Source organism: Bufo bufo, chromosome 9, assembly GCF_905171765.1.
Source record: "Bufo bufo chromosome 9, aBufBuf1.1, whole genome shotgun sequence".
Classification (NCBI taxonomy): Eukaryota; Metazoa; Chordata; class Amphibia; order Anura; family Bufonidae; genus Bufo; species Bufo bufo.
The window spans coordinates 10,075,081-10,196,976 of record NC_053397.1 but is presented as its reverse complement, the minus strand read 5'-3'; the positions used below and the strand labels follow the sequence as shown (position 1 = coordinate 10,196,976).

General features: G+C 44.5%; 5 protein-coding genes across 6 annotated transcripts in view; 3 read left to right on the top strand and 2 right to left on the bottom strand.

The window, feature by feature from the left end:
• Positions 1-297: 297 nt before the first annotated feature.
• Positions 298-29,120, top strand: LOC120978826 (protein SSUH2 homolog). Its single transcript, XM_040407191.1, has 13 exons — positions 298-389; positions 7,320-7,387; positions 11,762-11,926; positions 14,495-14,567; positions 16,432-16,561; positions 16,666-16,726; positions 19,848-19,972; positions 21,491-21,553; positions 23,874-23,953; positions 26,298-26,390; positions 26,785-26,890; positions 28,443-28,550; positions 28,634-29,120. The coding sequence occupies exons 1-13, from the start codon at positions 367-369 to the stop codon at positions 28,772-28,774; spliced, it is 1,236 nt and encodes a 411-aa protein (XP_040263125.1). The 5' UTR covers positions 298-366; the 3' UTR covers positions 28,775-29,120.
• On the bottom strand, positions 16,733-19,839 carry LOC120978825 (ribosome-binding protein 1-like). The gene is made up of 2 exons (XM_040407190.1): positions 18,515-19,839; positions 16,733-18,453 (listed from the first exon to the last, which is right to left on the bottom strand). Exons 1-2 carry the CDS (start codon positions 19,227-19,229, stop codon positions 17,756-17,758), a joined length of 1,413 nt encoding a protein of 470 aa, XP_040263124.1. The 5' UTR covers positions 19,230-19,839; the 3' UTR covers positions 16,733-17,755.
• Positions 29,121-33,048: 3,928 nt separating the features above from the next.
• LOC120978823 (protein SSUH2 homolog) lies at positions 33,049-41,349 on the top strand. The gene is made up of 13 exons (XM_040407189.1): positions 33,049-33,078; positions 33,703-33,746; positions 34,513-34,905; positions 35,062-35,137; positions 35,653-35,782; positions 36,931-36,991; positions 37,335-37,459; positions 38,674-38,736; positions 39,170-39,252; positions 39,426-39,509; positions 39,940-40,045; positions 40,513-40,620; positions 41,022-41,349. The coding sequence occupies exons 2-13, from the start codon at positions 33,707-33,709 to the stop codon at positions 41,160-41,162; spliced, it is 1,410 nt and encodes a 469-aa protein (XP_040263123.1). The 5' UTR covers positions 33,049-33,078; positions 33,703-33,706; the 3' UTR covers positions 41,163-41,349.
• A 922-nt stretch (positions 41,350-42,271) lies between these two features.
• Positions 42,272-55,235, top strand: LOC120978822 (protein SSUH2 homolog). Of its 2 annotated transcripts, none has more exons than XM_040407188.1 (11): positions 42,272-42,464; positions 42,962-43,028; positions 43,188-43,317; positions 45,305-45,365; positions 45,516-45,640; positions 46,079-46,141; positions 46,221-46,303; positions 50,021-50,113; positions 50,350-50,464; positions 51,850-51,960; positions 54,635-55,235. In XM_040407188.1, the coding sequence occupies exons 1-11, from the start codon at positions 42,455-42,457 to the stop codon at positions 54,779-54,781; spliced, it is 1,005 nt and encodes a 334-aa protein (XP_040263122.1). In that variant the 5' UTR covers positions 42,272-42,454; the 3' UTR covers positions 54,782-55,235. The 2 variants fall into 2 exon arrangements, with proteins under 2 accessions (XP_040263122.1, XP_040263121.1); XM_040407187.1 differs by having other exon boundaries at positions 45,480-45,640.
• A 46,660-nt stretch (positions 55,236-101,895) lies between these two features.
• Positions 101,896-121,896, bottom strand: part of LMCD1 (LIM and cysteine rich domains 1) — a 23,541-nt gene continuing 3,540 nt past the window's right edge. The window contains exons 2-6 of the mRNA XM_040407186.1: positions 116,781-116,869; positions 111,160-111,415; positions 110,299-110,604; positions 109,628-109,843; positions 101,896-104,214 (exon numbers count right to left, since the gene is read on the bottom strand). Coding sequence (XP_040263120.1) covers positions 104,053-104,214; positions 109,628-109,843; positions 110,299-110,604; positions 111,160-111,415; positions 116,781-116,869 — 1,029 coding nt within the window. The 3' untranslated portion in view covers positions 101,896-104,052. The remainder of the gene's footprint in view (positions 104,215-109,627; positions 109,844-110,298; positions 110,605-111,159; positions 111,416-116,780; positions 116,870-121,896) is intronic.

Here is a 121,896-nt window from a genome sequence, read left to right as displayed (position 1 = left end):
CAAAAGTCCATTCATTCTCTGACGGTTTGTTAAATTGTTACAATCGAATCCTCACATAAGCAGCTGGAACCTCTCATCTCTTGATAGTTTGACACATTTATCTACCCTGATACATTGTATCAGTCTGGAGTCAAGCCTGTTAATGGCTCACACAGGATTGTCCAGCTACACTTGTAACAAACCTTCAGTTCTGGAAGTAACAGTTCTTTATAGTTTTTACCATTTGGGAATGCACAGCAGTACGGGGTTGTAACCGGAGAAAAGAAACCGAAAGTGGTGACCCGGCTGGGCGGAGAATTGTGTAATAATCCGCATAAGGAAGAGGAAGTGAGCTCGTTATACTTCTTTCAGTCACATTCTGTGGTCATGGAGGAGCACAGGGGGATCAGGTCAGTGACATGTCAATCCTGTGTCGTTACTTTGTATCAGTTTTGCTACTGTTCATTTCTATTACAGAACAGTCACTGTAGAACTACAAAGTTCAGCGTGCCCTATCACAGGATGGCCAACCATGATTTAAGAGGAAGCATATCCTAAAGTCTGGACAGCAGGCATCTGTGGGACTGTGCCCTGTTATCAGCCATTTCAGGAGAGAGGATGACTGTAGGACAGGAGAATACAGTCTATTGCCCCCTGTTATCAGCCATTTCAGGGGAGAGGATGACTGTAGGACAGCAGAATACAGTCTATTGCCCCCTGTTATCAGCCATTTCAGGGGAGAGGATGACTGTAGGACAGGAGAATACAATCTATTGCTCCCTGTTATCAGCCATTTCAGGGGAGAGGATGACTGTAGGACAGGAGAATACAGTCTATTGCCCCCTGTTATCAACCATTTCAGGGGAGAGGACGACTGTAGGACAGGAGAATACAATCTATTGCTCCCTGTTATCAGCCATTTCAGGGGAGAGGAGGATGACTGTAGGACAGGAGAATACAGTCTATTGCTCCCTGTTATCACCCATTTCAGTTGAGAGGATGACTGTAGGACAGGAGAATACAGTCTATTGCCCCCTGTTATCAGCCATTTCAGAGGAGAGGATGACTGTAGGACAGGAGAATACAGTCTATTGCCCCCTGTTATCAGCCATTTCAGAGGAGAGGATGACTGTAGGACAGGAGAATACAGTCTATTGCCCCCCGTTATCAGCCATTTCAGGGGAGAGGATGACTGTAGGACAGGAGAATACAGTCTATTGCCCCCTGTTATCAGCCATTTCAGGGGAGAGGATGACTGTAGGACAGGAGAATACAGTCTATTGCCCCCTGTTATCAGCCATTTCAGGAGAGAGGATGACTGTAGGACAGGAGAATACAGTCTATTGCCCCCTGTTATCAGCCATTTCAGGGGAGAGGATGACTGTAGGACAGGAGAATACAGTCTATTGCCCCCTGTTATCACCCATTTCAGGGAGAGGATGACTGTAGGACAGGAGAATACAGTCTATTGCCCCCTGTTATCAGCCATTTCAGGGGAGAGGATGACTGTAGGACAGGAGAATACAGTCTATTGCCCCCTGTTATCAGCCATTTCAGGGGAGAGGATGACTGTAGGACAGGAGAATACAGTCTATTGCTCCCTGTTATCAGCCATTTCAGGGGAGAGGATGACTGTAGGACAGGAGAATACAGTCTATTGCCTCCTGTTATCAGCCATTTCAGAGGAGAGGATGACTGTAGGACAGGAGAATACAGTCTATTGCCCCCTGTTATCAGCCATTTCAGGAGAGAGGATGACTGTAGGACAGGAGAATACAGTCTATTGCTCCCTGTTATCAGCCATTTGGGGGGAGAGGATGACTGTAGGACAGGAGAATACAGTCTATTGCCCCCTGTTATCAGCCATTTCAGGGGAGAGGATGACTGTAGGACAGCAGAATACAGTCTATTGCCCCCTGTTATCAGCCATTTCAGGGGAGAGGATGACTGTAGGACAGGAGAATACAGTCTATTGCCCCCTGTTATCAACCATTTCAGGGGAGAGGACGACTGTAGGACAGGAGAATACAATCTATTGCTCCCTGTTATCAGCCATTTCAGGGGAGAGGAGGATGACTGTAGGACAGGAGAATACAGTCTATTGCTCCCTGTTATCACCCATTTCAGGGGAGAGGATGACTGTAGGACAGGAGAATACAGTCTATTGCCCCCTGTTATCAGCCATTTCAGAGGAGAGGATGACTGTAGGACAGGAGAATACAGTCTATTGCCCCCTGTTATCAGCCATTTCAGGGGAGAGGATGACTGTAGGACAGGAGAATACAGTCTATTGCTCCCTGTTATCAGCCATTTCAGGGGAGAGGATGACTGTAGGACAGGAGAATACAATCTATTGCTCCCTGTTATCAGCCATTTCAGGGGAGAGGATGACTGTAGGACAGGAGAATACAATCTATTGCTCCCTGTTATCAGCCATTTCAGGGGAGAGGATGACTCTAGGACAGGAGAATACAGTCTATTGCCTCCTGTTATCAGACATTTCAGGGCAGAGGATGACTGTAGGACAGGAGAATACAGTCTATTGCCCCCTGTTATCAGCCATTTCAGAGGAGAGGATGACTGTAGGACAGGAGAATACAGTCTATTGCCCCCCGTTATCAGCCATTTCAGGGGAGAGGATGACTGTAGGACAGGAGAATACAGTCTATTGCCCCCTGTTATCAGCCATTTCAGGGGAGAGGATGACTGTAGGACAGGAGAATACAGTCTATTGCCCCCTGTTATCAGCCATTTCAGGGGAGAGGATGACTGTAGGACAGGAGAATACAGTCTATTGCCCCCTGTTATCAGCCATTTCAGGGGAGAGGATGACTGTAGGACAGGAGAATACAGTCTATTGCCCCCTGTTATCACCCATTTCAGGGGAGAGGATGACTGTAGGACAGGAGAATACAGTCTATTGCCCCCTGTTATCAGCCATTTCAGGGGAGTGGATGACTGTAGGACAGGAGAATACAGTCTATTGCCCCCTGTTATCAGCCATTTCAGGGGAGAGGATGACTGTAGGACAGGAGAATACAGTCTATTGCTCCCTGTTATCAGCCATTTCAGGGGAGAGGATGACTGTAGGACAGGAGAATACAGTCTATTGCCCCCTGTTATCAGCCATTTCAGGGGAGAGGATGACTGTAGGACAGGAGAATACAGTCTATTGCCTCCTGTTATCAGCCATTTCAGAGGAGAGGATGACTGTAGGACAGGAGAATACAGTCTATTGCCCCCTGTTATCAGCCATTTCAGGGGAGAGGACGACTGTAGGACAGTAGAATACAGTCTATTGCCCCCTGTTATCAGCCATTTCAGGGGAGAGGATGACTGTAGGACAGGAGAATACAATCTATTGCTCCCTGTTATCAGCCATTTCAGGGGAGAGGATGACTGTTGGACAGGAGAATACAATCTATTGCCCCCTGTTATCAGCCATTTCAGGGGAGAGGATGACTGTAGGACAGGAGAATACAGTCTATTACCCGCTGTTATCAGACATTTCAGGGGAGAGGATGACTGTAGGACATGAGAATACAGTCTATTGCCCCCTGTTATCAGCCATTTCAGGGGAGAGGATGACTGTAGGACAGGAGAATACAGTCTATTGCCCCCTGTTATCAGCCATTTCAGGGGAGAGGACGACTGTAGGACAGTAGAATACAGTCTATTGCCCCCTGTTATCAGCCATTTCAGGGGAGAGGATGACTGTAGGACAGGAGAATACAGTCTATTGCTCCCTGTTATCAGCCATTTCAGGGGAGAGGACGACTGTAGGACAGTAGAATACAGTCTATTGCCCCCTGTTATCAGCCATTTCAGGGGAGAGGATGACTGTAGGACAGGAGAATACAGTCTATTGCCCCCTGTTATCAGCCATTTCAGGGGAGAGGATGACTGTAGGACAGGAGAATACAGTCTATTGCCCCCTGTTATCAGCCATTTCAGGGGAGAGGATGACTGTAGGACAGGAGAATACAGTCTATTGCCCCCTGTTATCACCCATTTCAGGGGAGAGGATGACTGTAGGACAGGAGAATACAGTCTATTGCCCCCTGTTATCAGCCATTTCAGGGGAGAGGATGACTGTAGGACAGGAGAATACAGTCTATTGCCCCCTGTTATCAGCCATTTCAGGGGAGAGGATGACTGTAGGACAGGAGAATACAGTCTATTGCTCCCTGTTATCAGCCATTTCAGGGGAGAGGATGACTGTAGGACAGGAGAATACAGTCTATTGCCCCCTGTTATCAGCCATTTCAGGGGAGAGGATGACTGTAGGACAGGAGAATACAGTCTATTGCCTCCTGTTATCAGCCATTTCAGAGGAGAGGATGACTGTAGGACAGGAGAATACAGTCTATTGCCCCCTGTTATCAGCCATTTCAGGGGAGAGGACGACTGTAGGACAGTAGAATACAGTCTATTGCCCCCTGTTATCAGCCATTTCAGGGGAGAGGATGACTGTAGGACAGGAGAATACAATCTATTGCTCCCTGTTATCAGCCATTTCAGGGGAGAGGACGACTGTAGGACAGGAGAATACAGTCTATTGCCCCCTGTTATCAGCCATTTCAGGGGAGAGGATGACTGTAGGACAGGAGAATACAATCTATTGCTCCCTGTTATCAGCCATTTCAGGGGAGAGGATGACTGTAGGACAGGAGAATACAGTCTATTGCCCCCTGTTATCAGCCATTTCAGGGGAGAGGACGACTGTAGGACAGTAGAATACAGTCTATTGCCCCCTGTTATCAGCCATTTCAGGGGAGAGGATGACTGTAGGACAGGAGAATACAGTCTATTGCTCCCTGTTATCAGCCATTTCAGGGGAGAGGACGACTGTAGGACAGTAGAATACAGTCTATTGCCCCCTGTTATCAGCCATTTCAGGGGAGAGGATGACTGTAGGACAGGAGAATACAGTCTATTGTCCCCTGTTATCAGCCATTTCAGGGGAGAGGATGACTGTAGGACAGGAGAATACAGTCTATTGCTCCCTGTTATCAGCCATTTCAGGGGAGAGGATGACTGTAGGACAGGAGAATACAGTCTATTGCCCCCTGTTATCAGCCATTTCAGGGGAGAGGATGACTGTAGGACAGGAGAATACAGTCTATTACCCCCTGTTATCAGCCATTTCAGGGGAGAGGATGACTGTAGGACAGGAGAATACAATCTATTGTCCCCTGTTATCAGCCATTTCAGGGGAGAGGATGACTGTAGGACAGGAGAATACAATCTATTGCCCCCTGTTATCAGCCATTTCAGGGGAGAGGATGACTGTAGGACAGCAGAATACAGTCTATTGTCCCCTGTTATCAGCCATTTCAGGGGAGAGGATGACTGTAGGACAGGAGAATACAGTCTATTGCCCCCTGTTATCAGCCATTTCAGGGGAGAGGACGACTGTAGGACAGGAGAATACTATCTATTGCCCCCTGTTATCAGCCATTTCAGGGGAGAGGATGAATGTAGGACAGGAGAATACAGTCTATTGCCCCCTGTTATCAGCCATTTCAGAGGAGAGGATGACTGTAGGACAGGAGAATACAGTCTATTGCTCCCTGTTATCAGCCATTTCAGGGGAGAGGATGACTGTAGGACAGGAGAATACAGTCTATTGTCCCCTGTTATCAGCCATTTCAGGGGAGAGGACGACTGTAGGACAGGAGAATACAGTCTATTGCTCCCTGTTATCAGCCATTTCAGGGGAGAGGATGACTGTAGGACAGGAGAATACAGTCTATTGCCCCCTGTTATCAGCCATTTCAGGGGAGAGGATGACTGTAGGACAGGAGAATACAGTCTATTGCCCCCTGTTATCAGCCATTTCAGGGGAGAGGATGACTGTAGGACAGGAGAATACAGTCTATTGCTCCCTGTTATCAGCCATTTCAGGGGAGAGGATGACTGTAGGACAGGAGAATACAGTCTATTGCCCCCTGTTATCAGCCATTTCAGGGGAGAGGATGACTGTAGGACAGGAGAATACAGTCTATTGCCCCCTGTTATCAGCCATTTCAGGGGGGAGGATGACTGTAGGACAGGAGAATACAGTCTATTGTCCCCTGTTATCAGCCATTTCAGAGGAGAGGATGACTGTAGGACAGGAGAATACAGTCTATTGCCCCCTGTTATCAGTCATTTCAGGGGAGAGGATGACTGTAGGACAGGAGAATACAGTCTATTGCTCCCTGGTATCAGCCATTTCAGGGGAGAGGATGACTGTAGGACAGGAGAATACAATCTATTTCTCTCTGTATTTGCCATTTATCATTGCAACACATTTATTTAATTATCTAGTTGCAGAGTTGGGTTTTCAGGTGTCCATTTAAATTGTACTAAATATGAGGAGCAGGTGACGACCCTGTGGTGACTTTGCTCTGTATCACCATTTTGCAGGGATTTTTGGGATTATTGCAACATCTCCCTATATATGGTTCATTACTGGGGTTGAAAGACGGGGATGCTGGCGGCCGCCTCGGACTAAGCCTGAGCCTTTTACTGTGTGAACACTGCACATTATCTATTATTACCACGGTGTGATCTCCCAGTCTCATGATAATAACTGCACTGATGCAATTAGAATGGGAAATTCTGTTATTGCTGCTACTCATTATGTCTCATGTCCAGGAAGCCGCGCCTCAGCTTAAAGCTGTAGCTTAAGGCCGGGGTCACATGTGACTGATTAGCTGTGGATTTTTGTGCGGCATATCCGCAGAACCTGCAAAGTGGATGAGAATTTCAGAATTTTCTTCCACACGCCGTGTAAAAAGAATGCAGCAGAAAAGCTGCGCTATTGTGGATTTGAAATCGGAATCATTTTATACAGCGGATTTATTTTGCGGATTTCACCATTTCCAATGCGGAGAGTGAAATCTGCTGGCATTTCTGCCAAAAATACTATGTGGTTTTTTGTGCATTTTTACCTCGGAAAAGGAGCAAAATCCGCAGTGGACGGGTCTGCTAGATTTACCGTCATGTGTGTCCCTGGTCTTAATGTCTGCCAAAGTTTCACCAGAATCCTTCAGCTTCGCAGCCCCTGCTTGTTCTGTTGCTCTGTGTGATAGGGGTTTAATGGTGACTGCAACCATCGAGAGGACTGGTCAACATGAATTCCCACATGGGATGTCTCCCAGCTTTTCTAAGGGACTGAATGGCAGAAGAGAAAGTTGTGGGAATAGTTTCAGGAATTGCTGAATTCCCATTCTGGAGTCTGGGAAAGCTGGACGACATTCCCAATTGAGACTGAAAAAACTTTTTTAGAACTGGATTTCTTTACCTTTATGTCTGAAGGTTATGAGTTATTCTAATTATTTTCTTATTCTCAGAGCACCAAACTCCACCAACTATGGAGCCATGGGGCAGCCGTTCGACCCCAATTACCTCATGCCATCAGGTAGGACCCGTCACAGGACTCATCCTCCTTATTGAAAAGCTCTGCAACTTTCTAGTGTAATTTGTGTTTCAATTCTTCACCGTTCTCAAAATTCTGCTTGAAGGTTATTATAATTTGGGCTAAACATGCCTCATGCACACGGCTGTGTCCATTTTGGTGTCCGTACACTGCGAATCTGCGTGCCATCAACACTTTTTTGCGGTCCCATTGACTTCTATAGTTCCGTGGTCTGCGTCTTATAATCTTTGCAGAATGGCTGTAAAATGTGGACCATGGACCTATTGAAGTCAATGGGTCTGCAAAAAATACGGCTGCAACAAGGGCGGCTGCAATTTGTGGACTGCAAAATGCATATGGTCGTGTGCATGAGGCCTTTTACAAATCTATCTTCTATCCTGACTGTTTGCTACAGTGCAGGGGAGCAGGGGAGCAGGGGAGCAGGGGGGCGCAGCTGAGGCATGTGACCTGGGTGCAGAGGCTTGGGGGGGGGCACCTGCCGGGCAGTTCATTTAGATGGTGAAGTAGGGAGCCGTCTGCTCCCTGCTTCACTGTTCCGCTGGTCCCCCACAGTCCCCAGCAGCCGCACATCGCACTGTGCGAGGAGAGATGAAAGCCCGGGAATCAGCCTCCTGCACAGCCAGCGGCGCAGCGGGTGTGAGAGCGCGTCGTGCTGCTGCTACTGAGGAACGCAGGATGTGCCGATCATCAGGGCAACAGGTGAGTATTTGTGGTTTTTGTTTTTTATAAAGCTAGAGAGGGCACAAGGGGCCGAAAGGGGGTACAAGGAGGACATAACTACAATGAGGGGGCACAACGGTGGGCATATCTACTGTGAAGGGGCACAAAGGTGGCCAAAACTACTGTGAAGGGGCACAAAGGTGGGCATAACTACTGTGAAGGGGCTCAAAGGTGGGCATAACTACTGTGAAGGGGCTCAAAGGTGGGCATAACTACTGTGAAGGGGCTCAAAGGTGAGCATAACTACTGTGAAGGGGCACACAGATGGGCATAAGTACTATGAAGGGGAACAAAGGTAGGCATAACTACTGTTAAGGGGCACAATGGTGGCCAAAACTACTGTGAAGGGGCACAATGGTGGCCAAAACTACTGTGAAGGGGCACAATGGTGGCCAAAACTACTGTGAAGGGGCACAATGGTGGCCAAAACTACTGTGAAGGGGCACAATGGTGGCCAAAACTACTGTGAAGGGGCACAATGGTGGCCAAAACTATTGTGAAGGGGCACAATGGTGGCCAAAACTATTATGAAGGGGCACAATGGTGGCCAAAACTACTGTGTAGGGGCACAAAGATAGGCATAAGTACTTTGAAGGGGCACAAAGGGGGGCATAACTACTGTGAAGGGGCGCAAGGAGGACAAAACTGCAGTGTGAGGGCACAATGTGGGCATGACTACTATGAGGTGGCACAATGTGGGCATGACTACTATGAGGTGGCACTAAGGGGAGATGCCCTTGAGTACCCTGTTATACACTGCTCAAAAAAATAAAGGGAACACTTAAACAACACAATGTAACTCCAAGTCAATCACACTTCTGTGAAATCAAACTGTCCACTTAGGAATCAACACTGAGTGACAATCAATTTCACATGCTGTTGTGCAAATGGGATAGACAACAGGTGGAAATTATAGGCAATTAGCAAGACACCCCCAATAAAGGAGTGGTTCTGCAGGTGGTGACCACAGAACACTTCTCAGTTCCTATGCTTCCTGGCTGATGTTTTGGTCACTTTTGAATGCTGGCGGTGCTTTCACTCTAGTGGTAGCATGAGACGGAGTCTACAACCCACACAAGTGGCTCAGGTAGTGCAGCTTATCCAGGATGGCACATCAATGCGAGCTGTGGCAAGAAGGTTTGCTGTGTCTGTCAGCGTAGTGTCCAGAGCATGGAGGCGCTACCAGGAGACAGGCCAGTACATCAGGAGACGTAGAGGAGACCGTAGGAGGGCAACAACCCAGCAGCAGGACCGCTACCTCCGCCTTTGTGCAAGGAGGAACAGGAGGAGCACTGCCAGAGCCCTGCAAAATGACCTCCAGCAGGCCACAAATGTGCATGTGTCTGCTCAAACAGTCAGAAACAGACTCCATGAGGGTGATATGAGGGCCCGAGGTCCACAGGTGGGGGTTGTGCTTACAGCCCAACACCGTGCAGGACGTTAGGCATTTGCCAGAGAACACCAAGATTGGCAAATTCGCCAATGGCGCCCTGTGCTCTTCACAGATGAAAGCAGGTTCACACTGAGCACATGTGACAGACGTGACAGAGTCTGGAGACGCCGTGGAGAACGTTCTGCTGCCTGCAACATCCTCCAGCATGACCGGTTTGGCATTGGGTCAGTAATGGTGTGGGTGGCATTTCTTTGGAGGGCCGCACAGCCCTCCATGTGCTCGCCAGAGGTAGCCTGACTGCCATTAGGTACCGAGATGAGATCCTCAGACCCCTTGTGAGACCATATGCTGGTGCGGTTGGCCCTGGGTTCCTCCTAATGCAAGACAATGCTAGACTTCATGTGGCTGGAGTGTGTCAGCAGTTCCTGCAAGACGAAGGCATTGATGCTATGGACTGGCCCGCCCATTCCCCAGACCTGAATCCAATTGAGCACATCTGGGACATCATGTCTCGCTCTATCCACCAACGTCACGTTGCACCACAGACTGTCCAGGAGTTGGCAGATGCTTTAGTCCAGGTCTGGGAGGAGATCCCTCAGGAGACCGTCCGCCACCTCATCAGGAGCATGCACAGGCGTTGTAGGGAGGTCATACAGGCACGTGGAGGCCACACACACTACTGAGCCTCATTTTGACTTGTTTTAAGGACATTACATCAAAGTTGGATCAGCCTGTAGTGTGTTTTTCCACTTTAATTTTGAGTGTGACTCCAAATCCAGACCTCCATGGGCTGAAAAATTTGATTTCCATATTTTTATTTTTGTGTGATTTTGTTGTCCGCACATTCAACTATGTAAAGAACAAAGTATTTCAAAAGAATATTTAATTAATTCAGATCTAGGATGTGTTATTTTTGTGTTCCCTTTATTTTTTTGAGCAGTGTACATTAGGATGGCTCGGTCTTACAGGCCAGCACAGCGCCCCCTGCTGGGGATTTCACAGGGGCCGTCACCATCCCTTCCTTATGTGATTATTCTTTTTGCTTTATCACCACAGGGACCTTGTTCCAGATCCAGCAGACATCGTGCCGGCGGTGGCAAGGCACCCTGAATGCGGTAGAACCAGTTGGTTCTTTCGTTTATCGCAGGTGTGTTGGTCCCTGGGGTAGAGTTTATTAGGTAAGTGGGACTCAGTGAGTATAGTTAGTTATGCATTGGGTGGAGTTAGAGGAGCGGCTTAGTATAAAAAAAAGTTTGCCGCACCACGTGACGCACGCCGCTGAACTTATTCGTCTTTATGTAAATTTGTGTGGCGGGGTGCGTTGGGGAGGACTGGGCCAATCTGGATTCCTTGCCCCGGGTGCTGGAAGCCTAGCTACTCCTCTGCTACAGTGTATCAGTGCAGGTGAAATGTATCGGTTTGCAGTCCAGGAGAGCAGAGAGATTTGCGCTGCTGCTGTGTTTAGCTCACAGGGGATTATCTGTGGGGGATACACTGTAACAAACCTTCAGCTTATTGTTAGTACGAGACTCATCAGATCTGTCCCGATACATTTTAGGTAAGTGAGAAATAGATCAAAAAGCTGGAGCAAACAACAGTCGGCCTCATTGCCCCCATGACAGCGCTGCTCATTTACAATACGTCATAACAATCGTATACTTTCCTCCACTGATGACAGCACATAAAGATAGATAAGCCGCACCATGTACAGGCGTGCAGACTTTCGCAAGGATGGTTCCAGGAATGCTGCAATGGACAATGAACCGTAACAACGCTGACACAATCAGTTTCCCAATTCTTAGAGTTTTGCAAATGCATCTTAGGCTACTGTCACACATTGAAATGCCGGATGACACCAGAGACGGATCCGCCATTTCAATGCATTTGTCAGATGGATTAGGATCCTGCTGCGTCTGACAAATGCCATCAGTTTGCATACGTTTTGACGGATCTGGCGACGGAACTGCCTGCCGGAATCCTCTGCCGCAAGTGTGAAAGTACCCTAAAATAAAACAAAGCATTGCAATAAAAAGATCCTGCCGCTTTGTGTCCACAGCTCCTAGGCAGAACCGCGTGTCTCCATGGTTACAGACTACAAACCAACCCTGTGTAGTCTGATCCTGCTCTGTTCTGGGCAGTAGGAGGACGAGCCGACTGATGAGTCTATGATTCGATCCTTACATTGATTGTCACCTAATCTCTCTCTATCTGTGCTCTGCTCCCTGAATTATGAAACTATCCAGAGAAAGCAATGTCGTCAGCGCTAATGAATCCAGCTATGGCTCCAGCCATGACGTCGCAGGGGGCTCCTCTTACTGCACCTGCAGTAGTCACTGATGGTCCAACAGCGCCACCCGCTGACTGGGAGGTTATTCCAGGGTATGAAGGCATGGGCAGCGATGATGGCGGTAAGTGGACTACTTTGCTTACTGATGTTACATTTCGTTAGACATATCATTGTAATATTTAAAGGGACTGTCTATATTTGGATGCCTTCCTTTAATTCCAGAATCTATGCCAGTAGCCAAAGTAAACTGGGTCAGTGGAACAAAAACCACCATCCATCTCTTGAGCTGTATTGTTAAGTCATGGATGTTATACCCTGTTCTTCCTGCAGGGGCGCTGCAGGCAAAGCTTTCTATGTACAGATGTAGCAAACTTTAGTGCAACAAAAGGCTTTGAAAACTTTGCTACATCTGTAATTCAGGAAGATTTCAGCTGCTGGAATATGAGGCTGGCTGTGGGGGCACTTACATATGCGGGCACCCAGCTTTCCTTGATTTCTGAATAATAAAAGGTGAAAGGTGAATAGACAGATTTACCATTCAGGAGGTAACAACCCTGGCTGGAGTCGTCATGGAGGCCATACTGGAGATTACACAGCTTTTCCAGGAGCAGATAGATCTAAGTAACATCTGAACCGCAGATTCTGCAGCTGAAGCTCCAGAGCAGACACTCGATGTGTGGACTGTGACCGAGGACGGTTTGATTCCGGGGGTGATGCACTCATGACCTCTCATGTTTATTACATGGGTCTCCAATTAGTCTGGATGAATGTCGCCTTTTATAATGTTTTCTGCTACTAATTAGGAGGAGGCTGCTTTTCTCTAAATCTCCATCCTTGAGATGCTGGGAAAGAACTTTATATAGTTCTTAGCAGCAAAGAGCGACAGGCGCATAGCAGAGCTGAGTGTGTGGTGAGGTCCGTGTGGAAGCAGATGGAGTCCCTGCGGTGCCGCACTATGCTTTATGTAACAACTAGGGATCAACAGGTTGAAAGATGCCCATCACCCGATGAAGGCTTGTCCCCGATAATAGGCACAAAAATCACATGGGTGCGCTGTGCATTGGGGATCGCAAATTGCATCCATGTGGCCTGCGCTGGCGGATGCAGACCCATTCAACTTGAAAGGATCCACGATCCGTCTGCACCGCAGAAAAATATAGCATGTTCCATATTTTTTTTTGCGGTGCGGAGGCACGGAGAGAAAACCCACGGAAGTACTCCATAGTACCTTCCAGTATCTTCCAGACTGCAGACCCATTCAACTGAATGGGCCCACATCCATGATATGGTGCACACACAGCCGGTGCCCGTATTTTGCAGACCCGCTGTTTGCACGACACGGCCACCACACGTTCGTGTGCATGAGCCCTAAAGTGCCCTGATGCTTTCTAATTGACTTTTGTTACAATTTGTCTCCATTTTCTCTGCTTGCTGTTAGTGAATGAGAAACTTCAGTTTAAATATCCTTCCCGATCTAATAGGAGGAAGGTTTGCTACAATTGTATCCAGTCTAAACAATTCTCTGTGAGCTGACCATCCCGGAGTCCAGACTGACACATACTGATACATTGTAACAAACTATCACCACAGGAGAGAGATTTGTGCTGCTAAGGCTATTTTCACACTAGCGTTGTTTGAATCCGGCGTTTAATTCCGACACCGGAACTGCCCGCCGGATCCGGAAAAACATGTGAAAACGGATTACATTTGAATCCTGATCAGGATTTTGATCACAATGAAAAAATGCATTAGAAAAAATTTATCTGCCATTTATGGACTTGAAGTGAAGTTTTTCGGGTTTAACATGCAAAAGCCCGATCCGGTTTGATGGAGCAGGCGTTAATGCAAGTCCATGGGAAAAAGGCCGGATCCGGCGTTCAGTCAAAGTGTTCCGGATTTTTGGCTGGAGATAAAAATACAACATGTTACGGTTTTCTGAAAAGCCTGATCAGTCAAAAAGACTGAACTGAAGACATCCTGAGGCATCCTGAACGTTAGGATAAAACTGATCAGTTCTTTTCCGGATTTGAGCCTCTAGGACGGAACTCAGCTCCGGAAAAGAAAAACGCTAGTGTGAAAGTAGCCTAATTAGATCTCAGTAGATTGTCTAGACTGGATACGACTGTAACAAACCTTCAGCTGTGGGAGGTATTAGGTCTGTACTTGTAAGGCTAGGTTCACATCTGCGGTGATGGTTCCAGCCAGATTCCAGGAAAGAAATGGAGAAATACCTCTGAATGAAGTAGAATTTTTTTTTGCAAAATGCTGGGATCCTGATGCACCTCATTACAGTCGGACACAGGATCCGGCGATTCCGGCTTTCTTTTCCTAGGCAGGAACAGAAAACCAGAATTTCTCCGCAGATGTGAACCCAGTCAAAGTAAAGAAGAACGTTCCCATTTATCGACCCGGACTGTGTCCGACAAACAGATTATTGAGGACGACATTTCATTTTCTCATAATCTACAAACTCGTTCTCATTTCACTTCTCACTGGCGCCCAAACCGTCAAAAAAAAAAAAAACACATTCGCATTTCCTTTTTTCCTATTTCCTTTTTTTCTTGATTTATTGTTTCCTTTTTTCTTGATCCCTCGGTTGAACTTAAGGGACTCATTTTCAGCCCTGCTATGTGACTATCATTTATTTTTCTGACCATTTGTCTAATGTGGCCTTTCCTGCCGTTCACAGGTAAATTTCTGCCGCCACCACAACCGGGGCTGATCCCGGGCTCCATGCCGACACCTGCAAACACCAGCTGGACGTAAGTGAACTTCTGGTGTCGTATACATAGTAACAGAGAGAGGATCGCTGTATATACGCAGTCTGTAGATTTAAAGGGGTTGTCCCATCTTGGACATTGGGGGCATAGGGTTAGTATGTGGGACCCACACCTATCCTTAGAACGGAGCCCTCAAAATGTGCAGGAGGGCGCACTCCATTCGTTGCTGTGAGACTGCCAAAGGAAATTGAGTGGTAGCTGCGCTTGCACGATGGACACCCCCTATTCACTTCTATGGGACGGCTCTGTAGTATTCAAGTGTATAGGAAGGAGCCATCGCATAGAATGGAATGGGACGGCTTTGTGTAATTACATTGATCATCGCTGCGATGTCCACGGCGAGCGGGTAAACAATGAAGGGAAGGCCGCACGGGCATAGAGCGGCTGATCGGCGATCTGGTATTAATAAACTATCCTGAGGATAGGGCACCAATATTAAAATCCCGGAGAACCCCTTTAAGTAAAGACTAATAATAATTTGATCCATTCTGTGAGGCAGTGGTCTCCAGCCTGAGCCTCGCTCGCTGTTGCAAAACTACAACTCCCAGCATGCCCTGACAGCCTTGCGATACTGACACACCCAGGGGTATAAATATAGGGGGTGCAGAAGTATCAAGGAGGTCCAATGATCCAGAGATCTAGAAGGCAGGGGCACATCGAGTGCCGGCACACGGTATGAAACATTCAATAAGATCAAAGAAAGAGAATACAGAGATAAGAGCCGCACATCTAAAAAGTATCAAATGTATTCAAGACAACAGACACAACAAGGACAACTTAAAATCATTGTATACAATAAATCGTGGCTGTGTGGACAGCACAGAGGCAGGAATGCGCGCCGAGACAAGCGGTGGGCGGAACTGACATCTGCGCATGCGTTCAGTCGAACCAGCGCGCGCCGCGTTCCAAATAACGGAAGCAGCAGATCACGCTGGATCAAAGCGCGCGCTGCGTTTTATAGACCGGAAGCAGCGTCACGCAATGAAGGCTCGACCTGAACGCATGGGGACCCATGTGGGAGAGAGGACAAAAGGGGAAAGGAAACAAACAAACAAAGGATAGGACATGAATGATAACAAAAATAGATGATATCTCATGAAGGGGCAAATGATAGGCACAAACCCATATGTATATACATAGTAAATTGTGCTCATAAAGCAAAAAATAATAAAAAGAAGAAATAAAATATATATTCAAAATACATACAAAATCCACATAGTATGTAACACAGTGACCATGATTAGTGTATATTATTAATGACCATGATTGGTGCATATATATAAAAAAAAAATTATATTAAACCCATCACTTTTAACTCACTATCAATTGTGTCCATTATTTATTTAGTATTATTTGTACTGGTTATTCTATACATTGTTTAATAATCTGCATAATTTATGCTTTTTATGTCTTGTGTTAAATGTATGAATAGACCACTGTTATAGATGGTGCTTCGTAGCTGAGGACTTTATTAGACATTATACATAGAGAACCAGAAGCTTCTTGGGATGGAGTCATAGAGCCTGTTTGGCCCCCACTACTCCCATTACAAGCCTTAAAGGGGTATTCCGGTGTTAAAAGATATTCCCTATCCACAGGATAGGGGATAACTCTTAGATTGGTGGGGGTCCTACTGCTGGGACCCCACTGATCGTCATGAGAATTGATTGCTTCTTTGTCTGCCCTCAGGGGCCCAATTTTGTCCACATGGACAGCCTCACCGGTAGCTAGATAGTCTCCATATAGGCAATTTAGGATACGTGGTTTCCTGCTCTCATATATTTCTGACTGTTGTAGAATTGCATTCAAGATCACAGATTTTGGTTTGTTGCCTTCATTTTCGCAGAATCCCATCGGTCTCAGAAAATGATGCTAGAAATGCCCTGAAAGATTTTGCCAAAAATAAATGCTGCTACCGCACCACCCCTGCAGAGGAAATGGACTTCCATGAACTTCGACCTTTTAATACATACAGGGTATGTATAATGTTTTTTACTCTTTCCCTTAAAAGGGAAGTATCACATTTTATAGACCTTGTCACCTCGGTCACATGGTCACATATGTCACTTTATAATTGTAGTATCGACTGGAGACGTTCACAGAGTCCCGGACATGTAAATGGGTGACCACACCTTACACTGGTCAGTATGTAATAAGGGTCAGCACTGCTGTTCAGAGGTCAGTGCTACAGTCAGGGTGCACTGGGGTTATGGTTTGCAGTCTGACTGCAGCTACATCTGCAAGGAGTTTGCTTGTTCCTGCTGTTTGTGTTTGCATTGACTTTGGGCACTTTTTATTTGCTTATGTGGACTTTGGGTGTTTGCCTTCTGCATGCATAGACTTTTGGTGCTTTATTTCTGCTTGCATGAACTATGGGCACTAATTCTGTTTGCGTGGATATTGGGCACTTTGCTTCTGTTTCAATTAAATTTGGGTATTTTTCTTCTGTTTGCATGGACTTTGGGTGCTTCCCTTCTGTTTGCATGAACTTTGGGTACTTTCCCTCTGTTTGCATGGACTTTGGGCACTTTCCCTCTTTTTTCCATAGACTTTGGGTGCTTTCCTTTTGCATGCATGGACTTTGGGTGCTTTCCCTCTGTTTGCATGGACTTTGGGTGCTTTCCTTCTGGTTGCATAGTCTTTGGGTTGTTCCTTCTGTTTTCATGGACTTTGGGTGCTTTTCTTCTGCATGCATGGACTCCGCCTGCTTTCCCTCTGTTTGCATGGACTTTGGGTACTTTCCTTCTGCTTGCATGGACTTGGGGCACTTTTTCTCTGTTTGCATGGACTTTGGCCACTTTCCCTCTTTTTCCATGGACTTTGGGTGCTTTCCTTCTGTTTGCATGGAATTTAGGTGCTTTCCCTCTGTTTGCATGGACTTTGGGTGCTTTCCCTCTGTTTGCATGGAATTTAGGTGCTTTCCCTCTGTTTGCATTGACTTTGGCTGCTATCCTTCTGGTTGCATGGACTTGGGGCACTTTCCCTCTTTTTCCATAGACTTTGGGTGCTTTCCTTCTGGTTGCATGGACTTGGGGCACTTTCCCTCTTTTTCCATAGACTTTGGGTGCTTTCCTTCTGGTTGCATGGACTTGGGGCACTTTCCCTCTTTTTCCATAGACTTTGGGTGCTTTCCTTCTGGTTGCATGGTCTTTGGGTCGTTCCTTCTGCTTTCATGGACTTTGGGTGCTTTCCTTCTGCATGAATGGACTCTGCGTGCTTCCCTTCTGCTTGCATGGACTTGGGGCACGTTCTCTCTGTTTGCATGGACTTTGGGTGCTTTTCTTTCTGCTTGCATGGACTTTGGCCTCCTTACCCTTTTTTTTCATAGACTTTGGGTGCTTTCCTTCTGCTTGCATGGACTTGGGGCATGTTCCCTCTTTTTCCATGGACTTTGGGTGCTTTCCTTCTGGTTGCATGGACTTTGGGTGCTTTCCTTCTGCATGCATGGACTCTGCGTGCTTTCCCTCTGTTTGCATGGACTTTGGGTGCTTTCCTTCTGCATGCATGGACTTTGGGTGCTTTCCTTCTGGTGGCATGGACTTTGGGTGCTTTCCTTCTGCATGCTTGGACTCTGCGTGCTTTCCCTCTGTTTGCATGGACTTTGGGTGCTTTCCTTCTGCATGCATGGACTTTGGGTGCTTTCCTTCTGGTGGCATGGACTTTGGATGCTTTCCCTCTGTTTGGATTGACTTTGGGTGCTTTCCCTCGGGTTGGATTGACTTTGGGTGCTTTCCTTCTGGTTGCATGGTCTTTGGGTCGTTCCTTCTGCTTTCATGGACTTTAGGTGCTTTCCCTCTGTTTGCATGGACTTTGGGTGCTTTCCCTCTGTTTGCATGGACTTTGGGTGCTTTCCTTCTACTTGCATGGACTTTGGGCGCTTTCCCCCTGTTTACATGGACTTTGGGTGCTTTCTCTCTTTTTCCATGGACTTTGGGTGCTTTCCTTCTGGTTGCATAGACTTTGGGTGCTTTCCCACTGTTTGCATGGACTTTGGGTACTTTCTTTCTGCTTGCATGGACTTGGGGCACTTTTTCTCTGTTTGCATGGACTTTGGCCACTTCCCCCTTTTTCCATGGACTTTGGGTGCTTTCCTTCTGCATTCATGGACTTTGGGTGATTTCCTTCTGGTTGCATGGACTTTGGGTGCTTTCCTTCTGCATGCATGTACTTTGGGTGCTTTCCTTCTGTATGCATGGACTTTGGGTGCTTTCCTTCTGCATGCTTGGACTCTGCGTGCTTTCCCTCTGTTTGCATGGACTTTGGGTACTTTCCTTCTGCTTGAATGGACTTGGGGCACGTTCTCTCTGTTTGCATGGACTTTGGGTGCTTTCCTTCTGCATGCATGGACTCTGCGTGCTTTCCCTCTGTTTGCATGGACTTTGGGTACTTTCCTTCTGCTTGAATGGACTTGGGGCACGTTCTCTCTGTTTGCATGGACTTTGGGTGCTTTCCTTCTGCATGCATGGACTCTGCGTGCTTTCCCTCTGTTTGCATGGACTTTGGGTACTTTCCTTCTGCTTGCATGGACTTGGGGCACTTTTTCTCTGTTTGCATGGACTTTGGCCACTTTTCCTGTTTTTCCATGGACTTTGGGTGCTTTCCTTCTGCATGCATGGACTTTGGGTGCTTTCCTTCCGGTTGCATGGACTTTGGGCACTTTCCTTCACTTTGCTTGGACTTTGAATACTTTCCCTCTGTTTACATGGACTGTGGGCACTTTTCCTGGCTTTGCAGGGACTTTTGACACTTCTTCTGCTGGCATGGACTTCAGGCTTCTGTTTCCATTGACTTTGGGTGTTTGCCTCCTGCATGCATGGACTTTGGGCACTTTTCCTCTGTATGTATGTGCTTCCTCCTAGTCTTTCTAAACATTCTGGCTCTGATTTTTCAAACTGGTGTAAAGTAAAAAAGGCTTACTTCCCCATAGCATCCAAACAGATTTCACCTTCCATTTTCCAATGGAGCTCTGAAAAATTAAATATGGATTCTCATTGGTTACTACGGTAACTAAGCCCGTTTTCCTTTACACCAGTTGTGATAAATCCCCCCTCTCTGTTTTGCTCAGATTACTGACCTTGTAGCCTAGATCCTGTGTCTTCAGGTGGTATTGCATTATTGCAGTGCTTCGCCCTCTAGTGGCTGAACCAAAAAATGTTATATATTTTATATAGAGCTTAGGCAACTTCCACTCCTCCCAAATTTTATGCATAATTACAACTTATGACCAGTGATTAGAATTTTCCATTTTGTCATTACTGACAGGTCAGTCTGTGGATTCACCAGTATTTGGCATTCCCCCTCAGCCATGGGATGTACCCATCCAGATCCCAGCTATGTTCAAAGATGAGATAATGAAGATGCCTGTTCCTCATACATCTTCCTTGAAGGTGCAAATATTAATGATAGAGGTGCTCAGTGGTCAGCACAGGTGTCTTGCAGTGCTGGGTCCTGGGTTTGAATCTGACCAGGGACATCATCTGCATGGAGTTTGTATGTTCTCGCCGTGTTTGCTTAGGTTTCCTCAGGGTTCTCCGGTTTCCTCCCACACTGCAAAAATATACCAATAGCCAAATTGGCTTGACTTCCCAGGGAGTATCCCCAGCCACACAACCATCCCTGGGCTTTGAAGCACGTTACAAATGTTTGTCATTGTCACAGTCTATTTATGCTCCCCCCGGGATAAGAAGACCCAATGATTTTTTGGATCCTTCTCTCTCCTTACCCCTTATATGAGAGAGATGGGCAGTATAACGCACACAACCCATGTGGAGGGGATGAGGCCAGTCTGATCCAGGTCCCCTCCCTCAGAGCAGTTAGGCCGAGTTCACATCACCGTTTATTTTTCCGACGTAGCACATTGGTCTTTCATAAATTGCCCCCTAAGAGCTAAAGCTCCTGGACTGCAGACAGATACATTGTACCTGCACTGATACATTGTATCAGACTAGAACACTACACTTACCACCTGCATCTGTGTAGCTATCTGATCTCCCTTAGGCTGGGTTCACACTTGAGCGTTTTACAGCGCGTTCAAACGCGCTGTAAAACGCTCAACACATGAAAACCAATGCTTCCCTATGGCCCTGGTTCTCACTTGAGCGTTTTACAGCGCTGAAAAACGCGCTGTAAAACGCCCTACGCTCAAACAAGTACTTGAGCTTCTTTGGGGCGTTTTGACGCGCGTTTGTGGCCATAGGACATTGCAGTCAATCACACAAACGCACGTCAAACGCGCGTTTACTATTGCAAAAAACGCTCGTCAAAAACGCGCGTCAAAAACGCGCGTTAAACGCGCATATCAAAGACGCTCAGGTCTGAACCCAGCCTTACAGTTTTCTTCTTTGCCTTTCATGTAACAGATTAAGGCTACTTTCACACTAGCGTTCGGAGCGGATCCGTCTGATGTTTCATCAGACGGATCCGCTCCGATAATGCAGACGTTCGCATCCGTTCAGAACGGATGCGTCTGCATTAAAACTTAGAAAATTTTCTAAGTGTGAAAGTAGCCTGAGCGGATCCGTTCAGACTTTACATTGAAAGTCAATGGGGAACGGATCCGCTTGAAGATTGAGCCATATTGTGTCATCTTCAAGCGGATCCGTCCCCATTGACTTCCATTATAAGTCTGGACGGATCCGCTCGCCTCCGCACGGCCAGGCGGACACCCGAACGCTGCAAGCAGCGTTCAGGTGTCCGCTCACTGAGCGGAGCGGAGGCTGAGCGCTGGCAGGCGGATGCATTCTCAGTGGATCCGCATCCACTCAGAATGCATTGGGGCCAGACGGATGCGTTCGGGACCGCTCGTGAGCCCCTTCAAACGGAGCGCACGAGCGGACACCCGAACGCTAGTGTGAAAGTAGCCTTAGATTTTCTACCCTGTAAAGTGATGACATTTGTTATTTCAGGCCTGTCCTCAGTGTCTGGGAATCTGCAAAACGGTGTGCAAGAAGTGTCATGGCACAGGCCGTGTAAGTGCTAACCGTGGAAACCACACGGGTATTATTATAAAGGATGTATGGATCAGACGAAGTGTTTACTTACATTGATGAACCTGCAAATCCTCTTCTGACCAAGATCAACCAATCGCCTGCTGGATGTCAGGGGCCACAAAGTAAAGTTTTTGATGAAAATGTTGCTGTATTGGTAAAGATGGCCCCCACACCAAGTATATAGGCAAAGGCTCAGAGTGGTGCCATCCTCCCTTCCCCCATAAACACACTACAAACCTTTGGTTTAACCAAATTTATCCCCCCCCCCCCTCCCAGAAAATATAAGGTAACATATACCATTGTACCAAACACATCTTATTGCTGCACTGCACGCATATAGTACTGCTATATGATACACACATACCTAAAAACACAGGTATGTGTAAACACATATATGCACAATACACACATTGCACACATATATTCATACACATTACACACAAATTCATGCCTGCACATATACTTCTGTCCTCTCTATATATATTTTTTTAAATCTACAAAACCTTTTGTGTTAAGAATTTAAAGAATATCATGGAAAAACTAACTGTCACATGGTTGGGTTTAAAAAAATCCATGCAGGATGATGAATGATACAATGGGAAAATTGTTCTGTCTTAGGTGCATCGGTCAATAGTGACCGTGGCATCTAAGTGGTTTAGAGGGAGTGGGCTCCCTCTCTCAGGCATCTGCACCACCTCAATAAACAGTACAGTATATTATAGAAACAATCAGAAGATTGATCGAAAAAAATCCCCTCGTGGGACTAATAAATAGTAAAAATAAGAGTTAAAGTTTTATTAAATGAAACAAATCTGAGTTTAAAAAAAAAGTGCCCTTTTTACGTTGAAAAATGCTTTTCAAATTTTTGGAAAAAATTGCAAAAATAAAATCTCCTCCACATATTTGTTATCACCACATCCATAACGAACCACACAATACAATTATCACATAATATTATCCTGTATGTTGAATACCACAAAAAAAAAATTATAATAATTCCAGAATTGCTGTTTTTTGTGTCAAATAAAATGCTGTTATCTACCCCAAACTGGTAACAATAAAACCTATAATTTGTTCCGCAATAATCAAGCCCTCACCCAGCTCCATACAAACAAAAAATAAAAACATTATGGGTCTTGGGATGTGGAAACATTTATTTATTTATTTTTTTTAAAAGGGGGCTTTATTGTGCAAAAGTAAAAAAAAAATAAATATATATATATTAGCATTGTAATCATACTGACCCTAAGGGTCCATTCACACGTCCGTTTTTTCTTTCCTGATCTGTTCCGTTTTTTGCGGAACAGTTCTGGACCAGATCTGGACCCATTCATTTTCAATGGGTCCTGGAAAAAAAATCGGACAGCACAATGTGTGCTGTCCGTTTCCGTTGTTCCGTTCCGCATGTCCGTTTAAATATAAAACATGTCCTATTTTTTTCCGCAAAATTCGGGTCCTGGTACAATACAAAGTCAATGGATCCGCAAAAAACGGAAGACATTCGGATGTCATTACGTATGTCATCCGTTTTATGCGGATTCCGTTCCTTGAAATGACATTTTAATTTTTTTATTTTTTTTTTCCAAAGAAATCCAAACAACTTTATTTGCTTATTGAAATTTATACATGTTTCCGTTTTTTGCGGATCCGCAAAAAACGGATGACATACGGAAACATTTTCAGGAACAACGGATCCGCAAAAAACGGACCGAAAATCGGGATATAGAAAAATACTGACGTGTGAATGTAGCCTAAGCATAACGTTATAAAGTTATTTTATTGCCAAAGATCGAACACCGCAAAATTTATAAAGTAAAAACTCAGTGGCAGTATTGTTATTCCCCCCTCCCCAGGAACAGTTAATAAAAGTTTAATCAGTTTTTTGTGTGTGCCTCAAAATCCGTTATTTCTTTTTTGCGGACTCTATGCAGAACCGTTCATTTCAATGGGTCCGCAAAAAAAAACGGAAGTTACTCCGTGTGCATTCTGTTTCTGTATGTCCTTTTTACCGTTCCTCAAAAAAATAGAACATGTCCTATTATTGTCCGCATTACAGACAAGGATAGGACTGTTCTATCAGGGGCCAGATGTTCCGTTCTGCAAAATACGGAATGCACACGGATGTCATCCGTATTTTTTGCGATCCGCAAAATACATACGGTCGTGTGCATGAGCCCTAAGGGGTTAATGGCAGTAAGAAACGTTGTTGCTGTATGTTGGATGGAAATATTTCCTGGAGCCAGTGATACAGGAATATCATCAGTAACTCACTCATTTGTCACTCCTTGCTCTCATGCAGGTGAGGTGCTGGGTTTGCAACGGGACTGGACGCCGTTTCGATGACCCCTGTCACCGCTGCAGAGGACAAGGCACAGAAAGGTGGGCGAAACTTCTCAGTCTGTAGGGGCGTCTGTGTTTTCTCTGTTAATGAGAGATGTGGCGAGACACTTGTACCCATGAATTGTCAGTGCATCCCATTGATATGAGTGGGACCCACCAGCAAAATCCAGTGCTTGCTCTGACCATAGACTGGAGGAAGCTCCTGACCAGCTCAGCACTTTGCTTCCTACTCTGGTGGCCACAATGGATGGAAAATTGGGGTTAGAGGGCACCCGTTCTATCCATAGGCGTCTCATAAAGACAACCTCTTTCTATATGTCCTATCACAGACATATAGAATATCTTGAAAAAGTATTCACACCCCTCAGACTTTTTCACATTTTTCCATTTTACACCCACAAGCTTAAATGTGCTTTACTGGGATTTCATGTGATCGGCCAACACAAAGTACAAGTCTGTGTGAAGTGAGAAGAAAATGATACAAGGTTTTCACAATTTGTAATAAATAAATATCTGGAAAGAGTGCGGTGCATTTGTATTCAGCCCCCTGAGTCAGTACTTTGTAGGACCACCTGTCACTGCAATTACAGCGGCAGTCTTTTGGGGTCTGTCTCTACCAGCTTTGCACATCTAGAGGCTGACATTTCTGCCCATTCTTCTTTGCAGAAGAGCTCACGCTCAGTCAGATTGGATGGAGAACGTCTGTGATCAGTAATTTCCAAGTCTTGCCCCAGATTCTCAGTGGGATTTAGGTCTGGACTGTGACTGGGCCGTTCTAACACATGAAGATGCTCTGATCTAAACCATTCCATTGTAGCTCCGGCTGGATGTTGAGGGTGGTTGTCCTGCTGGAAGATGAACCTTCTCCCAGTCTCAAGTCTTTTGTAGCCTCTCCCAGGTTTTCCTCCAGGATTGTCCTGTATTTAGCTCCATCCATCTTCCCATCACCTCTGACCGGCTTCCCTGTCCCTGCGGAAGAAGAGCCTCCCCCCAGCATGATGCTACCACCACCATGTCTCACAGTGGGGATGGTGAGTTCAGGGTGATGTGCAGGGTTAGTTTCTCCCACACATAGTGTTTAGGCCAAAAAGTTCCACTTTGGTCTCCTCTGACCAGAGCATCTTCTTCCATGTTTGCTGTGTCCCCTACATGGCTTGTGGCAAACTGCAGATGGGACTTCTTATGGCGTCTTTTTTCTTGCGACTCTTCCATAAAGGGCAGATTTTCAGAGCACTCGACTAATAGTTGTCCCGTGGACAGATTCTCCCGCCTGAGCTGTGGATCTCTGCAGCTCCTCCAGAGTGACCATGGGCCTCGGCTGCTTCTCCGATAAGTGCTTTCATCTCCTGGGCTGTCAGTTTAGGTTTGCAGTTGTGCCATACTCCTTCCATTTTCGGATGATGGATTGAACAGTGCTTACTCCATGAGATGTTCAGAGCATTGGGGATTATATTTTATAACCTAACCTTGCTTTACACTTCTTCACAACTTTATCCCTGACCTGTCTGATGTGTTCCTTGGTTTTCATGATGCTGTTTGATCACTGATGTTCTCTAACAAACCTCTGAGGCCTTCACAGAACAGCTGTAGTTATACTGAGAATACATTACACACAAGTGAACTCCATTTATTAATTAGGTGTCTTAATTTAATTGGATTCGTTAGGTTTCCATTCAAGAAAAGGTTTTTGTCGCAGAGGCAAAAGTCCTGTTCCCCTGAACAGAAACCTAACAAATCCGATTATAGTCAATGAGGTCCATAGGTTTCGTTCACTTCTGTTAACGGATCAGAAGAATGGAAAACTAAAGAGCTGATGTTTAATCAGCCTAAGTTTGTGGGTGTAACGTGGAAATGTTCAAGGGGGTATGAATACTTTTTCAAGGCACTGTAGATGCCATACAGGGATTTCGTATAGGAGCCAGTATAGAGAGCTGGCCTATAAGAGTGGCCCTTAGTCTTGTGTATAAGGCAACCCCTTTAATTGGCTTTGTATGACACTCTGCATATATAAGGTATGTACACTTTTGCAACCAAGTAGCTAACTGTAACTGTAGCCAAGCGTATATGGGGGCAGGGGGATTCCAAGAAATAGTTGCTGGCCAAGCAAACATTCATCCATGGCCACCTTAACACGACTGCAGGATCAGACCATACAGGAATTGTTTGCAGTCTGCAACCATGAAAGCACAGAAGTCTGCATGGGAGCTGTATACAAAAATAAATGCAAAGTCTAAATCAGGACTAGTTGCAAAGTTGCTCAATTTTATTTATTTTAGATGCACTGGCTGCAATTGTGTAGACTCCCTTTTCAAAATGTTTTTCAATGCTCCTTCAATCCAGTCCTTGGATGCTCAGTAACAAGTCGTTGTGTTGTCATCCACAGCTGCACCACTTGTCACAGCACCAGATATGAGAGGTGTGTGGGATGTTCTGGACGCGGACAGATCCTGAACTACATCGAGCTGACTGTCACATGGTGAGAGGGAGGGTGGTAATAATCTCAAGGGGTCAACCTAGAGAGACAGAATCTTTGGTCTTTGCAGAATTTACAGTTTTTGTGCAATTATTTTAAAACCTTTCAAAAAGTTGACTGCATTAGATTATCGGCAGCTGCTAAGTTGTCATGGAGGCATGTGAATGAGGGGCGGCTGGTGCCAGATAGCTGCTGCAAAAGGCTCCAAATTGTATTTACTGATACAGGTAGGCTCTGTGCCCGCCCCTGCAGAGCTCTGTGCCCGCCCCTGCAGAGCTCTGTGCCCGCCCCTGCAGAGCTTCCTTGGTGAGAGGGCAAATCCAGCAGCAGAAAGAAGGAGAGTAATGTTCACTTCTGTTCTCCCGTCCACTGATTGTGTCGTCTTTTCTGTTTCCAGGAAAAATAACATTTATGAGTTTGTAGCCGAACACAATTCAGAGTTTCCTACAGATCTGTTCAAAAAGGTCAATGGAGAAATGATCTTCATGGATGAGCAAATGCTGGTGAGGATTTGTTGGTTAGATAGACAGATAGACGGATAGATAGACAGATAATAGATATGAGACAGATAATAGATAGACGGATAGACAGATAATAGATATGAGATAGATAGGAGAGAGTGATAAATACATGATAGATGGATACAAAGGCGTTGCTAGGGTCTGAAGACATCCGGGGCACAAGCCCATGTGAAGCCACGCCCCCACCCCATGAAGCCACACCCTCATCGGCATTGGGGGCCTTCACAGTAGTTATTAACCCCTTTCAGCAGTCACCCCTTCAGTGAATGGGGGACTGCTGAAAGGAGTTAATAACTACTGTGAAGGGCCTAGCCGTCTGGGCAACCTCACAGATCATCTTAACCTATGGTCAGCCTAATTTAAAGAGGCCCAGTGCCTCAAATCAGCCCCCCAGTATCCCTCTTCAGCCCCCCAGTGTCCCTCATCAGCCCCCCAGTGCCTCATATCAGCCCCCCAGTGCCTCATATCAGCCCCCCAGTGCCTCATATCAGCCCCCAGTGCCTCACATCAGCCCCCAGTGCCCCTCTTCAACCCCCCACCAGCCATTCTTCAGCCCACCAGTGCCTCACATCAGCCCCCAGTGCCCCTCTTCAGCCCCCCGGTGCCTCACATCAGCCCCCAGTGTCCCTCTTCAGCCCCCCAGTGCATATCAGCCCCCCAGCAGCCTCTTTTCAGCCCCCAGTGCCCCTCTTCAGCCCCCAAAGAAAAAAATAAATAAATACCGTTCCTGCTCCGGATGCTGCCGCTCTTCACCACTCGGTAATCCTCTTGTATAGTCTGCTGTGTGGGCGCGCACAGTGTGAGGTCACAGCTCGGCCTCGCACTGTGCGCAGCCTTCACAGTCGAGCGCCGAGGACCAGGAAGGAAAAGGCCCTGACAGAACCTCAGCCCACCACCAGCTGCCAGCATAAACATTTGGGGCACTGGACAAAACATTCGGGGCTCCAGCTCCGAATGTTTTGACTTAAAGGGGTTGTCCGGGTTCAGAGCTGAACCCGGACATACCCTTATTTTCACCCAGCAGCCCCCCTGAGGCTAGCATCGGAGCATCTCATGCTAAATCGTGCAGGGCACGGGCTCTTTTGTTTTCAATAACACACTGCTGGGCGGTGTGTTCGGTGACGTCACCGTCTCTGAGGGGCGGGCTTTAGCTCTGCCCTACCCCTTTTTACTGGCTAGGGCAGAGCTAAATCCCGCCCATCAGTGCGGGTGACGTCACCGGGGTTCCTGGCAGCCCCATGGAGAGCCCGGTACGTCACCGGATCTCCAAAAAATGCCTTTGCCCTGCGCAATTTAGCAAAGAAGAGCAAAGCATGAACTGCTCCGATGCTCAAGTCAGGGGGGCTGCCGGGGTGAAAATGGAGGGATGTCCGGGTTCAGCTCTGAACCCGGACAACCCCTTTAATGACGCCCCTGGATAGATATGAGATAAATAGGAGAGAGTGATAAATAGATGATGGATATGAGATATATACAATAAAATCTATCTGTTTGTATCTTGATCTTCTTCCCTTTTTTTTTATTCTTGTTACAGTTGTCTCCCTTGGTTAATTTCCCAGCTCAGTCCATAAATCAGTCTTCCCAGAATGCCTTGCAGCAGCATCGCACCCAGTTTTTTTCCACAAGTCGGGTGCTCAGACAGGTGCGTCCCTCTGGTCTATTCCCCTTGCCTATGGGAAGCTAAACCTGGCCAAGTTTTAACGAGTGTTTTTCCCGTTCCTGCAGAGACACAGCATCGAGTGGCTGCCGCTCACCAAGGTGGAGTACATCTGGAGGGGGAATCGCTATGACTACTTTGTGTACGGAAAAGAGAACCGAGTGTACACTGACAACTACCCACAGAAGTGCTGCTGCGTCGTCATGTGACTTGTACCTGTCCCAGGACAGCTCTCGTCATGCCTCTTTCCAGAAGGTTCCTCATGGGCGGAGTCTGTGATGTTGCAGCAGCTCACATGATTGGCCTGTATGAGGTCCTTTCCAGACAATAAAATCACAATCCAGTGCTTTACATTTTAACAGACCCAGTGTAATACCGGACCTCATTACAAGGGTATATTCACACCTCGCTGCGCCATGGCAAAACTACATGCAGATAAAAGTCGCTTTTGTCACAGTTCTAATGTAATTGCAGTGGGGGCTTATTTACATGTTTATATTTTCAGTTTCTACTGTTTAATGATACAATTGTATCAATGGGAGCAATAAAAAAAAATATATTTTCCACTGGGGAAACCAACTTCAATCACTGCCAATATCCTGGTGTGTATGGCCCTTTAAGAACAAGTATTACTATAAAATACCAGCACACATTTTTGATTCCTTTTTCGGCTATAGTGTGTGACCCTCTGCATGACCGCACAATATGTAGCTTTGCGTTTGTGCATTCATCGGATTTTATGTAGTGCATCGTTATTTATGCGTTGTGGCATATTTTAGGATCGTGTCCACTAAATACAATATTTTATTGCTCCAGTGTCTCTAAAATAATAAAATGAAACATCTTTTCAAATAATCTTGTCTATGTTTCTGACCACATAGCTCCTATGCAGACTTAGGTGTCTCCATGGTGACAGACTACACACTCGCCGTCGTCAGATCCCGCCGTCAGGTTCTAGTTCACCCCCTCTGCCTCCTCTTCTTAATCACCTACAGCAATTTTACCCAATCTGTGGCTCTTTAGCGGTTGCAAAACTACAACTCCCATCATGCCCCAACAGTCTGCAGCTAATAGGTTTTTCAACAGACGGAGAGCCACAGGATGGGGACCTACAGACACAGAATAAAGGGTTGGCAGAGATAATGCATTTTCGGGGAGGTATATTGCCGACTGGTTGTCACCCATTTTTTCCCAGAAACGGATAACATTTTGGGATCCACCTCTTAAATAAAGTAGCAGGATGATAAGAAGATGAGGTAATGCCGCAATAACCATTGGTGAAGCTCATCGACCCCAATGCACAGGGTGACGACGGTAGGTAGGCATGGGCTCAGTCAGGTGGCAGCAGGGAGAGGCCTAATGGCAGCAGGGCGCTGTGGTGTGGGGAAAGTAAACATACGAGGGCTCTGTGGAGTGGGGGGCAGAATGTGTGTAGGGCTCTGGTTGGGTGAATGTGATAGAATAGCACTGAAGCTGCTTCCCGTAAACACAATGGGGGTCATTTATTAAAGGGTTTATCGAGGAAAAGAATTTTATACCTTATCCTCAGGATAGGTCATCAGATCTGTGGGGTCCGACTACCGGGACCCCCACGATCAGCTTTTAGAAGGAGCCTTGAGCACTGCAGTCTCTTCCTAGGCCAGTGACATCACTGCACTTCGGTCACACGGAGCCTGCATTGTGTTCACCATAGCTCCGGTGAGCACAGGCGCGGGTGCCGGGACTTGGACCCCCGCTGATGTGATGGCGATGATCTATCCTGAGGATAAGTCATCATTATCTTTTCCAGGATAGCTCCTTTAAGGCCCCTTTCACACGGGCGAGATTTCCGCGCGGGTGCAATGCGTGAGGTGAACGTATTGCACCCCCACTGAATCCGGACCCATTCATTTCTATGGGGCTGTGCACACGAGCGGTGATTTTCACGCATCACTTGTGCGTTGCGTGAAAATCGCAGCATGTTCTATTTTGGCAATTTTTCACGCAACGCAGGCCCCATAGAAGTGAATGGGGTTGCGTGAAAATTGCAAGCAAGTGCGGATGCGGTGCGATTTTCACGCACGGTTGCTAGGTAACGATCGGGATGGAGACCCGAACATTATTATTTTCCCTTAACATGATTATAAGGGAAAATAATAGCATTCTGAATACAGACTGCATAGTACAATAGGGCTGGAGGGGTTAAAAAAATAAATAGATAATAATTTAACTCGCCTTAATCCACTTGTTCGCGCAGCCGGCATCTCTTCTGTCTTGTTCTGTGAGGAATAGGACCTTTGATGACGTCACTACGCTCATCACATGATCCATCACCATGGTGATGGATCGTGTGATGGACCATGTGATGAGCGCAGTGACGTCATCAAAGGTCCTTTTCCTCACAGATGAAGACAGACGAGATGCCGGCTGCGCGAACAAGTGGATTAAGGCGAGTTAAATTATTATCTATTTTTTTTTAACCCCTCCAGCCCTATTGTACTATGCATTCTGTATCCAGAATGCTATTATTTTCCCTTATAACCATGTTATAAGGGGAAATAATACAATCTACACAACCTTGAACCCAAACCTGAATTTCTGTGAAGAAGTTCGGGTCTGGATACCACAGTCAGTTTTTTATCACGCGCGTGCAAAACGCATTGCACACGAGCGATAAAAACTGAACAACGTAACGCAATCGCAGTCGCAGTCAAAACTGACTGCAATTGCGTACCTACTCGCGGGGGTTTGCCGCAATGCACCGGGACGCATCCGGACACGCTCGTCTGCAAGGGGCCTAAGGCTGGTTTTGGCGGTCTTTTCCCTTTCTTTTACGCTGGCGTTGCTGCTGGATGATGCGCCTAATTTATGACGGGACGTGCGGCTTGTCATCAATCAGACACTTCTTTGACAGTGTAATATGTATGAAAAATATAAAACTGATTGGGTAATCCTCTCCTAATCTAGTGTATGCGCTATTTAGAGTAAGGAGCACCCGGAGGACTCATCACCAGGATTCAACAAGAGTTCATTAAAAAAGGAATAATGTGATGTATTTTCGTTCTTCATAGAAGTTGATTACTTACAGAAATAGTTTAGGAAGTCGTCTCAGTGTGAATATGAAAGTCCGTAAGTCATCATTGTTGAAGGGTAGGAACCTCCTCCTCTGGCTCCATGTGTCTTCCATCCCCCAACAGAGTGAGAGTAAGAAGACGACCCCCCGTCTGTCCGTCATTTATAGCATAGATACAGGCGTGTCTTACTAATGTATGGGCTTCTACATTGTCCTATATGGAGACTTCAAATACAGGTTTTGACGTTCCCATCGCCCTTGTGTATCACTATAGATAAATCCTTTATATTAAATACCAATTAATATTATATCACATATTATTTATCAGCTAGTCCTTGCATCTGCCAGAAAATGTATTTCAGCCCTTGTCAGGCATAGTTTTTTTGGCAACTTTTACGCTTTTTTCCGGTTGTAAAATTAGTAAATTAAAATTAACAAAATTCGCGGTGCCCGTCACTGCTATGTGTCGAACGCGGCGTAAAAACTCCAGTGTGACAAATATTGCTACATAGGTGTTTAAAAAGTTGCAAAAATGTGTCCGTGCATCAATTTTATGCCAAAAAGAGTCATCAAATTGTTAGTAAATGAGCCGTACACCTTACCAAGGTGCACTGATGAGTCCTGCAGTCTCTCCCACTGCCTGGGGGATATCTTGCCCCCTCACACGAAGCACCCACGTCCACTGCATAGTCCTCAGACCAGACCCCAAACAAATTCAACCCCCGCGGATCCTTTTGTACATTGCACTGATGCTGGGGGCCCCGTGTCGGCTCTGCTACATCACTTTCCTCTGCAAAGATATTTGCTGTTAAGCATCTCCCATTGATTCCTATTGGAGAGGACGTTTCCAAAAAAAAAAAAAAATGATGCAGGGTCATGGAGTGGGGCCCTCAGCAAGGGCCCTCAGCCTCAGCCTCAGCTACATCCCTGGATATTACCTTTGAACACACACAACACAAATATAATAATGCTGGACGGAGATGGATCTGAAATATAATAGAATACATCGTATAGTGACAGGAGACGGTGTCTGCCGTTATGTGGAGGGTCCAGCTGCAGCTTTTCGACCTCGAATCAGAGTTGGAAAAGGTCAACCCAGCAGCTAAAGGGTTACTGCCCTCTCCAATTCCAATATCAGGTGTCGGCATCCCCCTCCCCAAATCGTGTGATGGTTGTATGAAGTTAGATACAGGCTGTTTAGACTTAGCTTTGCAAACAATACATATTTCCATTTCTCAGCAAGCAGAGATCTTGAAAATGGTGAGGAATTCAAAAAGTGAAAGTAAACTAGAAAGTTAACAAATTAAGGGAGGGAAGATATTTGTCTACGCACACGGAACTTCCTGTCCTGTGACTGCAGTCACTTGATATATGGTTGATAACAGAGAGCAACAGTCCACGTGATCTGCGTCTGTCACTGGCCACAGAGGGAGAAGTGGCGCAGCGTGTGGGATTTATTTGGTTTGTTAAATGATTTTTTTGAGAATTTTTATATTGATGACCTCTACTCAGGTCCACAGCTGAGTGTTTGTTACAGTTGTATCTGGCCTTGAAAATCCTGTCTGACCTATAGACAGTCTGGACTGTAGACTGCTACAATGTATCAGCGGAGCTGAAATGTATCAAAATATCAGGACTGGAGAGAGATCACGGAGGATGCAGTTGGAACAAACCCTCAGCTGTGAGTTAGGCCTCATGCACACGACCGTTGTTTTGGTCTGCATCCGAGACGCAGTTTTGGCGGCTCGGATGCGGACCCATTCACTTCAATGGGGCCGCAAATGATGCGGATAGCACTCCGTGTGTTGTCCCCATCCGTTGCTCCGTTCCGTGGTCTGCAAATTTTTTTTTACCTTTCCTATTCTTGTCCGCGTTTTGTGGACAAGAATAGGCAGTTATATTAATGGCTGTCCGTGCCTTTCCGCAAATTCGCGTAACACACACGGACGCCATCCACAATTTGCAGACCGCAAAACACACAACGGTCGTGTGCATGAGGCCTCAATGGATTTTTCCCATACTGGTGTGACATTGGGTTTCCGTTCAGTAGATAATAGATAATAGTTTTCCTTTATTTATCACCAGATTAATGGATTGGACAGACCTCGGTGTCGTCTCCGATTCCCCAGGTCAGTACATGGCATCGTAACCTACAGGCAGGGTGAGGTAGGTATGTTCCAGACCAGAGAGGAGCATGACCATCCCACCAGTCAGTGCAATGTGATGGGCGCATAGACTTATTTATGATTTAATATTTTTTTTACGTAAAACTTTGATCCCCCGATTACATTGAGTTACTCTGTAGAAAATATGGAGGAATTGCTTAAATAACAGTCACCTAATCTGATGGGAGAGTTCTGAAGCTGCTGTGAACAGTCCTTTATGGCCGTCTGTATTCTGAAACATTGGTCCAGACATGAGCATCATTTCCTCAGGTGACAGGAGATGTTCGGAGATACCGCTGCATGGAATTGCTACTTAAGCATCATGCACACATTTCCTGCAGAGCAGCTTTAGGCTACGTTCACACTGTGTGTTGTTTTTTAGTGCTGAAAAAAAACCTGATGTGAAATCCCCATCAGGATTCTGCGTAGTTTTCTGGATGCAGCTTTGACACGGTTTTTAATGTGGTTTTTTTCCATACTGCATAAGTAGCAATTCCCTAATATCAATTGGATTACTGCAATATAGGGTCATAGGTTCCAATTTATAGCCCTCCAGCTGTTGGGAAACTACAACTCCCAGCATGCCCTAACAGCCTGCAGTTTGCCACCAGCCACAGTTTGATGGCCTTTGTATTATGGGACGGCTATATATGCAGCTCCCTCATATGGATACTATGTATCAGTATTTATAATGCAAAATGAATGATGGGTTAACCCTTTATTTCCCCAGACCCGGTAAGAATGGCTGTGACTCCATCTCGCACCATGTCGGATTTCGTCGAGGTTGATTTGAGCACTCCTAAATCCTCCCCAAAGGTAGTGCTGGTTCCCCCATCCAAGGGCACAGCGGTGGGTTTGGCATCTCTCCGTGCCCCCCAGGGCAGCACTGTACCCGCCTCGCCTCTCGCATCACTAAACGCAGGCGCAGAGCAGCTTCATCCTCCCAACCCAAATGGAAGCTCAGAGGAGGCGCCGCCGTCCAACCCTCCAGCTGGTATGGATGCCAGTCCTGGGGCATCAGGTCCAACCACTGTGAGGTCCCAGTGTCGCCCCCCAGTGGACGCCCAAGTAGGGGTTCCCCAGGACTTTAGCCGCTCTCCTGGGAACACGGGTCCTATTGATGGTGAGTACATATATCGGGGGTCCTGAAATTAACAGATTGGTCCAAGCCACACTTAATAAATATTGGCAGGTCTGCTTTTCAGGACTCTAGGAAAGCTGGGTGACTGACAAGCTCTGTGGGGGATCTAATGGCATCCCCGGATCACTATTTCCACAGGTGGGCAATCTTCACCATCTCGTCCTTCTGGCCAAATTCCTGCATCTGCCGCTGCGTCCTGCCCCCCAGACCGCAGGTAAGTCAACATCCCCTGGCCGCAGGGATTCCAAGGGTTAAATCACAGTAAAGGGACAGCAGGGTGCTGAAATCTCACCCTAAGGGCTCGTTCACACGACCGTTGGTGTCCCGTGCCCATACTGTAAACCACAAATTGCGGTCCGCAATGCACGGGCACCTTCCGTGGGGCAGGCGCATGGGGATCGCAGACCCAATTACTTGAATGGGTCCGCAATCCCTCCGTTCTGCAAAAAGATAGAGCATGTTCTATCTTTTTGCGGTGCGGAAGTACGGAACGGAACCCCAGAAAGCACTCCGTAGTGTTCCGTTCCGTGTTTCCGTTACGCATCTCCAGATTTGCGGACCCACTGAAATGAATGGGTCCGCATCCGTGATGCAGAATAGCCACGGAACTGTGCCCGTGTATTGCGGATCTGCAAATGCGGTCGGCAATATGGGAACGGGACACCAAGGGTCGTGTGAACGAGCCCTAACGCCCTCACAGTTGATCATGATAAGCGGTGTCCTCCGCAGGGCGCTCCTGATCACTGATGCTGCAGCCAAACAAGCGTTTCGGGATTATGGTGACAGCAAATTTTGGTATGGAAGCGCGCCGGCCAAAGAGATGACGATCGAGGGGCTGCAGCCATTAAACACTTATAGGGTGAGAATCTTAGAAGTTTATAGGAGTACTGATCAGTTCTTTGGCCATGCTTTACACTACAGCTCTGCTCCCTTATGGCACTGGTATCATCAATGACGTCTGTTGGAGCCTTAGGTAGTCTTTTGCCCACCTGACATTAGAGGCTCAGACCACCGCTCTGTCCTATTCATGCTTTAGGCCTCTTTCACATGGGCGCGTCTTCCGTCCGGTCGATGCGTGCAGTGAACGGACTAACTCTGGATCCATTCACTTCACTGGGTCTGTGCATCATCCTGACACAATACATATCGCTCTTGTGAAAGACGTGTTACACTGCGCTTCTGTCCATTGGGGCCCTGCTATGATGGCGACTCCAGCTCTGCTGCATTGTCTGTTGTAGTCTAAAGAGGCTCAGACTACCGTTATTGTCCATCCACCATGCTTTACTCTGCAGCTCTACTTCACTATTTTACAGCTACGACCAGTCATTCCGGCTCTGCTGCGTTGCCTGTTGGATTTTGGGTAGTCAGAAATCTATGTTCTATATCATCAGAGCTGCTTCTTTGTCCCATGCTTTACACTACAGCTTTTCTCGTTCAGTGACCCCAGCTTCACTGCATGTCTGATGGAGTCTCAGGTCGCCCCTAATGAAGTGGATATCTGATTCAGACTGCTGGTTTCTCCTTCCCTCATGCTTTACAGTGCTGCTCTCCTCTGAATGGACACAGCTCTGACGCTCCAAGTTAAGGCTCACACACCCGACCGTTGGCTATCCGCAAAACATGGATACCGGCATAGTGCATTCCACATTTTGCGGAACGGCCGGCTCCTATAGAACTGTCCTATCCTTGTCCGTAATGCGTCAAGAATAGGACATGTTCTATCATTTTCAGATGTGAATGGGTCCGCATCCGATCCGCATCTCTTGCGGGACATGAAATAAGTTTGTGTGGCTGAGCCATTAGCCTATTGGAATCTCAGGTAGTCAGAAATCCACCACTCATTGCAAGAGAAGTTCTAACTATTCCTCTGTCCCTTCCCCATGCTTTACACTGCAGCTTTGCTTGCTAAGAGCTGCATAGACCTAGTATTAGTATTTTATCTATTATTACAGGGGGGTCATGTATAGCTAGTGTAAACCATCCAGCGCTAATGATTTCTCTTTGCAGTTTTCTTTGGAGACTTTTACAGAGTCGCGGAGCTGCGAATGGGTGACGGAACTATATACAGGTGGGTGCTCCGTATACAGGGAGATGTATGCAGAACCCCAGAAACGGCTGCATTTACTTCGATTCACAGTCCCTTCCTTCAGGTTTTCTCACAGTGGGTGTGGTCCTGACAACACTGGGAGGAGCTTAGCTGATAACCCACAGAACATAATGTGATACAATGTAACATTCCTCATTGTGGAACCTTATTATACTGAGGAATTTCATTTAAAGGGGCAGCTTTATTTAGGGGATCAGTGTGTGGAGCTTGCAGACCCCAATTCTCAGACTGACATTCAGGGGTTGGATTTCAGAATCTTCTCCTTCCATTGCTCATGTCCGTTATTCTTCTGCGGGTCCCATAGGTCAGCACGTGGATTCTACAGATGTTAGGTTCGTCCTGCAGCCCTGGGAGGTCACGGTCGCTGTACCCGACATGTTCAAGGACAGGACTCAGAAGATGAAGGTTCCTAATACGTCCTCGGTGAAGGTACTGCCCGTGGGGGGAGGGGCGGTGGAATATGAGACACCGGACTATTAGTGTCTGTTCACACCTGGCAGGTTTGTTGCACACGCGTGTTTGATATCATCACATGTATGGAGCTGATTTTCAGCCACAGAACATTCTGCAATGAATCTGCTGCATGTTAAATCACCGGAAACAATATGGAATATTGGAATTTCAGTGTCTAGTCCTGTTCCTGCGCTGGGACTGTGCGCTGGGACTGACTCTGAGACTAAGGCCTCTTGCACTCGAACGTGTCCGCCTCGTGGCAATGCACGCACACCCACCGTGGGGCAGCCGCAGCGGATCGCGGACCCGTTCACTTTAATAGGTCCGCGATCCGGCCGTTCCGCAAAAAGATAGGACATGTTCTATCTTTTTGCGGGACGAAACCCCACAGAAGCACTCCGCAGTGCTTCCGTTGGGTTCCGTTCCGCACCATTTCTGCATCTTCAGATTTGCAGACCCATTCAAGTAAACGGGTCCGCATCCAAGATGCGGAATGCCCACGGAACGCCAAAATGGCCACGGAGCGCGCACGTTCTCGTGGTGAAAGAGGCCTAAGGCCTCCTGCACATGACCGTAGGTGTCCCGTTGCCGTATTGCGTGCCCGCAATACACGGGCACTGTTCCGTGGGCATTCTGCATCACGGATGCGGACCTATTCACTTCAATGGGTCCGCAAATCCGGAGATGCGGAACGGAAGCACGGAAACCTACGGAAGCACTGCGGAGTGCTTCCGTGGGGTTTCGTCCCGTACTTCCGTTCCGCAAAAAGACAGAACATGTCCTATCTTTTTGTGGACTGTCCGGATCGCGGACCCATTCAAGTGAATGGGTCCGCAATCCGCTGCGGCTGCCCCGCGGACAGTGTTTGTGCATGGCGGCTCACATTTTGCGGTCCGCAGCACGGCCACGGGGGCGCACACGTTCGTGTGCAGGGGGCCTAAGTGAAAGCTTCATAATTGCTAAAAAAAAATTGAGCCCTGGAACTTTTGTTCCTTTCTGGATCCAGTTGCAAGAGGAAGAAGGGGTCATGAGAGTAACTGGCTGATACAGGAGGAAAATAGCACCCAGTGACCGTACAGAACGGGGTCCGGGCACTGCTGAGGGGTGCACATAGCGTGCGGTGCGAGTGATGTGTCTGCTATCTGTTTGTGGTGTGTGCAGAACCTCCTGTGTTCCTTGTGTTTCTCCAGGTTTGTGCACAATGCAAAGGGATGGGAAAGAACATGTGCCTGAGGTGTCACGGGACCGGCCGGGTGCGTACGACTGACCAATCACAGGGACCTGCCCGGAGGAGCAACTACTATAGGGGACAAAATGGGGGCATGTCCCCTTTAAACACGATGCAGCATGCAGCCATTGGATCGAAAGGCTAACTTGCGTGCTTGAGTTATCTTTTACTCCAGTCGCTTCCAGAGCTGCAGTAACAATTTTACAGGCTGTCTGTCCCTTTGCCGAGTTTTACAGACGCTGAATCAATAGGGGCAGCAGAAAGATCCCGCAACTCGGGAATCCGGCAGAGCTCGGAGTGCAGCTCTGGATGTGACTGGAGTAAACGGTTAACTGTAGATTATTTTTATTACTTATGTTCACACATTTAGAGGGTAAGACTACAACTGAGAACCTTTATAGGGGTGGGGTGGGGTCCTGTGATGCATTCTGATGTCCCTGTTCATATTCTTGCTGCAGATCCAGTGCATGTGGTGTAACGGGACCGGGAGACGGATGCAGATGGAGATGTGTCAGCAGTGCTACGGGAGCGGGACCGAGAGGTGACCAATAAAATAAACCATGCTAATATCTAGGGACAGTGGTCTGCAACTTGTGATACTATAACTCCCACCTGAAGGCTATTAGGCTATGCTAGGAGTTGTAGTTTCACCAGGATTGGAGCGTTCCAGGCTGTAAACCACTGTCCTAATTTATCCCCCCCTGTGTCCTGCAGCTGTAGGATGTGCAACATTCAGAACTGCGTCACCTGCGCCGGGAGGGGACAAGTCCTGACCTACATGCAGCTGACCGTCACCTGGTGAGCGGCTGGGAACCGAATTCATAGCTGCGCTCTGCAGGGCCCCATCTAAGGAATGCGGCATCATGGAAAATACACTTCCATTTTCAAGATCTCTGTTTGCTGGGATAGAAAGATTTTTGCATTCAGGTGCTGATAACCCTGCATAGATCTGAATGTTCTCACAGCTGAGGATTTGTTACAATGCATCCATTCTAGACAATGCTATGTGATAGGAAAAGGACCGATTCTAGACGGATACCTTGTACCTGGAGATGTTTATCTGCACTGGATACAATTGTAATAACTCCAAAACAGTGAGAAGTATCAGGTGTGTGCGCTGAATGTAAGCAAGGATTATGCAATCGCTGACAGCAAGCAGAGATTTTAAATGGAGAGTAATTAAGCCAATTACTGACTATATGTATTCTTTTTTATTTTTTTTTCCCAGGAAGAATAATAAATACGAATACATATCGGATCATAACTCAGAATTCTCCTCGGATCACTTCAGCGCTGTTCTTGGAGAGAGGATCTTTACAGACGAACAGTTGTCGGTCAGCTATCCAGCCAACTATATCATACGGGGGTCACACACCTATAGTTAACAGCAGCGCAGAGGATTTCAGGAGAGGAGTGTGCTGATCTTGTGGGAGGTCACAGGATGAGAGTTACACAGTGGAAGGAGCAGGGTCCTCCCAGCAGCACAGAGGATTTCAGGAGAGGAGTGTGCTGATCTTGTGGGAGGTCACAGGATGAGAGTTACACAGTGGAAGGAGCAGGGTCCTCCCAGCAGCACAGAGGATTTCAGGAGAGGAGTGTGCTGATCTTTTGGAGGTCATAGGATGAGAGTTACATAGTGGAAGGAGCAGTGTTCCCAGCAGCACAGATGATTTCAGGAGAGAAGTGTGCTGATCTTCTGGGAGGTCACAGGATGGAGGGTTACATAGTGGAAGGTGCAGGGTCCCCAGCAGCACAGAGTACTTCAGGAGAGGGGCGTGCTGATTGTTCATTTTACATGCAGGTATCTCCACTGGAACATTTCCCAGACTCCTCCATTATTCGGGCTTCCCAGAATGCTTTGGAGCAGCACCGCACCCAGTTCTCCTCCACATGTCATGTTCTCAGACAGGTATACTATCTGGTTAAAAGTGTTGGGGGAGGGGGTTTATTTTTCTTGATTTTATCGTTTCAAATATTAATTGTTGACAAATGGTTAATATATCAACATATCAAGCAATGGAGAACTACAAGTCTCAGCCTACAGCCAGCTCTGGGATTAGCAGTCAGATGAGGCTTCTATACAGTTTACCTAGCCCTACAGTCCCCAGACTTGTAAAAACTGCAGCTGTCTGTTTCCACCACTAGAGGGTGATCTCTACACAACAGTATCAGAATCCTATGGCTCGAAGCTGCGTAGAGAGATCGCCCCCCAGTGGTGGTAACAGGCAGCTGAGATTTTTGGATTCTTGCTCTGTAACAGTAGCTTCACTTTAAGACGATACAATATAACTTGCTTTTCCTTGCTAACAGCGGCAGAGCGTTGAATTACTTCCTCTCACCAAAGTGCAATACACCTGGAAAGGGAATCCATTAAACTACTTTGTTTATGGAAAGGAAAACAAGGTTTATGTCCAGAATTACCCCCAGAAGTGCTGCTGCGCGGTCATGTGACCTCCCTGAACCAATCACGTACTTGGACTTCTAACCCTGTGTCTTGTGTGATAATTTATAGTTTCTTTATTTGTATCGCACTCACCGGAGCACGAAAATCCACAGTTCTAAAATGTGCACAAAATTATAATCTATTAAGAAATGTGTAAAATATAATAAATCGTAACTTAACATTGTTGTAAAAAAAATCCTTCTTCTGTTTAGTCTGCTTTTTGTGATGGGAAATGAAATCTGTTTATTAAAGCTTGTATTCTGATTATAATTGTTTGCAATATTATATTATGTTACATTTCAACTTTTATGTTCCAATCTGTAATTTTATTGTACGCCTTGGGATATTCTTCCTGCAGTTTGTAACATGGCCACAAGATGGCAGTGTTACTTCAGTTCTCCATTGGGCTCTGTTCTCACAGCTGTCACTTTTGATGGCAGGAATAGCGCAGCGTAAGGAAGAAATCTGTGCAAAAAGTGAAAGGATCCAGCTTCTGGTAAAACGATATCCTTTATTTGATGGGGTAAAATCCATACAGTGCAAGACAAGTGCAAAATCGACGCGTTTCGGATCCCAAGTTAACGATTGTTAACCCGCTGGTCCATTGTGGTCAAATGACCCTGGGTACTTGCAACGTGGTCAGTGGTCTGGTCTGCAACCTGTGGCTCTCCAGCTGTTGTGGAACTACAAGTCCCAGCCTGCCTTAGCTATTTACTTTATTTGCTGCTACTTATAGGGGGCGTGCACACCTATTCAACTGGTATTAATATGTTCCTATTTTGACCCAGGCTTAGATATGACTAGGATGCAGCTGAGCCGAGCACCGGGACCCCGTCCATTCTTGATCTTATCTGTTTCTGGAGTGTTTGCGAATTCTCTGGACAATGGACGGGCTTGGTCCTGGCGCCCTATATATATAGAGAGAAACAATCCTTCTGGGTGAGACTACTCTGAGCTCCTCTTATCATCACCAGACCAGATTGGACCGTAATGTCGGCCGCACCAACAAGCCATTGTCTGCCCCCTCCCAAGGGGCATTATTGCTCAGACCCATCCCCCCCGGGGGGCTTGCCCCATAGAGATGACTTGTGATCCCCCCCCAGCACTGTGCCCGGGCTCTGAGCTGGACAGGGTCTGGTTGTCTGCTCTCTGCTCTCTGCCTGTAGAGTGGGTTTGTTGTCTTGTTGCACCATGTCTGGAAGATCTGGGTCTGTTTGTGGGATTTCTTGCAGATGTGGAGCTGCCTCATGGACCGTCCACCCATTACTGACCACCTGCATGTGACATTGGACACATCCGCATGGAGCAAGGTAGATGTCTTGTCACCTGCATTCCCCCCATCTCTTCTCATAGCTGTGCATTACATTGCTTTCTTCCTGCAGAATAACAGGTTGAGCGGTGGGGACTGCTGTGGGGTCATTAGTAGAAGGGGGGGCCCTGCACTGAAATGTCACCTGCTTTCCTTTACCCTGTCATACAAGTTACCTGCAGCTGCCACTAGGGAGCGCTCACTACATGCACCTTTGTATTGAACTCAAACCAAGCTTTTTAAATCCACGTGAAGTGAGCTCCCCCTAGTGGTGGCTGAAGAAGGCCAGGATTATTATAATTGATCTCTGCTTGCTGTCATCAAATGGAAACATTATTTTTTATACCCAGAGACACAGCTGAGTTTTGTTAGAATTGTATCCAGTTTAGACAATCCTCTATGAGCTAAACACATCAACACCACAAATCTCTCTCCTGTCCTGATCATTTTGTTACAATTATTACAAATTTTTCATAACCTCAGTTACTTCCTACATAGGAACCTCTATGGCCAGTGACCACCTTACCCTGTGTGAGATCTCCAGCAGAAACCTCCAGGGCTACAGGTGAGACTTACCAATTGTATCTTCACTTCCCCCATATTACCGCCAGCCTGATTGCTTCAATACTACTCTACCGCACTATCCTGCACTGGAGCACCCCCCCCCCCCCCCCCTCCTTCCCAAATAAGACCGCTCACTGTCTTTGCCTCCTTTCTTATTTAGAAATGTCCTTATCGCAGAGGACGCTGCACGGGACGCTGTGCAGAAATACATGTCCTCCTCCTACTGCTGCTATAGACCCAGAGCAGAAGAGCCGGTTATCGAGAGGTTAACACAAATGCCTCTTTACAGAGTGAGTCCGTTTTTGTAAGGTTTTCAGAATTTTGCCCTAATGTGGAGTTACATGTTGGTATACTCCAGCCACATCCAGAGCTGCATTCACAGTATTGCTCGTCTACCTGCTGCCCCCTACTGGTTAACTCTCCGGAGCATGTTTTATAATGATGCAATACAAATGATGAACTGGTTATAACAGGCGCAGATGTTTGATAAAGTAAAAGAAAGCAATGCACCCCATAATGGGTGAGGGTAGACATGAGGGGTATTAAGAGGATAAGGCAGGACCCAACTTTTTGGGGGTCCTGGAGCTCAGAGAAGTGGGTAGAGACATATTGGTCAGTACACTGCTGATATATTCCAATTAACAGCCAGCAGAATCCTGAATGCAGCTCTGGATGTAACTGCCTGAGGAGGTGGTGATGGTGGAGTCACTAAAAGAGTCCAGGAGGGGCCTGGATGTATTACTGGAGCGTAATAATATTACAGGCTATAGCTACTAGAGAGGGGTCGTTGATCCAGGGAGTTATTCTGATGCCTGATTGGAGTCGGGAAGGAGTTTTTTATTCCCCTAAAGTGGGGAAAATTGGCTTCTACCTCACAGTTTTTTTTTTGCCTTCCTCTGGATCAACTTGCAGGATGACAGGCCGAACTGGATGGACAGAGGGCTTTTTTTCATCCTTATAAACTATGGAGTATGACATGGTGGAACAACAAAAGTCTAAAATGCAGCTCTGGATGTGACTAGGTGTTTAAGGCATGATGCAACAACGGAATCCAAAAATGCAGCTTTTGATGTACCTGGAGCAGAAGGCATGGTGTGACAACAGCATTTTTTTTTTAATGCAGCTCTGATTGTAAATGGACCCCTTAGGCCCCTTTCACACGGGCGAGATTTCCGCGCGGGTGCAATGCGGGAGGTGAACGCATTGCACCCGCACTGAATCCGGACCCATTCATTTCTATGGGGCTGTGCACATTAGCAGTGATTTTCACACATCACTTTTGCGTTACGTGAAAATCGCAGCATGCTCCTCTTTGTGCGTTTTTCACGCAACACAGGCCCCATAGAAGTGAATGGGGCTGCGTGAAAATCGCAAGCATCTGCAAGCAAGTGCGGATGCGGTGCGAATTTCACGCACGGTTGCTAGTAGACGATTGGGATGGGGACCCGATCATTATTATTTTCCCTTATAACATGGTTATACAGAATGCATAGTAAATAGCGCTGGAGGGGTTAAAAAAAATAAAAAAATAATTTAACTCACCTTAATCCACTTGTTCGCGCAGCCGGCATCTCTTCTGTCTTCTTCTTTGAGGAATAGGAACTTTGATGACGTCACTACGCTCATCACATGGTCCATCACCATGGTAAAAGATCATGTGATGGACCATGTGATGAGCGCAGTGATGTCACTACAGGTCCTTTTCCTCATAGATGAAGACAGAAGAGATGCCGGCTGCGCGAACAAGTGGATTAAGGTGAGTTAAATTATTATTATTTTTTTAACCCCTCCAGTGCTGTTTTACTATGCATTCTGTATTCAGAATGCTATTATTTTCCCTTATAACCGTGTTATAAGGGGAAATAATGACATCTACACAACACCGATCCCAAACCTAAACTTCAGTGAAGAAGTTCGGGTCTGGGTACCACAGTCAGTTTTTTTATCACACGCGTGCAAAACGCATTGCACTCGCGCAATAAAAACTGAACAACGGAACGCAATCGCAGTCAAAACTGACTACGATTGGGTACCTACTTGAGCGGGTTTGCAGCAATGCACCCAGGACGCTTCCGGAGCCAAAATGTGACGCCTGTGTGAAAGAGGCCTTAGACCTGAACTGTAGAGCAGAAATATTCCCCAGTTTCTGCATCAGATGACATATCATTTCTTTTGTGTGTCTGATCTACCATGTGTTCTATGATAGGGGCCCTAATGCTTTTGGGCCCCATATTAAGGCTTGTTCTGCTTATGCTCCCACCCCAATGTATCTTACAGTACAAACTGGAGACTTTCACTGAAACGAGGCACATTGAGAAAACCTGCAAGCCTTATACTGGTGAGTACAGAGAAGTGCGTCCTGTAAGGCAGAGGTCTATATGTTGACTGCAGAGCATTGCATTCCTCTGGTGGTAGCTTATTTAGATTGTATTCCCATTGGTTTTGTGGAAAGATGCGAGTGTAATTTTAAGTGCCCTGATATCTGTAGGTCAGCGGATTGACGCCTCATACAACGAGCCTCTGTCACTGCTTTGGGAAATTGAAGTCTACACCCCAAAAATGTTTCATGAAGGGTCTAAGAAATTTCCCCTTCCTGGATCCAGAGAAATAAAGGTAAATGGGATATTCATATAGTATTGCTGTGTGTCTAGTTTATAGATTGTAAGCTCCTCAGGTCAGAAACTTCTATATTAGTCATATAATATCTGCCTGTTGAGGTTATAATTTACCCTGGGATTCCCCTTAATATCTCTTAAAGGGGTCAGTAATATAGCAGGATCTATTTCTAAACTGATATTGCATCTTGTGACCCCCTGGTGGCTGAGAAGAGAGGCTTATCAACCAGATATTTTGCAGCCATACACTGTGGACATTGTGGGGTATTTAGGGGATTCTGTTGCATTTCCTAATTCAGAGATACACTGTACATGGGCATCTGACAATCGTATGTTAAATAGAGGTTTTCCTTAATGGTCCATTTAAGAATTTGTCCAGTTATTTTAGTTTTGAGTAAAACGGATGAATCTGTGAACTTGAAATACGTTGTTGCAGTCGTGCCATAAATGTGGTGGTCGGGGACGCTGTAAATGCTCCAGATGTGGAGGATCAGGACAGGTAAGAATGAAATTCCTTTGTCAGATTTTCCCATTTTCAGTTATCTGGTGTCTCCAAAACATTCTTTATTTTTCCATAGTTCAGATGTCGATGCTCCAGCAGCAGCCGCCAGAGATCCAGAAACAAGAGGTGTCCTGCGTGCTCAGGGAGCGGCAGAAAGAGGTGCATAGTGCAGAAACGGCAGATCATTGAGTGTAATCAATAGGTTATAAGACTGCCTCATGTGTACAAGAATATAGCTACTATAATACTGCTCCTATGTACAAGAATATAACTACTATAATACTGCCTCCTATGTACAAGAATATAGCTACTATAATACTGCTCCTATGTACAAGAATATAACTACTATAATACTGCTCCTATGTACAAGAATATAACTACTATAATAATGCTCCTATGTACAAGAATATAACTACTATAATACTGCTCCTATGTACAAGAATATAACTACTATAATACTGCATCCTATGTACAAGGATATAACTACTATAATACTGCTCCTATGTACAGGAATGTAACTACTATAATACTGCTCCTATGTACAAAAATATAACTACTATAATACTGCTCCTATGTACAGGAATGTAACTACTATAATACTGCTCCTATGTACAAGAATATAACTACTATAATACTGCCTCCTATATACAAGAATATTACTACTATAATACTGCCTCCTATGTATAAGAATATAACTACTATAATACTGCTCCGATATACAAGAATATTACTACTATAATACTGCTCCTATGTACAAGAATATAACTACTATAATACTGCTCCTATGTACAAGAATATCACTACTATAATACTGCTCCTATGTACAAGAATATAATTACTATAATACTGCTCCTATGTACAGGAATATAACTACTATAATACTGCTCCTATGTACAAGAATATAACTACTATAATACTGCTCCTATGTACAAGAATATAACTACTATAATACTGCTATGTACAAGAATATAAATACTATAATACTGCCTCCTATGTATAAGAATATAACTACTATAATACTGCTCCGATATACAAGAATATTACTACTATAATACTGCTCCTATGTACAAGAATATAACTACTATAATACTGCTCCTATGTACAAGAATATAACTACTATAATACTGCTATGTACAAGAATATAACTACTATAATACTGCTCCTATGTACAAGAATATAATTACTATAATACTGCTCCTATGTACAGGAATATAACTACTATAATACTGCTCCTATGTACAAGAATATAACTACTATAATACTGCCTCCTATGTACAAGAATATAACTACTATAATACTGCTCCTATGTACAAGAATATAACTACTATAATACTGCCTCCTATGTACAAGAATATAACTACTATAATACTGCCTCCTATGTACAAGAATATAACTACTATAATACTGCCTCCTATGTACAAGAATATGACTACTATAATACTGCCTCCTATGTACAAGAATATGACTACTATAATACTGCTCCTATGTACAAGAATATAACTACTATAATACTGCTCCTATGTACAAGAATATAACTACTATAATACTGCTCCTATGTACAAGAATATAACTACTATAATACTGCTCCTATGTACAAGAATATAACTACTATAATACTGCTCCTATGTACAAGAATATAACTACTATAATACTGCTCCTATGTACAAGAATATAACTACTATAATACTGCCTCCTATGTACAAGAATATACCTACTATAATACTGCTCCTATGTACAAGAATATAACTACTATAATACTGCCTCCTATGTACAAGAATATAACTACTATAATACTGCCTCCTATGTACAAGAATATAACTACTATAATACTGCTCCTATGTACAAGAATATACCTACTATAATACTGCTCCTATGTACAGGAATATAACTACTATAATACTGCTCCTATGTACAAGAATATAACTACTATAATACTGCCTCCTATGTACAAGAATATAACTACTATAATACTTCCAGCTTGTCTTTCACATTTACACCCTGGCCACAATATTTGCCTATTACAATGTATCATTTTGTGCTACGGTTTTATATATACAGTACAGACCAAAAGTTTGGACACACCTTCTCATTCAAAGAGTTTTCTTTATTTTCATGACTATAAAGGCATCACAACTATGAATTAACACATGTGGAATTATATAAATAACAAACAAGTGTGAAACAACTGAAAATATGTCATATTCTAGGTTCTTCAAAGCAGCCACCTTTTGCTTTGACTACTGCTTTGCACACTCTTGGCATTCTCTTGATGAGCTTCAAGAGGTAGTCCCCTGAAATGGTTTCCACTTCACAGGTGTGCCCTGTCAGGTTTAATAAGTGGGATTTCTTGCCTTATAAATGGGGTTGGGACCATCAGTGGCGTTGAGGAGAAGTCAGGTGGATACACAGCTGATAGTCCTACTGAATAGACTGTTAGAATTTGTATTATGGCAAGAAAAAAGCAGCTAAGGCCTCTTTCACACTTGCGTTGTCCGGATCCGGCGTGTACTCCACTTGCCGGAATTACACGCCGGATCCGGAAAAACGCAAGTGTACTGAAAGCATTTGAAGACGGAACCGTCTTCCAAATGCTTTCAGTGTTACTATGGCACCCAGGACGCTATTAAAGTCCTGGCTGCCATAGTAGGAGCGGGGAGCGGGGGAGCGGTATACTTACAGTCCGTGCGGCTCCCCGGGCGCTCCAGAATGACGTCAGAGCGCCCCATGCGCATGGATGACGTGATCCATGTGATCACATGATCCATGCGCTTGGGGCGCCCTGACGTCACTCTGAAGCGCCCCGGGAGCCGCACGGACGGTAAGTATACTGCTCCCCCGCTCCCCACTACACTTACCATGGCTGCCAGGACTTTAGCGTCCCGGCAGCCATGGTAACCACTCTGAAAAAGCTAAATGTCGGCTCCGGCAATGCGCCGAAACGACGTTTAGCTTAAGGCCGGATCCGGATCAATGCCTTTCAATGGGCATTAATTCCGGATCCGGCCTTGCGGCAAGTGTTCCGGATTTTTGGCCGGAGCAAAAAGCGCAGCATGCTGCGGTATTTTCTCCGGCCAAAAAACGTTCCGTTCCGGAACTGAAGACATCCTGATGCATCCTGAACGGATTTCTCTCCATTCAGAATGCATTAGGATAATCCTGATCAGGATTCTTCCGGCATAGAGCCCCGACGACGGAACTCTATGCCGGAAGACAACAACGCAGGTGTGAAAGAGCCCTAAGTAAAGAAAAACGAGTGGCCATCATTACATTAAGAAATGAAGGTCAGTCAGTCAGCCGAAAAATTGGGAAAACTTTTGAAAGTAAGGTCTATTTGACCATGAAGGAGAGTGATGGGGGGCTGCGCCAGATGACCTGGCCTCCACAGTCACCGGACCTGAACCCAATCGAGATGGTTTGGGGTGAGCTGGACCGCAGAGTGAAGGCAAAAGGGCCAACAAGTGCTAAGCATCTCTGGGAACTCCTTCAAGACTGTTGGAAGACCATTTCAGGGGACTACCTCTTGAAGCTCATCAAGAGAATGCCAAGAGTGTGCAAAGCAGTAATCAAAGCAAAAGGTGGCTACTTTGAAGAACCTAGAATATGACATATTTTCAGTTGTTTCACACTTGTTTGTTATGTATATAATTCCACATGTGTTAATTCATAGTTTTGATGCCTTCATAGTCATGAAAATAAAGAAAACTCTTTGAATGAGAAGGTGTGTCCAAACTTTTGGTCTGTACTGTATATGCACAAATTACTTCTTGCATTTGTCATCTATAATATTTTCTGCTTTTGTGCTTATATTTTTAATATTTGCGAGCTGTGATTTGTGTCATTTTGTTCTTAGACATTTTTAGTTTTTTTACTTTTCAGGTGCAGCAAATGTTCTGGACGAGGCAGAAGAATCTGTGTTTCATGCAATGGAGAAGGACGACTCTTATATTTCCAGCAACTCGCTGTAAAATGGTGAGCTGCATTGTCAGTGTAGGCCTCCGTATATATTGTTTATATGCTGACAGTTGCATTCTGGGAGTTGTAGTTCTAAAACAGGATTGGTGTACAGGTGTGTGTGAGGGTATGCAGCAGTTTTGCTCTTCGCAGACATTTAGTTAGCAGGGGCTGCAGGAGATGAGCTGATACAATATGTCAGGATTCTGCAGTAATTATCAGATCTCTTGGGATTTATGATTTCCTCATTGCAGGAAGACGCTGCGCTCCGAGATCGTTTCGGATCCGCCTGAGCAGGCGCCCAGTTTGCCGCTTATCCTCCTGCAGAAGGTGACGGGGGAGGTGATTATGACAGATGATGATGTGAGGGTATGTACGGTGTGGAAGAGCAATCTGTACAACGTGGTACATGCCAATGGATTAGATACATAATAGAGGATTAGAAACATACATGAGAATTACATACCTGTCAGTGCATTAGATACATACCCAGAGATCTTGTACTAGATACTTTCCTCTTGATTAAGATTCAGATCATGAATTCTATACGTTCGTGTGAATTAGGCCTCATGCTCACGAACGTTGTGCATCCATTCCGTGCATTGGGGACCGCAATTTGCGGTCCCTAATGCATGAGCAACGTCCATGCGGCGGCCGGGACGTATTGAGACCCATTCAACTTGAACGGGTCTGTGATCTGTCTGCACCGCCAAAAAATTGAAAAAGTTCTATTTTTTTGCGGTGCGGAGGCGCGAACAGAAAGGCCACGGAAGCACTAGCTGTGAATTAGATACATATGGGTACATGTCTGTAGGTTAAATGTTCTCCCATTGATGAGGAATATATTAGATACATACAGGGGCGCAGCTAAAGGCTCATGGGCCCTGGTGCAAGAGCTCAGCTTGGGCCCCTGTCCCTCAGCGCTTTGTGACCAAGGGCAGAGAAGCACATAGCCTTCATATTGCCTGAGGCAAAAATTTAAACAGCATCCCCCCTCCCCTCCATCTTGACCTAACCCCTTCCCTCCAGCCAGAGGTGTAACTGGACCTGCATGCACTTTCTATAATACCGGTGTCTTCTAATGCAGCACAAGGGTCTTTGGGCCCCTCAGGCTCCTGGGCCCGGTAGCGACTGCTACCTCTGCACCCCCTATAGCTACACCCCTGGATACATATCTGTAGATTACAACCATATGCAAGAATTACATCCCATGGATTAGATACATACCTATGGAGAAATGCATCCATGTGCAATAGATTAGATACATGTCCATGATTTAGATACTAACCTATAGCTTAGTTACATGACTATGAATTAGATAGTCTTTCCCTGGGAATTAGCTACATATTTATGGATTAGATACAGTGTTACCTGTGGACTAGATACAGATCTGTGAATTAGATACTCTGTTATTTGTGGATTAGATACATATCTATGAATGAGATATTCTGTTTCCTGTGGATTAGATACATGTGTATGAATTAGATACTCTGTTACTTGTGGATTAGATACATGTCTATCACTTGGATACACTTGGCTTCCTGTGGATTAGATATATAACTATGAATATACTATTGAATGTGACGCCCCATGAACTTTGAGCCGCGGCTGTAATCTTCAGTTATCAACCTATCTGCTTCTTGGAAAGTTGGGTGATGCGCCGCTGCTCTTATATTGGTGCAGATTTAAGAAAAGCCGCAGTAGCAGAACACTGCTTTCTGTCCTCGCCATTCCTGTCATGGGTCTTATTGCAGGTTCGCCCTGTCCCTGGATTTGCTGATGTCCCTGACGTATCTGCCACCTCTGCGAGACTGATCCAAGATCACCAGGACAGTTGTGGCCCCTCGTGTCGTATCCTGAGGCAGGTAAGGCCATGAAAATGGGGAAAGGGGGGGATGCAATTCTGTGGTGTCACTCAATAAACACCTGCAGTTCTAGTAGGAATAATACAGTAAATATACAGTGGAGTAACAGTGCGGTAGTAATAATATAGTACTTGACTAGTAGTAATACAGTAATAGTCTATGGTCATAATAATAATAGCACAGCAGTAACATTGTAGTCCAAGTAACAGTGAAGTAATAATACAGAAGTAACAGTAATAGTAATATAATAGTACTGCAGTAATACTAGTGTAATAGTATATAGTAATATAGTATTGCAGTACTAGTTTAACGGTATAAGTAATATTGTAGTACCAGTACAGTGGTAATAATGTGGGTATAATACTCTGCAGCGTCCCCTCCTTGTCTGCCCAATATTACAGTCCAAAGAGTAATAAATTACAGGTCTCCTCTGTGGCCTATGGCTGCATCTCAGGAGCCCCACCCCCAGCTTTATCTACAATATTACACCTGCCTGGTCAAGCCCCGCCCATCCAGAATAGCCCCGCCCTGAATACAAACTGCAGTGGAACATGGAGGAGATCTGGACATGGGCTCTTGTATTCTCCACCAGATTTCTGCAGCTGTTTATTTCAAAAGCTTGTAGTCGCCTCCTCCACCTCCTCCCTCCTCCTCCTCATCATTCTCATCCTCATCATCATCCTTCTCATCATCATCCTCATCATCCTCATTATCATCATCATCATCATCCTCATCCTCATCCTCATCCTCATCATGATCTTTCTCCTCCTCATCCTCATCCTCATCATCATGATCTTTCTCCTCCTCATCCTCATCCTCATCATCATGATCTTTCTCCTCCTCATCCTCATCATCATGATCTTTCTCCTCCTCATCCTCATCCTCATGATCTTTCTCCTCCTCATCCTCATCCTCATCCTCATCATCATGATCTTTCTCCTCCTCTTCCTTAAGGCGCAGAAAAGCCCAGAAATTGAATTGCTTAATTACAGAAATTGTCTGATTGGATCAATGTTATCTCATTATTTACCCAGAGAACAAACCACAAACTGATTTTCTTCATCAGATCCCAAGACACATTCAGGAAAATGTGATACTGCCTGCTGAGCTGTGTATCTAATCCTATCCTGTGTGATACTGTCTGCTGAGCTGTGTATCTAATCTTATCCTGTGTGATACTGACTGTTGAGCTGTGTATCTAATCTTATCCTGTGTGATACTGTCTGCTGAGCTGTGTATCTAATCCTATCCTGTGTGATACAGTCTGCTGAGCTGTGTATCTAATCCTATCCTGTGTGATACTGCCTGCTGAGCTGTGTATCTAATCCTATCCTGTGTGATACAGTCTGCTGAGCTGTGTATCTAATCTTATCATGTGTGATACTGTCTGCTGAGCCGTGTATCTAATCCCATCCTGTGTGATACTGTCTGCTGAGCCGTGTATCTAATCCCATCCTGTGTGATACTGTCTGCTGAGCTGTGTATATAATCTTATCATGTGTGATACTGTCTGCTGAGCTGTGTATCTAATCCTATCCTGTGTGATACTGCCTGCTGAGCTGTGTATCTAATCCTATCCTGTGTGATACTGCCTGCTGAGCTGTGTATCTAATCCTATCCTGTGTGATACAGCCTGCTGAGCTGTGTATCTAATCCTATCCTGTGTGATACTGCCTGCTGAGCTGTGTATCTAATCCTATCCTGTGTGATACAGTCTGCTGAGCTGTGTATCTAACCCTATCATGTGTGATACTGTCTGCTGACTGTGTATCTAACCCTATCATGTGTGATACTGTCTGCTGACTGTGTATCTAACCCTATCATGTGTGATACTGCCTGCTGAACTGTGTATATAATCTTATCATGTGTGATACTGCCTGCTGAGCTGTGTATCTAATCCTATCATGTGTGATACTGTCTGCTGAGCTGTGTATCTAATCCTGTCATATGTGATACTGTCTGCTGAGCTGTGTATCTAATCCTGTCATATGTGATACTGTCTGCTGCATATATCTTTCCTGTATTATGCTCAGAGCCGGGATGATGGCCTAGGGTGACATCTCGCTCAGCCTCATAGGCAGGGGCGGATTGGCCACAGACCTTACAGGGAAATTTCCCGCTGGGCCGATGCCCAGGGGGCCACTGCACTGCCGGCCAGTGGAAGTTTTTGGGGATGTATTTTGTGATGGACTGTGGTATTTGGCTCTGCTGGGGCGGTATAATGTGCCACAATATGGTATTGCCGACCCTGCCTTCCATCACTTTGGGTTACACTACAAAACTGGGCCACTTTTAGTAATTTTTCCAGAGCGAATTTAAGTTCCCAGTCCGCCCCTGCTCATAGGCTTCAGGCCTAGGGTGCTGAGATACCTCGTCCTTGCCTTAGAAAACCACCCAGCCTGACATTTCCCAGGCTGGATGAAGGATGGCAGAGGCCCCTTGATCCAATATTGTGTGGTGGCCCCATAATTACAGTATGTGTATATATGTATGTATGTATATATATAATTTCTGTATGAGCTGCATTACATGAGAAAAACCACAAGATGGCGCCAGCTCTCCGGGTTTCTCATTGATCCGGTTTTATTATAATCCCATTATCTGCATTATTATATTATAAATTATAACCAACATTATTTCACTCAGAATAACAGAAATTCTCCTCTGTTCTCAGCGGCAGACGCTGGAGATGATCCCAGTCGCTCACGTCCAGTATGGATCCGGTGGGAAGAACCTCTCATGCCATGTATATGGCCGGGAGCGCAGAGTCTACGCTAAGCGGCGCCTTCATGATCTCCCCTGTGGCTGCTCGGTTATGTGAGATCTGGATGTTCCCCGCTCTATGTCTGGAAGCCATTGCTTTGAATACAATATAACCAATAAATCGCTTCATGAGGTTGCGCTCGGCTACAGACAACGCTTTCATGTTCTACACTTCAACCCGCGGCTCATTGCAGTAAAGCGTGGACGCTGCGCTCCTGTACAGGCAACAATGTAAGAATAAAATGGACCATAGGGCACCACGTAAGCAAATAATACAGCCATAACATTGCCTCCCAGCGCCACTTATCTGTGAGCAATGGTGGAGCAGTATGTACGGAGGTGGACGTGGCGCTACAGGACTATAGGGGCGGGGTGCAGACTGGAGTAAATCTGCAGAAGGGGAGCAAGGACAAAATCCGATTTCCCCATTTCTACAGAACATTGATCAGTTACAGATGTGTCCAGCAGGTGGCGCAAATGCAGCATCAACCGGCTGCAAGAACAGGGGAAAGATGAGGGGCAGACAAATAGGAGTAGAGAAGGGGGTGCAGATAAAGGGGGCATAGAAAAGGGGGTGCAGATAAGGGAGTAGAAAAAGGGGGGGTGCAGGCACAGGAGTGGAAAGTAGAGGTGCAGATAGAGGGAGTAGAAAAGGGTGGTGTATACACAGAGGGGTCCAGACAAACAAGGGGCGGCAGATAAAGGGGGTGCAGATAAAAGGAATAGAAATGGGGGGTGCAAATAAAGGGATTAGACAAGGGGGATGTAGACTTACCCTAGAGGGAATGATAACCCCCCCCCCACCCCCCACAGTCTTCCCCCCGTCCCCTTCCCTGCTACCTGCCCCTGTTCTAAAAAAACTCTAAAAAACAAAAAAAAATTGCCATATTTTAGGGTTCGGTGGCAGCCATCTTTTCCTGAGGTCCGACGTGTGATGATCTGGAACATTGGTTTCAGGCCCAGAACTGTGGGATTATAGGGTAGGGTGGCCACCGGCTTCGCCGGCCGGGAAAAAGAGGGGTCAGGGGTTGGGGGAAGAACTTTCTGAAGGGAGGGTGAGCTGGGGGCAGCCGGGTGCTTCTCTCCCCCTCAGTCAGCCACAGGGAGCCATGTCCGCCGGCTCTAGGGACCGACTCGGGGTGAGAGAAGCCTCGGTCAGTGAATGGAGTATAATACAGGATGTAACTCAGGATCAGTACAGGATAAGTAATGTAGGTACACAGTGACTACACCGGCAGAATAGTGAGTGCAGCTCTGGAGTATAATACAGGATGTAACTCAGGATCAGTACAGGATAAGTAATGTATGTACACAGTGACTGCACCAGCAGAATAGTGAGTGCAGCTCTGGAGTATAATACAGGATGTAACTCAGGATCAGTACAGGATAAGTAATGTATGTACACAGTGACTGCACCAGCAGAATAGTGAGTGCAGCTCTGGAGTATAATACAGGATGTAACTCAGGATCAGTACAGGATAAGTAATGTATGTACACAGTGACTCCACCGGCAGAATAGTGAGTGCAGCTCTGGAGCATAATACAGGATGTAACTCAGGATCAGCACAGGATAAGTAATGTACTGTATTTACACGTTGGGTTAGATTTATCAGGACTGACATTTTACAAGTTTCAATACTAATATTACAGATGTACTAGATTAAAATGTAACATGTATTAAGAGGCACAAAAGCAAATCTCTGCCAGCTGTGCCCCGCTTACTGTTTGAGGGTGCAGTAAAAACTTTTTAACTTTTACTACTCCAGGGAACTGGTGTTCTGACTTCGATAAGTTCCCTCCAGTGACTCCACTGTGCAGTTTCCCACTTGTGTGTATAATTGGTCCCCTTAAATTTCTGTATATGTATTTAATGTATTGTAATTCCTAATAGCAGGCTGGCATTGTCATTGCATTTATTTGCCCCTAGGTGGTGCTGGCGCCACATACTATATAAAGCTTGGGGTTTGCGGACTCAGTGTGGAGGAAGTGTGTAGAAAGGAAGCAGAGAGGAGAAGCAAGTGTATGGAGGAGCAGAGCAGGCTCAGTCCAAGATGCAGCTGCCTTTCTTTCCTCTGGGCCCTGATGAAGCCTGGAGAGGACAGACCAAGTAGTCACAGCAGCCCAGCACAGACAAGTGAGTCTATGTACGAATATAAAGCAAATCTAGTGAAGATTAGAGTCTAGCCAAGGGACTTCACAAGCACCAGTGACCAGGAGGAACTTAAAGGTACCTGGACACAACTGGATGATCAGTGCGCAGAATTATCCTTTTTCACTAAACGACTTCTGGGACATGGTGAACCTGAATACTTCAGGAGAGCAACCTACATCAAATAATGTAGCAGAGAGTTTTTCTGCCACGAGGGAGAACATCCTTATTGGATTGCTCAATATAAAGTAAATAAGGAAACCATTATATTCAGTACCTGAGTGCTAGAGATTGGACTTAAAGTAGAACTATCTAAGAAGAGAACTTTTGTCTTGCCTATAAAGTAATAGCATTAGGAAAACGCCTCAACTGACAATTGCCAGACCTGTTTTAAGGAGTACAGCTACACTAATTTCTGAGTCATCCTTTATGCCATATAAGTGCATTGTACTAATGAACTAACTGTACCAACAGTCCTGAGACATTTGATTAAAGAAAATGTTCAACTGTTTCTACTACAACTGACAACTCATCCTTTCTACTACAATCAACATTTGCACCGTCCGGTGCTGGCGTCATGAACACAGGGCCCAACTGCCAAAGCACCTTAAAACACCTACACCATCAAGGGCACCTCACCTTCCACCTGGCCGGTGTTTCCTGCGATAGAGAGTGCCCCGGAGGATTTAGTGCTGTCTTCCCATCCACTGCAGACCGGCCCAGGGGACAACTGAACTGTGAGTACCAAAAACTACTACTACCCCCATCGCCCACCGTAGCCTCACATGTTGCCGCAACTGTTTATAGAGATTTTTTCTGAATGAAACCTATGGAGTAATGGACACATCCTTACAAAGTAGCTGATGTCTCTCTCTGATGGGATTTTCGCTGTTACATAACTCTGCTTCCTGAGCGATGGAGAAATGTAAATTGTTCTCACCTGGAGCTGCAGATCTTGTCTCAAGGAAATCAAAGCTCTGAAGTGTAAAGTCTCATTCCATGGCAGCCTCGGTGGGCACCCCGTCCGTGCAAAAACCTACTACTTCTCAAACTTAGGTTTGCTACAGTTATATCTGGTTGGAAAAGGTTACCTGGCCAATGAAAAAAAAAAAGGCTCAGAATCTCTAGAAAATAAAACTTCACCAATCCCTCCCTGGTGCTGTTCCAACGGTTCCTGGGGCCCCACTGATCTCTGCTTCCTGGCCCCTGCTCAGCCAGTCACTGAGACGGGTCACTGCTTTGGGCAGTGATTGGCTGTGCATTCAGGTGTCAGCACAAATCTCTCTCCTGTCCTAATAGTCTGTTACAATGTATCAGTGCAGGTAAAATATATCAGTCTGCAGTCCCTGCTGTTCAGCTCCCAGAGGATGATCTAAACTGGATACAATTGTAACAAAACCTCATCTGTGAGACGTATTCGTGTGCTGGTATTCAGCCTCTGAAAGTAAATAAACATTTTCCCATTCACTGACAACAAGCAGAGATTTTGGAAACAGAGAGAAATCAAAACAATAAGTACAATGGAAAGTTGCAGAATTTACAGAAACCTGTTTAGTATCGAACTTAAGACTCAACTCAGTCTGACAGTGCAGCCTGTGGCCCCTAGCCTCCCGGGCCCTTGGGTGCTGTCCGATTCCCTCACCTATATAAATATTCACTGTGCCTGATGCAGAATTTGGCTCCATTCATCTACATTAGGTGGATTCTTGGCATTCCTCCTCCCTATGAGATCACACACTAGATTTTGCAGTAGTGAGGGCCACAGTCAGGAGGTCACCCCAAGAATTACGCCCATTTTCCTGAAGTATCTATAATTATGTCGGAGCACATTCCGATTCATGCCGCAGCTTGGAGGAGCTGGAGACACAGGAATGAAGAAAAGTCAATTCTCAAGGAGACAACTTTAAACAAAATTCCATTCTTTGAAGTTTATGGTTAGAGAATTTTAGGCTGAGATCCATCAGACGGGGCGATGACCCTCCTCGTCTCCCTCATGCCACCTCCAATCTGTGGAAAGAAGATGGAAACACTTTTTTTTTTCTTTTCAAAAATGTAAATGTTCTGCAAAATCCACTTCTCCTCAGACCCAGTGACCTCATTGAGGTTTGAAGTGTCATCAGCTATCTAAGGTGTAGGGCCAGGTTATTTTAGGCTTTAGCGGTAATAGAACCAGTAATGGAAGGACAATCTGTATAGAATTCTCATAGGGGTTCAGTAGATTTCCAAAGTTCTGTGGCTCCAACAAGGTTGTCTCAAGTGGTCACATGACTATAGGTGGATTTCCCCTTTAAGAGATCTGGTGTATGAAGAGGTCCCGACGATACACATTGAATCTAAACTTCATTATGGACTTTCCTTATGACACCAGACAGGGAGTGCTAACTGTTTACTGTTACATTGTTTCATTATTGTAGAATTCACCCCGTGTATGAGACAAGTTATGTCATTTCATGCTTCTTGTCTGCTTTTTCCGCAATCGCCTTTAGGATTTCTGCCGCGGATCCCTTATACTCAGGAACGCTCTACCCCAATATATTAAACTATAACTTACAGTGGAAGGGTTCAAAATAAACCTGAAAACTCACCTCTTCAGACAAGCAGGGATCAGCCGTTGTGAAACTACACCTCCCAGCATGCACACTCACTCAGCTGTGAATGGAGCATGATGGGAAGTGTAGTTTAAGAACAGGTGGAGTGCTGGAGGTTGCTGCTCCCACCATACCGCCATCCCCTGTAGATTGTAAGCCCTCCTGGGCAAGGTCCTCTCTCCTCCTGTACCAGTTTGTTAATGATCTTGTTTATGTACTTTTTTTTTTTTATATATATACAACCCTTTTCCATATGTACAGAGCCATGAAATACCAATGATTACCGGTAATAACGCCTTTGCAGGTCAGTAGGTCACATATTGTATAATTTGGCCTCTTGTCGTCGCCCTTTTGCTTTGAAAGAGGGAACTGCGGCTCCTTAAAAGAACATTGGTGGGAAAACCGCACCGTTATAAAATAAAATATTTCACATATGACATAGTTGAATATCTGTCCAAATATTTTGCTTTACTCGCATTGATGTGACCTTACACTCCAGTCACACCCAGAGCTGCATTCACAATTCTACTAGTAAGGAGTCCATTGTTGGAGCTCATACGGCCTTTGCATAGGTAGCGTTTAGAAATAAGGTCCATTTGTGACGGGAATTGTCAGATTTCACAGCAACCAGATTAGTTTCTTTTGATTTGAATAGAGAAGAAAATATGGTGTCCTACCTCCTCCCGAAGTCCGCAGGTGTGGCAGGATTTAGGCTCTATTCACACGTCCGCAATTTTGTTCTGGTATTTTGCGGAACGGAATTGCGGACCCATTCATTCCTATGGGGCAGCACGATGTGCTGCCCGGACACAGAATTGCGGATCTGCACTTCCGAGTCTGCAAAAAAAATAGAACATGTCCTATTCTTGTCCGCAATTGCGGACAAGAACAGGCATATTCTATTAGTGCTGGCAATGTGCGGTCCGCAAAATGCGGAACGCACATTGCCGCTTTCCGTGTTTTGTGGATCCGCGGCTCCGTGTATCCGCAAAACACGTTGCGGACGTGTGAATGGAGCCTTAAAGGGACATCATATCGGACCTAGAAGGTCCATTCAGATATCCGTAAGTGTTTTGCAAATTGCGGAACCACAAAACGTGGATACCGGCCGTGTACGTTCTGCATTTTGCGGATCACACATGGCCGGCCCTGTGATAGAACTGCCTGTTCTTGTCCGTGATTGCGGACAAGAATAGGACATGTTCTATCTTTTTTGTGGAGCCGCGGAATGGAACTACGGATGCGGACAGCACACAGTGTGGTGTCCGCATCTTTGGCGGCCCCATTGAAATGATTGGGTCCACACCCGTTACGCAAAATTGCAGAACGGATGTGGAGCCAGAAATACAGACGTGAATGGACCCCAATATTTGTGGAGTCCCATGGGCCCCTCCAGATCCACGACCTCTGAGTTCAAGTTGACAGGCTTGCCATTGACCATCTGGTCTCTTAAGTTACACTTCCCCTTTAAGTCAACAACAACAAAAGAGTATATGTGATTTCCTTGAATAAAATATATTTATTGAAATTCATTTAAAAAGTTTATATAACACTAATACAAACAGTGTATATGGTGAGAGTAGCCAACATTTGCCACATCTATGATGCCCAGTTACTATAGCAATGAAAATACGAAACGCGCGCCGAGGAGCGGCACCCCCACCCATAACGCCCACTAAACACAGGTATTGACGAACTTCAGATGTGGTTTACTTACATGCATTAGTCACTTTATTTCAATCAGATCAATAGATTGACATCAGTGCGGTGGAACAGCAAGGATGGTCTATCCTGCAGTTCTGTATAGTCAGGCACATAGTGTGTCCATTTGATACTAACACATGATTGTTGTATTTTCATTGCTATAGTAACTGGGCATTATAGATGTGGCAAATGTTGGATACTCTCACCATATATACTGTTTGTATTAGTGTTATATACACTTTTTAAATGAATTTCAATAAATATATTTTATTCAAGGAAATCACATATACTCTTTTGTTATTGCTGAGTATTCCGGTCACGTTAGATTTGTCTAACCATAGACCTTGCTGTGTAATAACTTCCCCTTTAAGGTCAGACTCGAGGTCAAAGGACCTTGGTGACTCCTTTCCCATTAGGTTTTGGATCTGTGCTACTGTTTATTCCAGCAGGGATACATTTGTGTTTTCATTTTCTGGGGTTGCGTCATTCCCCCCCCCCGGGGACGTGTCCTGTATACACCAGTGCAGGACACTTCCATGAACCTTATTTTGGAAGAAAATGATGAATCTGCGATTATGGTGAGAGCAGGGGGGACGACAATCTCAGTGCAGCCTCCGGGCGGGTAGCAGGGTCTGCACAGAATCCCTTCAAAGGGCGAGTGCACTTTAAATCCCCTTTCTACAATGCACTAGGGAATTGCATGTCAAGCAATTCCCTTCTATAGGCCAATAAGAAGCAGTTTGCCTGAGTTTAGCAGGGACTACAGCCCTTCGCCTCCCCGTGTCCATATGATGTAGGTATAGACATACTGAACAGTAGGCAACTGCTGAAAATACAATTCCCTGATAGGAAGCTTAAACTAAAGCTCGCCACGGAGCCTCTTTGTATTACTTCTCCGTGTTCTATTTTGCAGTCTTCATTTTACCTGGAAACCATCAGCAAGTAGGTCAGTTTAGCTTGTACATTGGCTTAGGCCTAGTTCACACGACCGTATGGCTTTTATAGTTTTTTGCGGTCCATTTTTCACGGATCCGTTGTTCCGTTTTTGAGTTCCGTTGTGTTTCTGTTTCCTTTCCGTTTTTCCGTATGCCATGTACAGTATACAGAAAATTGGGCTGGGCATAACATTTTCAATAGATGGTTCAGCAAAAACGGAATGGATATGGAAGACATATGGAAGCATTTCCGTATGTGTTCCGTTTTTTTTGCAGACCCATTGACTTGAATGGAGCCACGGAACGTGATTTGCGGGCAATAATAGGACATGTTCTATCTTTCAACGGAATGGAAATACGGAAACGGAATGCATACGGAACACATTCCGTTTTTTTTGCGGAACCATTGAAATGAATGGTTCCGTATACGGAAAACAAAAAAACGGCCCGTACACTTCAAAAAAAACGTTCGTGTGAACTAGGCCTTAATAAACAATATCAATGATGTTGACATCAATGTCTGCCACATAATGATGCCTTAGGGCTCATGTACACGACCGCGTTTTTTTTCCGCATCCTGATCTGCATTTTTTGCGGGTCAGATACGGACCCATTCACTTCAATAGGGCCACAAAAGATGTGGACCGCACTCCGTGTACTGATCGCATCCATATGTCCGTTCCGTGGCCCCGCAACAAATAGAACATTCCCTATTCTTGTCTGTTTTACAGTTCCATAGAGGGCAGGACGTTACATTCCTCAAATTGTGGAACACACACGGCAGGTATCTGTGATTTGCGGATCCGCAATTTTCAGACTGCAAAAACGGCAATGATCATGTGTATGAGCAAAAAACTGATCCGCAAAAAATACGGATGATGTCCGTGTGCATTCCGTTTTTTGCAGAACGGAACAGCTGGCCCCTAAAAGAACAGTCCTATCCTTGTCCGTTACAATAATAGGACATGTTCTATCTTTGGCGGATCTATTGAAATGAATGGTTCTTTATACAGTCCGTATATGGAACGCGGAAAACGGAAAAAAAAAAGTTGTGTGCAAGAGGCCTTACACCTTATGGGTTCATGCACACAAAGGTTTTTTTGCGTTCCGTATACGGGGCGTATTTTGATTCCGTATACGGAACCATTCATTTTAATGGGTCCGCAAAAGATGCGGACAGCACTCTGTGACCCCGCAAAAATTATGAGGCATGTCCTATTATTGTCCATTTTGCGGACAAGAATAGGCATCTCTATAATGGGCCTCCTGTTCCGTTCCGCAAATTGCGGAAGGCACATGGGGGGGCATCCGTTTTTTGCTGATCTGCAATTTGCGGACTGCAAAAAACGGCACAGTCGTGTGCATGAGCCCTATCTCTGTGGAGGCTCCAACCCTGATTTTGGCTCACAATCACTGATCAAACACTGACGTGTAAATAAGGCTACATGCACACGACCGTGCTGTTTTCTGCGGTCCGCAAACCGCGGATCTGCAAAAAACGGAAGCCGTCCGTGTGCCTTCCGCAATTTGCGGAACGGGCGGCCATTGATGTAACTGCCTATTCTTGTCCGTTTTGCGGACAAGAATAGGACATGTTATATTTTTTTTGCGGGGCCGCGGAACGGAGCAACGGATGCGAACAGCACACGGAGTGCTGTCCGCATCTTTTGCGGCCCCATTGAAGTGAATGGGTCTGCGCCAGAGCCGCACACCAAAACAGCGGCCGTGTGCATGAGGCCTAAGATGTAACACAGGAAAACTGAAGGGATGTATTCACACCTGCAGGTTTTGATCAGGATTTGTTCAGTTTTTTTTTTTTTCCTGCAGTTTCTGAAGCCAAACACAGGAGAGAATCATAAAATGAGAGCAAATATAAAGGTGCGCATGTGAATACGCCAAATAGAACATCGGATACGTGCCCTGGGGATATTAATGACCTATCTGACCTACAGTCTGTTTGCAGCCGGACATAACTATAACTAAGAATAACAGATCCATCAATGGCAGCTTGTTGATGGTTTCCAGGGAGCAATAACTGATTGGTGAGAGAAAAGGAGCCACACGGAGGAGCCACACGGAGGAGCGTGTCATACGATGGCGGGAGGCAGAGAGGTGCGATGCCTCAGGGCAGGGCGCGGATGTCGCCTCATTCGCCCTCGCTCATTATTAGGTCAGTGCCTGCAGCCTCTGGATTATATTATTAAGGACACATTTGGTTACATAGTCCCTGATGACAGATGAGCAGAACACAACCCTCCCTTCCCCCGGCCATGGACTCCGCTGACTTCACTGCACATTTTGTGTACGACGCTCTGGCTACCAATAAATATTTATTCCAGGGCGTGTCCTCTCTGGTGCAGGAAGCCAAGGTTCTGTCTGTCAGCTGATGGGACACGAGTGCTGGAGCTCAGCAGGACCACAGCTTTATGCTGCCATTTAGGGCTCATGTGGGATCACTTTCCGCAGATCCTGAATGGCATTTGGCTGCCCTGCTACATGCAGATATCATCTTCTCCTAAAGATCTGTCTGGATAAGGCCTCCTGCGCACCAACGCGTGCGCCCCGGGCCGCAATGCATGAACACCGACCGTGGGGCAGCCGCAGCGGATCGCGGACACATGCACTTTAATGGGTCCGTGATCTGCCCGTTCCGCAAAAAGATAGGACATGTTCTATCTTTTTGCGGAACGGAGGTACGGGACGAAATCCCACGGAAGCACTCCGTAGTGCTCCCGTAGGTTTACGTTCCGTGCTTCCGTTCCGCATCTCCGGATTTGCGGACCCGTTGAAGTGAATGGGTCCGCATCCGTGATGAGGAATGCCCGTGTATTGCGGATCCGCAAACGTTTGTGTGCAGGAGGCCTACATGACAGTCTTTACTGTAGGTCTAACATTGCATTCATGAATCAGGCAGCTCAGGATGAACAGAAAAATCGGTCAAGCCTGTAGTAAAGTGTGCTGCAAAAGGTGGGAGGATGTATAATCCAAATTATTATCACCCAACTTTTCTAGTTATGGAGGGGCATACGGTAACGCTCTGCCTTGCTTGGTAGATAACCATATTGGCTGTCACCCAGCTTTCCCAAAAACAGATGTATCTAGAGCTGGCCATGCACATGAGATACTGGTCAGCCAGCTATATCCTCAGGTCTCCTTGTAGACATGCATGCTCGGCTCATGTGTGCATGCATGTGCTTGGAATGGGGGGAGGGGAGAAAGCCACTACTAGACTCATCTGGCGGCAGGAACAAAAGGATTGGGCATGTTAAAACCCAGCATGTCTGATCCATCTGCCATCAGGGGAGAGTCGGGGTGCCCCCTTACATAATGGATGGTGCCAGTCCTGCTGTAATTGACATTTATCTAATGTGTATAGCCGGCTTAAAGGGGTTCTCCTCAGCGATCCCAAGAACATCAGCCGTCAGACCCCTGTCATCCGATTTGTATCACCTAGGGCTCATGCACACGACTGTATGTGTTTTGCGCCCCCATTGAAATGAATGATCCCGCATACGGGCTGCAAAAAAAAAAACGGAACGGGCACGGACAAAGAATATACGCTTGTGTGCACGAGCCCCTATTCTGTGGATACTTTTCAGGGGAGAGCCCCTTTAAGAGCCCTCGGATACAATGTTTCAGGGTGTTTCTCTCTTCTGCCCGCAGTTCCTCCCACAAGGTGAGGACGTGAATGAAGCGACGGTGCCAACCCCCGTCTCATGTATCAGGTCTGGGGGATTCATCAATCAAACATCTGCAGAAAAGACTCAGGATCAACTGAAAGATAGAAAAATCTCCATAAATGGGTCGGAGCCGCTCGCTTGTTGTTGTTTTTACTTAACCAAATGTTAATGACATCACCCTGAAAGCAGCCGAACGTGTGCCAAGCGTCCCGGCCTCAAAAAACGCCTTCTCACCCTCCACATGAGGGCCGACAGAGGCTCACTGCCTGCAGGGGGGGCACTAACCGGAAATTCTGGGTCTGTGGGATTTACTGAAACTTTATACGAAACAGGTCTGGATATATTTGTGACTATTAGAGGGGGCCCGGGGCCCAACCGCTACCCCCCAACAGAGACAGCAATGATGTGGGGCTTATGCAGGTTTATTTAAGAAAGATAGGGAAGGGGGGATTTAGCCCAGAGCCCTTATCCAGCCACAGCGCCCCCATAACAGTGACATCCACAGTGCCCTCATAACAGTGACATCCACAGTGCCCCCATAACAGGGACATCCACAGTGTATTCATAACAGAGCTATCTACAGCGCCCCCATAAGAGGGACATCCTAAGTGCCCCCATAACAGTGACATCCACAGTGCCCCCATAACAGTGACATCCTAAGTGCCCCTATAACAGTGACATCCACAGTGCCCCCATAACAGTGACATCCACAGTGCCCCCATAACAGTGACATCCACAGTGCCCCTATAACAGTGACATCCACAGTGCCCTCATAACAGAGCTATCTACAGTGCCCTCATAACAGTGACATCCACAGTGCCCTCATAACAGTGACATCCACAGTGCCCCCATAACAGTGACATCCACAGTGCCCCCATAACAGTGACATCCACAGTGCCCTCATAACAGAGCTATCTACAGTGCCCCCATAACAGTGACATCCACAGTGCCCTCATAACAGTGACATCCACAGTGCCCCCATAACAGTGACATCCACAGTGCCCCCATAACAGTGACATCCACAGTGCCCCCATAACAGTGACATCCACAGTGCCCTCATAACAGAGCTATCTACAGCGCCCCCATAACAGTGACATCAACTGTGACCCTATAACAGTGACATCTACAGCGCCCCCATAACAGTGACATCCACAGTGCCCTCATAACAGTGACATCCACAGCGCCCCCATAACAGTGACAGCCACAGTGCCCCCATAACAGTGACATCCACAGCGCCCTCATAACAGTGACATCCACAATGCCTCCATAACAGAGACATCTACAGTGTCCCCATAACAGTGACATCTACAGTGCCCCATAATAGAGCTATCCACACCGCCACATAACAGTGACATCCACAGTGCCCCCATAACAGTGACATCCACAGCGCCCCCATAACAGTGACATCCACAGTGCCCCCATAACAGTGACATCCACAGTGCCCTCATAACAGTGACATCCACAGTGCCCCCATAACAGTGACATCCACAGTGCCTCCATAACAGTGACATCCACAGTGCCTCCATAACAGTGACATCTACAGCGCCACATAACAGGGACATCCACAGTGCCCCCATAACAGTGACATCCACAGCGCCCCCATAACAGTGACATCCTCAGTGCCCCCATAACAGTGACATCCCCAGTGCCTCCATAACAGTGACATCTACAGCGCCACATAACAGGGACATCCACAGTGCCCCCATAACAGTGACATCCACAGTGCCCCCATAACAGTGACATCCACAGCGCCCCCATAACAGTGACATCCACAGTGCCCCCATAACAGTGACATCCACAGTGCCCCCATAACAGTGACATCCACAGCGCCCCCATAACAGTGACATCCTCAGTGCCCCCATATCAGTGACCTCCACAGTGCTCCCACACCAGAACAAGCCTCAGGCTCCTATTTTATTTCCAGCTATGACTCATCAATAACAGTACCAGCCATAGTAAACCTATAACAGTGTAAGCTGCAGAGCCCCCTTAATGTCAGTGTCCCTATGCTTCCATATAACAGTGCCAACCACAGTGCTTCCATATAACTGTACCAACCACAGTGCTTCCATATAACAGTGCCAACCACAGTGCTTCCATATAACTGTACCAACCACAGTGCTTCCATATAACAGTGCCAACCACAGTGCTTCCATATAACTGTACCAACCACAGTGCTTCCATATAACTGTACCAACCACAGTGCTTCCATATAACAGTGCCAACCATAGTGCTTCCATATAATAGTACCAACCACAGTGCTTCCATATAACAGTGCCAACCACAGTGCTTCCATATAACTGTACCAACCACAGTGCTTCCATATAACAGTGCCAACCACAGTGCTTCCATATAACAGTGCCAATCACAGAGCTTCCATATAACAGTGCCAATCACAGAGCTTCCATATAACAGTACCAATCACAGTGCTTCCATATAACAGTGCCAATCACAGTGCTTCCATATAACAGCGCCAACCATAGTGCTTCCATATAACAGTGCCAATCACAGTGCTTCCATATAACAGTACCAACCACAGTGCTTCCATATAACAGTACCAACCACAGTGCTTCCATATAACAGTGCCAATCACAGTGCTCCCATATAACAGTGCTAACTACAGTGCTCCCATATAACAGTGCCAACCATAGTGCTCCCATATAACAGTACCAACCACAGTGCTTCCATATAACAGTGCCAACCATAGTGCTCCCATATAACAGTACCAACCACAGTGCTTCCATATAACAGTGCCAACCACAGAGCTTCCATATAACAGTACCAACCACAGTGCTTCCATATAACAGTACCAACCACAGTGCTTCCATATAACAGTGCCAATCACAGTGCTTCCTTATAACAGTACCAACCACAGTGCTTCCATATAGCAGTGCCAATCACAGTGCTTCCATATAACAGTACCAACCACAGTGCTTCCATATAACAGTGCCAATCAAAGAGCTTCCATATAACAGTGCTAACTACAGTGCTCCCATATAACAGTACCAACCACAGTGCTTCTATATAACAGTGCCAACCACAACATCCCTATATAACAGTGCCAATCACAGTGCCCTTATATAACAGTGCCAATCACAGAGCTTCCATATAACAGTGCCAACCACAGTAATTCCATATAACAGTGCCAACCACAGTGCTTCCATATAACTGTACCAACCACAGTGCTTCCATATAATAGTGTCAACCACAGTGCCTCTATATAACAGTGCCAACCACAGTGCTTCCATATAACGGTGCCAACCACAGTGCTTCCATATAACAGTACCAACCACAGTGCCTCTATATAACAGTGCCAACCATAGTGCTTCCATATAACGGTGCCAACCATAGTGCTTCCATATAACAGTACCAACCATAGTGCTTCCATATAACAGTGCCAATCACAGTGCTTCCATATAACAGTGTCAACCACAGTGCTTCCATATAACAGTGCCAATCACAGAGCTTCCATATAACAGTACCAACCACAGTAATTCCATATAACAGTGCCAACCACAGTGCTTCCATATAACAGTACCAACCACAGAGCTTCTATATAACAGTGCCAACCATAGTGCTTCCATATAACGGTGCCAACCATAGTGCTTCCATATAACAGTACCAACCACAGTGCTTCCATATAACCGTGCCAACCATAGTGCTTCCATATAATAGTACCAACCACAGTGCTTCTATATAACAGTGCCAACCACAGTGCTTCCATATAACAGTACCAACCACAGTGCTTCTATATAACAGTGCCAACCATAGTGCTTCCATATAACGGTGCCAACCATAGTGCTTCCATATAACAGTACCAACCACAGTGCTTCCATATAACCGTGCCAACCATAGTGCTTCCATATAATAGTACCAACCACAGTGCTTCTATATAACAGTGCCAACCATAGTGCTTCCATATAACGGTGCCAACCATAGTGCTTCCATATAACAGTGCCAATCACAGAGCTTCCATATAACAGTACCAACCACAGTGCCTCTATATAACAGTGCCAACCATAGTGCTTCCATATAACGGTGCCAACCATAGTGCTTCCATATAACAGTGCCAATCACAGAGCTTCCATATAACAGTACCAATCACAGTGCTCCCATATAACAGTATTAACCATAGTGCTTCCATATAACAGTGCCAATCACAGTGCTTCCATATAACAGTGCCAACTACAGTGCTCCCATATAACAGTGCCAATCACAGTGCTCCCATATAACAGTGCCAACCACAGTGCTTCCATATAACAGTACCAACCACAGTGCTTCCATATAACAGTGCCAACCACAGTGCTTCCATATAGCAGTGCCACCCACAGTACCCTTATATAACTGTGCCAACCACAGAGCTTCCATATAAGAGTATTAACCATAGTACCCTTATATAACAGTGCCAACCACAGTACCCTTATATAACAGTGCCAACCACAGTACCCTTATATAACAGTGCCAACCACAGAGCTTCCATATAACAGTATTAACCATAGTACCCTTATATAACAGTGCCAACCACAGTACCCTTATATAACAGTGCCAACCACAGTGCTCCTATAACATACATTATGTAGATATTGAAGAATGTCTCCATTCACTGACATTTATCCTGGCAATGTCTGATGCTTACACCTGACTGGTTGGTGCTGTTTTAGTTTCTTATAGTATCTTTCCTTCTGCCCTATATGGGCACCCTTGTGGTGGTGATGGGGGTGTATATTGCCAGGACAGAGAACTGCTCTATAGGACCCACCAGGACCATGTGAAATCCCATGTGGTATAATCTCTATTGTTATATCAGTTGTCACCCAGCTTCTCAGTGAGCAGATACAACCTGGTAATATCCCAGAGGATAGTTCTGTCTCCCCGCAGAGATATTGGATCTTTTCCTTGGTTCCCCTCCCAGTTTGGCTCTGCAGGGGCCGGTGGCTCCGTTCTGTTCATGCTGTGCGCCTTGTGCCCTGTTCTGCAGGAGTCCTGCTGTTCTCCTTGTTATGAAGGGTTTTTCATTTGTTTTTCTGGCTCAGCCGATGAGAGTTGTTATCATTTCTCCAGTTATTGCTTTCCAGGAGAACATCGCGTTTTTATGATGTTACACCGAGAAATGTCTCCACGCTTCTTTTAAGTGAAGCCAAATGTTCTGAGATGTTCAATCGAACCTTCCCGGCCGGGGTCAATTACAGCGCAGAGAAATATGTCAGCACCTAAAACATCTCTCCTGTCTGAGAATTACTCGTTGGGAGTTGTAGGTTTTTGGACTGTAATAATAATAGAAAGAAAATGGGGAAAATTCAGGAAAGTGCAAGGCAGAGAGTAAACATTGTATGTACGAGCCCCACCCCCGAGTATTTGGACCACACCCACAATATTGCTGTACGGTGTCAGCCAGCAGTCCTCTTATAACCAGAACTGATGACAGCCAAGTGTACCACCATAACCGAGCCAGAGAATTCACAAAATACTATCAGCCACAGCTCCCCCATGCTCAGTGTCACACAGAGGTTCCCATAACATTGAGCCCTTATAACAGTGCCACAATGTTAGCCCTTGTCACCCTTATAAACAGTCCCAGCCAGATCTCCTCGATAATATGTCTGATTTCCTCATGGCAGTACCCTAATAACAGCACTAGCTAAAGCTGCCCCAGAAACAGTGCCAGCCAGTGTTACCCCTAAAATACATGTCCAGCCAAACCTCCCTCATATACAGTGCCGCAAAGGTATCCCATGAACAGTGCCAGATATTGCCAATAAACCATTCCAGCTAGGGTTTCTAATAACTGACTGCTAATAACAGTGCCAACAGAGAGTCCCCATTAACAGTGTCAGGCAATGTTACCCTTATAGATAGTTTTAACCAGTGCCCCCCATAAACAATGAGCTCCCTTATAAACTGTGCCAGGAAGTGGTACCCCATAACAGTACTGGACAGAGCTCCCTCCTAAACAGTGCCAGGAAGAGCTTTCCCATAAACACTGTCAGGCAGAACTCCCCCACAAACAGTGACAGCCAGAGCTCTATAATATATAGGGGCACGCAGTGCTTTCCAGAGTTTCCTCATAATCAGTGCCAGACAGAGAACCCCATAAATAGTGTCAGACAGTGCTACCTAAATTAGACACTGCAGAGTTCCCCCATAAGCAGTGTCAGGATATGCTATCTTATAGATAGTGCTACCAAGAGCTCCCCAATAATGCTTCATTGTAGATAGTGCCATCCGGAGTTCTCGCATAATCAGTTCCAGAAAGGACACCCCAGAGAGAGGTCTCTCAAACACATTGCCAGACAGAGCTCCTCCATATACAGTGCCAGACAGTGCTATCTTATAGACAGTGCCAGAGCTCCCCCATATACAGTGCGAGACAGTGCTATCTTATAGACAGTGCCAGAGCTCCCCCATACACAGGACCAGACAGTACTATCTTATAGACAGTGCAAGAGCTCCCCCATATACAGTGCGAGATAGTGCTATCTTATAGACAGTGCCAGAGCTCCCCCATATACAGTGCCAGACAGTGCTATCTTATAGACAGTGCCAGAGCTCCCCCATATACAGTGCCAGACAATGCTATCTTATAGACAGTGCCAGAGCTCCCCCATATACAGTGCTAGACAGTGCTTTCTTATAGACAGTGCCAGAGATCCCCCATATACAGTGCGAGACAGTGCTATCTTATAGACAGTGCTATCTTATAGACAGTGCTATCTTATAAACAGTGCCAGAGCTCCCCCATATACAGTGCGAGACAGTGCGAGATAGTGCTATCTTATAGACAGTGCCAGAGCTCCCCCATATACAGTGCGAGACAGTGCGATCTTATAGACAGTGCTATCTTATAGACAGTGCCAGAGATCCCCCATATACAGTGCGAGACAGTGCGATCTTATAGACAGTGCTATCTTATAGACAGTGCCAGAGCTCCCCCATACACAGTGCCAGACAATGCTATCTTATAGACAGTGCCAGAGATCCCCCATATACAGTGCGAGACAGTGCTATCTTATAGACAGTGCTATCTTATAGACAGTGCCAGAGATCCCCCATATACAGTGCGAGACAGTGCGATCTTATAGACAGTGCCAGAGCTCCCCCATATACAGTGCGAGACAGTGCTATCTTATAGACAGTGCCAGAGCTCCCCCATACACAGGACCAGACAGTGCTATCTTATAGACAGTGCCAGAGCTCCCCCATATACAGTGCGAGACAGTGCTATCTTATAGACAGTGCCAGAGCTCCCCCATACACAGGACCAGACAGTGCTATCTTATAGACAGTGCCAGAGCTCCCCCATATACAGTGCCAGACAGTGCTTTCTTATAGACAGTGCCAGAGATCCCCCATATACAGTGCGAGACAGTGCTATCTTATAGACAGTGCTATCTTATAGACAGTGCCAGAGCTTCCCCATATACAGTGCCAGACTATGCTATCTTATAGACAGTGCCAGAGCTCCCCCATATACAGTGCGAGACAGTGCTATCTTATAGACAGTGCTATCTTATAGACAGTGCCAGAGCTCCCCCATACACAGGACCAGACAGTGCTATCTTATAGACAGTGCCAGAGCTCCCCCATATACAGTGCGAGACAGTGCTATCTTATAGACAGTGCCAGAGCTCCCCCATATACAGTGCGAGACAGTGATATCTTATAGACAGTGCCAGAGCTCCCCCATATACAGTGCGAGACAGTGCTATCTTATAGACAGTGCCAGAGCTCCTCCATATACAGTGCGAGACAGTGCTATCTTATAGACAGTGCCAGAGCTCCTCCATATACAGTGCGAGACAGTGCTATCTTATAGACAGTGCCAGAGCTCCCCCATATACAGTGCCAGACAGTGCTTTCTTATAGACAGTGCCAGAGCTCCCCCATATACAGTGCGAGACAGTGCTATCTTATAGACAGTGCCAGAGCTCCCCCATACACAGGAGCAGACAGTGCTATCTTATAGACAGTGCCAGAGCTCCCCCATATACAGTGTGAGACAGTGCTATCTTATAGACAGTGCCAGAGCTCCCCCATATACAGGACCAGACAGTGCTATCTTATAGACAGTGCCAGAGATCCCCCATATACAGTGCGAGACAGTGCTATCTTATAGACAGTGCTATCTTATAGACAGTGCCAGAGCTCCCCCATATACAGTGCCAGACAGTGCTATCTTATAGACAGTGCCAGAGCTCCCCCATATACAGTGTGAGACAGTGCTATCTTATAGACAGTGCCAGAGCTCCCCCATATACAGGACCAGACAGTGCTATCTTATAGACAGTGCCAGAGATCCCCCATATACAGTGCGAGACAGTGCTATCTTATAGACAGTGCCAGAGCTCCCCCATATACAGTGCCAGACAGTGCTATCTTATAGACAGTGCTATTCTTCTGACAGTGCCCGGCAATGTCCTCATGGTAAGCACTCTCACAATCACTGGACGAGTCGCTGGCTCTGCTCCTGTTGATGTTTCTTGCATCTTCTGTTCTCAGATCTTCTCTTTGAGCATCCGGTCATATCTTACAGTCAGCCCCTAGTTCCTCCCTTTACTCTTTTTAAGGTCACATTTGCATTTGTATATCTATATTTTTATTCGGAGGCTCTTGTGAGTCTGTCCTCGTACAGTTTGGTGAGAGCACTGAACATTTCGATAATTTGTTGCTCTGCCACCCTACCTAGTAATGGCCGCCTCCATCTCCGCTATTTCCATAATGGGCTCTTTTGTTCTGTTGAAGTTGCCAGGAATATGATATAAGATGAAAAAAATAATTTGTAACAATTGTGATATTTTTCGGATTCCTTCAATTCAAAGCTGACTGGGGAGATTGTTTTGGAGCAGCGCTCTTTATTTTGGCTTCATCTCATGACTTCATAGCTCATTAAACTTTCATCTCATTTGGGAAATACAATCAGATCGGTCCATGCCCAAGTCTGCATTAAATCACCGATGAGGCCAAATATCAAGACGAAATCTAAAATCTGTACTGAAGAGTGTCTATCTATCTATCATCTATCTATCTATTTATTTATCATCTAAATATTCCTGTAGCCATATTAGGAGACAAATTGGATTATAATGTACAAACAATTTTGAGTGGGGCCAATTGTTAGTTCAGCTAAAAATGGAAAAAAATTAAGATATAACAGTAATTTTGGGATACAAAGTGAATCATGGAATCCTGTTAAAAAAAATATCATGGAATTTATAACAAAAAGGAATTAAAAGAAATCTGCGTGACTACAAAAGATATAGGCACATATTGTATCTTTAGCAGTTTTTACTGTTCTGTTAATAGATAACTGCAAATATACTGCTCCTATGTACAAGAATATAACTACTATAATACTGCTCCTATGTACAAGAATATAACTACTATAATACTGCCTCCTATGTACAAGAATATAACTACTTTAATACTGCTCCTATGTACAAGAATATAACTACTATAATATTGCCTCCTATGTACAAGAATATAACTACTATAATACTGCTCCTATGTACAAGAATATAACTGCTATAATACTGTCCCCTATGTACAAGAATATAACTACTATAATACTGCCTCCTATGTACAAGAATATAACTACTATAATACTGCTCCTATGTATAAGAATATAACTACTATAATACTGCTCCTATGTACAAGAATATACCTACTATAATACTGCCTCCTATGTACAAAAATATAACTACTATAATACTTCCCGTATGTACAAGAATATAACTACTATAATACTGCTCCTATGTACAAGAATATAACTACTGTAATACTGATCCTATGCACAAGAATATAACTACTATAATACTGATCCTATGCACAAGAATATAACTACTATAATACTGCCTCCTATGTACAAGAATATAACTACTATAATACTGCCTCCTATGTACAAGAATATAACTACTATAATACTGCTCCTATGTACAAGAATATAACTACTATAATACTGCTCTTATGTACAAGAATATAACTACTATAATACTGCTCATATGTACAATAATATAACTACTATAATACTGCTCCTATGTACAATAATATAACTGCTATAATACTGCTCCTATGTACAAGAATATAACTACTATAATACTGCCTCCTATGTACAAGAATATAACTACTATAATACTGCTCATATGTACAAGAATATAACTGCTATAATACTGCTCCTATGTACAATAATATAACTGCTATAATACTGCCTCCTATGTACAAGAATATAACTACTATAATACTGCCCCCTATGTACAGGAATATAACTGCTATAATACTGCTCCTATGTACAAGAATATAACTACTATAATACTGCTCCTATGTACAAGAATATTACTACTATAATACTGCTCCTATGTACAAGAATATAACTACTATAATACTGCTCCTATGTACAAGAATATAACTACTATAATACTGCTCCTATGTACAAGAATATAACTACTATACACTGCGTGCAGAATTATTAGGCAAATGAGTATTTTGACCACATCATCCTCTTTATGCATGTTGTCTTACTCCAAGCTGTATAGGCTCGAAAGCCTACTACCAATTAAGCATATTAGGTGATGTGCATCTCTGTAATGAGAAGGGGTGTGGTCTAATGACATCAACACCCTATATTAGGTGTGCATAATTATTAGGCAACTTCCTTTCCTTTGGCAAAATGGGTCAAAAGAAGGACTTGACAGGCTCAGAAAAGTCAAAAATAGTGAGATATCTTGCAGAGGGATGCAGCACTCTTAAAATTGCAAAGCTTCTGAAGCGTGATCATCGAACAATCAAGCGTTTCATTCAAAATAGTCAACAGGGTCGCAAGAAGCGTGTGGAAAAACCAAGGCGCAAAATAACTGCCCATGAACTGAGAAAAGTCAAGCGTGCAGCTGCCAAGATGCCACTTGCCACCAGTTTGGCCATATTTCAGAGCTGCAACATCACTGGAGTGCCCAAAAGCACAAGGTGTGCAATACTCAGAGACATGGCCAAGGTAAGAAAGGCTGAAAGACGACCACCACTGAACAAGACACACAAGCTGAAACGTCAAGACTGGGCCAAGAAATATCTCAAGACTGATTTTTCTAAGGTTTTATGGACTGATGAAATGAGAGTGAGTCTTGATGGGCCAGATGGATGGGCCCGTGGCTGGATTGGTAAAGGGCAGAGAGCTCCAGTCCGACTCAGACGCCAGCAAGGTGGAGGTGGAGTACTGGTTTGGGCTGGTATCATCAAAGATGAGCTTGTGGGGCCTTTTCGGGTTGAGGATGGAGTCAAGCTCAACTCCCAGTCCTACTGCCAGTTTCTGGAAGACACCTTCTTCAAGCAGTGGTACAGGAAGAAGTCTGCATCCTTCAAGAAAAACATGATTTTCATGCAGGACAATGCTCCATCACACGCGTCCAAGTACTCCACAGCGTGGCTGGCAAGAAAGGGTATAAAAGAAGAAAATCTAATGACATGGCCTCCTTGTTCACCTGATCTGAACCCCATTGAGAACCTGTGGTCCATCATCAAATGTGAGATTTACAAGGAGGGAAAACAGTACACCTCTCTGAACAGTGTCTGGGAGGCTGTGGTTGCTGCTGCACGCAATGTTGATGGTGAACAGATCCAAACACTGACAGAATCCATGGATGGCAGGCTTTTGAGTGTCCTTGCAAAGAAAGGTGGCTATATTGGTCACTGATTTGTTTTTGTTTTGTTTTTGAATGTCAGAAATGTATATTTGTGAATGTTGAGATGTTATATTGGTTTCACTGGTAAAAATAAATAATTGAAATGGGTATATATTTGTTTTTTGTTAAGTTGCCTAATAATTATGCACAGTAATAGTCACCTGCACACACAGATATCCCCCTAAAATAGCTAAAACTAAAAACAAACTAAAAACTACATCCAAAAATATTCAGCTTTGATATTAATGAGTTTTTTGGGTTCATTGAGAACATGGTTGTTGTTCAATAATAAAATTAATCCTCAAAAATACAACTTGCCTAATAATTCTGCACTCCCTGTAATACTGCTCCTATGTACAAGAATATAACTACTATAATACTGCTCATATGTACAAGAATATAACTACTATAATACTGCCTCCTATGTACAAGAATATAACTACTATAATACTGCCTTCTAGGTACAAGAATATAACTACTATAATACTGCCTCCTATGTACAAGAATATAAATATTATAATACTGCCTCCTATGTACAAGAATATAACTACTATAATACTGCTCCTATGTACAAGAATATAACTACTATCCTAATTCCCTCACCCCCCCCCCCCTATACCCCCTGATTGTAACTTTCAATACTTTCCTTTTCCTTTCTCCGTTTTCTTGAGTATCAGTCTCTGTCTAGCGAGAATTATAACTTGTAATGCTGACATGTGATATGTAACCTGACATTATTTTGTATTCCAATGCCGTTCTTGAATTGTCATATGTGGGCGCTGGCCTTGAATTTTCTTTCAATAAAAAGAAATATGGTTAAGAATATAACTACTATAATACTGCTCCTATGTACAAGAATATAACTACTATAATACTGCTCTTATGTACAAGAATATAACTACTATAATACTGCCTCCTATGTACAAGAATATAACTACTATAATACTGCCTCCTAGGTACAAGAATATAACTACTATAATACTGCTCCTATGTACAAGAATATAACTACTATAATACTGCTCCTATGTACAAGAATATAACTACTATAATACTGCCTCCTATGTACAAGAATATAACTACTATAATACTGCTCCTATATACAAGAATATAACTACTATAATACTGCTCCTATGTACAAGAATATAACTACTATAATACTGTCTCCTATGTACAAGAATATAACTACTATAATACTGTCCCCTATGTACAAGAATATAACTACTATAATACTGCTCCTATGTACAAGAATATAACTACTATAATACTGCTCCTATGTATAAGAATATAACTACTATAATACTGCCTCCTATGTACAAAAATATAACTACTATAATACTTCCCGTATGTACAAGAATATAACTACTATAATACTGCTCCTATGTACAAAAATATAACTACTATAATACTGATCCTATGCACAAGAATATAACTACTATAATACTGCCTCCTATGTACAAGAATATAACTACTATAATACTGCTCCTATGTCCAAGAATATAACTACTATTATACTGCTTCTATGTACAAGAATATAACTACTATAATACTGCTCCTATGTACAAAAATATAACTACTATAATACTGCTTCTATGTACAAGAATATAACTACTATAATACTGCTCCTATGTACAAGAATATAACTACTATAATACTGCTCCTATGTACAAGAATATAACTACTATAATACTGCTTCTATGTACAAGAATATAACTACTATAATACTGCTCCTATGTACAAGAATATAACTGCTATAATACTGCTCCTATCTACAAGAATATAACTGCTATAATACTGCTCCTATGTACAAGAATATAACTACTATAATACTGCCTCCTATGTACAAGAATATATCTACTATAATACTGCCTCCTATGTACAAGAATATAACTACTATAATACTGCCTCCTATGTACAGGAATATAACTGCTATAATACTGCTCCTATGTACAAGAATATAACTACTATAATACTGCTCCTATGTACAAGAAAATAACTACTATAATACTGCTCCTATGTACAAGAATATAACTACTATAATACTGCTCCTATGTACAAGAATATAACTACTATAATACTGCTCCTATGTACAAGAATATAACTACTATAATATTGCCTCCTATGTACAAGAATATAACTACTATAATACTGCTCCTATGTACAAGAATATAACTACTATAATACTGTCTCCTATGTACAAGAATATAACTACTATAATACTGTCCCCTATGTACAAGAATATAACTACTATAATACTGCTCCTATGTACAAGAATATAACTACTATAATACTGCTCCTATGTATAAGAATATAACTACTATAATACTGCTCCTATGTACAAGAATATACCTACTATAATACTGCCTCCTATGTACAAAAATATAACTACTATAATACTTCCCGTATGTACAAGAATATAACTACTATAATACTGCTCCTATGTACAAGAATATAACTACTATAATACTGATCCTATGCACAAGAATATAACTACTATAATACTGATCCTATGCACAAGAATATAACTACTATAATACTGCCTCCTATGTACAAGAATATAACTACTATAATACTGCTCATATGTACAAGAATATAACTGCTATAATACTGCTCCTATGTACAATAATATAACTGCTATAATACTGCTCCTATGTACAAGAATATAACTACTATAATACTGCTCCTATGTACAAGAATATAACTACTATAATACTGCTCCTATGTACAAGAATATAACTACTATAATACTGCTCCTATGTACAAGAATATAACTACTATAATACTGCTCATATGTACAAGAATATAACTGCTATAATACTGCTCCTATGTACAATAATATAACTGCTATAATACTGCCTCCTATGTACAAGAATATAACTACTATAATACTGCCTCCTATGTACAGGAATATAACTGCTATAATACTGCTCCTATGTACAAGAATATAACTACTATAATACTGCTCCTATGTACAAGAATATTACTACTATAATACTGCTCCTATGTACAAGAATATAACTACTATAATACTGCTCCTATGTACAAGAATATAACTACTATAATACTGCCTCCTATGTACAAGAATATAACTACTATAATACTGCTCCTATGTACAAGAATATAACTACTATAATAGGGCCTCCTATGTACAAGAATATAACTACTATAATACTGCCTTCTAGGTACAAGAATATAACTACTATAATACTGCCTCCTATGTACAAGAATATAACTATTATAATACTGCCTCCTATGTACAAGAATATAACTACTATAATACTGCTCCTATGTACAAGAATATAACTACTATCCTAATTCCCTCACCTCCCCCCCCCCTATACCCCCTGATTGTACCTTTCAATACTTTCCTTTTCCTTTCTCTGTTTTCTTGAGTATCAGTCTCTGTCTAGCGAGAATTATAACTTGTATCGCTCACATGTGATATGTAACCTGACATTATTTTGTATTCCAATGCCGTTCTTGAATTGTCATATGTGGGCGCTGGCCTTGAATTTTCTTTCAATAAAAAGAAATATGGTTAAGAATATAACTACTATAATACTGCTCCTATGTACAAGAATATAACTACTATAATACTGCTCCTATGTACAAGAATATAACTACTATAATACTGCCTCCTATGTACAAGAATATAACTACTATAATACTGCCTCCTAGGTACAAGAATATAACTACTATAATACTGTCTCCTATGTACAAGAATATAACTACTATAATACTGTCCCCTATGTACAAGAATATAACTACTATAATACTGCTCCTATGTACAAGAATATAACTACTATAATACTGCTCCTATGTATAAGAATATAACTACTATAATACTGCCTCCTATGTACAAAAATATAACTACTATAATACTTCCCGTATGTACAAGAATATAACTACTATAATACTGCTCCTATATACAAGAATATAACTACTATAATACTGATCCTATGCACAAGAATATAACTACTATAATACTGCCTCCTATGTACAAGAATATAACTACTATAATACTGCTCCTATGTACAAGAATATAACTGCTATAATACTGCTCCTATGTACAAGAATATAACTGCTATAATACTGCTCCTATGTACAAGAATATAACTGCTATAATACTGCTCCTATGTACAAGAATATAACTACTATAATACTGCCTCCTATGTACAAGAATATATCTACTATAATACTGCCTCCTATGTACAAGAATATAACTACTATAATACTGCCTCCTATGTACAGGAATATAACTGCTATAATACTGCTCCTATGTTCAAGAATATAACTACTATAATACTGCTCCTATGTACAAGAATATAACTACTATAATACTGCTCCTATGTACAAGAATATAACTACTATAATACTGCCTCCTATGTACAAGAATATAACTACTATAATACTGCTCCTATGTACAAGAATATAACTACTATAATACTGCTCCTATGTACAAGAATATAACTACTATAATACTGCTCCTATGTACAAGAATATAACTACTATAATACTGCTCCTATGTACAAGAATATAACTACTATAATACTGCTCCTATGTTCAAGAATATAACTACTATAATACTGCCTCCTATGTACAAGAATATAACTACTATAATACTGCCTCCTATGCACAAGAATATAACTACTATAATACTGCTCCTATGTACAAGAATATAACTACTATAATACTGCTCCTATGTACAAGAATATAACTACTATAATACTGCTTCTATGTACAAGAATTTAACTACTATAATACTGCTCCTATGTACAAGAATATAACTACTATAATACTGCTCCTATGTACAAGAATTTAACTACTATAATACTGCTCCTATGTACAAGAATATAACTATTATAATACTGCCTTTTTGTCCCACAGAGCTATATAATCAGTTTAAAATGTGTCAAGTAGGTGACAGACTTCCTTTACAATGGCTGCTATCATACCCTCTATAGCGCCCCAGTAGTAACCATAGACATAGTGCCGCCTCTTCTGACCTGCATTGCCTGTGTTGTGGCACAGGTAGTTGAGACCAGTTTGTGGAGCAGCCTGCTCTGCTGATGTGTCCTCTGACAGGCCTAGTGGTCCATTAAGGTGAAAGGTGGGGAAGGTAGATGTTGAGTCGCTCGGGCTGCTACGGTATAATATTCAACTGTATTACTGTCTTGAGAATGGCTGTATATGTGAATGTAACGCCGCAATGTTCTAGCCTGGGATGTTCTGGGTTGGTGACGCTCCTGGACCACCTGGGTCATGTGACCTTACTTTTCGAGCAGGACGCGCTGCTCCTCCTGTGAGATCAGGTTATAGGAAGCAGCTCAGATTCTGATATCTGCACTTCATTAGTTCGTCTTTGGCTTTGATTTTGAGATTTGCTATGTTTTTCTTTTAACTTTGTCAAGAAAATGAGAAACAGACAATAAAGTAGACGGAGTTGTCAGCAAATTGGCTGCAAGGTGATACGATTGGAGAATATCCATCTTTTTAAACTGAGACCAGACGATCCGCTTAATCACTTATCAGCTTTATTTAAATTGAGCGTCCAACTGTTAATATCATTTTCATTTCATGTCCAAAAGCCACTAGTTCCTGGACCTATAATATATCTTTATGGAGGTCTATTAGTGAACTGTTCCCTGCTTCTGTCACACTGTCATAGACTTACATGATAAAAAACTAGCTTTCTGCAACTACCACTAGAGGGAGCTCACTACATACAGATTATACAGTCACCACTAGAGGGAGCTCACTACATACAGATTATACAGCCACCACTAGAGGAAGCTCACTATATACAGATTATACAGCCACCTCCAAGGGGAGCTCACTACATACAGATTATACAGCGACCACTAGAGGGAGCTCACTACATACAGATTATACAGTCATCACTAGAGGGAGCTCACTACATCCAGATTATACAGCCACCACTAGAGGGAGCTCACTACATACAGATTATACAGCCACCTCCAGGGGGAGCTCACTACATACAGATTATACAGCGACCACTAGAGGGAGCTCACTACATACAGATTATGCAGCCACCACTAGAGGGAGCTCACTACATACAGATTATACAGCCACCACTAGAGGGAGCTCACTACATACAGATCATACAGCCACCACTAGAGGGAGCTCACTACATACAGATTATACAGCCACCACTAGAGGGAGCTCACTACATACAGATTATACAGCCACCACTAGAGGGAGCTCACTACATACAGATTATACCGCCACCACTAGCGGGAGCTCATTACATGCAGATCATACAGCCACCACTAGAGGGAGCTCACTACATACAGATTATACTGCCACCACTAGAGGGAGCTCACTACATACGGATTATACAGTCACCACTAGAGGGAGCTCACTGCATACGGATTATACAGTCACCACTAGAGGGAGCTCACTACATACGGATTATACAGTCACCACTAGAGGGAGCTCACTACATACAGATTATACCGCCACCACTAGAGGGAGCTTACTACATACAGATTATACAGCCACCACTAGAGGGAGCTCACTACATACAGATTATACCGCCACCACTAGAGGGAGCTCACTGCATACAGATTATACCGCCACCACTAGAGGGAGCTCACTACATACAGATTATACAGCCACCACTAGAGGGAGCTCACTACATACAGATTATACCGCCACCACTAGAGGGAGCTCACTACATACGGATTATACAGCCACCACTGGGGGGAGCTCACTACATACGGATTATACAGTCACCACTGGGGGGAGCTCACTACATACAGATTATACAGTCACCACTGGGGGGAGCTCATTACATACAGATTATACATATACCACTAGGGGGAGCTCACTACATACAGATTATAAAGCCACCACTAGAGGGCGCTCACTACATACAGATTACACAGCCACCACTAGGGGGAGCTCACTACATACAGATTATACAGCCACTTCCAGGGGGAGCTCACTACATACAGATTATACAGCGACCACTAGAGGGAGCTCACTACATACAGATTATGCAGCCACCAATAGAGGGAAATCACTGCATACAGATTATACAGCCACCAATAGAGGGAGCTCACTACATACAGATCATACAGCCACCACTAGAGGGAGCTCACTACATACAGATTATACAGCTACCACTAGAGGGAGCTCACTACATACGGATTATACAGTCACCACTAGAGGGAGCTCACTGCATACGGATTATACAGTCACCACTAGAGGGAGCTCACTACATACGGATTATACAGTCACCACTAGAGGGAGCTCACTACATACAGATTATACCGCCACCACTAGAGGGAGCTTACTACATACAGATTATACAGCCACCACTAGAGGGAGCTCACTACATACAGATTATACCGCCACCACTAGAGGGAGCTCACTGCATACAGATTATACCGCCACCACTAGAGGGAGCTCACTACATACAGATTATACAGCCACCACTAGAGGGAGCTCACTACATACAGATTATACCGCCACCACTAGAGGGAGCTCACTACATACGGATTATACAGCCACCACTGGGGGGAGCTCACTACATACGGATTATACAGTCACCACTGGGGGGAGCTCACTACATACAGATTATACAGTCACCACTGGGGGGAGCTCATTACATACAGATTATACATATACCACTAGGGGGAGCTCACTACATACAGATTATAAAGCCACCACTAGAGGGCGCTCACTACATACAGATTACACAGCCACCACTAGGGGGAGCTCACTACATACAGATTATACAGCCACCTCCAGGGGGAGCTCACTACATACAGATTATACAGCGACCACTAGAGGGAGCTCACTACATACAGATTATGCAGCCACCAATAGAGGGAAATCACTGCATACAGATTATACAGCCACCACTAGAGGGAGCTCACTACATACAGATTATACAGCCACCACTAGAGGGAGCTCACTACATACAGATCATACAGCCACCACTAGAGGGAGCTCACTACATACAGATTATACAGCCACCACTAGAGGGAGCTCACTACATACAGATTATACAGCCACCACTAGAGGGAGCTCACTACATACAGATTATACTGCCACCACTAGGGGGAGCTCATTACATGCAGATCATACTGCCACCACTAGAGGGAGCTCACTACATACAGATTATACTGCCACCACTAGAGGGAGCTCATTACATACGGATTATACAGTCACCACTAGAGGGAGCTCACTACATACGGATTATACAGTCACCACTAGAGGGAGCTCACTACATACAGATTATACTGCCACCACTAGAGGGAGCTCACTATATACAGATTATACAGCCACCACTAGAGGGAGCTCACTACATACGGATTATACAGTCACCACTAGAGGGAGCTCACTACATACAGATTATACCGCCACCACTAGAGGGAGCTCACTACATACAGATTATACAGCCACCACTAGAGGGAGCTCACTACATACAGATTATACCGCCACCACTAGAGGGAGCTCACTGCATACAGATTATACCGCCACCACTAGAGGGAGCTCACTACATACAGATTATACAGCCACCACTAGAAGGAGCTCACTACATACAGATTATACCGCCACCACTAGAGGGAGCTCACTACATACGGATTATACAGCCACCACTGGGGGGAGCTCACTACATACGGATTATACAGTCACCACTGGGGGGAGCTCACTACATACAGATTATACTGTCACCACTGGGGGGAGCTCATTACATACAGATTATATATATACCACTAGGGGGAGCTCACTACATACAGATTATAAAGCCACCACTAGAGGGCGCTCACTACATACAGATTACACAGCCACCACTAGGGGGAGCTCACTACATACAGATTATACAGCCACCACTAGAGGGAGCTCACTACATACAGATTACACAGCCACCACTAGGGGGAGCTCAATACATATAGATTATACAGCCACCTCCAGGGGGAGCTCACTGCATACAGATTATACAGCCACCACTAGAGGGAGCTCACTACATACAGATTATACAGCCACCACTAGAAGGAGCTCACTACATACAGATTATACAGCTACCACTAGAGGGAGCTCACTACATACAGATTATACAGCCACCACTAGAGGGAGCTCACTACATACAGATCATACAGCCACCACTAGAGGGAGCTCACTACATACAGATTATACAGCCACCACTAGAGGGAGCTCACTACATACAGATTTTATTACAAGACCCGGAGGCTCGTATTGCTATTCTCCTTCTTTACTTCTGACCAATAGCAGCAAAGAAAATAGAAAAATATTGAAACATGTCACCAGCCCCTCCCCATAGTCTCCCTATAACAGGCCACACCGCCTGCAAAACCTCCTCTTTCTTTGCTGCTGACCGCAGAGATAAGTAGTGGGAATTGCTATTTTCATGTCATTGTGATTTATATATATATATAGATATTGTTTGGTTTATCTGAACTTTATTTTCCCCCCTTTTTGGGGCAAGTTGGGGGTGTTTATTTATAGATATATACTGTCTTTTGCTTCGTCTGGGGCTACCTTTTAGCTCCTCGCCTGCCTGGCGTTTAGGAGGTTAATTTTGCGCCCCTTATCGGTATTCCGTCTCATCCCCCATTTGCGTTTAGCCCACCTTCCTGTGCCTTCCTTTCTGCTCCCCCTCCCTTATTGGGTGGCTCTTTTTCCCGCCGCTTACCTCAGTGCGGCTGCGGCAGCTCTCCCTGTCTTCTTTGCTAGTGCTGCCGAGATCTCGGGCACTTCCGCTTCCGCCGTGACGTCACCGCACATCGAAGCTCCGGCAGCATCGGCTCGTCCTCGGTCTCTCTTACAGGTTTCCCCGGCGTTTTTCTTCCTTACTGGCCTGGGGAAAATCCCCTTGCCAGCTAATCAGCCCCACAATATATATACTTAGTTTTTTCCCACATTAGCAGTCTCCATCTATAATAAATATTTGCAGCATGCCCAAAAAAGTACTCAGTCGCCAGGGCCCTGCAGAGGAGGATTTCCATCTTGTGGAATTAACCCCTTCGGGGGAAGATGGCCATGCCCCGATCCCTGGGGATAATGGATCTGATTTTCAGGCGTCAATATCTAACGCCATAGCTGCAGCCATGGGATCTATAACTTCGGTCATATCCCAAACTATTGCGCAGGCCCTTGCTGCCCATCCGGCTACCTCACAAACCCCGCAGCCCGCCATGGTGTCCTCACCCACCGGGCCAGGGATTTCTGCCTCCAGAAAACGAATTAATAAAGGTGATGATGTTTCCACCAATGTTGGCGCGCTTGGTCCGCGCAAGAGAGCCTGTACGCGTCAGGCAGAACGCACGCGCAATTGGAAAAGTGCTAGAGCACTACAAGATTTGGATTCCGACTCGGAAGTCGGATCCGAGGAGGAGGCTATGGATGACGCCTTTGAGGAGGCAGAGGATGACCCATCAGGGGTCATGGATGATAACCCCCTACTCGGGTGTAGCTCCCTTATGTCCGTTGCAGAAGGTAGGCCTGCATCTTTAATGGACCCCTCTGGGGAACCCTTGTTCGACCCAGATTCGCTCCACCACCCCGGCTCGGCTGAGTGGTTACCGTTGGAGCACGTCCCCAAATATTTGGAGGCTAGAGTGCACTGTCCTCTTTCCAAAGAGGCTCGCAATAAGCTTAGGGCGGAATGCCCCAGACCTGTCATCCCTAATAGGGTATGCGAGACTCCTACTGTCGATCCCAAAATGACGCAGTTCCTCGCAAAATCCGTCTGGAACCCGCGTAGGGGTCTGGAGTTGACATTAAGGTCCTGTCAGGATAAACTCCTAGACATCTTTGGACCATTAGCAAAAATTTTTGACCTAGCGGAGGTAGCTAATGCAGACAATAAACAGGTTGACCCTGTTGAATTGCGTGAATGGGTACAACGTGCCATTTGCATAGCAGGAAACGTAAATACGTCCCTGGCTATAGAAAGGCGGAAAGCCAAACTATCCAATCTGGCTCTTACGGAGGCCGATAAAGAGGCCCAGGGCCTATTATTTGGAGAACCTTTTATTAAGGACCTTGGGAGATTTGTGGGGGCTTTCACTGCCCTAGACAAGGCCCAAAGCTCTATGAAGAGAGTCTTTCACGGTAGGGTCTCTACCAGGGCCGGCAGCTTTAGGGGCCGCCTGTCCGGCCGTGCCCAGTTTCAGTCCCGTGGTTCGGGCCGAGGCTCCTTTTCTCAGAGAGCTACCTTCCAGGAGCATAGACGGGAGCCGTCATCCTTCTTCCCTTCACGAGGAAGTTCCTGGCGTCCAAGAGGATATAGAGGAAATCCTAATTCCAGAAGTCCCTACGGTGAGTCTACCAACTCATTCCAATTCTTTAAGTGTTTGTGTAGGGGGCAGATTACGTCTTTTTTCTCCAGCTTGGTCCCGTATCACCTCAGACCAATGGGTCCTATCCACGGTCAGGGGTTTCCACATCGAGCTGATGTCCTCCTCGCTGTCCATCCCACATCCACATCCCGTGGTGCTGTCAGCGGAAAGCCGCATACTGGTCGACTCAGAACTGTCGGATCTTGTCCGCAAAGGAGCCATAGAACCGGCTCCTGTATCCCCTTGCGTGGTAATCAGCAATATTTTTCTGGTGGCAAAGAAGGGGGGCCAACTTCGGCCCGTTATCAAATTACGCGCCCTCAACGCGTTTGTCAGATACCGCCATTTCAAGATGGAGGGCATCCATCTCCTTCGGGACCTCCTACAGATGGGCGATTGGATGGTCAAGTTGGACTTGAAGGACGCTTATCTTACTGTCCCGGTGGAGGACGCGTCCAGAAATCTTCTCTGTTTCTTTTGGCAGGACAGGATTTGGCGGTTCAAGTGCCTCCCATTCGGCCTCTCTTCAGCTCCCTGGTGCTTCACCAAGCTGATGAGCCCGGCTATGGCATGGTTACGCAGTCGAGGAGTTCGTCTCATCGTATATCTGGACGACATTCTGATCATGGCCCAGGATCGATCGGTACTGCTGAATCATCTGCATTGGACCATGGATCTTCTGGCGGATCTGGGTTTCCTCATCAATCAGGAGAAATCTTGCCTCATCCCGTCTCGCGAGATGGAGTTCTTGGGTTTTCTGGTGGATTCCACGGCGGGAACACTCAGCCTACCTCTGGCCAAGGTTCGATCAATACGGAAGGAATTGTGCAAAGCCAGGTCATCTGTCCAGATCCCTTTACGCCAGCTAGCCAGGATCATAGGTCTGCTGGCCTCTTCTATCCAGGCGGTTTTTCCGGCTCCACTTCACTATTGGGCCCTTCAGCGCCTGAAGATTTCCCACCTACGGGCGGGAGTTTCCTACGCGGATTGGATCTCTCTGGATGAGGAGACCAAGGAGGAGCTTTCCTGGTGGATTCACAATCTGCAAGCTTGGAATGGCAAGGCTATCTTCGGCCATCGTCCGGATTTCGTGGTGGATTCGGATGCCAGCCTGTCAGGCTGGGGAGCTCATTGCGAAGGGATCACAACTGGAGGCGGTTGGTCAGAGGCCGAGGCAGGATTCCATATCAACGCGCTGGAACTGTTGGCTGGATCTTTCGCGATCAAGAGCTTCACGAGGGACACGGCCAGATCCTGCATACAACTACGCATGGACAATGTGTCAGCGATGAGGTACATCAACGGCATGGGCGGAACCCGTTCCACCATCTTGTCTCGTTTGGCGAAAGATTTCTGGGACTACTGCCTAGACAAGGAGTTGGTTGTTTTGGCGGAATATCTTCCAGGGGTCCAGAACATTCATGCGGATTGGAGTTCTCGGTATCTTTCCGATTCCAGCGACTGGCAGTTAGATCCGACGGTTTTCCGTTCCTTAATGTCAGTTTGGGGCCCTTTCTGCATCGACCTCTTTGCTTCCCGTCTGAACTCGCAACTAGACCGCTTTTACAGCTGGCGCCCGGACCCGGAAGCCGAAGCGGTGGACGCGTTCCTGCAGGATTGGTCCAGAGATCTGCTCTACGCGTTTCCTCCATTCCAGCTGATTCCCAGGACCCTGATTCAAGTACGACGATATTCGGCGGATCTGGTGCTCCTGGTTCCGTTTTGGAACTCCCAGTCGTGGTTTCCCTACCTTTTGGAGATGTTGATAGAGATACCGTACCTGCTCCCGACATCTCAGACTCTCCTCCGAGGGCCGAATCACCAGCTACATCCTCTTCTCCTGGACGGATCCCTGCGCCTGTTGGCGTGTCGGATTTCAGGGGATCCTGGGAGGTCCCAGTTGTTTCGGGAACAGCTAGAGTCCTTTTGGAGAATGCATGGGCCCCAGGCACCAGAAGATCTTACAGATCAGCCTGGGGATCTTGGGCTCGCTGGTGCGTGGCTAGGGACTTGGATCCCGTATCGGCACCTGTAACGGAGATCTTACTTTTCCTATCTTCTTTGTTTGACCAGGGCAAGGCTTATCGCACAATCAGCCTGTTCAGGTCGGCTATTTCTGCCTCCCATCAAGGTTTTGATGATACTCCTGCGGGGCAACATCCTTTAGTATGTCGTCTCCTGCGCGGTTCTCGGATGTCTTGTCCTCCTAGGCCTAGATTTTCTGCCACTTGGGATGTGTCTTGTGTCCTTTTCTTTTTATCTTCTTGGCCCCAGAATGCGGACCTTTCCCTGCGGCAACTGTCGGCGAAGCTAGTCACTCTTTTTTGTCTTATTTCCTGCAAGCGGGTGTCAGACGTCCGGGCTTTGGACTATGATGCACGCTCGTACACCCCGGAGGGGGTCTCCTTTGATATCTCTAGGAGGACTAAGACCCACATACGATCAGTCGCTTATCCTGCTTTCCCGGCCTCGCCTTCTCTCTGTCCTGTGGAGTGCCTCAAGGAATATGAAGCTCGCACTTCCCTTCATCGTTCGCGGGAGTTTCCTCATCTCTTCCTCTCTACCATTCGTCCTTTTGCCCCAGTGACCACTCCCACGCTGGCTAGGTGGATGAAGTGGATCATGGAATTGGCGGGCGTGGACACTTCCATTTTTTCGGCGCATTCCGCTAGGGGGGCATCTGCTACCTCTTTGGCGGTTTCTGGCGCCAGACTGGAAGACATTTTGAAATTGGCGGACTGGTCCAGAGTATCCACGTTTAGGGAATTTTATTTTCGGCCAGGTCCTCACGTTTTCTCATCAATCATTGAGAATTTATCTTAACTTTGAACTTGCAATACGAGCCTCCGGGTCTTGTAATAAAATCAGATGATTTTCCTATTTCATGACGTAAAGTCATGATTTTATTAAAGACACGGAGGCGAGTATTGCCCACCCTATGTTTTTTCCCTCCCTATGGGGTTTAAAATAGGAATGATTTTGACTGTATATCATTTGCTTATTGCTTTAACTCTATGAGTTTTTTCCTGAGTAGGTTTGTCGCAACCATTTGTTTTGTGATTACATGTCACAATTTGCTTCTATCATGGTTCTGTTTTTCACCTTTTTTCAGGTTGAGATCGGCCTACTAAGTGGTATCCTGTGGTCTACATCTTGTTTCGGAGGGTCGGCAGTTTGGTTCCAGCCGATCGTGTGATGTGGACAGCTTCAGGAGATTCTTCAGAGTGGTTCCTGTTGTTCCAGTTCGCTTCCGGATGGATGGCGCTTTTGTTTCCAGGCTGTTCCGGTTCCTGGTTGGCGGTTCTGTTGGACTTTTTGGTTTGGACTTACAAAGAAAGAGGAGGTTTTGCAGGCGGTGTGGCCTGTTATAGAGAGACTATGGGGAGGGGCTGGTGACATGTTTCAATATTTTTCTATTTTCTTTGCTGCTATTGGTCAGAAGTAAAGAAGGAGAATAGCAATACTCGCCTCCGTGTCTTTAATAAAATCATGACTTTACGTCATGAAATAGGAAAATCATCTGATTATACAGCCACCACTAGAGGGAGCTCACTACATACAGATTATACCGCCACCACTAGGGGGAGCTCATTACATGCAGATCATACAGCCACCACTAGAGGGAGCTCACTACATACAGATTATACAGTCACCACTAGAGGGAGCTCACTACATACGGATTATACAGTCACCACTAGAGGGAGCTTACTACATACAGATTATACTGCCACCACTAGAGGGAGCTCACTATATACAGATTATACAGCCACCACTAGAGGGAGCTCACTACATACGGATTATACAGCCACCACTAGAGAGAGCTCACTACATACAGATTATACAGCCACCACTAGAGGGAGCTCACTATATACAGATTATACAGCCACCACTAGAGGGAGCTCACTACATACAGATTATACAGCCACCACTAGGGGGAGCTCACAGCATACAGATTATACAGCCACCACTAGAGGGAGCTCACTACATACGGATTATACAGTCACCACTAGAGGGAGCTCACTACATACAGATTATACCGCAACCACTAGAGGGAGCTCACTACATACAGATTATACAGCCACCACTAGAGGGAGCTCACTACATACAGATTATACCGCCACCACTAGAGGGAGCTCACTGCATACAGATTATACCGCCACCACTAGAGGGAGCTCACTACATACAGATTATACAGCCACCACTAGAGGGAGCTCACTACATACAGATTATACCGCCACCACTAGAGGGAGCTCACTACATACGGATTATACAGCCACCACTGGGGGGAGCTCACTACATACGGATTATACAGTCACCACTGGGGGGAGCTCACTACATACAGATGATACAGTCACCACTAGAGGGAGCTCACTACATACAGATTATACAGCCTCCACTAGAGGGAGCTCACTACATACAGATTATACAGTCACCACTGGGGGGAGCTCAGTATGGGTTTTTGCAGCTCTGATTCAATTTATTAAGCTCCTGTGCTCCCTCTAGTGGTAGCTTTGGCAGATTGGATTTTCATCATTTCATTTTTGGTCCATCAAAAGCAGAGTGGATTTATGTTGGTCAGACCAATTTTATCCTGCGCAAAACATCACTAGATATTGTTCTAGATTCTGTTTTGCACCTTAAAGGTGTGTACCTATCTCAGCAGTGATAGATGAGATGTTATATGTAGTGGACGGAGGTGACTGGGGTTACATAAACAGCAGAGTCGTGGTGAGCGAACTTTTGTTTAAAGTTCGGCGTACAAGGTTTCGGGTTAGGCTAATTTCACACTCGCGTCATGGACGGATCCGTTCAGATAATACAACCGTCTGCACCCGTTTAGAACGGATCCGTTTGTATTATCTTTAACATAGCCATGACGGAGCCGTCTTGAACACCATTGAAAGTCAATGGAGGACGGATCCGTTTTCTATTGTGCCAAATTGTGTCAGTAAAAAACGGATCCGTCCCCATTGACTGTCTAAACGGACCCGTTTGGCTCAGTCGGACAGCAAAACGCTGCTTGCAAAGTGGAATGGAGAGGGAACTGATGCAAACTGACGCGTTCTGAGCGGATCCTTTTCCATTCAGAATGCATTACAATGCAAACTGATCCGTTTTGGACCGATTGTGAGAGCCCTGAACGGATCTCACAAATGGAAAGCCAAAACGCGAGTGTGAAAGTAGACTTATCCGTTATGGATTCCACTACCACGGGAAGTTAGGATCCATGGTGGCGGAATCCATAACGGAATTCTATGATAACCCGAACCTTGTACGTCGGACACAAGCTCGCTCATCCCTGCAGCCGAGCGGTTTGTGCTGCTTTTATTCCATAGCCGCCTCTCACTCGATTGCAGTTTTGGAAATGGCGTAGAATAACCCGATCTTCTCTGGATGTAGCACATGAGCGATATTCTGATCTTCCCCATGAATGCCTGAATTCTGATTCCCCCTCTAATGCTATGTTCAGATATCGGCAGCAGGTAGGCGCTATGCCACGACGGTGCCACGTTCTTTCTGCAGATTTATAAACACACATTTCAGATGCATATGGACCCGGCAGTGGAAACCCTCATTATATTGCATTGGACGCGGATTGTCATTGGATTAGATGTGGACTAGGACAATTAGACACAACGTAGCTATGGGGTTTACAATATCGCACAGATATTCGGATGAATTAGTGGTCAGACAATAAAGGATCCATCACTTCCGGCCCTGCCCTATTCTTACACATGAAATGTCTGATAACAGGGAACAGTCGCCCGGATACAATGGTGGATCCCATGTATGAAAGGGGATGTTCAGCGGATCGCTGTTCTTTCCTGAATTTGCAGTAGCCGCGTGGCTGTGTACGAGGCTGCGCGGCGTACAGATGAATGTATCACCCAATGTATGGCGGAATGTAATAAAATCCTTATTTATCCTCCTGGTTTGCACCCGCCTAGTAATGTTTAATGCTTCACTTGTGCTTTAGCTTGCAAATTCTGCAGGAAATAGTCAGTAATTGAAGCAGTTACAGAATTGCACAATAAATTAGCATGGCGGAATGCGGTTTTTATTTTTAATTCGCTCCTCGCATATGGCCGGGTTGTAAGCAGTAGCCTTAAATTATAGGAACTGTTGTCCTACTTAGTAGCAGAAATTAATTGATTCTGGTCACATTATGTACAAACACGTATTCTCCAGAGGCCGCGGCTGTGTCTGAACGCGGTGCGATGCTGAAAGTGAGCAAAATCAGGAGAGATAAATGAGTTTACCAACCAGAAATCCTCATAGTATGTCTTCCTAAATCTCTGCGGGGCCGAAACATAGGGCAAGAGTCATTGGATGTGTGTCTAGATCACAGAACAGATGGGGTTAATTAGCAATAGAGTGGCCATGTTATAAAAAAGAATATCCAAGAACTCTGTATTGCTGGTGTATCTAAGCCTATCATGTGTGGTACTATCTGCTGAGCTGCTGTATCTAAGCCTATCATGTGTGATACTGTCTGCTGAGCTGTGTATCTAATCCTATCATGTGTGATACTGCCTGCTGAGCTGTGTATCTAATCCTATCATGTGTGATACTGCTTGCTGAGCTGTGTATCTAATCCTCTCCTGTGTGATATTGTCTGCTGAGCTGTGTATCTAATCCTGTCCTGTGTGAGACTGTCTGCTGAGCTGTGTATCTAATCTTATCCTGTGTGATACTGTCTGCTGTGTGTATCTAAGCCTATCATGTGTGATACTGTCTGCTGAGCTGTGTATCTAATCCTATCCTGTGTGACACTGTCTGCTGAGCTATGTATCTAAGCCTATCATGTGTGATACTGTCTGCTGAGCTGTGTATCTAAGCCTATCATGTGTGATACTGTCTGCTGAGCTGTGTATCTAAGCCTATCATGTGTGGTACTGTCTGCTGAGCTGTGTATCTAATCCTATCCTGTGTGATACTGTCTGCTGAGCTGTGTATCTAATCCTATCCTGTGTGATACTGTCTGCTGAGCTGTGTATCTAATCCTATCATGTGTGGTACTGTCTGCTGAGCTGTGTATCTGATGCTATCATGTGTGATACTGTCTGCTGAGCTGTGTATCTAATCCTGTCCTGTGTGATACTGTCTGCTGAGCTGTGTATCTAAGCCTATCATGTGTAAAACTGCTTGCTGAGCTGTGTATCTAAGCCTATCATGTATGATACTGTCTGCTGAGCTGTGTATCTGATGCTATCATGTGTGATACTGTCTGCTGAGCTGTGTATCTAAGCCTATCATGTGTGATACTGTCTGCTGAGCTGTGTATCTAAGCCTATCATGTGTAAAACTGCTTGCTGAGCTGTGTATCTAAGCCTATCATGTGTGATACTGTCTGCTGAGCTGTGTATCTAAGCCTATCATGTGTGATACTGTCTGCTGAGCTGTGTATCTAATCCTATCCTGTGTGACACTGTCTGCTGAGCTGTGTATCTAAGCCTATCATGTGTAAAACTGCTTGCTGAGCTGTGTATCTAAGCCTATCATGTGTGGTATTGTCTGCTGAGCTGTGTATCTGATGCTATCATGTGCGATACTGTCTGCTGAGCTGATGTATCTAAGCCTATCATGTGTGATACTGTCTGCTGAGCTGTGTATCTAATCCTATCATGTGCGATACTGTCTGCTGAGCTGATGTATCTAAGCCTATCATGTGTGATACTGCTTGCTGAGCTGTGTATCTAAGCCTATCATGTGTGATACTGTCTGATGAGCTGTGTATCTAAGCCTATCATGTGTGATACTGTCTGCTGAGCTGTGTATCTAATCCTATCATGTGTGATACTGCTTGCTGAGCTGTGTATCTAATCCTATCCTGTGTGATACTGTCTGCTGAGCTGTGTATCTAATCCTATCATGTGTGGTACTGTCTGCTGAGCTGTGTATCTGATGCTATCATGTGTGATACTGTCTGCTGAGCTGTGTATCTAATCCTATCCTGTGTGATACTGTCTGCTGAGCTGTGTATCTAATCCTATCATGTGTGATACTGTCTGCTGAGCTGTGTATCTAAGCCTATCATGTGTAAAACTGCTTGCTGAGCTGTGTATCTAAGCCTATCCTGTGTGATACTGCTTGCTGAGCTGTGTATCTAAGCCTATCATGTGTAAAACTGCTTGCTGAGCTGTGAATCTAAGCCTATCATGTATGATACTGTCTGCTGAGCTGTGTATCTAATCCTATCATGTGTGATACTGCTTGCTGAGCTGTGTATCTAATCCTATTGTGTGTGTTAAGGCTGTATTAGACCAATTGTCCGCCAATTTATCGTTAACGAGTACTGATGAGCGGCATAGGTAATATTCAAATTTGCAATATTTTCACGAATATTGGCCATAAATTATCTAAGCCTATCAACTGTCGCTTCCTAGCGCCGCCCAGCTCAGTATTATTCACTGGCTGGACGGCTTTTACAGTCCCTGATCCTCCCGAGCCGGCGCAGGCGCAGCAGGAGACCCTGGCATTGAACTCACTTGTACCTTCTGCGCGTGCGCCGGATAACTTGCCCGGCACCTTCACTCACAGTGCGCCTGCGTCCCTTATTCAATGCCAGAGTCTCCTGCTGCGCCTGCGTCGGCTCGGGAGGATCGGGGACTGTAAAAGCCGCCCAGCCAGTGAATAATACTGAGCTGGGCGGCGCTAGGAAGCGACAGTTGAGGCGCGGCTGGGCACGAAGGTAGGAGTAAAAACGCCCCTTGGGCATAAAGAGATGTGAAAAACCGCACCTTGGGCATAAAGGAAGCTGATTGACAGATGATTATAAAGTTTTTTTTACATGGTTTAAAATGCAGACAGGGGGTTCTCTTATGTGATTGTAATACACTTTAATAGACCTATGACTGCATAGGAATAACTAAATATGTTTATCGGGCCTGTCAGTGTCCCTTTAAGGTGAGTTAAATGATTTTTTATTTTTTTTAACCCCTCCAGCACTGTTTTACTTTGCATTCTGTATTCAGAATGCTATTATTTTCCCTTATAACCATGTTATAAGGGGAAATAATAATGATCGGGTCTCCATCCCGATCGTCTCCTAGCAACCATGCGTGAAAATCGCACCGCATCCGCACTTGCTTGCGTATGCTTGCGATTTTCACGCAACCCCATTCATTTCTATGGGGCTTGCGTTACGTGAAAAACGCACAAAGAGGAGCATGCTGCGATTTTCACGCAACGCACAAGTGATGCGTGAAAATCACCGCTCATGTGAACAGCCCCATAGAAATGAATGGGTCAGGTGTCACGGCTGAGGATGGGGGAAATCCTCAGCTGTGCGATGCCAGATGCTGTAGGCCTACTCGGCCAGGAGAACAGGATAGGGAGCAGGTCACCTCCTACAGCGTCCCTACCCTGACCCTAACTCCTAACTGCATGGGCCGACCTTAAAGAGACACTGACAGGCCGTTAGAGCATATAAAGTGACATATATTCTTCTATTGGTCTTAATATGATAAATTAAACTATACCATTATCACCCCTCACTGCCTTTCCGTTACTTATAAAAAGTGTTTTTATCAAAAATGCAAATTACCTTACTTTGCGCCCAAGGGTCTGTCCCTCATTCAGTGCTGTGCCCAGCCGCGCCCCAACTGCCGTCTCCTAGTGCCGCCCCGCTCATTAGTATTCACTGCACTGGGCGGCTTTATTTTCTCCCGACGCGGCGAAATCCCGCGCATGCCCAGTACTATCTTCCTGGCATCAGCCTCATCTTGTCGCTCCGTGCCTGCGCCGGATAAGGTCCCCGCACCCTCTAGCTCCAGTAGAAGATAGTACTGGGCATGCGCAGGATTTCGCCGCGTCGGGAGAAAATAAAGCCGCCCAGTGCAGTGAATACTAATGAGCGGGGCGGCACTAGGAGACGGCAGTTGGGGCGCGGCTGGGCACAGCACTGAATGAGGGACAGACCCTTGGGCGCAAAGTAAGGTAATTTGCATTTTTGATAAAAACACTTTTTATAAGTAACGGAAAGGCAGTGAGGGGTGATAATGGTATAGTTTAATTTATCATATTAAGACCAATAGAAGAATATATGTCACTTTATATGCTCTAACGGCCTGTCAGTGTCTCTTTAAAGGTAGGAGGACCCATGCGCAGGAACCTCGGATCCCTAACTCACCCTCCGTCCGGTCCCAGTGCTAGGAGTCAGGATAAGACACCCTACTCCTTCTAGACACGGAGGAGCAGGAGTCTCAATAGCTGGGCTGTTGGGAAAAGGGGAACTCATACAGCCTTACGGGAATGACAGGCGAACAATTAGTTCCACTAACCTGTCACAGCCTTGTTGACTGGATCCCTGCGCAAACAGGAATCCAGAACCGTAAGCTGCACCAAACACATAGAAAGGTCCCAACAGAACATAACATACAACATCAACACTCAGCAGACATAAACATAAGGACAATATCTTTATGACCACAGGGGTGGCTCTCACTGGCAGATGGTAACACAGGAGGCTGCTCCAGCAAGCATGGCTGAAACAACCCACAGGCCTGACAGTGAGGCTATATAGGCCAGGAAGCCACACCCCACAGTCGGACACACCCAGTGACACACACACACACACACTGGGAAGGGAGTTAACCCTTCCAACACCCGGGAAGGGAAAACACAACATTAAAGGGAAAGTGTCCAACAGTAGCAACCCACAGTGGTTGTTGCCGCTGGCCACGGCATGGGTGGCAAGCGTGTCCTGGGGAATAGCCCGGAGGCCGGGACACTGCCACCACATGTACAGACAGCCAAACGTTGCCACGGGCAACCACAGTGGAGGAAAAGTGTCAGTGCACACAACACACTACACATAGTGCACACAGACAAACAACACAGTGAACACCATACACACACACCTAACATAGGCGTTGCTAGGTGCAACCGCATGCACAGCAGGAAAGCTGCCACACACAAGCGTTGTCAGCGGCAACCAATGGTGAGGCAAAGACCACTGCCCTCACCTGTGATTGACAACAAAACCAAACCGCTGACAATCGCATGCGGTTGAAGAGTCACGGTCATAGCCATGGCCGTGACATCAGGATTCCGTGCGGATGCAATGCGTTCACCTCCCGCAACGCATCCGCGCGGAAAACTCGCTCGTGTGAAAGGGGCCTAATACTTCCGCCAATTACCTGATGAACGATTAAAAATCATGCTACTCTCGCTCTGTAATATCAGACTTCTCCTCCGCTAGCGAGCAGAACGTTTCCCTCCCGAAAATCGCCTGCTAGATCAGGCAATGTAGTGCAGGCTTTACTGTCTGCTGAGCCACTGTATCTAATCCTATTGTGTGATACTGTCTGATGAGCTGTGTATCTAATCCTATTGTGTGATACTGTCTGCTGAGCTGTGTATCTAATCCTATCCTGTGTGATACTGTCTGCTGAGCTGTGTATCTAATCCTATCATGTGTGATACTGCCTGCTGAGCTGTGTATCTAATCCTATCCTGTGTGATATTGTCTGCTGAGCTGTGTATCTAATCCTATCATGTGTGATACTGTCTGCTGAGCTCTGTATCTAATCCTATCCTGTGTGATGCTGTCTGCTGAGCTGTGTATCTAATCCTGTCCTGTGTGATACAGTCTGCTGAGCTGTGTATCTAATCCTATCCTGTGTGATACTGCCTGCTGAGCTGTTATCTAATCCTATCATGTGTGATACAGTCTGCTGAGCTGTGTATCTAATCCTATCCTGTGTGATACTGTCTGCTGAGCTGTGTATCTAATCCTATCATGTGTGATACTGTCTGCTGAGCTGTGTATCTAATCCTATCCTGCGTGATACTGTCTGCTGAGCTGTGTATCTAATCCTATCCTGTGTGATACTGTCTGCTGAGCTGTGTATCTAATCCTATCCTGTGTGATACTGTCTGCTGAGCTGTGTATCTAATCCTGTCCTGTGTGATACTGTCTGCTGAGCTGTGTATCTAATCCTATCATGTGTGATACTGTCTGCTGAGCTGTGTATCTAATCCTGTCCTGTGTGATACTGTCTGCTGAGCTGTGTATCTAATCCTATCATGTGTGATACTGTCTGCTGAGCTGTGTATCTAATCCTATCCTGTGTGATACTGCCTGCTGAGCTGTGTATCTAATCCTGTCCTGTGTGATACAGTCTGCTGAGCTGTGTATCTAATCCTATCCTGTGTGATACTGTCTGCCGAGCTGTGTATCTAATCCTATCCTGTGTGATACTGTCTGCTGAGCTGTGTATCTAATCCTATCCTGTGTGATACTGTCTGCCGAGCTGTGTATCTAATCCTATCCTGTGTGATACTGCCTGCTGAGCTGTTATCTAATCCTATCATGTGTGATACAGTCTGCTGAGCTGTGTATCTAATCCTATCCTGTGTGATACTGTCTGCTGAGCTGTGTATCTAATCCTATCATGTGTGATACTGTCTGCTGAGCTGTGTATCTAATCCTATCCTGTGTGATACTGTCTGCTGAGCTGTGTATCTAATCCTATCCTGTGTGATACTGTCTGCTGAGCTGTGTATCTAATCCTATCCTGTGTGATACTGTCTGCTGAGCTGTGTATCTAATCCTATCATGTGTGATACTGTCTGCTGAGCTGTGTATCTAATCCTATCCTGTGTTATACTGTCTGCTGAGCTGTGTATCTAATCCTATCCTGTGTGAGACTGTCTGCTGAGCTGTGTATCTAATCCTATCCTGTGTGATACTGTCTGCTGAGCTGTGTATCTAATCCTATCCTGTGTGATACTGTCTGCTGAGCTGTGTATCTAATCCTATCATGTGTGATACTGTCTGCTGAGTTATATATCTAATCCCATCACGTGTGATACTGTCTGCTGAGCACCTGTATCTAAGCTGATCATCTGTGACATTTGCTGTAACTGATTTACTTTCTAATATACATTGTCTATCACTTTTCCTATTTACATGCAGAGGCTGAACCCCCACACAGATCACATGCTTCTCACAGCTGAAGGTTTGTGACTATTGTGTCTTCTCTAGACATTCCTGCCCTGTCCTGATAGTTTGATACAATGTATCAGTGCAGGAGAAATGTAGCAGCCGGGGTCCAGGTTGTCAGGGGCTTTGTGTCGGGATCAGATGATTGAGGACGCTCAGGACAAGTGGTTTTATGTTGTTTTATTCCAAGAAGCATCATGGCAGCCAATGCCTTGTCAGGAGACTCTAGTTACCCTCATTTCTTACAAGCAGTTTGGGGTAAATTTTCTTGTGAAAATATTAATAAGCTGAAACATGGATTGTAGGCAGAATATGTACGACCTCCACATCAGCCACACAGCAATCATCTGGTTAGGAAAACCGGGGAATGAAAGTTGGGAGCAGTCAGAAATCTCACACATCAGTAAGTACAGACAGCAGAGGATCCTCCGGCTGCTATGGGGGACGTCGGCTTCTTACACAGCTTGGTTTGCACCAGGTTGCAATGAAAAAAATAAAGTTTAATCAGCAATGAAAAGTTCTGCAATTTTCTAGCATCTGTTTATAGCTCGTTACCATTTTCAAGGTCTCTGCTTGCTGTCAGTGTGTTTGCATTCACAGGGAGTGATCTGCTCTGGCCTCAGAGGTGGATACAATCAGTCTAGAGTCCCAGTGCTCTGGACTCCTCGGTGATACATTGTATAAACTACTGGTGCAATCTGTGCTGTTGTTCAGTTCACAGAGCATTCCTAGACCAGACAATTGCATTCAGTTTTCAGATCAGAGGAAGACTAGTCACTGACAGCAAGCAGAGCTTTTGAAACTTGAGAGGAATTGAAGTGCAAAGAATATTAGAAAGTTGCAGAAATGATTATGCTTTCTTTACACACAGGACTCCGGATTACCATTTTTTTATAGTGTCGCCATCAGAACATTTTACACCGACAATCACCACTGACTTTAATCAGTCTTCACTTTACTCCCCCTACTGACGACGTTATGGGGTATTATCACTAAATCTGCAGAGCATTTCGGATTCTGCCCCTGATTACTGGTATAGAGCCAGAACAGAACACATATCGATGTGAGGAATACTCTGTACGATGGATTTAGAAATCGGACATCATATAACCTTATGGCGGAACACAGACTTTTAGATCGATGGATGTTTACTGACACATCCAGGAAAATGTTACCTGCGGAAACCAGATCTATCAGTGGTCACTGTAATGCCTCTGAAATCACCGAGATTTGCACTGAATTCCATATGTTTTTGTTCTGCAAAGATTTAAAGGGCACGTCAACTTTTGCAGTTAGAGGGGAATTTACCATTTCCAGTGCTTTTGGAGTCAGTTTTGTGAGGTTTCACCAAATTTATGAATAATATATTTGGCGCAAGTGCAATGTGGTAAACATTTTTATGTCTGTAAAAGTACACCAGGGCGAGGCTCACCGCGGATGCAGAATTTGACCAAATATCGGAAAAATATGCACCGATTGTCACACGCTGGCATCACTTGTGACTTTTATATTCCGCAAAACTGGCCCAGCAGATTTGATAAATGACCCCCTTAGTGCAATGCACCTAAAATAGTAGAAAGCAATTTTGCAAATAGCTTCAGTGAGAACATATTCTACTCTGCAGACCGTTACCATAGCAACAGACTACAAACAATCCCCGTGTAGTCTGATCCTACAGTCATGTTACTTTTGTCCATTTCCTTCCTCTTCTCCTATCTGCAGGTCATTAAGGAGAGGGGGACAGAAAAGGCGAAGAAACACATGATCCTAGTCTGTAACCATGAAGACCCATTCTCCTGCATAGCAATTGTACAGGATTTGGTAAATTTTTGCAGAAGCATACACATGCTGTAGGAGAAGGAAAAATGTTCAAAAAATTGCAACAATCTTTCCAATACCATCAGACAACCTATATATAAAGCTTCTTTGTCTTTGGCCAACACGAGGTCCCCTGGTCTTGTGATGTGTACGTCTCCACTGGTTACTCGCTGTTGGCCTTGAGATGTTGAGCTGGAGCTGACACTTCACTAGTAACAATTAAAACAAAAACATACAAAAATAAATACAATATCTGTTAGTATTCCAGTATGCAGCGTTGAAACCTCCGGTCGCGATCTGCCAGCAGTGACATGCCAAGGTGTGCAATGGTCAGTCACAGTGATGACCGCTCCTCCAGTGACACCACAGCTCTAGGAGTGGCCATCCATATAGCCATGCTGGAGGCACCTGGAAAGTCCAGAGATGATGGTGCAGCAGGAACACCAGGAACTATTTCAGGCAGAAGAGATCCAATGGACACCCCAGGATCTGGACACAGGAAGCCTCAATCTAATGAGCAGCTCGGTTCCTGCTGCAGGGGGTACAGAGGAGCAGAGCTCTGTCCAGGACAAAAGGCTGATTGGCGAGTGACTGCTCACAGCTCGTACAGGTAAAGTGCTCCTTGTGCCACGACTTCCCGTCATACTGGTGAAAGTGCTCAGAGAAAATCATCTGCAGGATGAAAGTACACAAAATATAAATACTGCAAAATAGTCATAAAAAAATTCACTTTCATCCACAAATTTACATTCAGTAGACGGTAGTAGTTATATTCTTGTACATAGGAGCAGTATTATAGTAGTTATATTCTTGTACATAGGAGGCAGTATTATAGTAGATATATTCTTGTACATAGGAGAAGTATTATAGTAGTTATATTCTTGTACATAGGAGGCAGTATTATAGTAGTTATATTCTTGTCCATAGGAGGCAGTATTATAGTAGTTATATTCTTGTACATAGGAGGCGGTATTATAGTAGTTATATTCTTGTACATAGGAGCAGTATTATAGTAGTTATATTCTTGTACATAGCAGCAGTATTATAGTAGTTATATTCTTGTACATAGCAGCAGTATTATAGTAGTTATATTCTTGTACATAGGAGGCAGTATTATAGTAGTAATATTCTTGTACATAGGAGCAGTATTATAGTAGTTATATTCTTATACATAGGAGCAGTATTATAGTAGTTATATTCTTGTACGTAGAAGCAGTATTATAGTAGTTATATTCTTGTACATAGGAGCAGTATTATAGCAGTTATATTCTTGTACATAGGAGCAGTATTATAGTAGTTATATTCCTGTACATAGAAGCAGTATTATAGTAGTTATATTCTTGTACATAGGAGCAGTATTATAGTAGTTATATTCTTGTACATAGGAGCAGTATTATAGTAGTTATATTCTTGTACATAGGAGCAGTATTATGGTAGTTATATTCTTGTACATAGGAGCAGTATTATAACAGTTATATTCTTGTACATAGGAGGCAGTATTATAGTAGTTATATTCTTGTACATAGGAGGCAGTATTATAGCAGTTATATTCTTGTACATAGGAGCAGTATTATAGTAGTTATATTCCTGTACATAGGAGGCAGTATTATAGTAGTTATATTCCTGTACATAGGAGGCAGTATTATAGTAGTTATATTCTTGTACATAGGAGCAGTATTATAGTAGATATATTCTTGTACATAGGAGGCAGTATTATAGCAGTTATATTCTTGTACATAGGAGCAGTATTATAGTAGTTATATTCCTGTACATAGAAGCAGTATTATAGTAGTTATATTCTTGTACATAGGAGGCAGTATTATAGTAGTTATATTCTTGTACATAGGAGCAGTATTATAGTAGATATATTCTTGTACATAGGAGGCAGTATTATAGCAGTTATATTCTTGTACATAGGAGCAGTATTATAGTAGTTATATTCCTGTACATAGAAGCAGTATTATAGTAGTTATATTCTTGTACATAGGAGCAGTATTATAGTAGTTATATTCTTGTACATAGGAGCAGTATTATAGTAGTTATATTCTTGTACGTAGAAGCAGTATTATAGTAGTTATATTCTTGTACTTGGAGGCAGTATTATAGTAGTTATATTCTTGTACATAGGAGCAGTATTATAGTAGTTATATTCTTGTACATAGGAGCAGTATTATAGTAGTTATATTCTTGTACATAGGAGGCAGTATTATAGTAGTTATATTCTTGTACATAGGAGCAGTATTATAGTAGTTATATTCCTGTACATAGGAGGCAGTATTATAGTAGTTATATTCCTGTACATAGGAGGCAGTATTATAGTAGTTATATTCTTGTACATAGGAGCAGTATTATAGTAGATATATTCTTGTACATAGGAGGCAGTATTATAGCAGTTATATTCTTGTACATAGGAGCAGTATTATAGTAGTTATATTCCTGTACATAGAAGCAGTATTATAGTAGTTATATTCTTGTACATAGGAGGCAGTATTATAGTAGTTATATTCTTGTACATAGGAGCAGTATTATAGTAGATATATTCTTGTACATAGGAGGCAGTATTATAGCAGTTATATTCTTGTACATAGGAGCAGTATTATAGTAGTTATATTCCTGTACATAGGAGCAGTATTATAGTAGTTATATTCTTGTACATAGGAGCAGTATTATAGTAGTTATATTCCTGTACATAGAAGCAGTATTATAGTAGTTATATTCTTGTACATAGGAGCAGTATTATAGTAGTTATATTCTTGTACATAGGAGCAGTATTATAGTAGTTATATTCTTGTACGTAGAAGCAGTATTATAGTAGTTATATTCTTGTACTTGGAGGCAGTATTATAGTAGTTATATTCTTGTACATAGGAGCAGTATTATAGTAGTTATATTCTTGTACATAGGAGCAGTATTATAGTAGTTATATTCTTGTACATAGGAGGCAGTATTATAGTAGTTATATTCTTGTACATAGGAGGCAGTATTATAGTAGTTATATTCTTGTACATAGGAGGCAGTATTATAGCAGTTATATTCTTGTACATAGGAGCAGTATTATAGTAGTTATATTCCTGTACATAGGAGGCAGTATTATAGTAGTTATATTCCTGTACATAGGAGGCAGTATTATAGTAGTTATATTCTTGTACATAGGAGCAGTATTATAGTAGATATATTCTTGTACATAGGAGGCAGTATTATAGCAGTTATATTCTTGTACATAGGAGCAGTATTATAGTAGTTATATTCCTGTACATAGAAGCAGTATTATAGTAGTTATATTCTTGTACATAGGAGGCAGTATTATAGTAGTTATATTCTTGTACATAGGAGCAGTATTATAGTAGATATATTCTTGTACATAGGAGGCAGTATTATAGCAGTTATATTCTTGTACATAGGAGCAGTATTATAGTAGTTATATTCCTGTACATAGGAGCAGTATTATAGTAGTTATATTCTTGTACATAGGAGCAGTATTATAGTAGTTATATTCCTGTACATAGAAGCAGTATTATAGTAGTTATATTCTTGTACATAGGAGCAGTATTATAGTAGTTATATTCTTGTACATAGGAGCAGTATTATAGTAGTTATATTCTTGTACGTAGAAGCAGTATTATAGTAGTTATATTCTTGTACTTGGAGGCAGTATTATAGTAGTTATATTCTTGTACATGGGAGCAGTATTATAGTAGTTATATTCTTGTACATAGGAGCAGTATTATAGTAGTTATATTCTTGTACATAGGAGGCAGTATTATAGTAGTTATATTCTTGTACATAGGAGCAGTATTATAGTAGTTATATTCCTGTACATAGGAGGCAGTATTATAGTAGTTATATTCCTGTACATAGGAGGCAGTATTATAGTAGTTATATTCTTGTACATAGGAGCAGTATTATAGTAGATATATTCTTGTACATAGGAGGCAGTATTATAGCAGTTATATTCTTGTACATAGGAGCAGTATTATAGTAGTTATATTCCTGTACATAGAAGCAGTATTATAGTAGTTATATTCTTGTACATAGGAGGCAGTATTATAGTAGTTATATTCTTGTACATAGGAGCAGTATTATAGTAGATATATTCTTGTACATAGGAGGCAGTATTATAGCAGTTATATTCTTGTACATAGGAGCAGTATTATAGTAGTTATATTCCTGTACATAGGAGCAGTATTATAGTAGTTATATTCTTGTACATAGGAGCAGTATTATAGTAGTTATATTCCTGTACATAGAAGCAGTATTATAGTAGTTATATTCTTGTACATAGGAGCAGTATTATAGTAGTTATATTCTTGTACATAGGAGCAGTATTATAGTAGTTATATTCTTGTACGTAGAAGCAGTATTATAGTAGTTATATTCTTGTACTTGGAGGCAGTATTATAGTAGTTATATTCTTGTACATAGGAGCAGTATTATAGTAGTTATATTCTTGTACATAGGAGCAGTATTATAGTAGTTATATTCTTGTACATAGGAGGCAGTATTATAGTAGTTATATTCTTGTACATAGGAGCAGTATTATAGTAGTTATATTCTTGTACATAGGAGCAGTATTATAGTAGTTATATTCTTGTACGTAGAAGCAGTATTATAGTAGTTATATTCTTGTACATAGGAGGCAGTATTATAGTAGTTATATTCTTGTACATAGGAGCAGTATTATAGTAGTTATATTCTTGTACATAGGAGCAGTATTATAGTAGTTATATTCTTGTACATAGGAGCAGTATTATAGTAGTTATATTCTTGTACATAGGGGGCAGTATTATAGTAGTTATATTCTTGTACATAGGAGCAGTATTATAGTAGTTATATTCTTGTACATAGGAGCAGTATTATAGTAGTTATATTCTTGTACATAGGAGCAGTATTATAGCAGTTATATTCTTGTACATAGGAGCAGTATTATAGCAGTTATATTCTTGTACATAGGAGCAGTATTATAGTAGTTATATTCTTGTACATAGGAGCAGTATTATAGTAGTTATAGTCTTGTACATATGAGCAGTATTATAGTAGTTATATTCTTGTACATAGGAGCAGTATTATAGTAGTTATATTCTTGTACATAGGAGCAGTATTATAGTAGTTATATTCTTGTACATAGGAGGCAGTATTATAGTAGTTATATTCTTGTACATAGGAGCAGTATTATAGTAGTTATATTCCTGTACATAGGAGCAGTATTATAGTAGTTATATTCTTGTACATAGGGGGCAGTATTATAGTAGTTATATTCTTGTACATAGGAGCAGTATTATAGTAGTTATATTCTTGTACATAGGAGCAGTATTATAGTAGTTATATTCTTGTACATAGGAGCAGTATTATAGTAGTTATATTCTTGTACATAGGAGCAGTATTATAGTAGTTATATTCTTGTACATAGGAGCAGTATTATAGCAGTTATATTCTTGTACATAGGAGCAGTATTATAGCAGTTATATTCTTGTACATAGGAGCAGTATTATAGTAGTTATATTCTTGTACATAGGAGCAGTATTATAGTAGTTATATTCCTGTACATAGGAGCAGTATTATAGTAGTTATATTCCTGTACATAGGAGCAGTATTATAGTAGTTATATTCCTGTACATAGGAGGCAGTATTATAGTAGTTATATTCTTGTACATAGGAGAAGTATTATAGTAGTTATATTCTTGTACATAGGAGAAGTATTATAGTAGTTATATTCTTGTACATAGGAGCAGTATTATAGTAGTTATATTCTTGTACATAGGAGCAGTATTATAGTAGTTATATTCTTGTACATAGGAGCAGTATTATAGTAGTTATATTCTTGTACATAGGAGCAGTATTATAGTAGTTATATTCTTGTACATAGGAGGTAGTATTATAGCAGTTATATTCTTGTACGTAGAAGCAGTATTATAGTAGTTATATTCTTGTACATAGGAGGTAGTATTATAGTAGTTATATTCTTGTATATAGGAGGCAGTATTATAGTAGTTATATTCTTGTATATAGGAGGCAGTATTAATAGTAGTTAGATTCTTGTACATAGGAGCAGTATTATATATTTTTTTCCTCGGTTTTCCATCCTCACCTCATCACATGCAGTGCAGCGTGGCCTCTCACTTTCACAGTAATGCCTTCCACACCACAAGCGATTGCCTTTCCAGAAATAAATTAGGTTCACCAGTGGCTCTCTGCACTGGCAGCACACAAAGCATGCTGGGTGCCATTGCATCTTGTACCCTGCCTGGTCAGCGTAGACTGCTGGAGCATCGGCGGGCATTAAGTGTTGGCACAACTCACACAACTAAAAGAGATCAGAAGAAATTCAGTAACATTATTCCTTTATATCAAGTTGCTATAAATTACGAGTCTTAGGGCCGTTCCGTATACGGGCCGTTTTTTGAGTTCTGTATACGGTCCGTATACGGAACCATTCATTTCAGTTGTTCCGTTGTATGCCCAGCCCCATTTTTTCTATGTAATTACTGTATACTGTATATGCCATACGGAACGGAAAAACGGAATGGAACCGGAAACACTACTGAAACAAAAAACGGGAAAACTGATCCGTTAAAAACGGCCCTCAAAACACTGAAAAAGCCATACGGTCATGTGAACAAGCCCTTAGTTTTATCTTTTTTTTTTGCTGCTGCAACCACAAGTCTTTCAGGATTTTTAGCCAATTTGTAGGAATCTGAACCTTATACATGGGAGATGAACACGTCAGGATATTATCCGTGCAGAGCGTGCTGTACTCACATAATCCTTCTTGGCTGCGGGCTCCTCTGCGGCGCTGTTTGCAGTCTCGGTAGTGTTGGGTTTCTTTTCATCTTCTTTGGCACTACACGGTAACGCAACCTCTGCCACCCCCATCACATTCTCCTTGTATTGCTTCACAAAGGCTTCCATTGCAGACTTCTCACCCTCTTTCAGGCCTTTGCAATATTGGGGGTTATAGTCATAGCAGGGTAATTGCTTAATTAGCTGCAGGCGTCGATAGTGTGCCCCTTCTGTGCCAGCCACAGGCTGCATCTTCTTAGGGATTAATTCCATATAATGCATGGCCTGGAAAAACATAGATCATTGTTATATTAGCATTATTAAATGTACACTTAGATGAGTAGGCTCCTTCTGGTACGCTGCTCCCTCTCCCCTCTCACAGCATGCAGTTTTACACACACCTGCAGCTGCATCCCCCTCCTCTCCCACCTCCTTGTCTCTTTTACATCGACTGATGTTTTCTTGACTGTCATTTACAGAGATCCCTCAGTGAACAAAAAACAAACTATAGGTTGTGGGAAGGTGAGGAGGACGACATTTTAAATCTTTTGTTGATTATATAATATGATGTCCCCAGTGATCGATGAGGGTTCTATTGGTCGGATCTTCCTGGATCTAACATTCATCACCTGTCCCATAGGTAAGTAATGCAGATTAATGTCTAGAATATCCCTTTAAGGTAGAAGGGAACATTGCAACATTGTTGCGCCATTGTATATACACTATAACACTGTGCACCAAGAAGATGCTCACACTATAGCGTCTTGATCAGGGCTTATAATACTCTTGATATACATTTGACCAGAGGACAGGAGGAAATCCATGAAGAACTGAACGTACCAGTTTTTGGTTGAGTCCAGGCGGTGCCCACTCATAGGTGACGGTCAGGAAGGTGGGATCTTTTCGGGAGGTAATAGGGTTGGTAATGATCATACGATTCCTCTTGTAGACCCGCACCCCTTCGCTGCCTTTCACACGCGCTGTCAGTCCTGAGTAGCGGGTATCTGAGAGCAGCTGCCCAATTCTATAGTCTTCTTCTACTTCTGAGGGCAGAGCGTGGTCTTCACGAGGGCAGTGGCAGAGCTCACACAATTTCCTGTAATAATATGAGATTGTGGTGTGAGCTGTAGGACATTTCTCCGGGATGTACTTCATTTATGAGATGAAGAAGTGACTTCTGGAAAAGGTCATTTGCTTCTTTGCAAATCGTGACAGCTACTAATGACGGCCATAATGATGCTTATAGGGATTGCCCCAGGCCCTTATGTTATGTGGACTTACATGGTTTCCTCCCCCCATACTAAATTGTTTGTGTGAGAAAATAAGAAGATATAAGTTAAGGCTTGTGTAGGTGGCAACGTTTTATCTATGAATCTGCTTATCCTAACAAGCAGTACTCGGTACCACCATATAGTGCATAAATAATACCACCATAAAGTGCTCAAATAAGACCATTGTACAGTGAAAAATAGCAACACCATAAAGTGGTCTAATAACAGCACCATACAATACTGAAATAATGCCACCATACAGTGCTAAAATGATAACACTATACCATACTGAAATAATACCACCAATGTTTATAAACAGAGCATATATAGCACCACTACAACTCAAATAATACCACAGCGCAGACCATCAAAAGCATGAGCATATAGTACTGAAATAATGGCACCATACAGTGCTCAACTGATACCACCATATAGAGCATAAACAGCATTAGTGCTCAACCACAGTGTACTCAAATAATACCACCATGCAGCTCTCAAATAATACTGCTATAGAGTGATTGAATAAAACCACTTTACAGAGCACATATAATACCAGCATACTGTCACGGACGTCCCCGCGACAGGTGGCAGGAGATCGGTGAGACTGGCAACACGTGGTTTAATCTGACAGGTTTTCCGTTTGGATCATATGACGTCTTTGTTGTTTCTGGTGCTCGCCGCACCCTCTTTCCCCAGGTGTGGCTATTAGGGTCATATTACCTTCTCTATTTATTGTTGTTTCTCCCACTATGCTGTGCGGTTTATAGCTTCTGTTTGAGTTGCAGATATCTGGTGTGTGGATCTCGGCTGAGTTCCTGGTGCTTCCATAGATCCTTTGAAGTTAAGTCTTTCCTTTCCCTTTTGTATTTTGTTCGGGTTCTGTGTGTTGCATTTCCCTATTGTTTGTATTAGGCCTGAAGGATACTCCTGTTCGTTCTTCTTTTTGGAGGAACAGGTAGTCTCGTCCCTGCCATTAGTACCAGGGTCCTATAGGGCTTGATAGGACTCTAGGTATTCCTGCGTATGAACTGTTAGTCAATCAGGATTTTGGTTAGGGTTTTCACTAGGAGGTCTCCATTTTCCTTCCCTAGTTCTCAGGCCCGATTCCCTGTTCCCCCCCTTCCCTCCTATGCTCGGTGTGGTGTTTCCCTCCTGCACTGAAGCGTGACACCTACATAGAAACACCATAGAACATTCAAATAATACTATCATACATACCTTTCCATGCTCCAGTGGCAAGTCCGGCCTCTCTGTTGCAGCCAGGGTTGTTCCATTGCGGTGGCGAGCAGCCGGACTGTCAAGCCTATCAGGGAGCAGGGACGCTGGGCCAATCAGGCTCAGTGCTGGCGTCCCATGCTTCCTGTCAGTGGGAGATTTAAGCAGGCAGCTGCAGGCACTCATTTTGGCACTCCTGGATCTTGACTTCTGTTTTGGCTTTGACCTTGCCTCTGACCCCGATTATATTTCTGATGTTACCTCCTGGTATTGACACTGCCTGTTATTTGACTCTGTGATTATATCCTGTTTTGGCGACGTTTTACCTCCTTTGTCAGACAGTATTTGAACCTCTTTTTGTTTAGGCCCCTGCACTTTGTTAAGTTAGGGACCATCGACCAGTTGGGGGCCGTCATTTAGGACGGATTGTCTTAGTAGGTAGGAATAGTGGTGTACGTGGAAAAACAGGGCTCCACTATTCCCCATCTATCATGACAATACGTTACTCAATACCATCATACAGAACATAAATAATACTACCATACAGTGCTGAATAGAGAACCCCAGATGGTAGCAGATCAGTTACCCTTTCTGCCTTTATTCAGCCCCTAGTACAAGCTGAGGATTGATGAGTCCAGGAGACTGGCTGTATCCGGCATGTCTTTGGAGGGTCTGCAATGAATACACCACACATTTCCTAGCAGGAATGACTTTCCCAGGCTTCATTACGAGACACCGATGACTGCATCATGTATCCCGTCAGCATCTGGGGGTGTCACAGAAGCTTTGTGCTCCAGATTCCTACAGCCTCCCACCACAGAGGCGATACCAGCCCTGACCTTTATACTTATCCAAAAATTCCAGACCCAGACGTTCATTTTATCCCCCTCACTTTCTGCCAAAGAAGTCCTGATTAATGCCTGGGCTTTACATCCGCTCTGCTGGCACCAGGATGGGCGAACATGTGCCGCTATGCGAATGTCTCAGGTGAATCTGTAATGACAGACTGAAGGTTTCGTGTTCTATGAGGTCTATAGACAGTGTCGGACTGAAGTCCATTGGGCCCTCTGGAGGAAATTATTCTGAGGGCCCTCTGGACATACAGAACCTTAAGGGCTCTGTTTTATTAGGGTTCCATTATTGTCAGAGCTTAAGCCCAGCACCAGATCCTCTATAGATTCACTTTGCTGCCTTACCAATGTATCTAAATACCCTTACCAAGACAGAGTGGCACCAACCCCAGGGGTACATACCCCAGCAGCCACCCTATTGTGGAATACACATGGAACGGTGCCCGTGTATTGCGGATCCACAAATGCGGTCCCTAATACAGCCACAGAGCGCACACGTTCGTGTGCAATAAGCCTTAATCTGATCACCTATCCTCAGGATACCAGAATACCCCCTTTAATCATCGTTTTACAACTTTGCAATATACTTTCAGATCCTCACCATTGCTGTCAATGAATGAGAACATCCTTGTTTCCATTCAGAGGCAGTCAGCTCCTCCTGCTCTTCGTGGATACAATTGTATCCAGAGCTCTATGAGGTAACCCCATAATCAGTAGCTTCACAGATCTCTCTGCTATGTTTGCTACAATGTAACATTCTGTGATTAAATCACAGAGCTTTGTCTAGACTGCTACAATTGTATCCACTTCCCAGCTGAGAGCAGGACTCGCCATGTGCAGGTTTACTGCCTCTGAATGGAAACCAGAATGTGCTCATTTAATGACAGCAAACAAAGATCTCAAAAATGGAAATGCATAGTCTAGTAGAACATTGCAGATTTATTTATTTTTTGCTTATACAGTGACAGCTTCTTCTCTCTAAAAATGGAAACCCCTTTAAGAACTTTGCAAGACGAGTACGTCACCCTTTGGTTATCCAGACATAGCCCCATCCACAATTCATATGCTTAGTGTTTTATTCCATAAATCTTTACAATAATTGCACGCGTTTCGGCCCGTCCAGCCCTCGTCAGCAAACATGCCATTTGTTTGGAGTTCGCTCTCTTCTCGTGCGGGCACAACGTCTAGTCGAGTGCTGATCTTCCCTATTTGCTTTATAGCCCCATCCACATTATTACATAGACCTCCGCCGGTCACAGCCCGTCAAACAGGCGCAGAACAAACCTTCGACAACCTCTTCCGGCCCACACTGTATCAAAAGAATGAAAACCTCTGCGTTAATTGAGGCGTTTACATGCTGCAATTAAGTCTGAAGACCTGTGGTACTTTTTTCCCTGAATGCTCGCTCATTCGTTTGTAGTTCTGTGAGTTTATCGCTCGCTTTGCGTCACTGATCATCCGAGCGTGCACGAGACCTTCCAGACAGCTGGCTGACTACTTAAAACTGCAGATTAAAAGGACCAGGCAGGATAACAAGTCAATATGTTTCCCTCATTTTCAGAATTACTTATAGCGCCAGATACGCTCCATAAATTGCTTCATTATTGAGGCGCGTGATTGATACAGAATATTCATTTGTCGCGCGGATTCCTGCTCAGAATGTTTATAATCGACATGAATCGACGCCTGGTTCTCGCCTCCACTGCAGATGACGGTCATTAATAATTCACAAAAAGGCTGCTGAAGTAGCACCAGGATCGTTCGCCTTCATTTCTCATCTCACAACGCGTTGGTTATAGGCTTTGTTTATTTCAGTTTAATTTTGTACTTAGTCTTTGCTCTTATGGTGCCGTCTATCTGCGATTATGTCTCCCGCTCGCTGCTGAGACTCATCACGTTCTAGTGTCATTTGTCACTTCTTCTCTACTTTCTATGGACACGAGCTTCCTGGCAGCCCTTAAAGAGAAACCCCTCAAAAATAAAAAGAACCCCAAGGATGGCACTATTATATGGGCACCTTACTGTAATATGCTGATAAATGGATGCTGTATGGTAGGGTTATTTGTACATTGTATGAACATACATCATAAGGGATAGGGGTACCAACAGAAGGAATCACACAGGGTAACTATCACTCCTCTTAGAGCCCCCACAGGGTTTGTCACATAATGAAAGATGCCAGAATTTGGGGTCCCTTGCTTTATGACCAAGGGCCAAAGAGCTAACCTACATGTTTACCTGTGTAATACCTTAAGGGTAAGTTCGCATCTGCAGCATGCCTGATCAGGCACAAATGTTGGCTGGAGAAAAACCGCTGCATACAATGTTTTTTGTCCGGCCGAAACCTGCCAGTTATGCCGGAAATTGGTCGGATCACCACCAGACCTCAAGTCAACCGGGATCTGGAGGCGAGTTGTAGAATCCGACAATGCCGGATTTGACGAAATTCAGCAGGATGCTCTCTGTGGGATCTGCTGTCGCACATGCGAACTTACCTTTATTTGGCACCTCACTGTCATATGGTTAAGGTCGTGCAGTGCACAAATAACCCTACCATGCAGTGTGCAGTTGTCAGCATATTGCAGTAGGGTGCCCCAATAACAGTGCCATAGAATGGCTAAATAACACATCTATATAGCTGCCTAAATAACAATCCTATCAAGCGCTGACAACTTCAGTTCAGCACTAGCACACAAAGCACATACCGCCATACAGTGACCAAAAATAGCATCTCATAAAAAGTGCTCAAATAGCAGCGCAACATGTACACCCAGAGAATGCTCCAAGGGTGGGGTAGGCAAGGGCCACAGTTATCTGGAGCTGATCCTGCTGCATGAGCTGGGGATGTAGGACTATAAGTCTAGGCAGGCCGACAACCCTTGTGGCAGCTGGCGTAGTGGCCATGTTGGTTGTCACTCACATTTCCTGGTAAAAACAGCTGAACAGTATTCTACCATTAGGGCGACTGAGGGCTTCAAACTGGGATTTTTATTGCTACTTGCAGCAATTAGATGAACCCAGATGTGATATCTCTTTGGAAACCAGACGCGTTTCCTGATCATTCCTCATCTGTCTGATTGAATCCATTCTCAGTGTGCAGAAGTTCACAGTATAATGACTTTACCTCCAGGAGTGCGGCTGGAATCCTGTACACGTCCCCTTACACCTCATGCAGGGAGGGCTCCTCTCTGCGCCCGGCTGCCCCACTGGCATCTGGAAAACAAGAGGAGACGCCTGTAAGATCTGTGCAGTTCACAGCTGATTGCAGCACTCACACTGAGACATCAGCCAGGATTTGTGTAGGCATCACCACCTAGGATTTTTGTGGTAGCTGCAAGAGCTACAGAAAATAAGAAAGTAATTGACTAAGATTTGAGGTTACATTGGATGTTGTTGACTCGTTGCCCTCATCTCCATCCGGGACTACTCCCTCTGCTTTATTTGCTAATGATTAAATGCCTGTGGAAAGAAGGAGCCCTGTGCAGCTTCACAAAGCCTACTGTAAAGGGTGTTAGGACCAGCCTGAGTTTGGGCCTATCTGCAGACCCCATAGCGGTGCCCTTGAGTTTACCTCTCACATTGTTACGTTGCTACATGTAATCATCCACACAACGTCTTATGTCAGGTGGAATAACAGTGATGGAAGAGGAAGGGAATGTTCCACCCATCACCCATACTGCACTGGACCATTACTTTGAGTCTATTTTCAACTTGAGAAGATTAAAATGGTGCAACATAACCCGAAAGGCATGTGTTAATCTGCCTCACCTGTCCCCCTCAGGAGCATGGCTCTATGGTCGGACTATATTGTGTTTTGTGGAAGGCATTTGGTCCCTGCAGGAGATCATTTGGATACAGCCAGCTGGAAGCTCGAACAGCACAGTCCTTTGGTCCCAGGGGCTTAGACTGTTTAGCTGAGATATGTCGAGTCCAATGAAGTCATTACAGCCGTTACCTCTGTCACAGCAGACAGAAATAAGCCTGGCAGCTTCTCCGAGACCTCGTCACAAGACTTCACCAAACCAGGAAAGTGGACATGGAGAATTTTTTTCCTTTCAAATAAAAAAATTCTTCAGCTTGTACTTAGTGCATTCCTCGCTTATCACTGCGCTATAACTCGTTCTGGGAAATTAATGGAAGGGAGCGGATGACAACTTCTCTATGCTGAAGGGGAAAAGTGGATTGTAGTGTTATGTACAGTGTGGAATGTAGGAAATGCTGCAGTGCACCGATTATTAGAAAATACATTTCCTTGCAGGGACCTATAATGGTCAGAGCTTCCTTTTTTTTGTGATATAGCACCAAATCCAATGACTAAGAATTTACAATTGAGTTGAGATCTTTAGGCACCACCTCTAGTGGTGGCTGTATAATCTGTATATAGTGAGCTCCCTCTAGTGGTGGCTGTATAATCTGTAGGTAGTGAGCTCCCTTAGTGGTGGCTGTATAATCTGTGTGTAGTGAGCTCCCTCTACTGGTGGCTGTATAATCTGTAGGTAGTGAGCTCCCTCTACTGGTGGCTGTATAATCTGTAGGTAGTAAACTCTGTCTAGTGGTGGCTGTATAATCTGTATGTAGTGAGCTCCCTTTAGTGGTGGCTGTATAATCTGTATGTAGTGAGCTCCCTTTAGTGGTGGCTGTATAATCTGTATGTAGTGAGCTCCCTCTAGTGGTGGCTGTATAGTCTGTATGTAGTGAGCTCCCTCTAATGGTGGCTGTATAATCTGTATATAGTGAGCTCCCTCTAGTGGTGGCTGTATAATCTGTATATAGTAGCTCCCTGTAGTGGTGGCTGTATAATCTGTATGTAGTGAGCTCCCTCTAGTGGTGGCTGTATAAAGTGTATGTAGTGAGCTCCCTCTAGTGGTGGCTGTATAATGTGTATGTAGTGAGCTCTGCCTAGTGGTGGCTGTATAATCTGTATGTAATTAGCTCCCTCTAGTGGTGGCTGTATAATCTGTATGTAATAAGCTCCCTCTACTGGTGGCTGTATAATCTGTATGTAGTGAGCCTCATCTAGTGGTGGCTGTATAATCTGTATGTAGTGAGCTCCCTTTAGTGGTGGCTGTATAATCTGTATGTAGTGAGCTCCCTCTAGTGGTGGCTGTATAATCTGTATGTAGTGAGGTCCCCCTAGTGGTGGCTGTATAATCTGTATGTAGTGAGGTCCCCCTAGTGGTGGCTGTATAATCTGTATGTAGTGAACTCCCTCTAGTGGTGGCTGTATAATCTGTATGTAGTGAACTCCCTCTAGTGGTGGCTGTATAATCTGTATGTAGTGAGGTCCCCCTAGTGGTGGCTGTATAATCTGTATGTAGTGAGCTCCCTCTAGTGGTGGCTGTATAATCTGTATGTAGTGAGCTCCCTCTAGTGGTGGCTGTATAATCTGTATGTAGTGAACTCCCTCTAGTGGTGGCTGTATAATCTGTATGTAGTGAGGTCCCCCTAGTGGTGGCTGTATAATCTGTATGTAGTGAGCTCCCTCTAGTGGTGGCTGTATAATCTGTATGTAGTGAGCTCCCTCTAGTGGTGGCTGTATAATCTGTATGTAGTGAGCTCCCTCTACTAGTGGCTGTATAATCTGTATGTAGTGAGCTCCCCCTAGTGGTGACTGTATAATCTGTATGTAGTGAGCTCCCTCTACTAGTGGCTGTATAATCTGTATGTAGTGAGCTCCCTCTAGTGGTGGCTGTATAATCTGTATCTAGTGAGCTCCCTCTAGAGGTGGCTGTATAATCTGTATGTAGTGAGCTCCCTCTAGTGGTGGTTGTATAATCTGTATGTAGTGAGCTCCCTCTAGTGGTGGCTGTATGATCTGTATGTAGTGAGCTCCCTCTAGTGGTGGCTGTATAATCTGTATGTAGTGAGCTCTCCATATATATTATATATAGATCTGCCTGAAATGAGAAAAACATGTATATTTCTTCCAGTCCCACCTGTGCCGCCATGGTGCTAACATGAGGCTGAGCTGCAGTTTCACACACAGCCCACAGAGATGCTGACAATGGTGAGTACTATACATAGCAGGAACTCATTGAACATGTCATGGCTCCTCAGTCTACACCATGTCCTGACCCCTGGAGAGGTCACATCTATTCGCTCGTTATCTGGACTGATACGAGAAGATTCCACTTTAGGCCATAAAGCGACAGATCCCTCAGAAGAGACCCAGTCATGATCCACTTCTTCATGCACCATCTCAGTCCCTATAGGCCCCTCAGCGGTCTGTGTGGCTGTCATCTCTCGTCCTCGGTACCCAGCAGCCTGAGGCGCCGAATACACGAGGCTCAGGGACCTTTTAAAATATACAACATGTACAGAGATGAAAGGCAAGTCTCCAACATGACAGCATAGGGCGGAGCGGGGCTCAGTGACGTCTAGGATTCTACATAAAGACATTGGAAGGTTGACTAGTTACAATGTATCAGTGGAGTCCTGGATCTGTGCTGCTGATGTGTTTATCACTTAGATGGGATACACTGTAGCAAAGCATCAGCTGCATGAGCAGGACTAGGTCTGTACACACTTTAGGGTATGTTCAGAGGGTTTTAGGATATCAGCGGGAAGGTATATAGAAGTGACTGTATATTCTAGTATATGGCATGTACATCGGAGCTCTGAAGTCAGCTGGCGGCGTATGTTCTGTCCAGCAACGTAAAAAATGGCTAAAATAGGCTGTACAAAATCCAGCATCCTTGAAGTTTGTAGTGGAAACAGTCAACAAGGAGGCTGAATTATACTAGCAGGCAACAAGCAGGCCGAAGGCTATTGACTGAGCTTCTCATGGCGTTGTCTGTCGTCTTACTATGCTTCATGTGGCTACATACCACAACTCACACATTATACAGGTCCTTCTCAAAAATTAGCATATTGTGATAAAGTTCATTATTTTCTGTAATGTACTGATAAACATTAGACTTTCATATATTTTAGATTCATTACACACAACTGAAGTAGTTCAAGCCTTTTCTTGTTTTAATATTGATGATTTTGGCATACAGCTCATGAAAACCCAAAATTCCTATCTCAAAAAATTAGCATATCATGAAAAGGTTCTCTAAACGAGCTATTAACCTAATCATCTGAATCAACTAATTAACTCTAAACACCTGCAAAAGATTCCTGAGGCTTTTAAAAACTCCCAGCCGGGTTCATTACTCAAAACCGCAATCATGGGTAAGACTGCCGACCTGACTGCTGTCCAGAAGGCCATCATTGACACCCTCAAGCAAGAGGGTAAGACACAGAAAGAAATTTCTGAACGAATAGGCTGTTCCCAGAGTGCTGTATCAAGGCACCTCAGTGGGAAGTCTGTGGGAAGGAAAAGGTGTGGCAGAAAACGCTTCACAACGAGAAGAGGTGACCGGACCCTGAGGAAGATTGTGGAGAAGGACCGATTCCAGACCTTGGGGGACCTGCGGAAGCCACCGTGTGCAGGAAATGGGCTACAGGTGCCGCATTCCCCAGGTCAAGCCACTTTGGAACCAGAAACAGCGGCAGAAGCGCCTGACCTGGGCTACAGAGAAGCAGCACTGGACTGTTGCTCAGTGGTCCAAAGTACTTTTTTCGAATGAAAGCAAATTTTGCATGTCATTCGTTAATCAAGGTGCCAGAGTCTGGAGGAAGACTGGGGAGAGGGAAATGCCAAAATGCCTGAAGTCCAGTGTCAAGTCCCCACAGTCAGTGATGGTCTGGGGTGCCATGTCAGCTGCTGGTGTTGGTCGGGTCAATGCAGCTAGCTATCAGGAGATTTTGGAGCACTTCATGCTTCCATCTGCTGAAAAGCTTTATGGAGATGAAGATTTCATTTTTCAGCACGACCTGGCACCTGCTCACAGTGCCAAAACCACCGGTAAATGGTTTACTGACCATGGTATTACTGTGCTCAATTGGCCTGCCAACTCTCCTGAACTGAACCCCACAGAGAATCTGTGGGATATTGGGAAGAGAAAGTTGAGAGACGCAAGACCCAACACTCTGGATGAGCTTAAGGCCGCTATGGAAGCATCCTGGGCCTCCATAACACCTCAGCAGTGCCACAGGCTGATTGCTTCAATGCGGCGTGGCATTGAAGCCGTCATTTCTGCAAAAGGATTCCCGACCAAGTATTGAGGGCAGAACTGAACTTAATAATTTGAAGGTTGACTTTTTTTGTATTGAAAACACTTTTCTTTTATTGGTCGGATGAAATATGCTAATTTTTTGAGATAGGAATTTGGGGTTTTCATGAGCTGTATGCC

What these genes read in the sequence shown, in the direction of transcription:
- LOC120978825 (XM_040407190.1), bottom strand. Translation starts at nt 19,229, where the DNA reads ATGCAACCGGAAGGAAAGCACCCAAAGTCCATGCATGCAGAAGGAAAG. An exon ending in CCAGAAGGAAAGCACCCAAA is followed by an intron (nt 18,454 to 18,514) that starts GTCCATGGAAAA and finishes AAGCGCCCAAAG; the next exon opens with TCCATGCAAGTAGAAGGAAA.
- LOC120978826 (XM_040407191.1), top strand. Translation starts at nt 367, where the DNA reads ATGGAGGAGCACAGGGGGATCAG. An exon ending in CCTGCAAACACCAGCTGGAC is followed by an intron (nt 14,568 to 16,431) that starts GTAAGTGAACTT and finishes TCATTTTCGCAG; the next exon opens with AATCCCATCGGTCTCAGAAA. An exon ending in GACCTTTTAATACATACAGG is followed by an intron (nt 16,562 to 16,665) that starts GTATGTATAATG and finishes TTATAATTGTAG; the next exon opens with TATCGACTGGAGACGTTCAC.
- LOC120978823 (XM_040407189.1), top strand. Translation starts at nt 33,707, where the DNA reads ATGGATTGGACAGACCTCGGTGTCGTCTCCGATTCCCCAG. An exon ending in TCCTGCCCCCCAGACCGCAG is followed by an intron (nt 35,138 to 35,652) that starts GTAAGTCAACAT and finishes TGTCCTCCGCAG; the next exon opens with GGCGCTCCTGATCACTGATG. An exon ending in ATGCAGCTGACCGTCACCTG is followed by an intron (nt 39,510 to 39,939) that starts GTGAGCGGCTGG and finishes TTTTTTTCCCAG; the next exon opens with GAAGAATAATAAATACGAAT.
- LOC120978822 (XM_040407187.1), top strand. An exon ending in AACCTGCAAGCCTTATACTG is followed by an intron (nt 45,366 to 45,479) that starts GTGAGTACAGAG and finishes TTTTGTGGAAAG; the next exon opens with ATGCGAGTGTAATTTTAAGT. An exon ending in CTGGATCCAGAGAAATAAAG is followed by an intron (nt 45,641 to 46,078) that starts GTAAATGGGATA and finishes ACGTTGTTGCAG; the next exon opens with TCGTGCCATAAATGTGGTGG.